The sequence below is a fragment of the Nycticebus coucang genome, chromosome 9 (genome assembly GCF_027406575.1).
Source record: "Nycticebus coucang isolate mNycCou1 chromosome 9, mNycCou1.pri, whole genome shotgun sequence".
NCBI lineage: Eukaryota > Metazoa > Chordata > Mammalia > Primates > Lorisidae > Nycticebus > Nycticebus coucang.
Genome location: NC_069788.1, coordinates 37505032 through 37615334, shown reverse-complemented (window position 1 = coordinate 37615334; position 110303 = coordinate 37505032). Strand labels below are relative to the sequence as shown.

The 110303-nt window shown below is 46.6% G+C and overlaps 1 protein-coding gene, 1 non-coding gene and 1 pseudogene across 5 annotated transcripts; all 3 read right to left on the bottom strand.

Moving 5' to 3' along the window:
• Window positions 1–207: 207 nt before the first annotated feature.
• On the bottom strand, window positions 208–110021 carry CCND3 (cyclin D3). 4 transcript variants are annotated; one of them, XM_053601993.1, is made up of 6 exons: window positions 109773–109928; window positions 58726–58818; window positions 6031–6246; window positions 2577–2736; window positions 1771–1907; window positions 208–1355 (listed from the first exon to the last, which is right to left on the bottom strand). In XM_053601993.1, the coding sequence occupies exons 3-6, from the start codon at window positions 6199–6201 to the stop codon at window positions 1188–1190; spliced, it is 636 nt and encodes a 211-aa protein (XP_053457968.1). In that variant the 5' UTR covers window positions 6202–6246; window positions 58726–58818; window positions 109773–109928; the 3' UTR covers window positions 208–1187. The 4 variants fall into 4 exon arrangements, with proteins under 4 accessions (XP_053457968.1, XP_053457966.1, XP_053457964.1 ...); XM_053601991.1 differs by lacking the exon at window positions 58726–58818 and having other exon boundaries at window positions 109773–110021; XM_053601989.1 differs by lacking the exons at window positions 58726–58818; window positions 109773–109928 and adding an exon at window positions 7082–7462.
• On the bottom strand, window positions 67710–67878 carry LOC128593709 (40S ribosomal protein S29-like; annotated as a pseudogene).
• On the bottom strand, window positions 77524–77708 carry LOC128595216 (small Cajal body-specific RNA 16). The gene has a single exon (XR_008382864.1). It is a non-coding gene; the product is annotated as a small Cajal body-specific RNA 16 (non-coding RNA).
• Window positions 110022–110303: the final 282 nt, after the last annotated feature.

Here is a 110303-nt window from a genome sequence, read left to right as displayed (position 1 = left end):
GTGATTTTTAGGAAAACATAGATCACCTTATAAAGCAGAACTATATATTTGGGGCAGAGACCGTATACCCCACAAAGCCTAAATATCTAGCCCTTAACAGAATAGACTTGGTGATCCCTGCTTTAGGCCCATTGACTTCCACACCTCATTACATCACAGTCTAGAAATAGGCTTCTACTACCACCCAAACCAAAAAGCCAAAGCCAGTTTTATTCCAGAATATTTATTAAGGTAGCCTGATGGTCCTGGGCCACCAGCCTAAATCTTATGGCCTTTAGGAAAGACCTGTGTCAACAGGACTTGCCTCCCTCTCCAGCTGGACCTGGCCAACTCTAGGGCATCCCTGCATCATCCTCCTGCCTAGAGGATGGAGCAGAGAGCCAAAGGGAGAGGAGGGCATGACCCTATTCCAGGCTGTAGCAGCTCCTTGGCCACAAAGATTTTTTAGCCAGTCACAGAGGGGAGGGAAACAGCAACCACCAGGGTTACCACCACTTGTGGGATAGACAGGCCCCACTACATCCTCTTACAGTTGTACTCATAGCAATTAATAAATTAAAATAACTCCTTCCTTCACCACCGAGCCCCTCAATCACCTGGGAGAAACTGAGTGGAAAGCAAAGCAAGGAGGAATACCATAGGTTTTTGTCCCTCTAGCCAAGACCTAGGCTCCTCCCTCTAGGAGCAGCCGTGAGCAAGGATTAAACGGGGCTTCCAAAGTGTGCTGAGAGGAGCCATCTAGACTGTTTCCCCCAACATGAAATTTCATCTTTGGAAGGACCCCAATCCAAATATAACCCTAGAAGGCACTGGGGCATTTTGGCAATTGAGAACCTGAGAGCCCTAGGGGAGGGAAGCCTCAAAAAGAATGCTGGTGCATGTATTTCACCTATTCCAATATCTGACCAGCCTAGCCCACTCCCAGCTAGAGTCAGGGAAGGAGCTGACCTGGACAGATGCAAGGAGGAAGAGGAGCTCAACTAGCCTCCCAAACACAATCATGGCTGGCCAGGCCCCTTAGTGCACACGCAGGGATAGGTAGGACCTGACCTCCTTGGGCCTTGTGGGGGGAGAAATAGGAACCCGCTCAAGCTTCAGATGTGGTATGGTTTGTTCCTAGAGGCAGACAGGTGGGTGGCAGTGGCCCCTTCTCTGCTTAGTGGCCACTGGAGGGGGCCTCTCCAGGGCTACAGGTGGATGGCTGTGACATCTGTGGGAGTGCTGGTCTGGGTGGGCCCCTGGCTGCTGGAGCCCCGGGGGGCTTTGGGCGCTGGGCTGGAGCTGGTCTGGGCAGCTTCCCTAAGGCTCTCCCTGAGCGCAGCTTCAATCTGCTCTTGACAGGCCCGCAGGCAGTCCTAGGAACACAGGGGAATAGTCAGGAGGGAATGCTCCCCCCAACATCTGGCAGCAGGGGTGGGGGAAGAACACCTTCCAGCATACAGGGAAGTCTGGGGAGGTTAGGCCACAGCCCAGCCCCAGGAATTGGTCTTCAATTCTCAGAAACTGGCAAGAGGATGTGGCAAGAGGGTGTGAGAGCAGCCCTGCATCTGACACCAAATGCCCCACCCCCTCTCCAGCACACCACTTGGCAAGAAAAGGGCACCCAGGGCCAGCACCCTTCACCCTACCCAAGATACTTGCTCTTCAGACCAAGGCAGGAGATAAAAAACCATAGAAGCCCCAGGGCTGTGAAACTAGGAGCTGGAACCAGATTGGTGTGGATGCCTCCCTCTACTGGAGACTTAGGGGACAACACTGCCCAGCACTCACCACTTCAGTGCCTGTGATCCCTGCCAGCAGCTCTGTGAGCTCGTCCCCAGAGGTGGAACAGGCACCCAGGCCTTGCACTGCAGCCCCGATGCTGCCCGTTGCGATCATGGATGGTGGGTACATGGCAAAGGTGTAATCTTGGAGAGGAGAGGAAACGATGAGACAAGGAAACCTCGAGGATAACAGCCAATGTGGAGTTCCTATTCCTCTGAAAGTGCTAGGCAGCATGAATAGAGCAGGGGGTGAGGAAAGATCTCAGGAAGGGAGAAAAGGAGAGTATCAGGACAAATAGCAAATTTCCATAGGTCCAGGGTGGAGCTGGCCAGGGATCAGGGGATAAGTGAAACCCTACCTAGTCTATGTAATGGCCTCCATTCATAAATGTGAGTTGAAATGCCTTTATGGAAACAAAAGTAGAGCCTTGAGACCTGGGTCCTGCTCCCCATTTTTTTTTTTTTTTTGTAGAGACAGAGTCTCACTTTATGGCCCTCAGTAGAGTGCCATGGCATCACACAGCTCACAGCAACCTCCAACTCCTGGGCTTAAGCGATTCTCTTGCCTCAGCCTCCCAAGTAGCTGGGACTACAGGCGCCCACCACAATGCCCGGCTATTTTTTTTTTTTTTGGTTTTCAGTTTGGCCGGGGCTGGGTTTGAACCCGCCACCCTCGGTATATGGGGCCGGCGCCCCACCAACTGGGCCACAGGCGCCACACACCTGCTCCTCATTTACTGTGAGACGTTACTCCTCACCCTTAAGAGTCTTCTGGATTTCCCAAATTGGCAAAAAGGTGCACAAGGCTCTTACCTGTAGCACAGAGGGCCAAGAAGGTCTGAGCGTGCTTTTTCACCAAGGCCTGTCGATCACTGGGCAGAGAGAGTCGGTGCAGAATCAGGGCTAGGAAATCATGAGCAATCACAGCAGCCAGGTCCCACTTGAGCTTCCCAAGGACCAGCACCTCCCAGTCCTGAGTGATGGAGAAAATGGTGAGATCATCCACTAGAGAATGTAGGGGAGGAGCAAAGAGCAGCTTACAGGGAAGGAAGCCCACCAAACGTTTGAAGCTCAAGATCCCAGTTTTACTTCTTACTTTTTTTCTTTTTTTGTTTTTGAGACAGACTCTCACTTTGTCACCCTCGATAGAGTGCTGTGGCGTCATAGCTCACAGCAATCTCAAACTCTTGGGCACAAATGATCCTCTTGCTCAGAGTGGTCTGGAACTCCTGAACTCAAGCAATCCACCCGCCTCAACCTCCCAGAGTGCTAGGATTATAGGCGTAAGCCACTATACCCGGCCCTTGCTTCTGGTTTTTTTCTTTTTTTTTTTTTTTTTTTTGGTTTTTGGCCGGGGCTGGGTTTGAACCCGCCACCTCTGGCATATGGGACTGGCGCCCTACTCCTTGAGCCACAGGCGCCACCCTTGCTTCTGGTTTTAATACCTGGCACCATGGAGTCCCAGGCAGAGAAGAGCTGCAGGGATTTGCTTTGAACATTTATTGATCAGTTAGTTGCCCAGGTGCCAGGGCAACATGCTTTATATGTATTATTCCTTCTAAGCCTGTCTGATTATCTTTAAGGGGCCAATGATCAGGCCTTCTGACTTCATTCAGGGCTCTGAGGATTTCTCCAGCCAAGGTTGTAAGACTGACAGATATCACCAACATCACCATGAACTTGAGGATCCTTTGGGATGAAGCAGAAAGAAAGTTCCAAACCCCAAAGATTATGAAAGGGAAGATCACCACTAAGCTTCCCCACCCCCAGCTCTGCATCTCAACCAAGTCCACACGTCTTGAATACAAAGGAGTAAGAATGAAGCCACTCCTCCTATGACACAGCCACTCAGTCTCTTTGGAGGTTCCTGAAATGGGAGGTTGCTTAACCCAACCCACATCCCCTTAGTGAGACATCAGGGGTGGGTCCTGAGGTAGAGCACCCCACCCTACTCCCTTCAGCTGGAACCCATGGTACCCAGTGCCACTTAACTCTCATGAGGATAAGTGGAGGCTAAGCCAGACAGGATGGATCCAAGTGATCTCTGAGGGACCAAACCCTATCCCCACCCCTACCCAAGCCTATATACCAATTCGAGGTCTTAGAGGAAGGCTGAGAGCTTCCCCCCAATCCATTCTTCTAGTGCTCTCAGACTTGGCCCCATTTCCAAGTTGCACACATGAGGATTTCTTCATTGTTTTATCTCAGGAAGGAACTTGTGGGTTTGACTCCTTATTGAGGCAGAAATGGCAACCCCACCCAACCTCTTCCAGGCCCACAGCCACAGCTATCTCTCTCCTGGCCCTGGCCTAGGTGTCAGCCTCTCAGATCAGCTCCAACCTCTCATAGGACCCAAAAGAAAATAGCTTGGCTTGGAGCCAAAAGAAATCAGGCAGAGAACCTAGGATTCTTTCAATACTTGTCGAAGTAGCCAAACTCTTTAACTTAGGAGTCAACATAAAGGATCCAGCCTCCAGGGAAGTACCTACAAAGCAACTGGGAATGGGTCTGTCCCTATGGGGAAGTATGGGGTCCTGTGTGAGGAAGGTGGCCATCCTCCCCCATATCTAGGCAACCTCTGAGAATCCCAGCCCCACTTGGCAGAGAACATACCCCTGGGAGTGAATAGCTTCAATGGCTAGCAGCATTCATCACATCCCTAAGTTTTAAGCCAACCTGGTCTAGCTAGAAGACTCAGATTCTATGCTGCTCAGTGCAATGCTGAGGAAGGAATCTTCCCTCCTTCCTTGGGTCTCAACCTTCCTCTGCTGCATAAGCACTTGGAGTTCTCAGAGGTTTCTTCTGACCTTCTAGAAGTCTTTTGGAGGCTCCACCCCCAGGCTCAGCTAGGAGTCAGAGATGAGTACTTTTTGTGTGTTCTGAAAAATTCCCCTCACACATAGGCATCTACACCCCAATCTTTTCAAAAAAAAAGAAGCCCCCGTCTACCTTCTAGGCCCAATCCCTCCAAAAACATCTTGTTCTCTGGCCCTAGAAACTAGTTCCACGCTCAGACTTGCCAAAACTACCAGATTCATCACAAAGCTGTGGAGCCTCCTGGATTCCCAACTCAGGCCTCATACTCCCATCTCTGAGCTACTTGGCAGGAAGAGGAATCCTGTTCCTACATTCACAGGGGCCCCAGTACCCTGGCTTCCCCACCAGCCAATCACAGCAGCCTGCTGCTGCCCTCCTCCCTGGGAGATGAACCCCACAGAGTCCTCTCAGGGTCAGGAGAAGACTTGGCTGGCCACAGAGCAAGGTGAAGGGAGGTGCCACTCTCTTCTCTCAGCCCCCTAGGAGATGGTCTGCAAGCCTCACATAACCTCTTCCAAATCCAAGCAGTTCCCCCACCTCCTTCCCAGGCTTCTTTTGAGGCAGGACAGAACTAGTGAGTGACTTTCCTACCCTGCCTCAAAGAAGCCTAGACCAAGTTCCCAGCAGGAGGCCCTGGGAGCCACTTCCCAAACCACAGGAGTGACAGCAGCTCTCCACAGGGTTATGAAAGACCTTGGTCAGAGTCAGCCGGGCCGGGGGAGGGGCACCATTATCACATCGGAAGCAGCTGCAGCTCAGCTCCCTGTCTGTCCCTCAGCTTGAACCTTTGGCTAAGGGGGAAAGGGAGAGATGTTTCCACCAGACCCAAAGCAGCTGCTCCAGTTCCTCAGAATGAGGACAGGGAAGGGAGGATTAGGAAGAAGCTATCTCTACTGGGATATAAGGGGAAGGAAAGAAGGTGGGATGAAACAAGTCAGCCCTTCCTTAAAGTAATCAGGGCCTGGCTTTAATCTACTCTGGGAGGCTTTTCTATCAAAGTCCACTTGGGGATAAAGGCTCAACCAAGGCAGCCCCCCTCCCCCACATGAAACACATTCCACTCTCCCACTCCAGTGGGGGTGTGCAGGCATGCCCTTCTGCTGCCAATAAATAACTCATGGTGTCTGTGTAAACCCAGAGGCAAAGTACTAGTAAGCGAGACATGCAGTTTGACTTGTTGCTATTTGGGGGAAAGACCAGGAAGGAGTGGCATCCTCTGGAGGTCAGGAGAGGGTTTAGTTCATGGCTGCAGCTCAAGCGCAGGTGAGCGCTACCTCAACCACACCACCAGACTATCCCCTCTTTTCTCCCACCCCAATTTCTTTCTAGAAAAGCCTCAGGGAGCTTGCCTTGCCACAGGGAGGCAGAAAGCCACTGAGGTCTTAGCTTTCCTTATCTTGGGAAGTGCGGAGACAGTATGCGTTAGGAGTGGGGGCAATTACATACGCACCCGCAACTGGCGGGGAGAGACAGCATGGTCGGTGTAGATGCAGAGTTTTTCGATGGTCAGGGGCGTGGTCTCGCGCAGCTTGGAGGCTAGCAGCATGCAGACCGCACCCAAGAGCTGCAACTGCGCCTTTCGGGTGGGGACGCAGGACAGGTAGCGATCCAAGTAGTTCATGGCCAGGGGGAAGACTTCCTCCTCACAGCGCTGCTCCTCACACACCTGGGGAAGGGCGCACAGTCACTGCTGGGGCAGGAACATAGGAAACGCAGCAGCATTAAGAGGGAGAGGAGTGCTAAAGGGAGGTGAAATGGGAAGCAAAAACCGGGAGGGTAAACCACTTACAGTGACAAGGACCGATAACAGAGGAGTATGCGCCCTCCCCAACGTGACGCCCCCCGCTTCCTCTGCGTAGCCGCCTTTCCTCTGTCCCCTTGGGAGTGCCTTTCAGAAGCTCCCCACCTTATGAAAGATTCCAGAGACTTCCTTCTCCCATAGCGAAGGGAAGTGGCACGAAGAGTCACCTGTGGTGGCCGGAGGGCTGGGACCTTACCCCCATTACCCTCGCCACTGCACACACCCGAAGGGAAGGGAGGAGACTCCTGCAGCTGCCTCCGTACTTTTCATTTCCCTGTCTGCCGGAACAGGGCGCGCGCCACCCCCCACCGCCTTCCCCGCCAGAACCCCGCGACAGACACAGGAACCGGCCCTGGGCGGGGGCGGCCGAGTCCAGGGTTTTCCAATCGCGCTCTCCTGAGAAGACTAGGCGGGGGAGGGAAGCAGGAGACACTGAGGGAAGCCAAGGAGAAGGTGTCCCTTGTCCCGCTTTCTCGGCCCGAAGAGATTTAAGAGTGCCAAATGACTGGCAGTCAGTCAGAAGGAGCTCATTAGGGCTGGGGAAGGGAGAAGGACACCACAGAGGCGGCGGACTAGGGTGACCTAGTGAAAGGCCAGAACCTGGGAGTCTGGGCCACAGGAGCATCCGGCAAATTGTTATTGGGACCAGGATGTCCAGAACCGGGGGCGGCGGAAGAAGGGGGACCGGTCTGGGCAATACCTCCAGCATCCAGTATGCCAGCATCTTCCGCATGTGCGGCTTGATCTCCCTCTGCACACACTGGAAGTAGGAGGCGCGGGGCACGTAGCGCTCCTCCAGGCGAAGCAAGCTCTGCAGGACACGCTGGTCCCCTAGCAGCCGCGGGTCAGGCCCGGCCCGAGGCGCGTGCCGGGTGCTCTCGCAACACAGCAACTCCATACTCGGGCAGCGCAAGGGCAGGACGGGAGCGCGGGCTGGCGAGTCAGAACGCTGACGGCGGGTCAGAGAGCGCGGGGCGCGGGTCTGGCGCTGGCACTGCGCGGCGGAGCCCCAGCCCGTCCGCGCCCGCGCGCGTTGCTTTGCTGACAGGCGCCCCGCCCCTCGCGACGATGTAGCAACAGAGGAATGCTAGGACGTCGCAACGTTCCAAGGGGCGGGGCTGCCGGCGCCCCAGACGGAAAGGGCCGGCGGGGCGCTCTCCCCTCCCTCCCGGCCGTCTTATTGGTCCGCCAGGCCCAAGCCGGCCGGCTTCCGGGCACTCCGCGCCCTCTTGACCATCGGGTAGAGAAACGTTCTGGGAGGTGGGTATCTTCCCCACCAAGGGGACCGCCCATTTTGCTTCTCTGTAGTCGCCCAGCAAATAACTTTTCTCCAAAGGTCATTCATTCATTTATTCATTCGTTAAGCTCTATTTCACCAGCTGCTTGCTGTAAGGAATGTGATAAATAATATAAGAGCTGATTCTTAGTGAATGTTTTTCCAAAGCACTTAATATGCAATAACATTAAATCTTGATGAAAACTCAAAAACTGAGGCACAGTAACTGTACCAATCATACAGTTAGTCCATTGAAGATCTAAGATTGGGAACCTGGCCATTTTGCTCCAGATTCTGCGCTCCACACCATTGCTACTTATGCTGTGATTCCCCAGACTTACTCCATGGCTGGTAAAAAATACAAACTCTCAGGCCCACCCCTGACCTGCTGAGTCAGAATCTGAATTTTAACTGGATTCCTGTGCACTTTAAAGTACGAAAAGCTTGCAGCATTCAGAGTATTGTGTGTGTGTGTGTATATGTAAAATGTATACATATTTTGTGCCCCCTCAGCAGCTAGGGCACCGGCCACATGCACAGGGCTGGCGGGTTCGAACCCACCCGGGGCCTGCCAAACAACAATGACAGCTACAACAACAACAACGAAAATGGCTGGGCGTTGTGGGGGGCACCTGTAGTCCCAGCTACTTGGGAGGCTGAGGCAAGAGAATCACTTAAGCCCAAGAGTTTGAGGTTGCTGTGAGCTGTGATCTCACTGGACACTCTACTGAGGGCGACATAGTGAAACTCTGTCTCAAAAAAAAAAAAAATTCTATTTTTAGTAAAGACTGGGTCTTACTTTTGCTCAGATTGGTCTCAACTTGTGAGCTGAAGCAATCCACCTGCCTCGGCCTCCCAGAGTGCTAGGATTACAGGCGTGAGCCACCACTCCCGGCCTACACACCCATTTTCAAATGAGATCATCGAAAACTGTTTTGTAACCCCTCTACACTAAAATAAAAAAAAAAAAGAAAGAAGTTAACATTTTTCCATATTATTATTCTACAACATCATTTGGTGAATATATTATAAATTCTTTTACCAAACCTGTATTGTTGAAAACTTAAATTGTTGCTAGTTCTATTAATAATAATACTGCAAAACTTTTTTGTAGTAATATCTTTGTGCACATTCATGATTGTTTCTAGAAGTGGAATTTCTCAACTTCGGGTTATGAAACATTCTAAGGCTTTTGATACAATTCTTGTTGCTAAATTTTCCTGCTGAAAGGCTGAACCAATCTATTCCACCATCTATTTTTTTATTTTTTTAAGAAACAGAGTCTCACTTTATCGCCCTGGGTAAAGTGATGTAGCATCACAGCTCACAGCAACCTCCAACTCCTGGGCTTAGGTGATTCTCTTGTCTCAGCCTACCAAGTAGCTGGGACTACAGGTGCCCACCAGAACGTGCAGAAATTTTTTGTTGCAGTTTGGCCAAGGCCGGGTTCAAACCCACCACCCTCGGTATATGGGGCCGGTGCCCTACCCACTGAATGGGTGCCGCCCATTCTTTTATAGAGACAGAGTCTCATTTTAAAGCCCTTGGTAGAGAGCTCACAGCTCACAGCAACCTCCAACTCCTGGGCTTAAGTGATTCTCTTGCCTCAGTCTCCTGAGTAGCTGGGACAATAGGCGCCTGCCACAACGCTCAGCTATTTTTTTGTTGCAGTCTGGCCAGGGCCGGCTTTGAACCTACCACCCTAGTTATATGGGGCCAGAGCCCTACCCACTGAGCCACAGGTACCACCTTTTCTTTTGAGATGGAATCTCACTCCGTCACCTGGGCTAAAGTGCTATGGCCTCAGCCTAACTCACAGCAGCCTCAAACACCTAGGCTCAAGTAATCCTGATGCCTCAGCCTCCCTAGTAGTTGGGACTCCAGATGTGTTTCAACATTCCTAGCTAATTTTTCTATTTTTAGTGAATAAAAGAAATTAATATTTTATTTGTGGGGTTGGGAGGGGGTCTCCACTTTGCTCAGGCTGGTCTCCAACTCCTGACCTCAAGCAATCTTCCAATCTTCTCCCAGAGTGTGAGTATTACAGGAATGAGCCATCACACTTGGCCTACTTTTCTTATTTAAATTACCTATTCCATCCTTTGTTCAGTCTTTTCTTGGGATGTTTGCTTTCCCTTATTGACTTTAAGTACTCATTACATTTCAAGGATATTAACCTTTTTAGTGTTGTTTTATTTTCTATCTATCTTTAGTGAAAACAAACTTTTAGTTCATTGTTTGACTTCAATTTTTGGTTCATGATGGATTTTTTCAACAAATAGGAGATGTTTTTAAAACAAATTTTTTTTTTGAGATAGAGACTCTGTCACCCTGGATTGAGTACTGTGACGTTATAGCTCACAGCAACCTAAAACTCTTGGGCTCAAGCGATCCTCTTGCCTCAGCCTCCCAAGTAGCTGGGGCTACAGGTGCCTGCCACAATGCCCAGCTATTTTTAGAGACGGGGTCTTGCTCTGGCCCTCTGCCACCACACCCAGCCTAAAACAATTCTTTTTTTTTACTAAGTCTCACTCTGTTGCCCAGGCTAGAGTGCCAGTGGCTTCAGTTTAGCTCTCAGCAACCTCAAACTCCTGGGTTTAAGCGATCCTCCCGCCTCAGTCTCCTAAGCAGCTGAGACTACAGGCACCCGCCACCACCTAGCTTATTTTTTCTATTTTTAGTAGAGATATGGTCTCACTCTTGCTCAGTCTGGTCTCAAATTCCCAAGCTCAGGCAATCCACCTGTCTAGGCCTTCCATAGTGCTAGGATTATAGGCATAAGCCACTGTGCCCAACCAAATAAATCTTTTTAAGTAAAAGGTTTATTTTTATATTTGTCAGTATTTTCTTTTAACAATTTGTACCTTTGAACCATGCCTTCCCCACCTTATAATTATATAAATACTAGAAGAAAATGTATGAAATCTTTATACAAGATTCTTTTCACCCCAGGAACTTGTTGCAAATGCAGATTCTTAGGCCCTACCTCAGACCTTCTCCTTCTTCAAGTGAGTGATGAAGCCCCAAAGTATGCACGCTCAAGGGTACCTACAATAAAGGCCTTTTTAAAAACGTGTATATCTTCACCTACATTTATTCATTGTATCATATTAAGGGGAGGCATGTCTAGCTTTATTTTTACGAAATTATAAGCCATGTGTCCCACAGCACCAATTTAACAATCTGTTCTTTATTTTACTCAATTTCCTGCTATAAGCATCCCTGGGCTTGGTTCTTCCTGTTTATTTATTATTTATTTATTCGTTTTAACATCACTTTACTATTTTGATGGTTCTTCCATTTCAGATGATGACTTGTTTCGTATTTTAGTATCAGCCAAATACTTTCACTGGAAACTCACCTTCAGAATTCCTGCCACTTTTGCCTAAGAAATCTCATCTGGTCTTCACCCAATTATCAGGAAGATGCCGAAGGAAGGCACCACAAGTTCACTCAGTTTGAAATAAGTACTGCCTTCCTCTCCTAGAGAGAACAGGCTTTCAACTATAGCAAGAGGGATGTAAATTAGATAGCAGGGAGAACTCCAAATAGAAGATGACATGGGCTCGGCGCCTGTAGCTCAGCAGCTAGGGCGCCAGCCACATGCACCAGAGCTGACGGGTTGAAATCCAGCCTGCGCCTGCCAAACAACAATAACAACTACAACCAAAAATAAAATAGCCAGGCGTTGTGGCGGGCTCCTGTAGTCCCACCTACTTGAGAGGCTGAGGCAAGAGAATCGCTTAAGCCCAAGAGTTTGAGGTTGCCGTGAGCTGTGACACCACAGCACTCTACCGAGGGTGAATTAGTGAGAGTCTGTCTCAAAAAAATAAATAAAAAGAAAAGAAAGAAAATGATATGGAGCCAGATGTGGTGCCTAACACCTATAATCCTAGCACTCTGGGAGGCTGAGGCGGGTGGATCACCTGAGCTCAGGAGTTTGAGACTAGCCTGAGCAAGAGTGATACCCTGTCTCTACTAAAAAATAGAAAAAAATAGTCTCGGTGCCCATAGCACAGTGGTTATGGTGCCAGCCACATACACCAAGGGTGGTGGGTTCTAACCCAGCCTGGGCCTGCTAAACAACTGCAACAAAAAAATAGCCGGGCTTTGGCTTAGTGCCTATAGCTCAGCAGCTAGGGCGTCAGCCACATACACAGGAGCTAGCAGCTTCGAATCCAGCCTGGGCCCACCAAACAACAATAACTGCAACCAAAAAATAGCCAGGCATTGTGGCGGGCACCTGTAGTCCCAGCTACTTGGGAGGCTGAGGCAAGAAAATCACTTAAGCCCAAGAGTTTGAGGTTGCTGTGAACTGTAACGCCACAGCACTCTACTGAGGGTGATATAGTGAGACTCTCTCTCAATACATAAATAAATAAATAATAGAAAAAATAGCCGGGCATCGTGGCAAGTGCCTATAGTCTCAGCCACTGGGGAGGCTCAGGCAAGAAGATTGCTTGAGCCCAGGAGACTGAGGTTCCTGTGAGCTTGGATAAGGCCGTGACTCTCTAGCTTGGGGGAACAGAATGAGACCCTCTCTCACAAAAAAGGGGTGGGGAGTGCTGGGTGCCGTGGCTCATACCTATAATCCTAGCACTCTGGGAGGCAGAGGCAGGTGGATTGCCTGAGCTCAGGAGTTTGAGACCAGTCTGAATAAGAGCAAGACCCTGTCTCTAACTAAAAATAGAAAGACTGAGGCAAGAGGATCGCTTGAGCCAAGAGTTGGAGGTTGCTGTGAGCTATGAAGCCACAGCCCTCTATTGAGGGTGACAAAGTGAGACTCCATCTCAAAAACAAAAAAAATAGCTGGGTGTTGTGATGGGCGTTATAGTCCCAGTTACTTGGGAGACTGAAGCAAAAAAATTGCTTGAGCCCAAGAGTTAGAGGTTGCTGTGAATATGACACAACAGCACTCTACGAAGGGTGACAAATGAGACTGTCTCAAAATAAAAGAAAACAAAAGAAAAAAATCTCCTGCATCCCTGGTCACCCCATCTCCTCTGCCTGAAGGGTCTTCACTCTGTTTATTCATCCTTGCAGGCCCAGCTCAGGTCTGTTCTCCTTCAGGAAGCTTTCCTGGAATAGTTGAGCTACGGGAACTAAACCTCTGACCCTCAAACTCCTGCACATCCCACTGCACATGGCCTAGATTTGGCTGCCTGTTTCTGGATCTTTCTCAACCCCCAGCCTAAGTATAAGCTACTGGACAGGGGGAAACTGCCAGGAACTGGGCAAGGTGTTTACAATCCACCAGCTTGCCTCCTTAAGAATTTTTTGGAGGGGCGGCACCTGTGGCTCAGTCCGTAAGGCGCCGGCCCCATATACTGAGGGTGGAGGGTTCAAACCCGGCCCTGGCTGAACTGCAATCAAAAAATAGCTGGGTATTGTGGCGGGCGCCTGTAGTCCAGCTGCTCAGGAGGCTGAGGCAAGAGAATCGCTTAAGCCCAGGAGTTGGAGGTTGCTGTGAGCTGTGCGAGACCACGGCACTCTACCGAGGGCCATAAAATGAGACTCTGTCTCTATAAAAAAAAAAAAAAGAATTTTTTGGAAATGGGAAACCTAAGGTACAATGGGATTAAGTAACACACTGAAGGGCTACTTAGGTCCTACAAACTGGACCCTTATTAATGCTATACTGCCTCTCCTTTTTTTTTTTGTAGAGACAGAGTCTCACTTTATGGCCCTCGGTAGAGCGCCGTGGCCTCACACAGCTCACAGCAACCTCCAACTCCTTGGGCTTAAGCGATTCTCTTGCCTCAGCCTCCCGAGTAGCTGGGACTACAGGCGCCCGCCACAACGCCCGGCTATTTTTTGGTTGCAGTTTTGGCCAGGGCCGGGCTTGAACCCGCCACCCTTGGTATATGGGGCCGGCGCCCCACCGACTGAGCCACAGGTGCCGCCCAATATACTGCCTCTCCTTAAGGACAGAGACCTATGTCCTATAAGCCTTCACCTCCTCTGCAGGACCTAGCACCTTGTGTGACCACTAGAGTAATAATATCCCTTTGTGTAGTGCTTACTATGTTCTACACACTGCCCACACTTGATATGTAGCAAATTATTTCATCTTCATGTCAACCTTATGGGAAGTATATTATTATTTTCCTTTGTTTTACAGAAAAAGGAACTTTTCTGTACTCAGAGTAGCTAAGTAACCAGCCCAAGGTCACACAGCCAGTAAGTGCTAGAGGCAAGATTCAACCCAGACAATTTCGCTCCAGAGTCCACGCTCTTTTTTTTTTTTGAAACAGAGTCTCACTTTCTCATCCTTGAGAGAGTGCTGTGGCATCACAGCTCACAGCAACCTCAAACTCTTGGGTCCAAGCGATTCTCTTACCTCAGCCTCCCAAGTAGCTGGGACTACAAGTCCCTGCCACAACACCCAGTTGTTTTTAGAGATGGGGTCTTGCTTTGGCTCAGGCTGGTTTCGTACCTGTAAGCTCAGGCAATCCACCAGCCTCGGCATCCCAAGTGCTAGGATTACAGGCATGAGCCACCATGTCTAGCCCAAAGTTCATGCTCTTAAGTACTTCATTCTGCTGTCTCTTGTGCTGTCCCATGAGTATGTATAGATTATTTAGTTGCTGATTGATTTTTATTTTATTATTATTATTTTTTTGCAGTTTTTTTAGCTGGGGCTGGGTTTGAACCCGCCACCTCCAGCATACGTAGTTGGCGCCCTACGCCTTTGAGCCACAGGCGCCACCCTCATTTGCTGATTTATTAATTGAGGTAGGGGCATGCAGAAACTGTCCAGTCCTAGAAGCCAAAGTCTGTCTCAAAAACAAAAACCCTCTGAAAAAAGTAAAAGTTTGTACAGCAAAAGCCTTACTCCTAGCAAACTTAGATTTGGCTCATGATGCTAAATGGAGCCATACCCTCTGCCACCAGAGGGTATGGCTGATTGTGTGACTTTGGGAAGAAGTTATACCACTTCTCTGTGCCTCAATTTCCTTTTCTGAAAACAGCAATAATAGTAGTACCTCCTGGCCAGGTGTTATGGCTCACATCTGTAATCCTAGCACTCTAGGGAGGCCAAGGTGGGTGGATAGCTTGAGCTCTCAGGTTCAAGACCAGCCTGAGCAAAAAGCAAGACCCCATCTCTATTAAAAATAGAAAAACTGAGGCAAGAGGATCACTTGAGCACAAGAGTTGGAAGATGCTGTGAGCTATGACTCCATGGCACTCTACCCAGGGCAACAGCTTTAGACTCTGTCTCAAAAATAACAATAATACGGGAGGCTGAGGCAAGAGAATCCCTTAAGCCCAGGAGTTGGAGGTTGCTGTGAGCTGTGTGAGGCCACGGCACTCTACCAAGGGCCATAAAGTGAGACTCTGTCTCTACAAAAAAAAAAAAAAAAAAAATTGCTCAATCTGTGTGAAATACAGAGAATGGTACCTGGCACATCATGAACACTTTAAAAAAAGTTAGTTGTGGGGTGGCACCTGTGGTTCAAAGGAGTAAGGTGCCAGCCCCATATGCCGGAGGTGGCAGGTTCAAAAACCCAGCCCCAGCCAAAACTACAAAAAAAAAAAAAGAAAGTTAGTTGTGATTGTGGGACTTAGAAGCACAAACGTCTTCATGTATATGACTATTAATGATAAAAAATATAATATAATAGGCTCAGCACACATAGCCCAGTGATTAGGGTGCTGGCCACATACACCGAGTCTGGTGGGTTCAAACCTGGCACAGGCCTGCTAAAACAATAATGACAACTGCAACAACAACAACGACAATAGCTGAGCCTTGTGGTGGGCACCTGTAGTCCCAGCTACTTGGGAGGCTGTGGCAAGAGAATTGCTTTAAGCCCAAGAGTTTGAGGTTGCTGTGAGCTATGATGCCACAGCACTCTACTGAGGGTGACATAAGGCGACTCTATCTCAAAAAAAACAAAACAAAAAAATATATAATAGATGTGAAGGCCCTTGGAATATAAAAATACCAGTGGGGGAGAATAGTTAGCACATTCTTCACTTCAGAAACAGTGGAGAAGACAGTGTCCCTGGTCAATGAAATTATCTAGTATGCTAAAAGTTGTCTGACATACCATTATTGGACTTACTAGTTTTCTGAGTATTGGAAAAACTTATATAACATTTTCCCCTAACATTTTATTTTGAAATATTTCAAACCTACAGGAAAGCTACAAGAATAGTAAACACCACCTTATCCCTTATTCATGTTTTGTTTTTTTTTTAAGAGACAGGGTCTCACTAATCTTGCCCAGGCTGGAGTGCAGCAGCTATTCACAGGCATGATCCCACGACTGATCAGCATGGGAGATTTGACCTGTTCTGTTTCTGACCTGGGCCAGTTCACCCCTCCTTAGGCAACCTGGAGGCCCCCCCACTCCCGGGAGGTCACCATATTGATGCCGAACTGAATGTGGACACCGGATCGGCATAGTGCACTACAGCCCAGAACTCCTGGATTCAAGCCACCCTCCGGAGTAGCTGGGACTACAGGCACACGCCACTGCTCCTGGCAATTCATGTGTTTTGTTGAAACATTCAGATATCATGACTCCTCATCCCTATTTCAGCCTATGTCGCCTAAAAATTGGACCATCTCCCACATAACTAAAAAATACCATCTCAATTAGAATATAACACTAATACAATGCCATAAGCAATCTAAATGCAAAGTTTCCCAATCGTTCCTATAATATTCTTTTATAACTTTTTTTCCTTCTCAACCCAAGACCCAATCAAGGATCATGCTTGTATTTACTTACACTAATTATTTAATTTCCTTTAACCAAAAACAGTTTCTGAGCCTTTAAGAAAGTCTCTGATAACATGGATACTTTTTGGTGTTTTTTTTGCAGTTTTGGCCGGGGCTGGGTTTGAACCCACCACCTCCAGCATATGGGGCCAGCGCCCTACTCTTGAGCCACAGGCACCGCCCTAACATGGATATTTTTAAAAGCCAGGTATCTTATACAATGTACCACAATTTAGATTTGTCTATTGTTTTCTCCTGATTAAATGCAGACTAGGGGTGGTGCCTGTGGCTCAATGGAGTAGGGCGCCGGCCCCATATGCAGGAGGTGGCAGGTTCATACCCAGCCCCAGCCAAAAACTGCAAAAAAATAAAAAAACATAAATGCAGACTAAACTTTTTTTTTTTTTAAGAGAAAGAGTCTCACTTTGTCGCCCTCGGTAGAGTGCTCTGGCATCACAGCTCACAGCAACTTCTAACTCCTGGGTTTAGGCGATTCTCTTGCCTCAGCCTCCCAAGTAGCTGGGACTACAGGTGCCCGCCACAATGCCTGGCTATTTTTTTGTTGCAGTTTGGCCAGGGGCTAGATTCAAACCCACCACCCTCAGCATATGGGGCTGGTGCCCCTAATTGAGCCCCAGGCACCGCCCTAAACTTTTTTTTTTTGAGACAGAATCTTGCTCTGTCACACCAGTTAGAGTGCACTGGCACCATCATAGCTCACTGCAACCTCAAATTCCTGAGTTCAAGCAATCCTCCTGCCTCAGCCTCCTACAATAAGCATGTGCCACCACACCCAGCTAATTTTTCTATTTTTTTCGTAGAGAAAGGGTCTTGCTTTTGCGTAGGGTAGTCTCAAAAATCCTGAGCCCAAGCAATCCTCCTGTTTACAGGCATGAGCTAATGAGCCTGACCAGATTAAACATTTCAGTAGAAGGGCTGGGCATGGTGGCTTACACCTGTAATCCCAGCACTTGGGAAGCTGAGGCGGATGGATTGCCTGAGCTCACAGATGGGAGACCAACCTGAGCCAGAGTGGTAGGCGTTGTGGTAGGCGCCTGTAGTCCCAGTTACTTGGGAGGCTGGGGCAAGAGAATTGCTTGAACCCAAGAGTTTGAGATTGCTGTGAGCTATAATGCCATGGTACTCTTCCCAGGGTGACAAAGTGAGACTCTGTCTCAAAAAAAAAAAAAAAAAAAAGACTACTTAAACATTTCAGTAGAGATACTGCATAGGTGACGTTCTGTCTCATTTAGACAGAACATATAATTTATAATGAAAAAAATCAGCCATTAAACCAAACTGAATTCTTTTTCTTTTTCTTTCTCTATTTCTTTTTCTTTTTTTTTTTTGCAGTTTTTGCCAGATCTGGGTTTGAATCCGCCACCTCTGGTATATGGGCCTGGCGCGTTACTCCTTTCAGCCACAGGTGCCACCCCATCATTTAGTTTTTCTTTGGGAATTCGGGAGATAATTGAGAGGTCATTCCAGGAAGCACCCTGGGAATAGGAGCCAGGAAGGGACAGAAGGTAGTAAAAAGTGCATTAATGAGTGAGTTACCATTGTGAACAAAAGGAATTCAATCCTTCCTGGAATGGCCATTAGGGGAAGGATGCTGACGACAGGTATGGGAAGGTGGAAATGACTCCCCAACACTTCCAGCTTCTGTGTAGGAGGTACAATGCACTCTGACAGTCAGAACAAGCCCTCAAGCAAACTGACAGTGCTGGCACTGGGAAATGAGGCTGGTGCACTCCGGAAGTGCCATGGACATTTGGGTGGAGATAACCATATATGCTGCACTTGCAGGGCTGGGCAGGCAGTCAGATACCAGAGCTTATGTTCTAAGCCTGAATAAATATTCTGTGCTTATTTTAAAGTAGTGTGTGTATCAGACATGAAACCTCTGACTTTATCAAGTTTCCTTTTAATTTAATGAAAAACTTTTTTTTTGAGAAAGAGTCTCACTACGCTGCCCTTGGTAGAGTGCCGTGGCGTCACAGCTCACACCGACCTCAAACTCTTGGGCTTAAGCGATTCTCTTGCCTCAGCCTCCCGAGTAGCTGGAACTACAGGTACCTGCCACAATGCCCAGCTATTTTTTTTTCTTTCTTTTTTTCTTTTTTTTTTAGAGACAGAGTCTCACTCTACCGCCCTCAGTAGAGTGCCGTGGCACCACATGGCTCACAGCAACCTCCAGCTCTTGGGCTTACATGATTCTCCTGCCTCAGCCTCCCAAGCAGCTGGGACTACAGGCGCCCGCCACAACGCCTGGCCATTTTTTTGTTGCAGTTTGGCCGGGGCTGGGTTTGAACCCACCACCCTCGGTACATGGGGCTGGCGCCCTACTCACTGAGCCACAGGCACTGTCCTTGCCCAGCTATTTTTTGTTGCAGCTGTCGTTGTTGTCTAGCTGGCTTGGGCTGCATTCGAACCCGCCACCCTCGGTGTATGTGGCTGGCGCTGTAACCACTGTGCTATGCGCGCCGCGCCTAATGAAAAACCATTATTTTTAAAATATTAAGTAGACATAGCAGAGGGGACACAAGGATATGGCAGTTGTGAAGGTGGCATACAAATAGTAGACAATTGGAAATTTATGGAAGAGAAATAAAAGGACAGAACTTTGAGTGTGAATACTTCAACTTCAGTCACAGGACCTGGCTCTGTCCCAATTATGTGTATGCGTCCACTCACACACACAAACACACATGCATAAGTACACACACAACTGAGTAAGGGCCTTGACTCTGGTAGCACCAGCTATAAAAGGGGATAACAAGACTACTTAAAGGGTGGCTCTAGGACCAAATGAGATAATGCATGATTAAAAAGTGCTAAGTAGGGCGGCGCCTGTGGCTCAGCGGGTAGGGCGCCGGTCCCATATGCCAGAGGTGGCAGGTTCAAAACCAGCCCCGGCCGAAAAAAAAAAAAGTGCTGGGCGGCGCCTGTGGCTCAGACGGTAAGGTGCCGGCCCCATATACCGAGGGTGGCGGGTTCAAACCCGGCCTCGGCCGAACTGCAACCAAAAAATAGCCGGGCGTTGTGGCGGGTGCCTGTAGTCCCAGCTACTCGGGAGGCTGAGGCAAGAGAATCGCTTAAGCCCAGGAGTTGGAGGTTGCTGTGAGCTGTGTGAGGCCACGGCACTCTACCGAGGGCCATAGAGTAAGACTCTGTCTCTACAAAAAAAAAAAGTGCTAAGTAAACTATGGTATGGTAGGAAAATGGCAGGTAAGGAGTAATTATCTGAGTGCCCAAGGAATCCCACAGAGCATCATTAGGAATGGGGACTCCCATTCTGCCCCTCCTGTGTGGCACCAGACCCCCACCATCAAAATCACTCCAGCTTCTTATGAACAGAACCCAGATTTTGTTGAGGTATCTGGTGGTCTTGTGTTTCAGAGGAGATCAGATCACCACCTGGTCTCAGAGGAGAATCCAAATTACTCCAAACCAAATCATGATGATTCCACAACTGATTGGGAATGGGCACTTGCCGTAATTCTAGAAAATAAGATATGAAGGTAAATTGGCTAAGGGACTTCTATTGAAGGGCCCAGGAAGAAAAGAGTTTCTTGACCTGTGTGAGAATAGAGTTAGATAAACTAATTTTTTTTTTTTCAAGATAGAATCTAACTTTGTTGCCCTTGGTAGAGTGCCATGTTGTAATAGCTCACAGCAACCTACAATTCCTGGACTCAAGTGATTCTCTTGTCTCAGCCTCCCAAGTAGCTAGGACTACAGGCACCCACCACAACGCCAGGTTATTTTTAGAGACAAGGCTCACTCTGTCTAAGGCTCGTCTCTAATTTGTGAGCTCAGGCAATCCACCCGCCTCAGCCTCCCGGAGTGCTAGGATTACAGGCACTGTAATTACACTGCGCCTAGCCAAAATCAACACTCTTAGCCACTAGGCAGTGAAAGCTAGAGCAGCTGTAAGCATGATAAAAGGAGCTCATACCTGAGAATGGCCAGAATGAATTTCCCTCCCTAATGAGCTGCTGATTAGCCATTCCTGAACTACCTACCTCTAAACTTTTTGTGATATGTGAAGTAATATATTTTCCTTGTTTAAGCTGTTTTCACTGTTCAAGTTTCTTTCTTTTCTTTTCTTTTTTTTTTTTTTTTTTAAGACAGAGCCTCATTCTGTTTCCCAGGCTAGAGTGCCCTGGCTCACAGTAACCTCAGACTCCTGGGATCAAGCAATTCTCCTGCCTCAGCCTCCCAAATAGCTTGGAGTATAGGAACCCACCACCACACCCAGGTAATTTTTCTATTTTTAGTAGAGACCTGGTCTCACTCTTGCTCATGCTGGTCTTGAACACCTGAGCTCAAGTGATGCTCCAGCCTTGGCCTCCCAGAGTGCTGGGATTATAGGTATGAGCCACTGTGCCCAGCCCAATTTTCAAGTTTCGTTCTCTGCTGTCACCAATATTATGGGACAACCTTCAATAGCAAACAAAGAGTTCTACCAAACATTCAAGAAAGCAGTAATTTCAATTTTACACTAACTCTTTCAGGGAATATTAAAAAAGGGTTACTTCCGGGTGGCGCCCGTGGCTCAGTGAGTAGGGTGCCGGCCCCATATACCGAGGGTGGCGGGTTCAAACTCAGCCCCAGCCAAACTGCAACAAAAAAATAGCCGGGCGTTGTGGCGGGCGCCTGTAGTCCCAGCTGCTCAGGAGACTGAGGCAAGAGAATCACGTAAGCCCAAGAGCTGGAGGTTGCTGTGAGCCGTGTGACGCCACGGAACTCTACCGAGGGCAGTAAAGTGAGACTGTGTCTCTACAAAAAAAAGGGTCACTTCAGCTTGGCTTGGCACCTGTGGCTCAAGGGGCTAAGGTGCCAGCCCCTTTTTGGCGGGTTCAAATCCAGCCCCCGTCTGCCAAACAACAATGACGGCTGCAACGGGGGGCAAGACATGATTGCAAGAGGGACTTTACCTAACAATTGCAATCAGTGTAACCTGGCTTATTGTACCCTGAATGAATCCCCAACAATAAAAAGAAAAAAAAAATGATGGCTGCAACCAAAAAATAGCTGGGTGTTGTGGCAGATGCCTGTAACCCAGCTACTTGGGAGGCAGAGGCAAGAGAATCACTTGAGCCCAGGAGTTGGAGGTTGCTATGAGCTGTAATGCCACCGCACTCTACCCAGGGTGACAGCTTGAGGCTCTGTCTCAAAAAAAAAAAAAAAGGGGTTGCTCAGGCTGGTCTCAAACTCCTGAACTCTAGCAATCCCACCTCAGCCTCCCAAGGAGCTAGAACTACAGGCTTATACCACTCACTGTACCTAGCATTTCAACTCATTTTTAGTGTAATGGTGATTCAAAAACCCAGTAAGAACAGTGTGTAGGGGGCGATGCCTGTGGCTCAAAGGAGTAGGGAGCCGGCCCCATATGCTGGACAGCCCTGGCCAAAAACTGCAAAAAAAAAAAAAAAAAAAAGAACAGTGTGTAGGGCTTGGCACACTGACTTACACCTGTAATTCTAGTACTCTAGGAGGCTGAGACAGGAGGATTTCTTGAGCTCAGGAGTTCAAGAATGGCCTGAGCAAGAGCAAGACCCTGTTTCTACCAAAAATAGAAAATTTTTTGGGGCGGCACCTGTGGCTCAGTGAGCAGGGCGCAGGCCCCATATGCCAAGGGTGGTGGGTTCAAACCCAGCCCCGGCCAAACTGCAACAAAAAAATAGCCGGGCGTTGTGGCGGGCGCCTGTAGTCCCAGCTACTCGGGAGGCTGAGGCAGGAGAATCGCCTAAGCCCAGGAGCTGGAGGTTGCTGTGAGCTGTGTGATGACACGACACTCTACCGAGGGCAATAAAATGAAACTCTGTCCTACAAAAAAAAAAAAAGAAAATTTTGGCTTGGCACTCGTAGGTCAGTGGTTAGGGCGCCAGCCATATATACGGGGCTGGCAGGTTCGAACCTGGCCTGGGCCTGCTATACAACAATAACAACTGCAACACAAAAAATATCTGTGCTTTGGGCGGCACCTGTGGCTCAGTGAGTAGGGCGCCGGCCCTATATACTGAGGGTGGTGGGTTCAAACCCAGCCCCAGCCAAACTGCAACAAAAAAATAGCCGGGCGTTGTGGCAGGCACCTGTAATCCCAGTTACTTGGGAGGCTGAGGCAAGAGAATCGCCTAAGCCCAAGAGCTGGAGGTTGCTGTGAGCTGTGACACCACGGCACTCTACCAAAGGTGACAAAGTGAGACTCTCTTAAAAAAAAAAGGGCGGCATCTGTGGCTCAAGGAGTAGGGTGCCGATCCCATATGCCGGAGGTGGCAGGTTCAAACCCAGCCCCGGCCAAAAACCACAAAAAAAAAAAAAAGGGTGGCGCCTGGCTCAGTCGGTAAGGTGCCAGCCCCATATACCAAGGGTGGCAGGTTCAAACCCGGCCCTGGCCAAACTGCAACCCAAAAAAAAAAGCCGGGCGTTGTGGCGGACGCCTGTAGTCCCAGCTACTCAGGAGGCTGAGGCAAGAGAATGGCTTAAGCCCAGGAGTTGGAGGTTGCTGTGAGCTGTGTGAGGCCACGGCACTCTACCGAGGGCCATAAAGTGAGACTCTGTCTCTACAAAAAAAAAAAAAAATCTGTGCATTGTGGCGGGCACCTGTAGCCCTAGCTACTATGGAGGCTAAGGCAAGAGAATCGCTTACGCCCAAGAGTTGGAGGTTGCTGTGAGCTGTGACACTACAGCACTCTACTAAGGGCAACATAGTGAGATTCAGTCTCAAAAAAAAAAAATAGAAAATTTAGCTGTGCATTGTGGTGGGTACCTACGGTCCCAGCTACTCAGGAAGTAGAGGTAGGAGTGTCCCTTGAACCCAGGAGTTTGAAATCACTGTAAGCTTGGCTGATGCCACAGTACTCTAGCCTGGGCAACAGAATGAGACTATCTCAGAAAAAGAAAAAAAAAAAGAACAGGATGTAGAAAAGAAATTACACTTTTGGGGCTGGGCATGGTGGCTCACGCCTATAACCCTAGCACTCTGGGAGGTCGAGGCAGGTGGATTGTCTGAGCTCACAGGTTCAAGACCAGCTTGAGCCAGAGCGAGACCTCGTCTCTAAAAATAGCCGGGCGTTGTGGTGGGACTACAGGTAATCCCAGCTACTTCTGAGGCTGAGGCAAGAGAATCACTTGAGTCCAAGAGTTGGAGGTTGCTGAAAATTGACTCTGGCAATATGTAAAAAGGATAATAGGTTTAATTAAGTTGACTTTATTGCAAAGTGCATAGTTTATTATTTTGAAAAAATCATATAGCAGCTGAGGTGTGGTGGCATATGTCTATAGTTTCAGCTTCTTGGAAAGCTGAAGCGGGGATCACTTGAGTTCAGAAATTTAGGGCTTTAGTGAACTATGATTGCACCACTCACTCCAGCCTGGGTGAGAGTAAGACCTCATTTTCAAAAGAATAAAAGATAAAAATTTCAAAATTAGAAAATATTGGTGGCCAGGCGTGGTGACTCACGCCTGTAGTCCCAGCGCTATGGGAGGTGGAGGCGGGTGGATTGCCTGAGCTCAGAGGTTCGAGACCTGTATGAACATCAGTGAGCCAGAATAAGACCCCGTCTCTACTAACATCAAAAATAGCCAGACGTTGTGGTGGGCGTCTGTAATCCCAGCTACTGGGGAGGCAAGGGGACAGAGCATCACCAGAGGAAGAACGTCTAAAAAAAAATAAGAAAGAAAATGAACGACAACAACAACAAAAAAAAAAAGTACTTCAAACGAAGAATGAACAAGCAAGCTGGAATTAAAAAAAAAAAAAAAGAAAATATTGGTGAAGTGCAATGGCTCACTCCTATAATCCCAGTACTCTGGAAAGCTGGGGCAGGAGGATTACTCAAGGTCAAGAGTTTGAGACCAGGCGTGGCACCTGTGGCTCAAGCAGCTAAGGCATCAGCCACATATACCTGAGCTGGCGGGTTCGAATCCAGCCCGGGCCCGCCAAACAACAATGACGGCTGCAACCAAAAAATAGCAGGGCGTTGTGGCGGGTACCTGTAGTCCCAGCTACTTGGGAGGCGGAGGCGGGAGAATTGCTTGAGCCCAGGAGTTGGAGGTTGCTGTGAGCTGTGATGCTACGGCACTCTACCCAGGGTGACAGCTTGAGGCTCTGTCTTAAAAAATAAAATAAAAAATAAAAAAAAGAGTTTGAGACCAGCGTGAGCATGAGTGAAACCCTGTCTCTTCCAAAACTAAATTAGCCAAGCATTGTGGTACGTGCCTGTAGTTCTAGCTAGGCAGGACATCTGAGGCAGGAGGATGGCATGAGCTGAAAAGTTTGAGGTTGCAGTGAGTTGTAATCATGCCACCGTATTCCAGCCAGGGAGACGGAGCACGAAAAAAGAAAAAGAAAAATATCAATAAAATTGATCACACTGACAGATTACAGAGAAAAGATCATATGACCATATCAATGGTGCCAAAAAAGCATTTGATAAAAGTCAATATTCATTCATAACAAGAAAAAACTCTTGGCAAAGAGTTTAGATGGGAACTTCCTTAGTCTTACATAGGGCATCTACTAACACCTCACAGCAAACATCTTAGTGGAGATACAAAAGTAAACCAGGCAAAGTGCCAAACCAGCAGGCAAAGTTCTAGGGCCTTTGCAAAAGCTGGGAAAGACCAAGCGGTACTGGTTAGTTCCTTCTCAATTACCAACCCAGCCAGTCTCGTCCTGGGACTAGCCAGGCCTGTTCTCAGTGTTCTAAAGGTAGGCAAGGCCATTATTTTTTTATCTCTTTCTCAACTTATATGTTTTTATAAACAGCACCATCTTTTTTCTAGTCCTCAGCTTTTAAACCCTGGTACCACCTTGGCTTTTTTCTTGTCTTTGATTTCCTAATCTGATCAGTTACCTGGCACAACAAAAGCATTCCCTGCAACTCTCTTAGATCCTACTCTTCTCTTTTTTCTTTCTTTCTTTTTTTTTTTTAGAGACAGAGTCTCACTTTATTGCCCTCGGTAGAGTGCTGTAGCATCACAGCTCACAGCAACCTTCAGTTCCTGGGCTTAGGCCATTCTCTTGCCTCAGCCTCCCAAGCAGCTGGGACTACAGGCACCCGCTACAACACCCAGTGATTTTTTTGTTTGCAGTTTGGCCGGGGCTGGGTTTGAACCCGCCACCCTCAGTATATGGGGCAGGCGCCCTACCCACTGAGCCACAGGCACCACCCAGATCCTACTCTTTTCTTAGGCCTCCAACAGGCTTTCATTAAATTTCTCAAAATTTGTCACGAAAGGCAGTGCCCATAGCTCAGTGGGTAGGGCGCCAGCAACAGGCACCAGGGCTGGTGGGTTCCAACCCAGCCCGGGCCTGCTAAAACAAAAAAATAGCCGGGCGCTGTGGCGGGCGTCTGTAGTCCCAGCTACTTGGGAGGCAGAGGCAGGAGACTTACTTGAGCCCAGGAGTTGGAGGTTGCTGTCAGCTGTGATGCCACCGCACTCCACCCAGGGCGACAGCTTGAGGCTCTGTCTAAAAAAAAAAAAATTGTCACCAAAGTAAACCCTTTATAGCACAGAAGAGAAAATGGATTTCTCTGAGGAATTTTATAGTATAATTTACAACTGTCTTTTGTAAAGCTGAAATTTATTTGAGGTTTAAATATTCTGCCTTAGAAATTTATATACATTTTGGATTCTGGCCCATATTATAATGCTAATTATTGTAATGTAGAAATAATAGTGAAAATCACATATGGTTTTTTTGGCTCAGTGCCTGTGGCTCAGTGGGTAGGGTGCTGGCCACATGCACTGGGGCTGGCGGGTTGGAACCAGGCCAGGGCCTTCTAAACAATGACAACTACAACAAAAATATAGCTGGGCGTTGTGGTGGGCAGCTATAGTCCCAGCTATTTGGGAGGATGAGGCAAGAGAATCACTTAAACCCAAGAGTTTGAGGTTGCCATGAGCTATGGCGTCACAGGACTCAACCAAGGCAATATAGTGAGACACTGTCTCAAAAAAAAAAAAAAGAAAAAGAAAAATCACATGTGGTTTTAAAAAGTGACCTTCAGGGAGACCATGTATATAATACAACTGGCAGAAACAGTTTTGCTAAGGGTTTTCAAACCCTCCTTTGAAAGGCTGGGCCTCATAATTGCAAAAGCCTATAAGAGAGCCTCCTCTTTGCGCTGCTTCCAGATAGATCCAGATCAATGGCCCAAGGCCATCAGATTAATCTCTCCCTGACACTCCTTTCATCTCCAGTCCAAGGACCTGCTTATCTGGGTAAATTTAAAAGTCAACCAGTCTGACTTTCAAAGTTCTCCCAGGAGGGGCCCCAGCCACCCTTTCCAATTTTATCTCAGCCCCAGCACTCCAGCCCACCAATCCACCTCAGGGCCTTATCACCCACCATTGGCATCCTGTTCCTTTCTCTAAATCTAGCCTCTTCCCTCAAGACCTAGTTCATGCCTCACCTCTTCCATGAAGCTCCCAGAGTTGTATGATTGAAAAGATCATGGAGGGTGGCGCCTGTGGCTCAGTCAGTAAAGCACCGGCCCCATATACCAAGGGTGGCGGGTTCAAACCCGGCCCCGGCTGAATTGCAACCAAAAAAAAATAGCCGGGCGTTGTGGCGGGCACCTGTAGTCCCAGCTACTTGGGAGGCTGAGGCAAGAGAATCACTTAAGCCCAGGAGTTGGAAGTTGCTGTGAGCTGTGATGCCACAGCACTCTACCCAGGGCCATAAAGTGAGACTCTGTCTCTACAAAAAAGAAAAGATCATGGAAATTAAGAGCCATAAGAATCAATGATACTGGGTACACGTCCAGTTAAGGGTTATTGTAAATTATTTTCATTGTTTTCTATGAATAAATCCTGTTTTCTCCCAAAGATAGGGAACTCCTGAGGTTAGGCAAGTATCTTTTTAGTTCCAAATTTATTTAACTTGCTGGAAGAAGCACTCTGTATAAAGATGTATACTTTGAGGGCGGTGCCTGTGGCTCAAAGGAGTAGGGCACCGGCCCCATATACCAGAGGTGGTGGGTTCAAACATGACCCTGGCCAAAAACTGAAAAAAAAAAAAAAAGATGTGTACTTTGGTTCCTGCTGCCCTGCCTGGGCAAGTTCCCTTTGGATAATATTTTTTCCACCTGTTGTAAGTCATTCACATTCGCAAATCTAGTTTAAGATTCTTCTAATTATAGGTTATTTACCTTTTCATTTTTATTTTTATTTTTAATTGAGATAGAGTCTTACTTTGTCACCCTCAGTAGAGTGCTGTGGCATCACAGCTCACAGCAACCTCAGACTCTTGGGCTCAAGCGATTCTCTTGCCTCAGCCTCCCTAGTAGCTGGGACTACAGGCGCCCGCCACAACACCTAGCTATTTTTTGTTGTTGTTGTTTAGCAGGCCCACGCTGGGTTCAAACCCACCAGCCCTGGAGCATGTGCCGGCACCTTAACCACTGAGTTACGGGCACCCAGCCACCTTTTTGGTTTTAGATTGCCATTAATATTACAACAGAAAGAAAAAAAAACATGTATCTACATTTTTAGAAAAGATCCATACTTCTTCCAAACTCACAAACCTGTGCCTGGTTAACTCGTTCTATTTTTTTTTACATTCTGTCTAGGAGAATTTGTATGATGCATTCTCCATTCATTCACTTATTCCACAGATCTTACTGAGACCCTAGCAAACCCAAGATACTCCTGGGGCCAGGAACAATACAAAGACAAAAAAACAGTTCTTTTCTCTAAAGAGAATACAATCTCCTGGGGGAATTAAGATGTGCTTTGCTTTGCTTCTTAATAATTTACCTTCACTTGATTCTTCAATTGACTCAAGTATGTGGGTTTTTGTGCTTTGACTCATCAGATGGCCAGAAAGTTTCCTGGAAGCAGGAATAGAATCTTCTAATTTTTAGGTATCGAAGTAGACAAAGAATCTGTTCCAGTCAGTCCTGGTTGTAAGGGCATAATTATTAATGGTGTACCCTTTCACTCTCAAAAGTGTCCCAATTTGAAAATAAGTGGAAAAATTGAAACTCTCATACACTGCTGGTGAGAATGTAAAATGATATAGCCATTTCAGGAAACAGTCTGGCAACGCCTCAAAAAGTTAAACATGGAGAGAGTTACCATCTAGCAATCCTACTTCTAGGTATGAACCAAGAAAAATTAAAACTTACATCCACACAAAAACCTTTCTACAAATGTCAGACAGCATTATTCATAATAGCCAAAAATGGAAACAACCAAACATTTACCAACATATGAACAAATGAATATAATATGACATATGCGTACAATGGCATATCTCTCGGCCATAAAAAGAAATGCAGTCCTGATACATGCTGCAACGTGCATGAACACAGAGAACATTATGGTCAATGAAAGGCGCCAGACACAAAAGTCCACCTATCAGTTTGATTCCATTGATATGAGACGTGCAGAACGGGCAAATGTTTTGTTTTGTTTTTCTTTTTGTTTGTTTTTTTGTTTTTGGCCAGGGCTGGGTTTGAACTCGCCACCTCCGGCATATGGGACCAGCGCCCTACTCCTTGAGCCACAGGCGCCGCCCGTTTTGTTTTTCTTTTGAGACAGAGTCTCACTATGTCACCCTGGGTAGAGTGCTGTGGCATCACAGCTCTCAGCAACCTCCAACTCTTGGGCTTAAGCGATTCTCTTGCCTCAGCCTCCCAAAGCTATTTTTTGTTGTTGCAGTTGCCTTTGTTGTTTTTAGCTGGCCTGGGCTGGGTTTGAACCTGCCACCCTGAGTGTATGTGGCCGGTGCCCTACACACTGAGCTATGGGTACAGCCAGAACAGGCAAATCTACAGAGACAGAAAGTAAATTAGTGGTCCCCTAGGGCTGGGTTCGTCGTAGTAACAGGGAATGACTGCTAACGGGTGCTGAGTTTCTTTTTAGGGGGATAACAGGATTCACAAATTAGATTATGATGATAATTGGGTAACTCTGTAAATGTACTAAAAACTCTATTCCTTCACCCTCAGTTTTCACATTTCTCCAGCTCTAACCTCTATCCAAACTCCCACCCCACATCCCCAAATGGACGTCACACTGATTCTTTGAACTCAAGATGCTTCAAGCCTGTCCCTCGTCTTTTGTATTGTGGGTTAACAGTGACCCAAGCTGAAAATGCTGACATTCTTTCTCAGCTTCTCCTACTTCAACAGTTTCCTCATCAATCTGTAAACAGGTCCTGTCACCAATACTTCTTCTTTATTTATTTATTTATTTTTTTGGTAGAGACAGAGTCTCATTTTATCACCCTTGGTGTCACAGCTCACATCAACCTGCAACTCCTGGGCTTAGGTGATTCTCTTGCCTCAGCCTCCTGAGTAGCTGGGACTACAGGCGCCCGCCACATGCCCAGCTATTTTTTTGTTGCAATTTGGCCAGGGCCGTGTTTGAACCCGCCACCCTTGGTATATGAGACTAGCGCCCTACCCACTGAGCCACAGGCGCCGCCCACCAATACTTCTAAAATGTCTCTCGAACCCGGTCCTTCCCCTGAGTGCTCGGGGGCTCACATCTAACACTTGGCCATTGTAGTAGTCTTGTATATGTGTGCACTTTGCTGCTGTTGCTGCTGCTTTTTGTTTTGGGACAGGGTCTTGCTCAGCTGGAGTGCAGTGTTATGATCATCGTTAACTATAACCTTGAACTCCTGACCTCAAGTAATCATCCCATCTTAGCCTCCCCAAGCACCAGGTGCTAGGCAAGAGCCAGCACACCTGGCCTTCATTGCTTCTTAAAACCCTCACATCTATAGGACAAAATCCAGACTATTTACCTGAAATGAACATGCAAAGTTGGCCATTAAACAATTTTCAAAAAGGCTGCCGTGATCTGTTTTTGCAAGACCCTGTCTCAAATTTTCTCTCCAGCCTTCTCCTTGTTAACCTAACACCCAGGCACCTACCCTCCAGGTCTACTGAATGATCCAGGTTTGACGCTTTTGCTCAGCTCACACACTTATTTGTGCCTAAAACCCTTCCCCCATCTTTACCTCTTATAGGTAAAGATGCTCCATATCCTTCAAGGACAATTCCAATACCACCTCCGTAATAGCCTCAGTTCCTCCTGTTGAAGTTTGAGGGAAGGTGTGAGGTGAGATACAGCGGTTGCCCACAGAGGCTGCGCTGATTACTGACTAGCGAGGAGGAAGTTGCCTTCTTGGCCAAGTCACCATATTTCAGGGTCTAGTTCTTAGCCTCACAGAAGGAAAAGCTCTGTTGAGGCTGCCTGGAGAGGAGACACTATCTAATTGTCTTTAATAAAAGCCAGAGAAACAACTACAGGAAAACAGAGCCACTAAGTGAACCTGAATACCAAGCCAGGCGATTAGCCCATGTGCTCCTTGACACAAAAAGCCCAAAAAACTCCAATATGAGGGTGGGGTGGTAGATATGGAACCAGCCTGTCCCTCAGCTAAAGTGACTGCTCTATCCCACAAAACACGGTAAAGACTGTGAGTCAAGAGTTACAGAACCTGGACTTACCTAGACTCTTGGTTTCCTCACCCATCAAATGGGGCTAATGATCCCCTCTGAACTGGCTCTCCCCTCTGCCTGGACCACTCTTCTCCTGGATATCCACATGGCTCCCTTTCCCACTTTCCTTAGGTCTCCGCTCAATTTTCACCTTTCAGAGCTGTTTTTCCTGACCTTCGGAGATAAAATAGGAACTCTTCCCCCTTACCTCCAGCACTCCCGGCATCGTCCTTACCCTGCCATAACCCTAGTGCCTGGACCAGCACCTGGCCAGAGGGAAGTGTTCAAGAAATATTAGTAGAATGGATGAATTAAGCCTGCCTACCCCATAGAGTTGTGAGGCTGTTTAGAACTGTGTTTGGCCCAAGTAAAGCTCCATAAATGTTGAGACCCTCCTACTAAGGGTAGACCACATACCAGGCACCCAGAGATACCCAAGAGGTAGGAGCTGGGGACTGAGGGGCTCACAGTATTGTTAAAAAGCCAGAAGCCTGGGCAGCACCTGTGTCTCAGTGAGTAGGGCGCTGGCCCCATATACTGAGGCTGGCGGGTTCGATCATGGCCCAGGCCAGCTAAACAACAATGACAACTGCAACAAAAAGTAGCTAGGCATTGTGGTGGGTGCCTATAGTCCCAGCTACTTGGGAGGCTGAGGCAAGAGAATCGCTGAAGTCCAAGGGTTGGAGGTTGCTGTGAGGTGTGATGCCACAGCACTCTACCAAGGGCAACATAGTGAGACTTCGCCTCAAAATAAATAAACAAAATGAAATCTATTGTCTATTTTCATTCCCACAACAATCATTTAAGGTACATATTACTATTCCAATTCACAGGAAAAGAAACTGAGACTCAAAAATAATGACAAGTAACTTCTAAGGTCCACGGCCAGCAAGGGCCCAGCTGGGATGTGAACTGCAGTCCTGTCTGCTAACACTGCCCTCTCCACCTTTAGCCTTGATCATCTTCAGTTAGAACCTCAGGAGCCACACCTCCAGAAGTCACTGGCACAGTAGAATGCAGAAAACTTTCTCATTTAAGGGGTAAGTGGAGAAAAAGGGGCCACGGAAGGTAACAGAACAGCCAGAGAGGTCAGGAGAGACCAGAAGCCAAGGGAAAGAAATAATGCCAGATCACAACGCTGCCAGGTCACAACGCTGCCAGGGGTCTGCGGGCCAGGTCCCCTCCCTCTGCTTGCAAAGTACCAGACTAACTGGCCCAAGCACCTTCCCACACGCAAGGACACATTCTTTCTTTAGATATGTTAATAGGGGGCATAAGGTTAAGGTTGAACCTTTCGCTGACTTAGAGCCTTTGTGTCTCCTTAAATCAGTTTGCATAGCTTTGCTCTGACCCATTGTGTAACTGATTTTAGAGTTTGAGCTATCTTAATTTGAATTTCTGGTAAGATTCCTTCAGGCTGACCTCCTATGGTATGGGATGTGGCAAAAATAAATTAGGCCTTTAACTCAGAGCTAGATTCAAATGTGGGTTCTACTGTGTTGAACATATATTTTAAACCTCAGTGTTCTTAAGTGTAAAATGGGGATAATATAAGTTGCCTTTAGGGATGGTTATGAGGGTGGAAGAAAATATACCTACGATGTCCGATTTATATTATTTGCTATTATTATGATTACATTTAATGCTAGACTTCAAGTAGCTCAGCGGCTAGGGCACCAGCCACATATGCGGAGGCTGGTGGGTTCAAACAACAATGACAACTACAACAAAAAAATAGCCGGGCGTTGTGGTGGGTATCTGTAGTCCCAGCTACTTGGGAGGCAAGAGAATTGCTTAAGCCTAAGAGTTGCTGTGATGCCACAGCACTCTACCAACCTTGACACAGTGAGACTCTGTCTCAAAAGAAAAAAAAAAAAAAGGCGGCGCCTGTGGCTCAACGTAGTAAGGCGCCAGCCCCATATGCCGGAGGTGGTGGGTTCAAACCCAGTCCCAGCCAAAACTGCAAAAAAAAAAAAAAAAAAAGAATTCTGAGGGCCTTGTTCCACTTTCAGAACTGGAAATCTGAATCTCCACGCAAGGCGCCTAGGTTCTGATGTTTGTCCCCAGGTGACTCTGAAACACATCCAAGGCTGAGAATCACAACCCTGTCCCATTCCCCATTCCACTTCCACCCCATCTGTATTATCTTTATATAGAACTTATCACAGTCTATCTATCCCACAACTGGAAATTTTTAGAGGGCTACCTCCCTCCTAGACTGAATGTGGTTATTCCCAAACCAACAATCTATTGAGTCATATCTCTTCATCCATAACAATAATCTCATTTTCAGAGAGCAACACAAGCTTTCTAATTTATTAATGAATTCACTCATTTGCAATTGCACCCATAAGCCCACTACAGCATGAATAATTGAGAATGCGCACAAATTCTGGGGTTACTAGAACAAATGGAAAGAGAAGTTTAGCATAAGTTCACCCGAAGTCTCCTTCAAGTATTAACTGTTTTATAACTAACAAGAATAACAGTTATATAGCATTACTTTGTGTCAGACATTGTTTTAAATGCTTTACATAGATTATTTTAATTCTCAAATTTATTGTCACCCCATTTTACAGGTGAGGAAACTGAGGCACAGACAGGTGATGTGACTTGCCAAGATCACACAGCTGTTAAGACGTATAGGCAGAACTCGAAGCTAGACAGTCTGGACCAAGATCAGGATTTAATAACTAAACTAAGTAGAATAGGGCTGGGCAGGCCCCCAGAGGCCTGGAATCTGAAACTAAGGAGGAGGAAAGCATGCTGTCTGCAGGCCTAGTGAGGAGTCAGGAAGGGGTGGGGGATGGGGGGCAAGTCCCAGAGAACCCAGACCAGGGGTCATAGCTGACCACAGGTCAAAGCCTTCCTGGATTCCCCAGAAGAGGAATGAGAGACATGAAAAGGAAATTCCTCCAGGAAAAGAAAACATTTTTGAGGGTTTTTTTGTTTTGTTTTTTGGTTTTGGATTTTTTGTTTTTTCTTTTGCCTCATCTCTGATTTCAGACACATGCATGATTTCTTTGCTGAGTCATGGAGAAGGACATTTTGAAAGGGTGGGGAGCTGGAGGAATGAGTGTCACCTCCCCACTCCCAAGGCTGAAGAGTCACCAAGACCATAAGGGTCGTGTTCTTCACCTAACCCTGAGTCTCTTCAATGAATAAATAATAACATTAATGAACACTTGATTGAAAAATTAAGTAAATAGGGCGGCGCCTGTGGCTCAGTGAGTAGGGCGCCGGCCCCATATGCCGAGGGTGGCGGGTTCAAACCCAGCCCCGGCCAAACTGCAACAAAAAAATAGCCGGGCGTTGTGGCGGGCGCCTGTAGTCCCAGCTACTCGGGAGGCTGAGGCAAGAGAATCATGTAAGCCCAAGAGTTAGAGGTTGCTGTGAGCCGTGTGACGCCACGGCACTCTACTGAGGGCGGTACAGTGAGACCCTGTCTCTACAAAAAAAAAAAAGAAAAGAAAAATTAAGTAAATAATTGGCACAGTGCCCATAGCACAGTGGTTACAGCACCAGCCACATATACCAAGGATGGTGGGTTCAAACCGGCCTGGGCTAGCTAAACAACAATGACAACTGCAACAAGAACAAAAAAATAGCCAGGTATTGTGGCGGGCACCAGTAGTCCTAGCTACTTGGGAGGCTGAGGCAAGAGAATTGCTTGAGCCCAAGAGTTTGAGGTTGCTGTGAGCCATGATGACACAGCATTCTACCAACCATGACATAGTGAGATTCTGTCTCAACAACAACAAAAAGAAAGAAAGAAAGATTAAGTAGATAAGTAATTCAACAAACATGTATTGATCTGCTACTGAAGTCTTCGGAATCAAACACTCGTGGATTTGCCACTTACAACTCTGGGCAAGTGACTGAACCTCAGTTTCCTTTTTTTTTTTTTTGAGACAGAGCCTCAAGCTGTCGTCCTGGGTGGAGTGCTATGGCATCACAGCTCACAGCAACCTCCAACTCCTGGGCTCAGGCGATTCTCCTGCCTCCGCCTCCCAAGTAGCTGGGACTACAGGCGCCCACCACAAAGCCCAGCTATTTTTTGGTTGCAGCCGTCATTGCTGTTTGGCAGGCCCGGGCTGGATTCGAACCCGCCAGCTCAGGTGTATGTGGCTGGCGCCTTAGCCGCTTGAGCCACAGGCACCGAGCCTGAACCTCAGTTTCTTTATCTACAAAATGGGGATAATGTTTGTTTCAGTCTACAGGCTTGAGGTAAGGGACAGTGAGCTAAGAACAGCAAGGATCTTGGCATACAATGGGCATTCCATAGATGTTAACTCCTGTGTGCCAGGCACTATGAGGAGCTGGAAAGCAAAGAATACCTCCAGGCCCTCCAGGAGTTCACAGTCCAGTGGGAGGAGAAATAGAGATGTAATGAATCAACACAATGGGATAACTGCTAGAAGAGAGGCCAGTTCCCAAGGTTAAGAACACAGAGGAAAAGAGACCAAGAGCCAAGTTGGGGCAGGTCACATCAGGAAGTTCCTGCTGAATTCTCTAGTCCAGGCTTCTCAGACAATAATCCGCAAACAGATCACTGGGGTCTTTGCTAATATGCAGATTCCAATTGGATACTTCTGAGCAGGGCCTGAGAGTCTGCATTTCTACTCAGCTCCCCCATGTATCACACAATGAGTAGTGAAGATCACACTTTGGTCCACAGTAAGGCGATTTTTAGCTATTCTCACTCACAGATTTCTCTATCATCCCTGTGTCCATTTTAGGGCAACGTGCATCAAAGTGACTTGCAGGACCTATTAACTTCAGCTACCTGAGCCCTTCCCCAGACCCCAGAACCAAAGTCTCAGAGATGCCTTGGTGGTTCTCATTCCCTCAACTAATGTCCACATTCTTGAAGGTGGAATTTTTTTTTTTTTTTTTTGTAGAGACAGAGTCTCACTTTATGGCCCTTGGTAGAGTGCCGTGGCATCACACAGCTCACAGCAACCTCCAACTCCTGGGCTTAAGCGATTCTCTTGCCTCAGCCTCCCGATTGAAGGTGGAATTTTTTTTTTTTGTTTTTTTGCTTTCTTCAGCTTTCCTTTGTCTAGGCCAAATTATTCCAAATGCCTCAAGTATTTTCACATCTGGGATTTTGTGATGAATTCCCTTTAAAATTTCAGAGATTTAGCCGGGCGTTGTGGCGGGCGCCTGTAGTCCCAGCTACTCGGGAGGCTGAGGCAAGAGAATCGCTTAAACCCAGGAGTTGGAGGTTGCTGTGAGCTGTGTGAGGCCACGGCACTCTACCGAGGGCCATAAAGTGAGACTCTGTCTCTACAAAAAAAAAAAAATAAATAAAAAAAATAAAATTTCAGAGATTTATGAGAAAGGAGTTTAATTATGAGTCTTTTATTAATTGAAACCATCTCCATTCCATCTAAAGTGGTAGAAGCCTAGACAAGGTGGCCCTGTAATCCTAGCACTCTGGGAGGCTGAAGGCAGTGTATCGCTTGAACTCAGGAGTTCGAGACCAGCCTGCACAATAGAGAGACCTTATCTCTACCAAAAATAGAAAAAATTAGCCAGGCATTGTGGCGGGTGCCTGAGACTCTGTCTCAAGAATAAATAAGTAAATAAATATTAAAAAAAAATAAAGTATATAAGAAAAGGACAAAATAAATAAATAAATAAAGTGGTAAGAGAGAAGAAGCTGTCCCGGAAAAGATTAGAATTTCTTGCTGATATGACACAAAATGCTGTTATCAGTGAAGATTACATTTATCTGATAACAAAGGGGGTACGAAGTGCTGCTAGCTCAAAGATTATTTTAGATGAATCACTGTAAACCAAAATGCAAAATGTTGGCGGTGCCCGTAGCTCAGTGGGTAGGGCGCAAGCCATGTACACTGAGGCTGGAGGGTTCGAATTCTGCCCAGGCCAGCTAAACAACAATGACAACTGCAACAACAGCAAATAAAAAAAACCGCCAGGTGTTGCAGCAGGTGCCTGTATCCCCAGTTTCTTGGGAAGCTGAGACAAGAGAATCAGTTAAGTCCAAGAATTTGAGGTTGATGTGAGCTATGACACCATGGCACTCTACCCAGGGTGACAGCTTGAGGCTCTGTCTCAAAAAAAAAAATCCAAAATGACTCTAAATCTTATGGCTCATATATGGAAGAAACTTTGATGGAGGCTTCCCAAATTTGACACCAAACCTACTATTTTTATGGCATTGCCAATAACTGACTTGAGAAGTGGTCATAAAATTTTCTTTTTTTTTTTTTTCTTGTAGAGACAGAGTCTCACTGTACCGCCCTTGGTAGAGTGCCGTGGCGTCACTCGGCTCACAGCAACCTCTAACTCTTGGGCTTACGCGATTCTCCTGCCTCAGCCTCCCAAGTAGCTGGGACTACAGGCGCCCGCCACAACGCCCGGCTATTTTTTTTTGTTGCAGTTTGGCCGGGGCTGGGTTTGAACCCGCCACCCTCAGCATATGGGGCCGGCACCCTACTCACTGAGCCACAGGCGCGGCCCGATCTTTTTTATTCTCACTATGGAAAATATTACAAAATTATTGTCATATGAAGATGCAAACCAAGAGGATGTAGCCAAAAGACATAGGAGAAGGGTACTGTAGAGGAGTTCGAGCAGTTAACACAAATATGTTATTTTTCTGGATTGTGTGATGCTTGTGATATTTCAGCTTTAAAATGTTTTCTAGGCCAGGCCTGGGGGCTCACACCTGTACTCCTAGCTCTGGGAGGCCAAGGTGGGAGGATTGCTTGAGCTCAGGAGTTTGAGACCAGCCTGAGCAAGTGCGAGACCCCATCTCTAAAAATAGCCAGGCGTTGTGGCAGGTGCCTATAGACCCAGCTACTCGGGAGGCTGAGACAAGAGAATTGCTTGAGCCCAAGCATTTGAGATTACTGTGAGCTATGACGCCATAGCACTCTACCAAGAGTGACAAAGTGAGACTCTGTCTCAAAAAAAAAGAAAAAAAAAAAGAACAAAATCTAAATAAATATTCACTTCCGTATCTTTTTATCTGTGATTTGTAATGTTTAAAAAAGGCTCCCCAAATTGCTTAAGATTTAGAGTTGGTAAAACCTGAGTCTGAGTCAGATGCAGTAGCTCATGGCTACAATCCCAGCACTTAGGGAGACTGAGGCAGGAGGATCATTTGAGTCTAGGAGTTCAAGATCACCCTAGGCAACAAAGTGAGACCCCGTCTCTACAAAAAGTGAGAAAAATTGGCTGTATCCCAGCAACTAGGGAGACTGAGGTGGAAGGATCACTTAAGTCTAGGAGTTCAAAGGTGCAGTGAGCTGTAAGAGTGCCATTGTACTCAAATGTGGGCAACAGAGCAAGACAAAAAAACCATAAGTCTGTTCTGGGTATACCTGGAAACACCTGGATTTCTGGTGTCAGATCTGGGCTTAAATCACAGATCTACTACTCTCTGGCTACGGGCTGTGTGGCCTGAGACAACTTACTTTCCCTCTCTGAACTTCAGGTTTTGCTTAACCCAGCAGTTCGAGGTCAGCCTGGGCAGTACAATGAGACCCTGTCTCTAAAAACAAAATAAAATATGAAAACATAAAATGGGTTAGTCATATCCTTCATTCAGGCTGGTCTTGAGAACTCAATAAAATACTGCATATAAAGTATCTATTATGTGGCAATTTCAATAAGCTTGTGGTAAAGAGACAACTGAGACAGTGGGAGGTTCATTTGAGGTCACACGGCCCAGGGGATGTCCTTTAGAAAGAATTTGGATTTCAAGTTTATGTTAACAATCTTACTTCCTTTCACTCTTCCATCCCTTTTAAGCCAGGAAGTAAAAAGCCACCCTGTATTATCCCTGACCTAAAGTAAATCTAAGCCTTCCCTCATTCTTCACCAAAGACAGGGCATAGAGATATTCTCCCACACCACCTCTGCACTTCCACGTGGCGAAAATGAAATGAATGTCCCTCTGACAATGTCTATGAGAAACAATGAATCAGATGAAATTGAGAAATACTTGGCCTTTTGTTGAAATCATATATTTGGTTACCAGTTTTGTGTTCTTTTTTTTCCACCAACTCAAACAACCCCAAGATTTTTCTCTTTTTTCCACAAACTTGTGCCAGTTTCTTTAGAAGCATTATCTCATTTTATTCTCACAGTGGCTCTAAATGATAAATATTTAGTTTTTTTTTTTTTTTCTTTTTTTTTTTTTTTTTAGAGGTGAGGTCTCCCTAGGGTTCCCACACTAGCCTCAAACTCCTGGGCTCAAGCAATCCTCCAGCGTCTGCTTCCCAAATAGCTGGGACAACAGGCAGGTACCACCAACCCAGTTCCAAATGATATATTCATAATCCCAATTTGGGGGATGAAGAAATGGAGGCTCAGAGGGATGAACTATGTACCTAACCTGTGTACAAATCCAGGTCAGTCTAAAGTCAGAGCACAGACTCTTAATCACTAGACCATGTTACCTTCCAGACTGCTATATGGTGGAATCAGGACCCTTTCCTCCAGCCAGCTATATAGTGGAATCAGGACTCAGGTATGTGCTGGAATAGAAAATAGAAAATCAAATTTTTCCACCTCTCCCATTAACCCTTGCATTGCCAAACTGCTCCTGTGTCCCCTGAACCTGCCCTACTGATTCACCCCTTTGCTCTCTACAAAACAGATCCAAGAGCTATTTGCCTATTATGGAATCAGAGGGTAGGTGTCAAGACTCTGGTTCTAATTTAGTTGGGCCACCATCCTACCCTTAAGCAAGTTAGTTGATCTCTCTGGACCTCATTTGTCACAATTCTTTTTTTTTTTTTTTTTTTTTTGAGATAGAATCTCATTTTGTTGCCCTTGGTAAAGTTGCCAGGGCATCAAAGCTCACAGTAACCTCAAACTCTTGGGCTCAAGTGATTTTCTTGCCACCGAGTAGCTGAGACTACAGGTGCAGGCCACAACGCCTGGCTATTTTTTTTTTTTTTTTTTTTAAAGACAGAGTCTCACTTTGTCACCCTTGGTAGAGTCCTGTGGCATCATAGCTCACAGCAACCTCCAGCTCTTGGGCTTAGGCAATTCTCTTACCTCAGCCTCCTGAGTAGCTGGGACTACAGGCAAACCCGCCACAACACCCAGCTATTTTTTTTTTTTTTTTTTTGTAGAGACGGAGTCTCACTGTACCAGCCTCGGGTAGAGTGCCGTGGCGCACACAGCTCACAGCAACCTCTAACTCTTGGGCTTACGCGATTCTCTTGCCTCAGCCTCCCGAGGAGCTGGGACTACAGGCGCGCGCCACAACGCCCGGCTATTTTTCTGTTGCAGTTTGGCTGGGGCTGGGGCTGGGTCCGAATCCGTCGCCCTCGGCATATGGGGCCAGCGCCCTACTCACTGAGCCACAGGCGCCGCCCCCAGCTATTTTTTTGTTGCAATTTGGCCAGGGCTGGGTTTGATCCTGCCACCCTTGGTATATGGGGCCGGCGCTCTACCCACTGAGCCACAGGTACCACCCACACCTGCCTATTTTTAGAGACATGGTCTCACTCTTGCTCAGGCTGGTCTTGAAATGCTGAGCTCAGCAATCCACCCACCTTGGCCTCCCAAAGTGCTAGGATTACAGGTATGAGCCACCATGCCTGGCCTCTTTTGTCACAGTTCTAAAATAAGTTAGAAAAGAGATACTTCCAGGATGCTTTGCAGCTCCAACACTCTGGAAGTGAGCCCATCTTGTGTATAAATAACTGAGGTAACTGAATGTGTTCTTGCTGAGTTTTCTGAAGATCTCCACCCCCCACCCCACCCCCCACCATGAACTACAATGTGCTCTGTACATCAATCAGGAAGACTGCAAAGGATATATGGTGGTTAACATGATGTGGCCAGGCAGCCTAGATAGCCCCAGCTCTGAATCCCAGCTCCACTGGGCCCTTGTACGTGGCCTTAGACAAGACTTTAACCTCATAAGGCTTCTATTCCTCCTTCATAAAATAGTGGTTGCATAAGGATCCCTCCCCATCACATAAAGTTGCTGAGAGGATAACACAGATGGGGTCTAGAAAGTGCACAGTCCCTTACTAGAGATACACCATTACTATGTATGATATCCTCAGGCCTCAGTGTCTGTTTTGGACCTAGGAATAGAATGGGAAGAAGACGCTTCAAAGGGAGACTAGTTGGAGAATGGCAGAAAAGGTGAGGGACATGGATAGACAGGTAGTATGACTCCAGATGGCTACACATAGCTAAGCTAGGGAAGAGAATGACGTCCCTTCTCTCCTCAGCCCCACTCACGTGTGTCTGGACAATGTCAAGAAGATGTTGGGCTGGTAAATGTTAGAGAATACTAAAATATCCACAATGGGAATTACAGATAGTTTTGAACTGCATCCCCAAATTTTCTATCTCTGTAGGCAATGCCAAATCCCTGGGTTAAAGTATAGAGTCTATTCTTTCCTTCTTTCCACACTGGCACCATTCCTTTTTTTATGTTAATTTTTTATTATAGATTAATATGAGGGTACAAACAATTAGGTTACATTATTTGCATTTGTTAGGTAGAGACCAAGTTGTAGTTGAGCCCTTCACCCAGGAGGTATGCCCTTTACATTGTGCCTGTTAGGTAAGAGCTTACCAATTAGGTAAGCTTACCAACCTCCCTCCCTCTTCCTCCCTCTCCCCCACTTGAATTTAATTGTATTTTTCTCTCATGTGGGAATGTAGTTGTTCATCAGCTGGTTTCACATTAGCATTGAGAACATTGGATACTTGCTTTTCTACTCTTGCGATACTTTACTAAGGAGAATGTTCTTCAACTCCATCCAGATGAATACAAAAGATGTAAAGTCTCCATCTTTTTTGTAGCTGAATAGTATTCCATGGTATACATATATTATTTATTTTATTTTATTTTATTTTTATTTATTTATTTATTTATTTATTTTGTAGAGACAGGGTCTCACTTTATGGCCCTCGGTAGAGTGTCATGGCCTCACACAGCTCACAGCAACCTCCAACTCCTGGGTTTAAGCGATTCTCTTGCCTCAGCCTCCCGAGTAGCTGGGACTACAGGCGCCCACCACAACGCCCAGCTATTTTTTGGTTACAGTTTGGCCGGGGCTGGGTTTGAACCCGTCACCCTCGGTATATGGGGCCGGCGCCTTACTGACTAGGCCACAGGTGCCACCCTTTATTTAGTTTATTAATCCATTCATGGGCTGATGGGCACTTGGGTTGATAATGTTAATTCTTAAAGCTATGATAATTGTATTGTGGTTATTTTTTTTAAGTTCTTATTTCTTCAAACATACCATTTACTGAAATAGAAGTTCCTGGGGTCACTTAGTAGATTTAGTGAACATTGTGTTGTGGTGGCCTCCCTAACACATTCTCCCCTCTCCTTGTATCTACCCAGATTTTTATTTGAGTGTTTATATCCCTCAACCCTGCATAGCCCTAATTGTGGGTTATGTAATGTGGACTTAATTTAGCTCAATCCCAAGCCCTACCTACAACTTCTAGTTTGAAAATGGGCCAATTAGGAAGGAAGAAAGTTTTTTGGAGACTTCCGGGAAATAAATTTCTTAGCTTTTCTGAGAAAACTCCAGGAAGCAACTCAAACTTGCTTTTCTAGGACACAGATGTGGCAGCCAGTTCCTAAGATAGTGTCTTGGTTTCCATGACCTTGTGTAGTCTCCTAACATTGAATCAGGGCTGACTGTGTGTACAATAGAACACTGTGGGGGTGATGGAATTAATTTTTGCAGCTAAAAGGCATTATAGGTTTGTTTGTGCTTTCCTGGGTTTCTGCTCTGGGGAAAGCCAGCCACGGTCATGACGATCCTTGAAGGCTGGTGGAGAAACCCACATGGACAGGAACAAACTTGCCAGCATCAGTCTGTCAGCTATGTGAGTAAACCACCTACAAAGGTCTTCAGTGTGTGCAACTTCAACATCTGATTGCAACCTCATGAGAGAGGCACATAACTGGAATCCAACAGCCAAACCAGTCCAGAATTCCACACCCACATTAACTCCCTCCTTACTTCTGTGGCTACCCCAGTCCTTGGGGCTCCTTTACATATAGGTGCATCACTCCAGTCTCCTTCTCTGTCATTCACGTGGCCTTTTTCCCTGGCACCGTTACTAATCAGAATTTTGCTTTCCACTCAAGCAGTCAATTTGAAGCTTCCGATTCTTCTAGCCTCTGAAAGCACAGCTCATCTACCCTAAATCCTCTAAAACAAACAAACTGATAAACTAAGCCACATTCCTATCATTTCTCTTTCTAAAAATCTTGGCACTTCTAATGGTTAAGAAATGGACAACCCAAAATGTTCAACCATAGAGGATCCATTAAATAAATTATAACCTTATAATAGAATATTTTACTAAAATAGAATTTGTTTTTTGATGAGATAGACTCTTTTTTTTTTTTTATTTATTTGGCCAGGGCTGGGTTTGAACCCGCCACCTCCGGCATATGGGACCGGCGCCCTACTCCTTGAGCCACAGGCGCCACCCAATGAGATAGGCTCTTGCTCTGCTGCCTGAGCTAGAGTGCAATCTATGTCAGCATAGCTCATTGCAGCCTCAACTCCTGAGCTCAAGTGATCCTTCTGTCTCAGCCTCCCAAGTAGCTCTGACCACAGGTACGTGCTCCATCCTGGCTAATTTTTCTGTTTTGTAGAGATGAGGTCTCACTATGTTGCTCAGGTTGGTCTCAAACTCCTGGCCTCAAGGGATCCTCCCACCTCAGCCTCCCAAAGTGCTAGGATTTACAGGCATGAGCCCTTACACCCAGTCCTAAAATAGAATATAATACTATAATAGACTATTGTACTATCTCATAAGGACTACTGTACTATAATATTATGGCTTGGCACCTGTAGCTCAGTGGCTAGGGCGCCAGACATATACACCAGAGAAGGCAGGTTCAAACCCAGCCTGGGCCCGCTAAACAACAATGACAACTACAACCAAAAAATAGCCGGGCATTGTGGTGGGCACGTGTAGTCCCAGGTACTTGGAAGGCTGAGGCAAGAGAATCTCTTAAGCCCAAGAGTTGGAGGCTGCTGTGAGCTGTGGCGCCACGGCACTCTACTGAGAGTGACATAGTGAGACTCTGTCTCAAAAAAAAATAAAAAGGACTACTGTACTATAACATTATATATTATGATTGAATATTAATAGCAACCATGAATGTAGACTAGAGTAGTGACTGGTACTGTGAGTCCTGGATCACAGTGACTGACACATTTGAGTTTGATTCCCAGATCCACCATATACCAGCTATGTGACTTTGAAAAGTCTTTCTCTGACTTAGTTTTGCATTGGAAAAATGACAATACTAATTTTTAAAAAGCTCTGATTAGGCTGGGTGCAGTGGCTTATGCTTGTAATCATAGCACTGGGAGGCCAAGGTGGGTGGATTGTTTGAGCACAGGATTTCAAGACCAGTTTGAGCAAGAGCAAGACCCTGTCACCACTAAAAATTGAAAAATTAGGGGGGCGCCCGTAGCTCAGTGGGTAAGGGTGCCGGCCACATACACTGAGGCTGGCGGGTTCGAACCCAGCACAGGCCAGCTAAAATAACAACAACTGCAACATCAACAACAAAATAACCAGGCATTGTGGCGGGCGCCTGTAGTCCCAGCTATGAGGGAGTCTGAGCCAAGAGAATCGCTTATGCCCAAGAATTTGAGGTTGCTGTGAGCTGTGACGCCACAGCATTCTACCCAGGGTGACACCTTGAGACTCTGTCTCAAAATAAATAAAAAAAATACTTAAAAATTTTTTTAAAAATTAGCTGGACATGGTGGTGGACACCAATAGTCCCAGCTACTTGGAAGGCTGAGGTAGGAAGATGGGGTAAACATAGCAGTTTGAGGTTGCTGTGAGATAGACTGATGCCATGGCACTAGCCTGGGCAACAGAGTGAGAATTTGTCTCTAAAAGAAAAAAAGAGCTCTGATTTCACAGTCAGACTTACTGCCAGATTTAAATCCTGGTTCTGTCTCTCAGTTAAGCTTTCTATTCCTCAGTCTTTTCATCTATAAACACAACATACCCACAGGGATTTTTCTGGATGAGAATAAAATAACACACATAAAACTCTTAAAACAGTACCCAGCACAGGACAGGTGACATTATCATACCTCTTCCCACAGCCCACTTCTAACCCCGCAAATGATTCCTAAATATATCTTTTGTTGTTGTTGCAGTCTGGCCGGGGCGGGTTTGAACCCACCAGCCTCAGTATATGTGGCTGGTGCTGTACTCACTGAGCCACAGGTGCTGCCTGTGATTCCTAAATATAAAAGCACATCCTTAGGGCGGCGCCTGTGACTCATTATGGGTAGGGCGCCCCCAATATACCGATGGTGGCGGGTTCAAACCCGGCCCTGGACAAACTGCAACAAAAAAATAGCCGGGTGTGTGGCAGGCGCCTGTAGTCCCAGCTACTCGGGAGGCTGAGGCAAGAGACTTGCTTAAGCCCAGGAGTTGGAGGTTGCTGTGAGCTGTGTGATGCCATAGCACTCTACCGAGGGCCATAAAGTAAGACTGTCTCTACAAAAAAAAAAAAAAAAAAAGCACATCCAAGTCATTTGGAGCATGCCACCTTGAAAAGGAACACCTGCTGCTCCACTCTGGGCAACACCAACCTGCACCAGCTCAGGTGGGCTTCCTGGCAGGGGGTGTTGTCCTCGGTAAGAACTGGTTAACCTAGACCAATATCATTAATGAATGCAAAAATTCAATGCAAAAATATTCAATAAGATCTTAGCAAACAGAATTCAACAACGCATCAAAAAAAATTATACACCATGATCACGATGGTTTTTTTTTTGTGTGTGTGTGTGTGTAGAGACAGGGTCTCACTATACCACCCTCGGTAGAGTGCCATGACGTCACACAGCTCACAGCAACCTCCAGCTCTTGGGCTTACACGATTCTCTTGCCTCAGCCTCTCGAGCAGCTGAGACTACAGACGCCCGCCACAACGCCCGGCTATTTTTTTGTTGCAGTTTGGCCGGGGCTGGGCTTGAACCCACCACCCTGGGCATATGGGGCCGGCGCCCTACTCACTGAGCCATGGGCGCCGCCGATTACGATGTTTTTATTCCAGGGTTACAAGGTCGGTTCAACATACGCAAATCTATAAACGTAATACATCACATTAATAAAATAAAAAACAAAGACCATATGATTCTCTCAATTGATGCAGAAAAAGATTTTGATAATATCCAGCATCCTTTCATGATCAGAACACTTCAGAAAACAGGCATAGAAGAGACATTTCTTAAACTGATAGAGGCCATCTACAGCAAACCCACAGCCAATGTCATATTGAATGGTGTAAAATTGAAAACATTTCCACTCAGATCAGGAACGAGGCAAGGATGCCCACTGTCTCCACTGTTATTCAACATAGTAATGGAAGTCTTAGCCATCGTAATCAGGCAAAAGAAGGCGATCAAGGGTATCCAAATAGGGTCAGAGGATATCAAACCCTCACTCTTCGCTGATGATATGATCCTATACCTGGAAAATCCCAGGGACTCAACTTTAAAACTCTTAGAAGTGATCAAGGAATACCACAGTTCTCAGGATACAAAATCAATACTTACAAGTCAGTAGCTTTTATATATGCCAACAATAGTCATGCTGAAAAAACAATCAAGGACTATATTCCTTTTACAATAGTACCAAAGAAGATGAAGTATCTGGGAATTTACCTAACAAAGGATGTGAAAGATCTCTATGAAATTCTAAGAAAAGAAATAGCTGAAGATGTTAACAAATGGAAAAACATACCATGCTCATGGCTGGGAAGAATCAACATTGTTTTTTTTTTTTTTTTTTTTTGTAGAGACAGAGTCTCACTTTATGGCCCTCGGTAGAGTGCCGTGGCATCACACAGCTCACAGCAACCTCCAACTCCTGGGCTTAAGCGATTCTCTTGCCTCAGCCTCCCTGGGCTTAAGCGATTCTCTTGCCTCAGCCTCCCGAGTAGCTGGGACTACAGGCACCCGCCACAACGCCCAGCTATTTTTTGGTTGCAGTTCAGCTGGGGCCGGGTTTGAACCCACCACCCTCGGTATATGGGGCTGGCGCCTTACTGACTGAGCCACAGGTGCCGCCCAGAATCAACATCGTTAAAATGTACATACTACACAAAGCAATCTATAGATTTAATGCAATCCCTATTAAAACACCATTGTCATACTCTAAGGAACTTGAAAAAATAGTACTTCGTTTTATATGGAATCAGAAAAAAACGTGAATAGCAAATACATTACTCAGAAATAAGAACAAATCAGGAGGTATCATGTTATCAGGCTTCAGGCTATATTATAAATCTATAGTGATCAAAACAGCATGGTACTGGCACAAAAACAGAGTGGTAGATTTATGGAACAGAATAGAGAACCAAAAGATGAACCCAGATACTTATCGCCATTTGATCTTCAACAAACCTATCAAAAATATTCAGTGGGGGAAAGACTCCCTATTTAATAAATGGTGCTGGGTGAACTGGCTGGCGACCTGTAGAAGACTGAAACTGGACCCCCACTTTTCACCATTAACAAAAATTGATTCTCATTGGATAAAAGATTTAAACTTAAGACATGAAACTATAAAAATACTAGAAGAGGGCGGCGCCTGTGGCTCAGTGAGTAGGGCGCCAGCCCCATATGCCGAGGGTGGCGGGTTCAAACCCAGCCCCGGCCAAACTGCAACCAAAAAATAGCCGGGCGTTGTGGCGGGCGCCTGTAGTCCCAGCTGCTCGGGAGGCTGAGGCAAGAGAATCGCGTAAGCCCAAGAGTTAAGAGGTTGCTGTGAGCCGTGTGACGCCACGGCACTCTACCGAGGGCGGTACAGTGAGACTCTGTCTCTACAAAAAAAAAAAAAATAAAAAATACCAGAAGAGAGTGCAGGGAAAACACTTGAAGAAAGTGGCCTGGGAGAATATTTTATGAGGAGGAACACACACACACACACCCCCCGAGCAATTGAAGCAACACCAAAAATACCTTACTGGGATCTGATCAAACTAAAAAGCTTTTGCACAGCCAGGAGCACAGTAAGTAAAGCAAACAGACAACCTTCAGGATGGGAGAAGATTTTTGCAGGTTATGCTTCCAACAAAGGTCTGATTAACTAGAATCTACAGAGAACTCAAACTAATCAATGAGAAAAGAACAAATAACCCCATTTCTATGTGGGCAAGAGACTTGAACAGACCACTTAGAGATATCATCTAACTCCAGTAAGATTAGCACACATTACAAAATCCCAAAACTACAGATGTTGGTGTGGATGTGGAGAGAAGGGAACACAAGCTAATACAACCTTTTTGGAAAGAAGTTTGGAGAACACTCAAGGAACTAAAAGTAGACTTACTGGGTGGCACCTGTAGCTCCGGCCCCATATACTGGAGGGTGGTGGGTTCAAACCCGGCCCTGGCAAAACTGCCACAAAAAATAGCTGGGCGTTGTGGCAACTGCCTGTAGTCCCAGCTACTTGGGAGGCTGAGGCAAGAGAATCACCTAAACCCAAGAGCTGGAGGTTGCTGTGAGCAGTGATGCCACAGCACTCTACTAAGGGTGACAAAGTAAGTCTCTGTCTCTAAAATAAATAAATAAATAAAAGTAGACCTACTAATCCTGCAATTCCTCTACTAGGTATATACCCAGATGATCAAAAATTATTTTACAACAAAGACATTTGCACCAGAATGTTTATTGCAGCCCAATTCATAATAGCCAAGACATGGAAACAGCTCAAGTGCCCACTGACCCATGAATGGATTAACAAATTGTGGTATATGTATACCAGGGAATACTATGCAGCCATAAAAAGATGGAGACTTCACATCTTTTATGTTTCCCTGGATGGAGCTGGAACATATTCTTCTTAGTAAAGTATCTCAAGAATGGGGAAAAAAGTACCCAATGTACTCACTACTACTATGCAATCAATATATAATCACCTACACACTCATATGAATGGCAAAACATAACTATAGTCCAGAAAGTAGAAGGGAGAGGAGGGGGGATATAGAAGTTGGGAGGGTATTTTGGGGAGGACCTCACCTAATGTGCATGATGCAATGGTACATTTCAAAACTATTAAGAAATGAGTATAATTGTGATGGATGTGTTACTTAGTTCAATGTAAGCATTTCATATTATATATCGAAGCAGTACACTGAACTCCATAGATGCATCAATGTAAAAAGTTATGATTTAATAAAAAATAAAAGAACTGGTTAACCACGTGGCAACCCTCTCCCCTCTAACAAGAATAGCTGCAGGTGACTAGGGCACACTTTAGCCTGGTGGAAAGCAGCAGCCGAAGCTCAGGGCACAGTGAGCCACATGACAGTGTCTGCTGCCTGTGAGCTTGACTGGAAACTCACCGGCTGTCTGCAGAGGGCTCCTGACAGAGGGTCTCCAGTGCCCACATTAGTGCTCAACAACAGCCCAACTTAGCCAGGGTCACAGAGAGGCAGCCACCTGTTGAACCACAGCATGGTTCAGTTCCCATCTTAGTTCTTCCTCTGGGTAAACTCTGGCTTTATTATGAATTTAACCCTGAAAGAGGTATGGGGGGGGGGGAGTGGCCAATCTGGTATTCCTCTTAAGCCTGTCAATTCTGTCACAGCTCTTGGTCTCCAGTGGAATGAGGAGCTCCATCATCATGCCAGCGCATTATACTTTTTAAAGAGTTGATACACACATGTTCTTCATAATTTACACATGTATACTGTTTAGCCCTTTTAGAAAGCACTTTTCCTCCACTAACTGGTTATCTTCACAAGAACACTGAGAACTTAAAGGTGAAGAGCTACTCAAGCAAGGGAAAGGTGAGTCAGTGGAGATGTGGGCACTGATCGTGCATAAGGGCTCCAAGGCCAGGCGGGGGGTGTGGTGGTGGTGACCCTAGAGAGGCACCTCATTCCCAGGCTCCCCTCCTCAGCCTCAGGAACATCCAGAGGGGCCTGCATTCCCAGGGTGGACTTAAGGTAACCAGTACCCTAAGACAGTGGCACAGCCCATGCGGGCAAGTATAAACGGACCATGGGAAACAGCAGTGCTGAGTTCGTAGACAAAGGTGCTGAGGCCTCTGGCTGGCACATTCTCTCCTGCAGGCCCTTCCCCAGGGGCAGCCAATGGGGAGTCTCAAAGGGATTGGTAGGTAAGGGCATAGAACTAGAGGTGAGTCAAAGGGTTACAAGGCAGGGGCCCTAGGCTGGGCATGGTGACCCCACTACTAGGAAGATCACCAAGCCACCTCTTCACTCAGTGAACTCTTTTTTTATTTTATCTTATTTTATTTGCAGTTTTTGTCTAGGGCCAGGTTTGAACTCGCCACCTCTGGTATATGGGACCAGCGCCCTACTCCTTGAGCCACAGGTGCTGCCCTCAGTGAACTCTTGATTACTTTTTTTTTTAAGTATGGGGTTAATGGACCTTTCTTTATAGATATGTTAATCTTCTAGCCCACTAACAATTAGGTCTGTTTGTCTAGAAGCCATTCTGTCTCTCTCTCTTTTTTTTTTTTTTTTGTAGAGAGATAGTCTCACTTTATGGTAGAGTGCTGTGGCATCACACAGCTCACAGCAACCTCCAACTCCTGGGCTTAAGTGATTCTCTTGCCTCAGCCTTCCAAGTAGCTGGAACTACAGGCACCCGCCACAACCCCCGGCCATTTTTTGGTTGCAGTTCAGCCGGGGCTGGGTTTGAACCTGCCACCCTCAGTATATGGGGCCGGGGCACTACTGACTGAGCCACAGGCGCTGCCCGCCATTCTGTCTCTTTAAGGTAACTTTGCACACCTCTGCTTCATCCATTCCTTTTTTTTTGAGACAGAGTCTTACTCTGTGGCCCTGGATAAAGTGCTGTGGCATCACAGCTCACAGAAACTTCAATCCTCTTGCCTCAGCCTCCCAAGTAGCTGGGACTACAGGTGCCTGCCACAACACCTGGCTATTTTTAGTAGAGTCAGAGTCACTCTCTTGTTAAAGCTGGTCTCCAACTCCTGAGCCCAAGCAATCTGCCTGCCTCAGCTTCCCAGAGTGCCAGGATTACCAGCATGAGCTACCATGCCCAGCCCCATCCTTTCTGTTTTTTAATTAAAAAAAATTTTTTTAGACATGAGGTTTCATTAAGTTTGCCTGGGTTGGGCTCCTCCTGCCTCAACCTTCCAAGTAGCTTGGGACTTCAGGAGCAAACCACTATGCTGGCTCATCTATTCTGTTTTGATCCTATCCTCTCACGGTCTGTTTCTTCTTTGCAGCTGAGGATAGAGGTGAGGGCAGTAAGGAGAAATGCATCTCTGTGGCTTTTAGATCCTCTTATTATTATTCCCATTTTATATATGAAGAAATTGAGGCTCCGAGAAGTTGTGATAACAAAACTATCTTTTGTATGTATATGAAGGATATCAGACTATGAGCTCCTTGCAGGTAGATACCCTGCCAGACTCACCTCAATAACACCTCCTGGCCCACAGCACAGGGCACAGAGCACAGAGCTTCCCTATCAGCACGGGCTTGCTAATTTCTTTTTCTTCCCCCCCCCTTTTTTTTTTTTTTTAGACAGAGTCTCACTTGATCACCCTTGGTAGAGTGCTGTGGCATCTTAGCTCACAGCAACCTCAAACTCTTGGGTTCAAGTGATCTTCTTGCCTCGGCCTCCCAAGTAGCTGGGACTACAGGCGTCCCTCACAATGCCCGGCTATTTTTAGAGGCAGAGTCTCACTCTGGCTCAGGCTGGTCTGGAACCCATGAGCTCAGGCAATCTACCCGCCCCAGCCTCCCAAGTGCTGGGATTATAGGTGTGAGCCACCTCACCTGGCAGGTTTGCTAATTTCAATGCCAGGATGCTTGAGGTTGCTGTTTGCTCACGGAACTGTTTGGGCACCAGTTCCTAAAATAGACTGACTCGCTGCCAGGAACGTATGTGCAAATAACTGTACAACAGTTGTTGTAGCAGAGCTGCTCTGACCTGTCCACATCTTTTACCCTTACCCATCCCCATCCAAAAGCTCATGTTTGCAAAATGACTCACTAGGATGAGGGGTCCAGTCTGTGGCTCTGAAATGAGAGAATCTCAGGGTCAGAAGGGGACTCAGATGCACCTAATTCTGCCTAACCAAATCATTCACTTTCCCCACAACCCAAGTTCCCAGAAATTTACATTTCAAAGACTAATAAAATTTCCCCCAAAATTTTGGAGACCAAAAAGTAAGGTTATTGCCAAATAAGGTTATCAGAGAAAAAAAAAAACCTACAGTCTCTATATCTATATACCGTATTTTATTAAAAAAAGAATACCTGGACACCAAACCTTAGGGAAGGCTCAAAACAAAGGACTGTACTTTATTTTATTATTTTATTTTTTTTGTAGAGACAGAGTCTCACTTTATGGCCCTCGGTAGAGTGCCATGGCATCACACAGCTCACAGCAACCTCCAACTCCTGGGCTTAAGGGATTCTCTTGCCTCAGCCTCCCGAGTAGCTGGGACTACAGGCGCCCGCCACAACAAAGGACTGTACTTTAAATGGAATGACTTTTTTTTTTTTTTTTTTTGTAGAGACAGAGTCTCACTTTATGGCCCTTGATAGAGTGCCGTGGCCTCACACAGCTCACAGCAACCTCCAACTCCTGGGCTTCAGGGATTCTCTTGCCTCAGCCTCCCGAGTAGCTGGGATTACAGGTGCCCGCCACAACGCCCGGCTATTTTCTGGTTGCAGTTTAGCCAGGGCCGGGTTTGAACCCACCACCCTCGGTATATGGGGCCGGCGCCCTACCGACTGAGCCACAGGCGCCGCCCTGGAATGACTTTTTTATATGAAAATGAACACTAATTTGGAATCATAGTCCTGGACCAGCCCCTCAAATGGCCCATGCAGCTCTTGTGTGAACTGCTTCAGTGATGAAGAACTCACAGTTTTTGGGACAGCCCAAATTATTTTCAAGAAACTCTGCTTTTTTGTGTGTGTGTGATTTTTTTGGCCGGGGCTGGGTTTGAACCCACCACCTCTAGCATATGGGACCAGCGCCCTACTCCTTGAGCCACAGGCGCCGCCCAAGAAACTCTGCTAAGATTTTTAAAATATGTATCTTCTTACAAAAAACCACAGTGTTAGGGATAAGGCTTCATCAGCCTTTTTCTATCCACTCCATTACAGATCCTTCATCTTGCTTTCCACCTTTTTCCTCCCAGTAATATCTTACTGATAGAGACGGAGTTGATTCATATGCTGTGCAGCATCTTGCTTACACCTCAGTTTTTAATCTTTCGAAAGCTGAATGGACGTTTGGGTTGCCTCCCCCCGCCTTCTCCCACTGTAAGCAATACTCCAAGAAATACACATGTGCCTAACTGCTTTGGGCATATGTTGCAAGTAGTGTTTCTTCAGGAGAGATATTGAATACCAGAAAATGACTGGATCATAGGGTGTGGGTATTTTTCTTTTCTTTTCTTTTTTTTTTTTTTTATTTGTTTTTAGAGACAGGGTCTCACTCTATTGCCCAGACTGCAGTGCAGTGGTGCAATCATAGCTCTCTGAAACCTTGACTGCCTGGGCTCAAGTGATCCACTTGCCTCAGCCTCCCAAGTAGCTAGGACTACAAGTGTGTGCCACCATACCCACCCAGCTAATTTTTAATTTTTTTTTGTAGAGATGGGGTTTCTCTATGTTGCCAAGGCTTGTCTTGAACTCCTAGGCTCAAGAAGTCCTCCTTCCTAGCCGGGCGTTGTGGTGGGCGCCTGTAGTCCCAGCTGCTCGGGAGGCTGAGGCAGGAGAATCGCAAAAGCCCAAGAGCTGGAGGTTGCTGTGAGACCTGTGACATCATGGCACTCCACTGAGGGTGGTAAAGTAAGACTCTGACTCTACAAAAACAAAAAGAAGTCCTCCTTCCTTGGCTTCCCAAGTGCTGGGATTACAGGCATGAGTCATCATGCCTGGCCCATTTGTACTTGTAAAGAAAATGTCTTGGTAGGTGACGCCTGTGGCTCAGTGGGTAGGGCGCCGACACCATTTACTGAGGGTGGCAGGTTCAAACCCAGTCCTGGCCAAACTGCAACAACAACAACAAAAAATACCAAGGGCAATAAAGTGAGACTCTGTCTCTACAAAAAAAGAAAAGAGGGCGGCGCCTATGGCTCAGTGACTAGGGCGCCGGCCCCATATGCCGAGGGTGGTGGGTTCAAACCCAGCCCCGGCCAAACTGCAACAACAAAAAAATAGCCGGGCGTTGTGGCAGGTGCCTGTAGTCCCAGCTGCTCAGGAGGCTGAGGCAAGAGAATCACATAAGCCCAAGAGCTGGAGGTTGCTGTAAGCCGTGTGACGCCACGGCACTCTACCGAGGGCAGTAAAGTGAGACTCTGATTCTACAAAAAAAAGAAAAGAAAGAAAATATTTTGGGGGCCAAGCATAGCCTCACACCTATGATCCTAGCATTCTGGTAGTCTGAGGCAGGAGGATCACTTGAGGTCAGGAGTCTGAGACTAGCCATCTCTACTAAAATGGAAAAATGAGCCAGGTGTGGTGGCACATGCCTGTAGTTCTAGCTACTTAGGAGGCTAAGGCAGGAATATTGCTTGAGCCTAAGAGTTGAAGGTTGCTGTAAGCCATGACACCACAGCACTCTACCCAGGATGACAGAGTGAGACTCTGTCTCAAAAAAAAAAAAAAAAAAAGGCCAGGCACAGTGGCTTATGCCTATAATCCCAGCACTTGGGAGGCCAAGGCAAGTGGATTGCCTGAGCTCACAGGTTCGAGACCAGCCTGAGCCATAGCAAGAACCCATCTCCAAAACACAGCCAGGCGCCTGTAGTCTCAACTCTTTGGGAGGCGGAGGCAAGAAGATCATTTGAACCAAAGAGTTTGGGGTTGCTGTGAGCTATGGCACTCTACCAAGGGTGACCAAATGAGACTGTCTAAAAAAAAAGATAGTTCTACATTGCCTTTTAATGTGCTCGAACTATCAGAAGTTGCTATTTTAGATGATGAGTCCAACTTTCTCTTCTTCTTATTCCCACTCAGGAAAGCAAGGCCAGTCTTAGGAGGCGCCACTCCTTGCCTAAAGTGGGAAAAAGTGAGAGGAAGCACTCACCAAACCAAATGGCCTGTCAGTAAATTGCCCTAGGTCTCTCACTTTTCAGTTTCTCTCCCCCATCGTACCAGAAACCACCTTAGTAACCACCAGTGTGGTGACAAGTGTGTTGTGGCAAGCTTGGCACAGAAGATACCCACTATCATTCCTGGATGCCCTTAAAAAAGAGGCACAGATCCCATGAGAACCCTCATCTAACTCATTTCAGCTGGGGTGATCCACTTTCAGTACTAATTCCACTGAGGCCAGGTCCCTAGAAGTAACAAGAAGAGCAGTTAATATATCGGGTGCCTGCTATGAGCCAAGCACTGTTCTACTCTTTACAACAATCTTTTGGGGAAGGTACAATTATTATTCATGTTTACAGATTGTTAAAAAGCACAGTCATTTCCTCAAATAAGTGGCTAAATTTGGACTCGATCTCCAGCAGCCCAGCCGCAGGGCCCATCCGCTTAACCACTGCACTGATTTGTCGTAAGCTTTCCTTACATATCCAATTTGAAGGTAAGAAATACACTTTCTAGCCAGCCTTGGCGGCTCACACCTATAATACAAACACTTTAGGAGACTCAGTGAGGATTGTTGGAGGCCAGGATTTCAGGACTGAACAGCCTAGGCAACACAGCAAGACTCTGTCCTTACAAAAAATTTTGTTCATTTGTGGTGTGTGCTGGTAATCCCAGGTACCGAAAGGTAGTGGGATTGCTTGAGCCAGGGAATTCAAGGATGCAGTCAGCTGTGATCATGCTGCTGTACTCCAGCCAGTGCAGTGAGCTATGATGGCTCATGCCTATAATCCCAGCACTTAGGCACTTAGAAGAACAAGAGAGCAAGACACTGTCTCTAAAAACAAATAAAAAAAAAAAAAGACAGAAAAAAAGAAATACAGGCTCGGCGCCTGTACTCAGTGGCTAGGGCACCAGCCACATACACCAGAGCTGGTGGGTTCGAATCCAGCCTGGGCTTGCCAAACAACAATGACAACTACAACCAAAAAATTAAAACAGCTGGGCATTGTGGCAGGTGCCTATAGTCCCAGTTACTTGGGAGGCTGAGGCAAGAGAATCACTTAAGTCCAAGAGTTTGAGGTTGCCATGAGCTATGATGCGACAGCACTCTATCTCAAAAAAAAAAAAAGAAAGAAAGAAAAGAAAAAAATACATTTTTCATTTCTCTTCCCATGGCTCCTACCTCATTCATCCTTTGGTTTCTTCCCTTTCTACTGGGCTACTGTAATGGACCTCGCCCATTTCTTTATTTCCACTGTCCCCATCTAATCTACCCCCTCCTTTAACCCTACAGACATTTACATTGTTAGTTTAAAGTTATTCTCAAAATAAAAGTAGTTATATTCAATTAAAGAAAATTTGGAAAATATAGAGAAGCAAAAAAGTCCAACTTACCCATAGTCTTACCAACCAACTAAAACATGTTTATTATTAACTTTTTTTTTTTTAGACAGAATCTTACTTTATCGCCCTCGGTAGAGTGCCATGGCGTCACAGCTCACAGCAACCTCCAGCTCTTGAGCTTAGGCGATTCTCTTGCCTCAGCCTTCTGAGTAGCTGGGACTACAGGCACCCTCCACAACGCCCAGCTATTTTTTGTTGCAGTTTGGCGAGGGCCAGATTCCAACCCGCCACCCTTGGTATATGGGGCTGGCGCCCTACCCACTGAGCCACAGGCACTGCCCTATTATTAACATTTTAATATTGGTATTTTCAGTCTCTTTCTTTAAAAGTACATAAGCTTTTAAAAAACACACTGTGATTTATTTTTTCCTTTCATAAATAAGATTTTTTAAAAATTGGCTCTAATACTGTATGTAAAATCTTAGTGAAATTTATCTCATGGGCATTTTTCATAGTATTAAACAGAGCTGTCAGTGTAACATTAAGCTCTGATCATGTTAAGTTACTACTTAAAATTTCCACTAACTTCTCCAATGCCTGTCTAATAAATTTTAAATTTCCGAGTTTGGCATCAAAAGCCCCTTCACAATCAACACAGTGTATGTGTGTGTGTGTGTTTTTGAGAAAGAGTCTCACTATGTCACCCTCGGTACAGTGCCATGGCGTCACAGCTCACAGCAACCTCAAGCAGCTAAGGTGCCAGCCACATACACCTGAGCTGGCAGGTTCGAATGCAGCCTGGGCCTGCCAAACAACAATGATGGCTGCAACAAAAAATAGCTGGGTGTTGTGGCAGGCGCCTGTAGTCCCAGCTACTTGGGAGGTGGAGGCAGGATAATCGCTTGAGCCCAGGAGTTGGAGGTTGCTGTGAGTTGTGATGCCACAGTACTCTACCCAGGGCGACAGCTTGAGGTTCTGTCTCAAAAAAAGAGAGATTCTCTTGCCTCAGCCTCCCAAGTAGCTTGGGACTACAGACGCCCGCCACAATGCCCAGCTACTTTTGTTGCTGTTAATTGTTGCAGCTGTCATTGTTTTTCAGCAGGCCTGGGCTGGGTTTGAACCCGCAAGCCTTGGTGTATGTGGCTGGAGCCATAACCACTGTGCTACGGTGCCAAGCTACCACAACAGTGTGTTTTATCTCCCATTTTCCTATACCTTGGCTCCTGCCTAACCCACATTCTTACCTTATGGGATTCTCCATTCCCTGAACACTTCCTTTACTCTTTCCATACCTGCTGGGGCCTTTGCTGACATACATGTTCTAGATTTTAGAGAACACATCCAATTTTGAGTGGTCAATCCTTAAACTGAACTCCTTATTTGCCCCCTGAAACTATTTTCACCCTCTACTGCAAGCCCAAGCTCCACCATCATTTGTACAGGGCAAAAATCTTACAGCCATCTTTCACGCTTCTGTTTTTCACACATCCCACATCCCAGCAACTCCCATGGGGTTTACCCTGGAATATCCATCATGAACCCACTTTTCTTTTTTTTTTTTTTTTTTGTAGAGACAGAGTCTCACTTGATTGCCCTCGGTAGAGTGCCGTGGCGTCACACAGCTCACAGCAACCTCCAACTCCTGGGCTTAGGTGATTCTCTTGCCTCAGCCTCCTGACTAGCTGGGACTACAGGCGCCCGCCACAACACCCGCCTATTTTTTTGTTGCAGTTTGGCCGGGGCCGGGTTTGAACCCACCACCCTCGGCATGTGGGGCCGGTGCCCTACCCGCTGAGCCACAGGCGCCGCCCATGAACCCACTTTTCAGCATCTGCTGAAATGACCAATCTGTATTTCTCACCCATGCTAATGTAATAGTTTATATTTGGACCTGCCCGCTTCCCTTTGGCCTCCACTCAGACTGTTTTCAGTACAGCAAAGGGGCCTTATAAAAGGTAGATTTTGGCACTGAAAGTATCCAATGGCTTTGTTTCACATTTAGAATTAAATCTAAAATGCCAAGCCCTGGTTATCTGTTTTACCTCATTTTTTACTACCCCCACCTTTCTTCATTCCCCTCTAGCCACACTTGTCTCTTAGTCCTGTGTCAACTCAAGAATCTGCTCGTTTTAACGCCTCTGTATCAGCAGTTTCCTTTGCCTGGAAAGCTCTTTCTAGAGGACTATGCCATGACTGTCCTGAACTAAGTATGTTTGGTCTGAACTGAGATGTGCTTATGAATATAAAATATGCACCAGAAGTCAAAGAATTGTACCAAAGATGTAAACTATCAAATATGTTATTGTTACATGGGTTACATGGTGAAATGATAATATTTTAGGTGTCTTAGGAAAAATAAAATATAATACATTATTGAAATTCATGCCTTTCGAGTCATAGCACCAACAAATTTAAAAAAACAGGTCTCTCTTACCTTTTCTCCTTCATGAGAGGGACCTACTTCCAACTCTCTTTGGAAATGCTCTACATTTTCTCTTTGTTCCAAGTAAAATCTCTTTTTGTCACCCTGAAAAAAATAAAATTAAATTAATGTCCCCGTGTCCTTTCATTTTTTACAACGTAGCTACTAGAATATTTAAAATTACATATGTGGCTTGCATTATTTTTCTGTTGGATACAGCTGCCTTAAACCACTGGTTCTCTAGCTACACACTGTAATCACCCAAGGAACTAAAAAAATACCCATGTCTGGGTGCTACTTCCAGAGATTCTGATTTAATTAGCCTGGAATATGTCCTGGGCACTGATATTTCTATTTTTTTTGAGACAGAGCCTCACTATGTCACCCTCAGTAGAGTACCGTGGCGTCACAGCTCACAGCAACCTCCACCTCCAACTCTTGGGCTAAACAATTCTCTTGCCTCAGCCGTCCAAGTAGCTGGGACTACAGGTGCCCCCCACAATGCCTGGCTATTTTTTTTGTTGTTGTTGCAGTTGTCATTGTTGTTTATCTGGCCCAGGCCAGGTTTGAACCCACCTGCCTCGGTGTATATGACCAGCTATAGGCACTGCCCTGCCTATAATCTCAGCTACTCTCAGCTGGGCACCTATAGCTCAGAGGCTGTCTGTTCAAACCAGCCTGGGCCTGCCAAATAACAATGACAACCACAACAAAAACATAGCTGGGCGTTGTGGCGGGCACCTATTGCCCCAGCTAGCTGGGAGGCTGAGGCAAGAGAATCGCTTAAGTCCAACAGTTTGAGGTTCCTGGGAGCTGTGACACCATAGCACTCTACCAAGGGTGATATAGTGAGACAATGTCTCAAAAAACAAAAAACAAACAAACAGGGGGGCGGCACCCGTGGCTCAAGGAGTAGGGCGCCGGTCCCATATGCCGGAGGTGGCGGGTTCAAACCCAGCCCCGGCCAAAAAAACAAACAAACGGAAAAAACTCAGCTACTCTGAAATTCTTTTTTTTTTTTTTTTTTTGGTTTTAGGCTGGGGCTGGGTCCGAACCTGCCGCCTCTGGCATATGGGGCCAGTGCCCTACGCCTTGAGCCACAGGCACCACCCAACTCAGCTACTCTAGAGAGTAAGGAAGGGAGGATTCCCTGAGGCCAGCCACACAACAAGAGCTCCTGTCTATCTAATAAAAAAAAAAAAAAAGAAAGAAAAGAAAACATAAGTAGACCAGAGGGCTCCAAGTAACTCACTAGGTACTAGGTAGCTGGAACTGTCCTGTATTTTGATTTGGATGATGGCAACCTAGGTGCTTGCAAGTGTCAAAACTCATAAGCAGTCTTTTAAAAATGTCCATTTAATATGTATTCTTCAATAAAGAAAAAAACATATAGGATGAAGCTAAAATAACATTTACAGAGAAATACATATCCTTAAATGCATATATTAGAAAAGAGAGAGGGCTGGGTGCAGTGGCTCATCCCTGTAAGCCTAGCACTCTGGGAGGTGGCATGTGCCTGCAATATCAACTACTTGGGGAATCTGAGGCAAGGAGGATTATTTGGGCTCAGGAATTTGAGGTTGCTGTGAGCCCACTCTAGCCTGGGCAACAGAGCGAGACTCTATCTCAAAAAAAAAGATTCAAAATTGATAAATGAAACACAAAATTTGGGAAGTTACAAAAAGAATAACAGAGTAAATCTTTTTTTTTTTTTTTTTTTGAGACAGTCTCACTTTGCTGCCCTCAGTAGAGTGCCATGGCGTCATAGCTCATAGCAACTTCAAACTCTTGGGTTTAAGTGATTCTCTTGCCTCAGCCTTCCAGGTAGCTGGGTCTACAGGTTCCTGCCACAACACCTGGCTATTTTTGTTGTGGTGGTGGTAGTTGTCGTTGTTGTTTGGCAGGCCTGGGCCAGGTTCAAACTCACCAGCCCCAGAGTATGTGGCTGGCACCCTTGCTGCCGAGCTACAGGTGCTGAGCCTACAGAGTAAATCATAAGTAGACAATCCTGGCACTCAAGGAGACCGAGACGGGTGGATTGCCTAAATTCAGGAGTTTGACACCAGCCTGAGCAAAAGTGACATCCTATTTTTCTACTAAAAAAGAAAATCTAGCCAGGCATTTGGTAGGCACCTTGTAGACCCAGGCTACTCAGGAGGCTGAGACCAGAGGATCTCTTGAGTACAAGAATTTGAGGTTGCTGTGAGCCATGATGCCCTACACTCAACCCCAAGGTCACTGAGTGAGACTCTGTCTCAAATAGACAAAAAAAAAAAAAATGTTAAGTAAAAAGAAGAAAACAGTAAGAGTAAAAATGAAATAGAAAACGAGCAGTTGGGGTAGCACCTGTGGCTCAGTGAGTAGGGCACTGATCCCATATACCGAGGATGGTGAGTTCAAACTCAGCCCCAGCCAAACTGTAACAAAAAATAATAGCCGGGCATTGTGGCAGGCGCCTGTAGTCCCAGCTACTTGGGAGGTTGAGGCAAGAGAATTGCCTAAACCCAGGAGGTAGAGGTTGCTATGAGCTGTGATGCCATAGCACTCTACCAAGGGTGATAAAGTGAGACTCTGTCTCTAAAAAAGAAAAGAAAACAAGCAGTGGAGAAAATCACTAAAGTCAAAAGAAGGATGTTGATAAGACTGACAGGCCAGGCAAGGTGGCTCATGCCTGTAATCCCAGCACTCTGGGACGCCGAGGCAGGTGGATCATCTGAGTTCACGAGTTGGAAACCAGACTAAGCTAGAGTGAGACACACCTCTAAAAATAGCTGGGCATTGCGGCAGGCACCTATAACCCCAGCTACTTGGGAGGCTGAGGCAAGAGAATCACTTGAGTCCAGGAGTCTGAGGTTGCTGTGAGCTATAACACCACAATACTCTGCTGGGGGCTACAAAGTGAAACTCTGCCTCAAAAAAAAAAAAAAAGAAAGAAAAGAAAACACTGACAAAATGAACAAAACTTAGGTAATATCGATTGAGAAAGAGAAAGAAGATACAAATAAATATTAGAGATTTTAAGTGATATATTTAAATCTACAGCAGAGATTTAAAAGAGAATTACGAACAACTTTATGCCAATAATTTGAAGCAAACTGGATATTACCAAAAAATATAATTTATCAAAACTTAAAGAGAAAAACCTATATAGTCCTACATATAGAATAACTATATATTTTATTTTTTATTTATTTTATTTTTTATTTTTATTTTTTTTTAGAGACAGAGTCTCACTTTATCGCCCTCAGTAGAGTGCTATGGCGTCACACAGCTCACAGCAACCTCCAGCTTCTGGGCTTAGGCGATTCTCTTGCCTCAGCCTCCCAAGTAGCTGGGACTACAGGCACCCGCCACAACACCCAGCTATTTTATGTTGCAGTTTGGCCAGGGCTGGGTTTGAACCCGCCACCCTTGGTATATGGGGCCAGGGCCCTACTCACTGAGCCACAGGCGCCGCCCCAGAATAACCATATATTTTATTTTCCAAACCAGGACATCTTTGAAAGTGAAATGGGAAGCTACTAATAAATATACTGGGACAACAGGCAGAACCTGGTACTAGCTCTGGGGAACCAGGAAGTATAGTAAGTTTACTTATAGCCATAAATAAACATTTATTTTTTCTTTTTTTTTTAGAGACAGAGTCTCATTTTATTGCCCTCGGTAGAGTGCATGGCATCACAGCTCACAGCAACCTCCAACTCCTGGGCTTAGGGGATTCTCTTGCCTCAGCCTCCCAAGTAGCTGGGACTACAGGTGCCCGCCACAACACCTGGCTATTTTTTGTTGCAGTTTGGCTGGGGCTGGGTTTGAACATCCCACCCTCAGTATATGGGGCCAGCTCCCTACCTACTGACCCACAGGCGCCACCTGCCATAAATATAAATTAAATCAATAACTTAAAATCTTTCTGTTAAGGCGGGCACGGTGGCTCATGCCTGTAATCCTAGCACTCTGCGAGGCAGAGGCGGGTGGAGTTCAGGAGTTCGAGACCAGCCTGAGCAAAAGCAAGAAACCAGCTCTACTAAAAATAGAAAAACTGAGGCAAGAGGATCACTTGAGCCCAAGTTTGAGGTTGCTGTGATCCAGGACTCCACAGCACTCTACCTAGGGCGACAGCTTGAGACTCTGTCTCAAAAAACAAACAAACAAAAAACTTCCTATTAAAAATGATCCCAGGCTCAGAAAAGTTTATAGTAATGTTCTACCAAACATCCAAGAAAACATCAATTCGGCTTGGTGCCTGTGGCTCAAGCGGCTAAGGCGCCAAGCTACATACACCAGAGGGGGCAGGTTCGAATCCAGCCCAGGCCTGCCAAACAATGACGGCTGCAACCAAAAAATAGCTGGGCGTTGTGGCAGGCACCTATAGTCCCAGCTACTTGGGAGGCTGAGGCAGGAGAATCACTTGAGCCCAGGAGTTGGAGATTGCTGTGAGCTTTGATGCCATAGCACTCTACCCAGGGCAATAGCTTGAGGCTCTGTCTCAAAAAAAAAGAAAGAAAGAAAGAAAACATCAATTCCAATTTTATGCCATTTTTGTTGAAGAATAAAAAAGAAAGAAATACTCTCAACTCATTTAATAAGATTAGTTAAATCTTAACTCCAAAGGAGCCAAATATAGTATAAGAAAAAAAAATTATGGGTTTTTAGACAAAGTATAGTAAAGAAGAAAAGAGAAAAATTATAGGTTAATATAATACCATTTGTAAGCATAGATGCTAATACCTTGTCAAAATACATGCAAACTAAACCCAGCAGTATAAAAAAGATAATCTATCATGTCCTAGTTGGATTTATCCCAGGAATGCAAAGAAAATTTAACATAAAAAGTTAATGCAGGGCGGCGCCTGTGGCTCAGTGAGCAGGGCGCCGGCCCCATATACCGAGTGTGGCGGGTTCAAACCCAGTCCCGGCCAAACTGCAACAACAACAAAAAAATAGCCGGGCGTTGTGGCAGGCGCCTTTAGTCCCAGCTACTCGGGAGGCTGAGGCAGGAGAATCGCCTAAGCCCAGGAGTTGGAGGTTGCTGTGAGCTGTGTGATGCCACGGCACTCTACCGAGGGCAATAAAGTGAAACTCTGTCTCTACAAAAAAAAAAAAAAGTTAATGTAAAAAAAAGAGGTAATCTAATGTATTGGCTTCATAGATGAAAAAAGAAACTCATAACATCATCTCAATAGATGTACAAAAAGCAATTGATAAGATTTAACAATAAACTATAAAAGAAATAAAAACAAACTACCTTAACCTGTTAAACAGCATCTGCCCTCAACCTATAGCAATCATTATTATTAGTGGGAATAGTAGGAAACCAGTTAAAAGCATTTCCTGGGGGGTTTTTTTGTGTGTGTGGTTTTTTTTTTGAGACAAAGTCATACTTTATCGCCCTCAGTACAGTGGCATGGTGTCACAGCTCACAGCAACCTCCAACTTTTGGGCTCAAGAGATTCTCTTGCCTCAGCCTCCCGAGTAGCAGGGATTACAGGCGCCTGTCACAACACCTGGCTATTTTTTTGTTGCAGTTGTCATTGTTGTTTAGCAGGCCCAGGCTGGATTGCAACCCGCCAATCTCAGTGTATGTGGCCAGCACCCTAACCACTGTGCTATGGGCACTGAGCCACACTTCTTGCTATTTCTTTTTTTCTTTTTCTTTCTTTCTTTTTTTTTTTTTTGAGACAGAGTCTCACTATGTCACCCTTGGTATAGTGCCATGGCATCACAGCTCACAGCAATCTCCAACTCTTGGGCTTAAGCTATTCTCTTGCCTCAGCCTCTTGCCTCAGACTACAGGTGACCGCCACAACGCCCAGCCACTTTTTGATTGCAGTTCTCATTGTTATTCAGCAGGCCCAGCTGTGTTTGAACTTGCAAGCTCTCGTGTATGTGGCTGGCACCCTAGTCGCTGAGGTACAGGCACTGAGCCAATTCCTGGCTATTTCTTAGAAATGAGGTCTCACTCTGGCTCAGGCTGGTCTCGAACCTGTGAGCTCAGACAATCCCCCTGCCTTGGCCTCCCAAGTGCTAGGATTATAGGGTGAGCCAAGGCACCTGGCTTAGAAGCATTTTCTTTTTCTTTTCTTTTTCTGTAGAGACAGAGTGTCACCTTATCGCCCTCGGTAGAGTGCCGTGGCCTCACACAGCTCACACTAACCTCCAACTCCTGGGCTTAGGCGATTCTCTTGCCTCAGCCTCCTGAGTGGCTGGGACTACAGGCACCCGCCACAATGCCTGGCTATTTTTTGTTGCAGTTTGGCTAGGGCCGGGTTTGAACCCGCCACCCTCAGTATATGGGGCCGGCAACCTACGCACTGAGCCACAGGCACCACCCAGAAGCATTTTCTTTAAATTCAGAAACAAGTCAAGGATGCCTGCTGTTCCTGCTCCTAGCAGACATCAATATAATGTCCAATTTAGAGGTCCTAGCAAAGGACCACAGAAAGCAAAGAAAAATGGAGGTAGAGAATTGGAAAGAAATGTCATCATTAATAGATGATGTAATTGCCTGAATAGAACCACTTCAAATACACAAATTGTTAAAATTAATTAGGAAAATGAACAAAATCCATATGTTCATCAGTAAAGGTTAGAGAGAATAGACCAGGAAAGGGAACAAGAAAGCTTTCATGGAACTGTTGACATTATTTCTTAAGTTTATACAACCTTAGTTTTCTCATACTGCTTCATAATATATATACACGCATATACACGTGTACTCACATGTATTCACTTACATCCTTTTGCATGTATCATATTCTCATAATTAAATTAAAATTTTAAAACAAAATATATTTTTATATTCTATATTGCACAGTTAATGGTTGTTTTATTCTTTTATAATGAAAACATAAAAAGGTCTGTATTTGGGGCAAAAGAGATTAAAGCAGCCAAGAAAAGGAGGCTGGAATTTCACCAAGAGTTTGACAGATGGGCTGGTGGATAGCTGTGAGGGTGGCTCATAAGGCCAAGTCCAATTAAAGTCAGGACAAGGGTTTAGTCAAGGACTGAGCAGAAGCTGGTAGGATGGGAGGGAAGACCAACAGCACTGACCTTTAAGAAGGCAGTTTTTAGAGTTTGGAAGGAGGTGAAGTCCAAAGACAGGGGGTTAAAATGGTGAATGAATAAATAGCAAAAAACTGGAAACCACCCAAAGGCCTAACAATCAGGCCCTGGCTGAACAACCATGGAACCATTCAGAGAAGAAATGATGCTGTGTCCATACATAGATGGGCTTACAAAATTAGGTGACGTAAAAAATTTCAGGACACAAAATAGCATTTGTGCAGATTACAATTATGAAAGGACATGCGTGTGCTTCGAAAGGCAGCAAAGGGTGGACAAGATCGAGTCATGCTCATGGATGCTGTTTTAAAGTCTATGTAATTTTCTTTCTTTTCTAGAATGCCAGCGATCAACAAACAAAAACACATAACGTGGGGCTTTAAAGTAAAAAGAGTGGCTGTTGAAGAAAGGAAGAAAGCAGTGAAGGCCACCAATGGTGAGACCTGACGGTGACAGGAAGAAAGGAGATGGCAGAGCCGCTGGTGGCGTGTGCAGGCTGAGGCAGCAGCTGGCAGGGCCAGTCAGGGGCTGTTGGGAGAGCCAGGAAGAGGGAAAAGGGAGGCTGTTTCTAACCCTTTACTGCCTATATCTCAGTCGTCTTCTTTTTTTTTTTTTTGAGACAGAGTCTCATTTTGTTGCCCTCAGTAGAGTGCTGTGAAATCACAGCTCACAGCAACCTCCAACTCTTGGGCTTAAGCGATTTTCATGCCTCAGCCTCCCAAGTAGCTGGGACTACAGGTGCCCACCACAACACCCAGCTATTTTTTTTTTTTTTTGTAGTTTTTGGCTGGGGCTGGGTTTGAACCCGCCACCTCCAGCATATGGGGCCAGTGCCCCACCCCTTTGAGCCACAGGCACTGCCCCGACCCGACCACAGGCGCTGCTATTTTTTAGAGATGAGGGCCTCGCTCTTGCTCAGGCTGTTCTCGAACTCATGACCTTATTAGGCAATCCACCTGCCTTGGCCTCCCAAGTGCTGAGATTACAGGCATGAGCCACCGAGCCCAGCCTTAGTCCTATTTTTTTAATTAAAAAACTAACAGTAGGGGCGGCACCTGTGGCTCAGTCGGTAAGGCGCTGGCCCCATATACCAAGGGTGGCGGGTTCAAACCCGGCCCCGGCCAAATTGCAACCAAAAAATAGCCAGGCGTTGTGGCGGGCGCCTGTAGTCCCAGCTACTCGGGAGGCTGAGGCAAGAGAATCGCTTAAGCCCAGGAGTTGGAGGTTGCTGTGAGCTGTGTGAGGCCACGGCACTCTACTGAGGCCATAAAGTGAGACTCTGTCTCTACAAAAAAAAAAACTAACAGTAGGCTCGGCGCCTATAGCTCAAGTGGCTAAGACGCCAGGCTGGCGGGTTAGAATCCAGCCTGGCCTGCCAAACAACAATGACAACTACAATCAAAAAATAGCTGCACTTGGGCGGAGCCTGTGGCTCAGTGAGTAGGGCGCCGGTCCCATATGCCGGAGGTGGCGGGTTCAAACCCAGCCCCGGCCAAAAACCACACCAAAAAAAAAAAAAAAAAATAGCTGCACATTGTGGTGGGCACCTGTAATCCCAGCTACTTGGGAAGCCGAAGCAAGAGAATTGCTTAAGCCCAAGAATTTGAGGTTGCTGTGAGCTGTGATGCCACAGCACTCTACCCAGGGCAACAGCTTGAGACTGTCTCAACAACAAACAAACAACAAAAAAAACTAACAGTACTTCTTGAGACAAATTCAAACAGTGCAGAAGTATGTCTATGTGTAAAGTGACAGAACCCTCAGCCTCACCTCCCACTCCCTACTGCTAACAGCTCAATATGTAGCTTTACAGAGCTCTACCATTTTTCTTTTTCTTTTTTTAAATTTTATTTTATGTACATGTATCGGCCATATGTGTTTAGCATGGTTTCTTTCACTGAGCCTCCCTGGATAATCCATTCAAGGAAGATTACTTAGTCCAACTTAATGCACCCGATGTCCTTCCCGTACTGACGGAAGCACTGGACGCACATTGAGGCCATACTTCGGCATCAGACCGCGCCGGTTTGAGCAGACGCGGCGAGAGCAAGAACCCTGGCTGAATTTTCGCGGGTGGCTCCAGTAGAGCTGCTGGTGTCCCATCTTGCTTTCAGGAGTGCAACGAGGCCAGAGCTATACCATTTTTCTTTATTTGCTTCCACCGGTTTTTTCGTTATAAAGACAAGATTTTTAAAATGTGGGATTAGGTAAAAGAAATGGTGAAATCGCCTATCCTGATAGATTTAGTCCAACAGAGCTAACTGCTGCTGGGTAGTCTGGGAACATGTGTGCATGTAAATACTTACGTATATGTTCATTTATAGCTTTACAGTTGTTTTTACATAGAGACATCTTCCGTCTCTAATTAAGTAGTTTCGCTCTATGATAAATCACAGTGGATCTCTGCTACCTCGCCACAAAAAGATTCACCTCATGCTTTTGAATGATGGCCTAATATTCCATAGAATATGGCTGAAAGGTAAACTTCAGAGAACATAGGAGCATCTCTTTCCCTGCAGTTGACAGGAAAGGAGATGTAGAAACAAAAGATTCAAGATGGCAGGAGGTATTCCTGGAGGGGGCTGCCCTTGGGGTTGGGGAACATGCAGAGAGGTGCTTTGTTCTCTTAAGCCAAAGCCCCATCCAAATGTAGCTAACTGCAAGGGAGAAGGGTTGTCACTGGAGCCCACCACTGGGGGCTCACCTTCCTTGAGTGACGTGCTCTTCTCTCATTTGGACCTAGGCAGGCCCACATATTAGAAACTTAAGAGGATCTCTAGAATAGTAATTTGCCAAGTATGGCCCCTATGCCTACAGGAGCAGCATCCAAAAATTGGAAATGCAAATGACTGGACTGTACCTTAGTCCTACTGAATCAGAATCTCAGGGTGGAACTCAGCCATCTGGCTTTACCAGGGATGCAGATACAGGCTGGACTTTGAGAACCTTTGTTCCAGAATGTGGATCTGAGTTGGATTTCCTTATTCACCGCCCCCCTCCCCCATGCCCATTCTCCCAGGGGACAAGGAGGAGTCAACCCTGAAGGGGATGAGTTTACCAACTTAAATAACTGGTCTTCTTTTGAGAGCTTAGAAGCCATAGGCGAAGTCAGTGGCCTAGATAGTCCCTGGAGCAGCCCTCTCCTCCCTTCCACCTCACCACCACGCCCTCTGAATAAAACAGAAAGGGAGATGGCAGTGGAAACCTGCTGCTTTCTACTTTCCCTGAACTGTTGTCCCCACCCATGGGGCACAGCACTTTGCAGGATGGATGGAGTGAAACTTTAGAATGAGGAGGAACCGGGGTGTGGCAGGGTTGGGGGAGGGAGTTAGAGGGAGGGAGAGGAAGAATGTCCTCATTTCACCCAGCTGCACCCGCCTGCACCTGTTCAGCTGAGGCCCAAGGAGAGGCAGCAAGCCTGACAGTAAATGAAACGCAGCCCCACCCCAGCTAGGGGGGCCCTTCCCACCCTGCAGTGGCAGGGCTAACTGACAGGAAAACTGTGAATGATTTCAGGTGGCTGAATGAGAGGCTGGGGGAAACAGCTGGGCTCCTCTGGGCAGGGAGGAGCAACTGTCTTTTATCACCTCCAGGCTCTCAGGGCTTGGGGCAAAGTCAGCCAGCACTGGGTGGGTTGGGACCTGCTCAGGGACCTGTGGGTTTCCTTCTCTTACTGAATAGGACAACGCCACCAACAACAGGGAGGAGGCTCTCAGTTCTGCTGCTGAGCCTTTATATTCCACAATATTCTTTAGTTCCTTTGAAGGCAATAACCTTCTCTCTCTTTTTTTTGTAAACAGTCTTCATTTTTTAAGAGCAGTTTTAGATACACAGCAACATTGAGCTGTGCAAATTGAGAGGAAATGTTAAGTTTCCTCTTGGTCTGCCCTCCACAGAAGCACTGCAGCAGTTTATCCCAAGCAGTCAACTGGTCCATCATTTTGCAAGCACTGAGGGCTTTCACAGTGATTCTTGAACTTTTAAGGATCACCGGAGGAGGCCAGGCACAGTGGCTCATGCCTGCAATCCTAGCACTCTGGGAGGCCGAGGCAGGTGGATCGCCTGAGCTCATGAGTTCCGGATCAGCCTGAGCAAGAGCAGGACCCTGACTCTAAAAATAGCCAGGTGTTGTGGTGGGTACCTGTAGTCGCAGCTACTTGGGAGGCTTAAGCCTAGGAGTTTGAGATTGCTGTGAGCTATGACACCACAGCACTCTATCAAGGGTGATAAAGTGAGATTCTGTCTCAAAAAAAAAAAAAAGAATCATTGATGGCTAGGGATGGAGGTTCACGACTGTAATTCTAGCATTCTGAGAGGCTGAAGTAGATGGATGGTTTAGGGCTCAGAAGTTTTAAGATTAGCCTGCGCAAGAGCAAGACCCGTCTCTACTAAAAAATAAAAAAACTAGCCAGACATCATGGCAGGCGCCTGTGATCCCCAGTTCCTTGGGAGGCTGAGGCAAGAAGACCTCTTGAGCCCAAGAGTCTGAGGTTGCTGTGAGCTATGATGATGCCATGGCTCTCTACTCAGGGCAACAGAGTGAGACTCAGCTTCAAAAAAAAGAATCACTGGGAATTTATTAAAGAGGCAGGCTCTGTTTTCCACCAGCAGACAATTTGATTCAGGAGGTCTAGGGTGGGGCCCAGGATTGTGTATTCTTGACACCCTCCCCAGGAGATGTTGATACATTTGATACTCTGAGCCCTACTCTGAGAAACTCAGGCTTGGTGTGAGGTACAAGGTGTTAGCTGCTCTCGTGGGAAGGAAGGAAGCAGTGAACATAAAGGATACGAATCCTCCCACCACCATCACCACAGAGTACCAACACCGCTGGACCAACACCGCTAAGCCCTCCACCTGCAAATGCAGACAGCAGAGGATGGATCAGTGCAAACTGAGGTACTGGGGGGAGGGATGCTCACCAGCCCCCCAAATGTCAGAGGGGCTGGCCACTGATTAGAAATCAGCCAAGAAACTGTCACAGGGCTTGGCGCCTGTAACTCAACAGGTAGGGCACCAGCCACATACACCAGAGCCAGCAGGTTCGAACCCAGCCCAGGCCTGCCAAACAACAATGACAACTACAACCAAAAATAAAATAACCGGGCGTTGTCGTGGGTGCCTTTAGTCCCAGCTGCTTGGGAGGCTGAGGCATGAGAATCGCTTGAGCCCAAGAGTTGGAGGTTGCTGTGAGCTGTGACACCACAGCACTCTACCCAGGGCGATAGCTTGAGACTCTGTCTCAAAAAAAAAAAAAGAAAGAAAGAAAGAAACTGTCATAGGATCATTTCATGGTAAGGCACCTTGATCAAGGCAACCTTTCCATTCCTCTGTTTTCTCATCTGTCAAATGGGGACATGATGGTCCCTACCAATTAAGTTACAGAGTGCTACATGTAAGAGTTTAAAATGGTGCCCAACATTGAATAAGCACCAGATATGTGAAAATTAGCACTATGATCATTGTTGGGAAGGGAGTGGAGAAGACTATAAGAAAGCATGTGAGTCAGGGAGAAAGTGAGTGTCCCCTTCAGGATGATTAGTGCAGTTAGAGGAGAGGGACCACAAAGGAGGAGGAAATTCAGGGTCACACTGGAGAGACAGGTGGGAAGCATTATGGGTTGAACACCCAGTATTGCAGAACATGGCCTTATTTGGAAATAGTGTCACAGCAGACATAAGATATAATTAGTTGAGGTCATACTAGAGTAGGGTGGGCCCTTAATCCCATATGATTGCTGTCCTTATAAGAAAAGAACAGAAAATAGCTGGGCATTGTGGCGGGCGCCTGTAGTCCCAGCTACTCAGGAGGCTGAGGCAAGAGAATCGCTTAAGCCCAGGAGTTGGAGGTTGCTGTGAGCTGTGTGAGGCCACGGCACTCTACCAAGGGCCATAAAGTGAGACTCTGTCTCTACAAAAAAAAAAAAAGAAAAGAACAGAGAAATAGCTGGCGTTGTGGTAGGCACCTGCAGTCCCAGCTACTTGGGAGGCTGAGGCAAGAGAATCGCTTAAGCCCAAGAGTTTGAGGTTGCTGTGAGCTGTGACGCCACAGCACTCTACCGAGGGTGACAGCTTGAAACTCTGTCTCAAATAAAGACAGAGGCAGATATTGGAGTGATTCAGCTACAAGCTAGGGAACACCTGGGGCTACAGAAGCTGGAAGAGAATACGAAGGTTTCCCCCCCAAGAGGTTTCTGAGGGAGCCTGGCCCAGCTGACACTTTGACTTTAGACTTCTGACCTCCAGAACTGTGACAGAATAGTTTCTGTTTTTTTGAGGCAACCCAGTTTGTGGTCCTTTGTGAGAGCTGCCCTAAGACATTTGGAGTCTATGTAATGAGCAACATGGGCCACTGGGGTAACTTGAACAGGGAAATCATTCTTTCATTCTTTTTTTTTTTTTTTTGGCTAGGGCCGGGTTTGAACCCACCACCTCCTGTATATGGGGCTGGCGCCCTACTCCTTTGAGCCACAGGTGCCGCCCAGGGAAATCATTCTTGATCAATAAGCCCAAGAAACTTGAAGACTCCTATCAAAACCTTTCCCAGTCTGGCTCAGTGCCCATAGCTCAGTAATTAGGGAGCCGCCACATACACCAGAGCTGGCAGATTGGAACCTGGCCTGGGCCTGCTAAACAGCAACGACAACTACAACCAAAAATAGCTGGGTGTTGTGGCAGGTGCCTATAGTCCCAGCTACTTGGGAGGCTAAGGGAAGAGCCCAAGATTTTGAGGTTGCTGTGAGCTGTGATGCCCCACTCGACATAGTGAGATTCTATCTCAAAAAAAAAAAAAAAAGGCAGCGCCTGTGGCTCAAAGGAGTAGGGCACTGGCCCCATATGCCGGAGGTGACGGGTTCAAACCCAGCCCTGGCCAAAAACTGCAAAAACAAAGAAAAAAAAAAAAAAGTCCTTTGCCCACTCTTGGAAAATGTCAACGTCATAAAAGACAAAGAAGAACTAAGGAACCATTTCAGGTTAAAGAAGACTTAAAGAGACCTAACAACTGAACGCAGCCCATGATCTGACTTGTTTTCTTTGCTCTAGAGCAGCAGACCCAACCTTTTTGGCACCAGAGGGGACAGGTTTCATGGAAGGCAATTTTTCCATGGATGGGGCTGAAGGGGTTGATATGAGCCTGAAATCAATTGATTTATTTTGGTCTCTGTGCTGTCAAATCTCTATGTTTTCTTTTTTTTGACACAGAGTCTCCCTATGTTAGCTTTGTTAGAGTGCTGTGGTGTTACAGTTCACGGCAACCTCAGACTCTTGGGCTTAAGTGATTCTCTTGCCTCAGCCTCCCGAGTAGCTGGGACTACAGGTGCCCTCCACGACGCCCGGCTCTTTTTGTTGTAGTTGTCATTATTATTTGGCAAGCCCAGTTAGATTCAAACCTACTAGCTCTGGTGTATATGGCTGGCGCCCTAGCCACTAAGCTACAAGCACCGAGCCATCAAATCTCTATGCTAATGATCACATCTATTTGCAGCTACTCCCCAATGCTAGCATCACTGACTCAGCTCCACCTCAGACCATCAGGCAAGAGATTCTCATAAGGAGCACCCAGCCTAGATCCCTCTCATGCATGGTTTACAGTAGGGTTTGGGCTCCTATGAGAATCTAATGCTGCTGCTGATCTGACAGGAGGTGGAGCTCAGGTGGACAAAGGAGTGTAAATACAGATGAAGCTTTGCTCCTCACATCCTGCTGTGCGACCAGGTTTCTAACAGGCCACTGACCAGTATTACTCTGCAGCCTGGGTTTTGGAGACTGCAATTCTAAAATACATCATTGAGATGGCTGTGACATATCAATAAGGTCTATAGGTTAGACACTAGCATTGTATCAATATTAATTTTTGTGATTTCTTTTTTTTTTTTGAGACAGAGCCTCAAGCTGTCACCCTGGGTAGAGTGCTGTAGCATCACAGCTCACAGCAACCTTCAACTCCTGGGCTCAAGTGATTCGCCTGCCTCCGCCTCCCAAGCAGCCGGGACTACAGGCACCAGCCACAATGCCCAGCTATTTTTTATTTTTTTTGGTTGCAGCCTTGTGGTTTGGCGGGCTGAGCTGGATTCGAACCCGCCAGCTCAGGTGTACGTGGCTGGTGCCTTAGCTGCTTGAGCCACAGGCACTGAGCCAAATTTTTGTGATTTCTTTCTTCTTTTTTGAGACAAAGTCTCACTATGTTGCCCTCGGTAGAGTGCTGTGGAGTCACAGCTCACAGCAACCTCAAACTCTTGGGCTTAAGAGATTCTCTGTCTCAGCCTCCCAAGTAGCTGGGACTACAGATGCCCACCACAATACCTGTCTATTTTTTTGTTGCAGTTGTCATTGTTGTTTAGCTGGCCTAGGCTGAGTTTGAACCCGCCAGCCTTGTTGTATGTGGCTAATGTTATAACCACTGTGCTACGGGCACTGAGCCTATTGTGTTTTGTTTTTTTTTTTAATTAATTTTTTTGAGGCAGGGTCTTAGTCAGGCTAGAGTGCAAAGGCATCATCATAACTCATTGTAACCTCAAACTCCTGGGCTCAAGTGATTCTCCTGCCTCAGCTCCCTGAGTAGTGGGGACTACAGGCTTCTGCTACAATGCTAAGCTAACTTTTCTATTTTTAGTAGAGATGGGGTCTCACTCTTGCTCACACTGGTCTTGAACTTTTAGCCTCAAGTAATTCTCCTAGCTCTACTCTACCTCCCAAAGTACTAGGACTACAGGCATGCACCACCATGCCTGGCTAAGTTTCTCTTTTTTTTTTTTTAATTTCCCAGTTGCAGCCTGGGAAATTATAATTATAATTCTTTTGGGGTTATCTAAGAGAAGACCTTGTTCTAAGAATACACTTTAAAGTGTCTGTGGGTAAGGGACATTATCATTGCAATTTACACTCAAAGAATGTACTTTATCTATATAAGAGAGACACACACAGAATGATACAGCAAATGAAATAGGATGTTAATATTTGCAGAACTGGAGTGAAGACTACACAAGAAGTTTTTGTACAATTCTTACAACTTTTCATTAAGTCAAAATAAAAAGTGGAGGGGAGTTCTTTGTCCCCTTATGCTGAACTATGTGTAACCCTCTGAGGTTCTTGGAGCCTAGATCCTAGATCTGAACACCAAACTAAAGTGACGAATGAAGATATTCTGAGAACTTTTTTTTTTTCAAGACAGAGTGACAGAGTCTCTCACTCTGTCCCACTGGGTAGCATGCTGCGGCATCATAGCTCACAGCAACCTCACACTCTAGGACTCAAGCAATTCTCCTGCCTCAGCTTCTCAAGTAGCTGGGACTATAGGCACCCACTGCAATGCCCAGGAGTTTAAGGTTGCTGTGAGTTGTGAAGCCCCGGCACTCTACCCAGGGTAACAGCTTGAGACTCTTGTCTCAAAAAAAAGGAAGAAACCCTCCTGCCTCAGCCTCCCAGAGTGCTAGGATTATAGGTGTGAGCCACCAGGCCTACCCAAAACTTTTGATAGCTATGTGCTGAGAGTCTACTTATGCCACTGTGAGGTATTAGCTATTAAAATGTGGTTATCAGGCACAGTGGCTCATGCCTGTAATTCTAGCACTCTGGGAGGTCAAAGTAGGAGGATGGTTTAAGCTCAGGAATATGGTACAAGCCTGAGCAAGAACGAGACCACATCTCTAAAAAATAGAAAAATTAGCTGGGCAGCACCTGTGGCTCAAAGGAGTAGGGCACCGGCTACTCGGGAGGCTAAGGCAAGAGAATCGCCTAAGCCCAGGAGTTAGAGGTTGATGTGAGCTGTGACGCCACAGCACTCTACCGAGGGCAACAAAGTGAGATTCTGTCTCAAAAAAATAATAATAAAATAAAATAAAGTTATTGCTTAGTTATTAATTGACAAAAATAAAAAGTACTTGTTTTAAAATATGTATATATTGTGTCACACTAATTAACATATGCCTTGCATCACTTTTTTTGGTGGTGGGAACACTTAAATACTATTCTCTTGGCAATTTTCAAGAAGTATACAATACATTATTATTAAGATCATTAACTGTAAGGCCATGCGCAGGTGGCTCACACCTATATTAGCACTCTGGGAGGCCATGGCAGGTGGACTGCTTGAGCTCAGGAATTCAAGACCAGCCCAAGCAAGAGCAAGACCAAGACCTCAGTCTCCAAAAATAGCCCAGTGTTGTGGCATGTAATCCCAGCTACTTGGGCTGAAGAGATCCTCTTGCCTCAGTCTCCCAAGAGTTTGAAGTTTCTGTGAGCTGTGACGCTACAGCACTCTACCAAGGGCAACAAAGTGAGACTCTGTTTCAAAAAAATAAATAAATAAAATAAATGAATAAATACACAAATAAAAGAAGCACAGAGGGGCAAGGTCTGTTTCATTCCCTTGCCCTGGCTCTCCCCTGTATGGGACTTTGTTCCTATCCTGCAGCTCTCTACTTCTGTCCTGACTGTGGCCTGCTGGTTCTCCCTCTCCCCCCCACTGCCCAGGTCCCCTACCTCAGCTGTCTCCCTAATCAGGGCCCCACAGCCTCTCCAGCAGGGAGTAGGAGCCCCTGGCACTCAGGGGCCTGGGAGGGCCCCTGATAAACAGCTGGAGTCCTTGTTTGCAGAATCTGTCATCTCCAAAGGAAAAGCAGAAACAAACCACCAGAGCCAGGGGGCTGGCTGATAATGAGTCACATTGCTGCTGGCAGCCCTCCACTCTGTGCTGCATCTGGGACCTCCTGCTTGTCTTTCAAGATCCACTGCAAAAATATCTCATCTCCACAAAGTCGTCCTTGACTACACCCCAATCACCCCACCTCTGCAAGCATACCCTGCACCCAGCACAACATCCCTTACTACCATGTATTACATAAGTGGGAACTGCTCAGGTGTTAGGGGTCCAACCAGCCTGTGAACGCCAGCACTTAGACTGCTCTCATTTCACTAGAGAGATCTAAGAATAACATCTTTTTCCTTTAGTTTTACACACTAAGCACAAAATAAAGATTACTACCCACTGCTTTCAAATACTATAATGAGATGTTAAATGTTAGGTATCCAAATCATTTTGATTAATCAATGGAAGGTTTCGTTCATGTTTGAAAAATGTGCAAATTAGATACTGTTTTGTTTTCAGGCAAACTACTCTGTATTTTTAAACAGTTGTTACAGTCTTACATGTGTAGAAGTATATCATCAATAGTATGTATATAAATTCATTTTGTATAATGTCATATACTTAATAAATTTACATAGCATAAAAAGTTCTACAGAAAGAAAAAGGAAATACAACATTGGGCATGCAAAATTATCCTAACTTGGCTAGGTGTGGTGGCTCAGCAGCAGCACTCTGGGAGGATGAGCAGGGTGGATTGCCTGAGCTCAGGAGTTCAAGACCAGCCTGAACAAAGTGAGACTCCATCTTTAGTAAAATAGAAAAACTAGCCAGGCATTGTGGTGGGCGCCTTGTAGTCCCAGCTACTTAGAGGCTGAGGATCACTTGAACCTAGGAGTTTAAGATTGTTATGAGCGGGGTGGCGCCTGTGGCTCAACGGGTAGGGCGCTGGTCCCATATGCCGGAGGTGGTGGGTTCAAGCCCAGCCCCGGCCAAAAAAAAAAAAATGAGCCAAAAGATTGTTATGAGCTATGACACCACACACTCTACCCATGGCGATTGAGTGAGACTCTGTCTCAACAACAACAACAAAAAAAAAAAACCCTAAGTTTGTAAAAAGAAAAACGATTACATATGAACAGTATTCTATGATCCTATTTTTTTTCCTATTTGCATTATCATACACGATCATCAGGCTGCTACTAGAATTCTCACACCTGTTACTGCAAATTCAAAACCCAGGAGACTTCTGCAAATTTACATTAGGCCAGGCTTGGGCTGCCCGCATATGCAAGGCTGCACTCACTACTGGGCAGGGTCAACAGCACAGGAGCCTTTCCCCAGACAGAAGGTGGCAAATACCATAGTCTCCCCCTTTCTGTGGGTGATACATTCTAAGCTTCTCGGCAGATAGTACTGAACCTTACATATACTATATTGTTTTCTTTCTTTCTTTTTTTCTTTTTTGTTTAAGAGACAGAGTCTCACTTTATCACACTTGGTAGAGTGTCGTGGCATCACAGTTCACAGCAACCTCCAACTCCTGGGCTTAGGTGATTCTCTTGCCTCAGCCTCCCGAGCAGCTGGGACCACAGGCGCCCACCACAATGCCTGGCCTATCTTATTTTCTTATACATACATACCTATGATACAGTTAATTTTTTTTTTTAAGACAGAGTCTTACTTTGTCACCCTTGGTAGAGTTCCCTAGTGTCATAGCTCACAGCAACCTCAGACTCTTGGGCTCAAATGATTCTCTTGACTTAGCCTCCCAAGTCGCTAGGACCACAGGCACCTGCCACAATGCCCAGCTATATTTAGAGATGGGGTCACACTCTTATAAAAAAATAGTAAAAAATTATAATTTTTTACTATTCAATTTAATTAAACATAAAAGTTAAATCTCAAAATTAATAACTTTTTTTTTTCCTTTTGCAGTTTTTGGCTGGGGCTGGGTTTGAACCCGCCACCTCCGGCATATGGGGCCAGCGCCCTACTCCTTTGAGCCACAGGTACTGCCCTAATAACCTTTTCTTTTTGAGACAGAGTCTCATTTTTGTCATTCTTGGTAGAGTGCCCTGGTGTCACAGCTCACAGCAAACTCAAACTCTTGGATCCAAGCAATTCAGCCTCCTGAGTAGTTGGGACTATAAGCACCTGCCACAATACCCAGCTGTTTTAGAGATAGGGTCTTGCTCTTGCTCAGGCTGGTCTCGAACCTGTGAACTTAGGCAATCCACCTGCCTCGGCCTCCCAGAGTGCTAGGATTACAGGTGTGAGCCACCACGCTCGATACCTAATAACTTTTTTAAAAATTAATTATTTATTTTTATGGTTGAGGATTCATTGAGGGTACAGAGAACCAGGTTACACTGATTACATTTGTTAGGTAAAGTCCCTCTTATAATTGTGTCCCACCTCCAAGAGGTGTGTAACACACCGTGAGCCCCCATCTCCTCCCTCCTTCCCAAAATTAATAACTTTTTTTTTTGAGGCAGAGTCTCACTTTGTCACCCTGGGTACAGTGCCATGCCACCCTAGTTCACAGCAACCTCAAACTCTTGGGCTTAAGTGATTCTCTTGCCTCAGCCTCCCAAGTAGCTGAGACTATAGGCGTCCGCCACAATGCCCAGCCATTTTTGTTGTTGTTGCAGTAGTCATTGTTGTCATAGCTGGCCTGGGCCAGGTTCAAATCCACCAGCCTAGGTGTATGTGGCCGGTGCCCTACCCACTGAGTTACGGGTGCTGCCCTTTTTTTTTTTTTGAGACACAGACTCTATTGCGTCAGCCTTCCAAGTAGCTGGGACTACATATGCTTGCCAAGACACCAGTTAATTTTTTCTATTTTAGCAGAGATGGGGTCTCTCTTTTGGTCAGGTTGCTCTCAGACTCCTGAACTCAAGCAATCTACTGGCCTTGGCCTCCCAGAGTGCTAGGATTATAGGTGTGAGCCACTATACCCAGCCCACAAGAGGATGTCTTGAGCACAAGAGTTTGAGGTTGCTGTGAGCTATGACTCCATGGCACTCCACCCAGGGTGACTGAGACTCTGTCTCACAAAAAGAAAATAGATGTAAGACAAGAAGGAAATCACGAGAGGAGGGGCGGGGGGAGGATGGGCAGAGGGAGGGTGATTGGTAGGATCACACCTACAGTGCATCTTACAAGGGTACATGTGAAACTTACTGGATGTAGAGTATAAATGTCTCAACACAATAACTAAGAAAATGCCAGGAAGGCTATGTTTTGTTTTTTTTTTAATTTTTAAAAATGGTTTATTTTTTTAATCCATTAAGGCAAAACTGTACCCTGAAATTAATTCTTTACATTCATCAGTCTTACAGTAGGACATTCCAAACATGTAAGTTCCCATAAATTCAGGATATAAATCAATGCATATGGTCAGTTCAACAGGAAGGCTATGTTAACCAGTGTGATGAAAATATGTCAAATGGTATATAAAACCAGTGTATGGTGCCCCATGATTGCATTAATGTACACAGCTATGATTTAATAATAAATAAATAAATAAAAGAAGGAAATCACACAAAATATAAACTAGGTCTATCTTCGAGTGATAAGAACTATGGGTGATTTTTCTAATTTTTTCCTATTTTTCTATATTCTCCAAATTTCTTTTTTCTTTTTTTTTTTTTTTGTTGCAGTTTGGCCGGGGCTGGGTTTGAACCCGCCACCCTCAGCATATGGGGCCGGCGCCCTACTCACTGAGCCACAGGCACCGCCCAATATATTCTCCAAATTTCTATAATGAGCAAATATTTATGATTTTTTTAAACCTTAAAAACAAAGGCTTAACAATGGAATGCACACAGTTCCCCGCCCATCTCTGTGCCTGCATCTGACCCAACCTGCAGGAGTTTCGTGGCTCTCTGTCCTCCCTTGTCCCATTGTATTCATCGGGTCCCTGGAAGGACTTGGTCTAAGGGTGTGCATGGTCCAGGCCTCCATCCACAGTGCCCTCCCCAGACCTAGACACCTGCACAGCGATGCGGGGCTGCAGAAAGAGTCCCTGTCTCTGATGGGACAGCCACAGCTCCTGCCCTACCCTGGCCTCCACCTCCCAACCCTTCAACCTGTTCACTTCCAAAGACAACTCAACTCTCTGGGAAGCCCCTAGCCCACAGCCTTCCCTATCGTCCTTGCCTCAAAATGCCCACAGCACAGACAGGCTGCATCCCAGGGCCTCACACAGTAGTCCTCTTTACGTGAGGCTTCAGTTAGCCACAGAACAGACAAAAGATACTCTGAGAGACCACATTCACATAACTTTTTTTTTTTTTTTTTTGGCCAGGGCTGGGTTTGAACCCGCCACCTCCGGCATATGGGACCGGCGCCCTACCCGCTGAGCCACAGGCGCCGCCCACACATAACTTTTATTACAGTATATTGTTAAATGTGTGTAATTGTTCTATTTTTTTATTTTATTTATTTATTTATTTATTTATTTATTTATTTATTTTTGAGACAAAGCCTCAAGCTGTCACCCTGGGTAGAGTGCCATGGCCTCACAGCTCACAGCAACCTCCAACTCTCAGGCTTAAGCGATTCTCTTGCCTCAGCCTCCCATGTAGCTGGGACTACAGGCACCCACCACAATGCCAGGCTATTTTTTGGTTGTAGTTGTCATTGTTGTTTGGCAGGCCTGGGCTGGATTCGAAGCCGCCAGCTCTGGTGTATGTGACTGGTGCCTTAGCTGCTTAAGCTACAGGTGCCGAACTATAATTGTTCTATTTTATTAGTAGTTATTGTGGTTAATCCCTTTGTGTGCTTCATTTATAAATTAAACTGTATCATAAGTATGCACAAAAAGAATGGTATTTACAGGGTTCGGTACTATCTGTTTCAGCGTAGAATATATCCCATGCAGGTAAGGGGACACTACTATATTTGCCACCTTCTGTTTCCCCTCACTCTCACAATAAATGGACCGATATTTATTGAGAGAAAATCATATGCAGTGATGGGCACTGCTGGAGAAACAAGGACTGAAGCCCAAAGGCATCGGGGACAGGGCAGTCATCCTCCACATGGGCTGAATGAGTGACAGAAGGCAGGAAGCCTTGAAAGAGGCAGAGCCTGTCCTCAAGGAGCTCATAGTCTCTTGAGAACAATAAGCAGTATGCACAGAAATATACTCGGAAATGCTCCCGGCTTGGTGCCTGTGGCTCAAGTGGCTAGGGCGCCAGCCACATACATCTGAGCTGGCAGGTTCGAATCCAGCCCGGGCCCACCAAACAACGACAGCTGCAACCAAAAAATAGCCAGACGTTGTGGTGGGCGCTTGTAGTCCCAGCTACTTGGGAGGCGGAGGCAGGAGAATCACTTGAGCCCAGGAGTTGGAGGTTGCTATAAGCTGTGATGCCACGACACTCTACCTAGGGCGATAGCTTGAGGCTCTGTTTCAAAAAAAAAAAAGAAAGAAAGAAAGAAATGCTCCCCCTGGCTCGGTGCCTGTGGCTCAAGCAGCTAAGGCACCAGTCACATACACCGGAGCTGGCAGGTTCGAATCCAGCCTGGGCCCGCCAAACAACAATGACGGCTGCAACCAAAAAAAAAAAAAAATAGTTGGGCGTTGAAAGAGGCAGAGTCCTGTAGTCCCAGCTACTTGGGAGGTAGAGGCAGGAGAATTTCTTGAGCCCAGGAGTTGGAGGTTGCTGTGAGCTGTGATGCCACAGCACTCTACCCAGGGTGACAGCTTGAGGTTCTGTCTCAAAAAAAAAAAGAAATGCTCCCCAGGATGTAGGATATGCTCGGCCCTTTGGAAGCCTCTGTCTCTCAGCTACAAAATGCACTCCCAAAAGGCTGAGCAGGGAAGAGGGGGCATAGGGGAAATTGCAACCTCATTCCCATGTTACTTTTTCTTTTTCTTCTTTTTTTTTTTTTGAGACAGAGTCTCAAGCTGTCATTCTGGGTAGAGAGCTACGGCGTCTTAGTTCACAGCAACCTCCAACTCTTGGGCTCAAGTGATCCTCTTGCTTCAGTTTTTCTATTTTTAGTAGAGATGAGGTCTCGTTCTTGCTCAAGCTGATCTTGAACTCCTGAGCTCAAGCAATCCACCTGCCTCAGCCTCCCACATACTGAGTGCTGACCATGAGCAAATCACAATTCCACTGTCTTTAATCCTGAAACAACCCTGTGAGAGAAGATAGTGTGATCCCAATTTGCAGATGAGACTCACAAGTGCCTCCAGGCTGAAGAATCTTGTGTGTGGTCATCTTGCTAGTAAACAGTCTCAAGAATTCAAACTTTGGCAGGAATCCAAAGGCCAAGGCACGCTTTCCCTACCTCTTTCTTCTATAGTATCTCTTACATTCACCAGCATCTAGCATTATGACGGTTCAGTACACATTAGAATGAGTGAAGAAATGAATGAACAAGTGATCAGCTCCTAGGCTGGCAAAGAAAACCTCCCAGCACACATAAAAAGGGTGGAGGTGGGGAGGAGACCTACGAGTAAATGGAAAATAAAACAAACAATCGTTTAGTTACCACTTCCTCTGGGGATGGGTCACGGTTTTTAACGGTGTGCAAAGCACCCATACAGCCTGCTAAACGCACATCCACAAAGACGCACAAAAAGCTATTTATTTACTTCCTTTGTGAGGGGTAAATAAAGATCTGGGTAAAACAGGCTCCCCCCAAACCACCAGGGGGTCTTCCCCAGGTGTTGAGGCAGCACGTGGCCTAGAGAAGTCACAGGTGGCTGCCTGCTTGAGTCACTGCCTCTGCAGGCTTTATGCATGTGTGGGTCTGGCTCACCAGAGAGGCCCATGTGCAGTGGGGAAGAAGAGGAAGGACAAAGGGGGAAGGGAAAAGGGTGGCACACAGGTTTCCTCACCCCTCCACCAGTGTGGGCTGGGGCAACAGCATTCACCCACTCCCCACCCCAGGAGCTGGCTTGGGGTGCTGCAGGCCCCCTGCTGGGCCAGGCAGTCAATCCTGAGATGCCTGAATCTTGGCAGGGTAGGACTAGGCCAGAAGGGGACCATGTGGAGGCTGGTTACTCACGGATTCTGTGTTAGCAAATTCACCTACTTGCTAACATTTATTTATAACCTCAACAGCAGTATGTCAGACGCTTTGCAGTTAGTCACTGGGGAACATACACAGTGCTGCACAAAATTTGAGACTCCCAACACACTTTCCAAATGAGGTTGAATAAGACAGTGCTCTGCCTGTTTCAGCTCTCCTAATGTAAATAAGGAGTGTTCCATGCCACTTTTCTGCATTTTGGGGTCGTTCTATTGATTTGCCTGTTTAAAATGTCCCCTATGCACAGGGCTGATGTGCTATCTAATGTTTCTATGTGTAAGATGATGGTGTCTTACAGAGAAAATACATTAGATCACCTTGTTTGGGCATGAATTATAGTGCTGTTGGCTATAAGCTCAACAGTAACGTGTCAATAATATATATTATTCTGTTTAAAGATAGGTAAAGTGGCCGGGTGTGTTGGCTCACGCCTATAATCCCAGCACTTAGGAGGCCAAGACAGGTGGACTGTTTGAGCTCACAGGTTTGAGAGCAGCCTGACCCAGAGCAAGATCCCTGTCTCTAAAAACTAGCCAGGTGTCGGTGGCACCACAGCTCAGTGGGTAGGTCGCCAGCCACATACACCCAAGCTAGTGGGTTCAAACCCGGCCTTGGCCAGCTCAACAACAACGACAACTGCAACAAAAAAATAGCCAGGCACTGTGGCAGGCTTCTGTAGTCCCAGCTACTTAAGAGGCTGAGGCAAGAGAATTGCTTAAGCCCCAAAAAGTATGAGGTTGCTGTGAGCTGTGACGCCACAGCACTCTACCAAGGGCGATATAGTAAGACTCTGTCTAAAAAATAAATAAATAATGGCACCTATAGTCCCAGCCATTTGGGAGGCTGAGGCAAGAGGATCACTTGAACCTAAGAGTTTGAGGTTGTAGGGCGGCACCTGTGGCTCAAAGGGGTAGGGCGCCGGCCCCATATGCTGGAGGTGGCGGGTTCAAACCCAGCCCCGGCCAAAAACTGCAAAAAAAAAAAAAAAAAAGAGTTTGAGGTTGTTGTGAGCTAAGACGCCACAGCACTCTACCAAGGGTGACCAAGTGAGACTCTGTCTCAAAAAAAAAAAAAAAAGACAGATAAGGTGTCTTTACAGGCTTGTAGTCCCAGCTACTTAAACAAAAGTTGAAACAAAAATACACAATAAGTTTCTGTATCGATCAGTTGGTGAAAATGTAGCAACCAGGCTGGGCACAGCAGATCACCCCTGTAATCCTAGCATACTGTGAGGCCAAGGCAAGTGGATTGCTTGAGCTTGGGAATTCAAGACCAGTCTCAGCAAGAGTGGGACCCTATCTCTACTAAAAATAGAAAAATTAGCCAGACATGGTGGTACATGGCTATAGTCCCAGCTACTTGGGAGGCTAAGACAAGAGGATCACTTGAGCCCAAGTCTGTGAGTTTGAGGTGGCTTGAGCTAGGATGACACCACAGCACTCTACCCAGGGTGACAAAATGGGACTCAAAAAACAAAAGGTCAGGAGTGGTGGCTCACACCTGTAATCCCAGCACTTTGGGAGGCTGAGGCAAATGGATCGCTTGAGTTCAGGAGTTCAAGACTAACCCGACAACCTGAACAAGAGTGAGACCATGTCTCTACTTAAAATAGAAAAACTAGCCGGGCATTGTGGCGGGTGCCTGTAGTCCCAGCTACTTGGGAGGCTGAGGAAAGAGGATCACTTGAGCCTAAGAGTTTGACGTTGCGGTGAGCTATGATGACACCACAGCACTCTACCCAAGGAGACAGAGTGAGACTCTATCTCAAAAAAAAAAAAAAAAAAAAAAAGTTATAACCAGAGACTTGGAGGAACCTAACCCTATACTGCCCCTAAGACAAATGGGTCGGTACTCACTGACAGTGTCCACAGTGACTGTATAGATTAGAACAGAACTATTGAAAATAATGAGTATTGGCTGCATTTAAATATTATAATAACAAGGGCAGCTTTATCTCTGGGTACCTATGGATGTCAGTCTTCATCTCCTCATGTGCTATCTATTGATTATCTCCTAAGTACAAAATCCAACACTAAAAGCCCCAAATACAAGATGCAGGCAGGTTCCTGGCTGTCTCTTACCATCTTAACTACAGAGGTAGGGGCATGTGATTCTGAAGATTTTGCTTATTTATTTGGCCTAGATCTTTGAGTTTATATACCAGCATTGGGGTCTAAAATATTTGCCAATGTTTTCATCATAATGGCAAACTCTAGTATCATAAAAACAGCCTGATGCTGTTAGCAGGCACAAACCCTTCTAACAATTTATATAATCCTCCTGTAAGGTAGAAACTACTGTTATCCCCATTTTACAGATAAAGGCACTGAAGCCCAGAGAGGCAGAGTGGTAAAGGACTCACCCAGCTCACAGGGCTGGTGCGTGGCAGAGACAGAGGGGTTTATGCCATCAACTGTGACATGAAAGGAGACTGCATCTTGTAAGGATCTCAGTCCTCCCTCAGCAATGAGGAGGGTCAGGTCTCTGCTTAGCTGTGCCTCTGGCATCATTCAGTACCAACAGACCATGAAGTGATACTGGGAGGCTGGGGCCACTCTAAAGTGTAGACAGGGCTCAGAGCCTGTAGCTCATGCAGCTAAGGCGTCAGCCACATACATCGGAGCTGGCGGGTTCGAATACAGCCTGGGCCCACCAAACAACAATGACAACTAAAACCAAAAAATAGCTGGGCGTTGTGGTGGGTACCTGTAGTCCCAGCTACTTGGGAGGCTGAGGCAAGAGGATCGCTTAAGCCCAAGAGTTTGAGGTTGCTGTGAGCAGTGATGTCACGGCACTCTACCCAAGGCAACAGCTTGAGACTGTGTAAAAAAAAAAAATAATTAATTAATTAATTAATCCAATAAAGTATAGACAGGAGGCGAGCAGGGCCTGAAGGAGTCCTTGCCTCGGGGAGTAAAGCAAGGGTCCTGCGAGAGAGGCCAATGCACACAGGCAGACAGACGGTCTGGGATGTGCTGAGAGAAGACAGACAGAGCCTGGGCAGCTCTCCAAGGAGGCGAGTCCAGAGAAAAGCCTCGGAGACCAAATGTCTCACAGAGAAGTGTCCCCACACTCTTCCCTTTCCTGTGTCTCCCTCTCTGGAGCAAAGCAGTACAGTCAGTGAATAGGGGCCGTGGATAATGAGGAAGGTGGTCCCATCTAAAGTGGAACACCGGAGGGACACCGGGGTTGAAAGGGGGAGAGAGGACACTTCCCCTCAGCTCCCATGAGAGGTCTCAAACCTCACTAACTGAGAAAGAGCAGAGTCCACGACTGTTGTGAGCAAGAAGTGAAAGTGTAACTCCAATGGCTGCTCCGCCACCCTCCCCACCGTCCTCCCCAGCAGGGCAGACATCCGGCTCTGAGGCAGGTGCCCATCACACGTGCTCCTGGGCTCCTTTTGGGCTTCTCGAGTTTTGAGTCATGGGTGGCTCTGTGAGAGCAGTGATGTCCTGGTCTCTCCAGGGAGTCAGGGAGGGAAGGGCCTGTGGCTGTGTTTTGAGACAGCGTCTCACTCTGTCACCCTGGGCAGGCTACTGGGGGGGTCATAGCTCACAGCAACCTCAAACTCTCGGGCTCAGGCATTTCCTCTTCCACCATACTGAGAGCAGCACCAGCCTGTCCAGGACAGGGACCTCACAACACCGAGTGGGTGAGTGAACTAATGAATCGGTGCTGGACGCAGCGGACAGCCTGACAGCGCTGAGCCTCATGGAGATCCCATTTCCAGAGAAAAAGAACTTCTCCCTTAAGTTTAACAAATCCTGACTTCCCTGCCTCAACCCTGCTCACATTACATTTGACCTTCTCAACAAGCTCTCTGAGGTGTGGGGACATGACCCTCCTCTACCCCATCAGAGGATAGCAGAGCCTCCTAAAAGGGGTACGTGTGGGGCTCCTGGGTGAACCTCACCCTGATCCTATAGTGTTCCTGGGACCAGGGCTCCATACAACCCCCAAGGGGCCTCTGACCAGGCAGAGCAAGGGAGAATCAAATCTTCTGCCTTTGACCAGGGAAGAGGGAGTCCAGGTTGAAGGCATTAGCTAAGAGGGTTCTGTCTCCTCTGCTCTAGGTATCCCCCAAAGAGCAGTGCATCTACACACATTCTCCTCCTAGTTTCCCCACAGGAAAGCCATCCTCACCCACAAACATGGGCTCCCCAGTCCATCTAGATCCCCTGGCAAAGACTGTTAACTAACCCCCCCCCCAACCACCACATACATTTCCCTTTCTTGCATCTTTTTTCCCCCCCTTTTTTGAGACAGAGTCTCACTCTGTTGCTCAGGCTACAGTGCGGTGGAATCATAGCTCACAGCCACCTCAAACTCTTGGACTCAAGTGACCCTCTTGCCTCAGCCTCCCAAGTAGCTGGGACTACAGGTACCTGCCACCATGCCTTGCTAATTTTCTACTGTTAGTAAAAGCAGGGTTTTTGTTGTTGTGGGGGGGGTTTTGAGACAGAGTCCCACTTTGTTACCTTCAGTAAAGTTCTGGGGCATCACAGCTCTTGCCTTAGTCTCTAAAGTAGCTGGGACTACAGACACTTGCCACATCACCTGGCTATTTTTAGAAACTATTTTTGCTCAGGTTGGTCTTGAACTCCTGAGGTCAGGTGATTCACCTGGCTTGGTCTCCCAGAGTGCTAGGATTACAGATGTGAGCCACTGCACCCAGCCTGTTGTTGTTTTGAGATAGTATCTCACTCTGTTGCCCTGGGTAGACTGCTGGGGGGTCATAGTTCACAGCAACCTCAAACTCTTGGGCTCAAGCAATCCTTTTGCTTCAGTCTCCTGAGTAGCTAGCACTGCAGATGGTTGCCACAACACCTGGCTAGTTTTTCTATCTTTTTTTTTTTTTTTTAGTAGAGATGAGGTCTTGCTCTTACTCAGGTTGGCCTCAAACTCCTGAGCTCAAGCAATCCATCCATCTCAGCCTCCCACAGTGTTAGGTCTACAGGTGTGAGCCACCATCCCGTCCTTTCTTGTACTTTTTGTACTGGAAGCCCCAGTATGTAAGTTTCCCAATTCCCTGGCAGCTAAGTGTAGCAGGTGTCCAACTGCTGACTAAAGGTACAAATGATCTGGCAATTTTTAGTCATGTCCTGAAAAGGCAGGGCAATGCTTCCTTTCTCTCCCCACTGGCTGGATGACGGACCAAGTAGATATGGTTATGTGCCATCTTCCACACCCGAAGGTGGTGGAGCAGCATTCTTGGGGGTGGGGTGGGTGGTCTTGGGTTCTTAACACTGTCAAGGCATCAGATTACTCATGAAAATTTCTTTTTCTTTTTTTTTTCCAAGAGTCTCACTTTGTTGCCCTGGGTGAGTGCTGTAGCATTATCATAGCTCACAGCCACCTCAAACTCTTGGGCTCAAGTGATCCTCGTGCCTCAATCTCTTGAATAGCTAGCTAGTTTTTCTATTTTTAGTATTTGAGACAGTGTCTCACTCTGTTGTCCTGGGTAGGCTGCTGAGGGGCTCATAGCTCACAGCAACTTCAAACTTTTGGGCTCAAGCAATCCTTTTGCCTCAGTCCCCTGAGTAGCTGGAACTACAGATGGCTGCCACAACACCCGGCCACCCATTAGTAGACATGCGGTCTCACTCATGGTAAAGCTGGTTTCAAACGTCTAAGTTCAGGCAATCCACCTGCCTTGGCCTCCCAGAGTGCTAGGATTACAGGCATGATTCATTTCTATTTTGTTAAGCCACTCATTTTAGGGTCTCTGTTATAGCAGCCTAATCTCCCCTAATACCTATCCTAGTCCATTTGTGGGTGCCAAGGTGTTGATGGGTAAAAGTGTGTGTGAGGGGCCTTCCTCCTTATCCCTGTCCTCAGCCCTTCTCGTCTCTCCCCTCCACCTCCAGCAGGCCTGCCTCCCAAGTATCCAAGAATGCTTTCCAGGTGGATAAAATGCTCCCATCCCTTACCCCAGTTAATGCCAAATTGAGGCTGGAAGAGGATATCCCCTTTACTGTACACAATTGATTCTTTCCTGAAATCGACCATTTCTCAAATCGTTTATCTCCTTTTTGAGAAAAGACTCTTTTTTTTTTTTTGGCCGGGGCTGGGTTTGAACCCACCACCTCTGGCATATGGGACCGGCGTCCTACTCCTTGAGCCACAGGCGCCGCCCGAGAAAAGACTCTTCTATGCTCAGGGGACTGCTGCATTTTGTCAGGCCAGTCCTGTCCTGTGTGGAAAGTGGTGAGGAGGGGCAGAAAATGGGTGGGCTTCTCATCTTAGCCCAAATCTCCTCTCCACTGCTCACCAGCTATGTAACCCTAGACAAATCTCTTTGCCTCTCTAAGCCTCCATTTCTTTCTTTACAAAATGGGGGTAACTGTTTACATTCAGTGGGGGTGTCAAGAATCATGTTTCCATAAGCACACAGAAAATCAGTCTTATTACTTTCATAGCAACTCATCAGAAACAGTAGGTATCAAGTGCAAGGTTGGCAGTGGGGAACATAGTGTGAGGCCCAGAGGAGATCCCTGGGCAGTCACAGCTGCCTCTGCCCTAAGTTCCCAGCTAAGCCTACAGTGTCTGTAGGCTTTATTTCTCTTCCACAAATTAGAAGAGCAAGAGTTGCCTTGCACCACAAAGTAAATACACAAACTCCAAAGATAGCTGATGAGCAAAATAAAAGGTCTGTGCCTACTTTTCATGATTATCTAATGCCACAGATAAGCAAAACTGGTCTTCAAGTTGGACACCCCAGACAGGTTTCCAGAGAAAATTCAGGACGTAATCACCATATGTGTAACAAAATTCCTAGCAGGCCTAGAACACAGTAGGTACTCCTTAAATTATGGCTATTACTACTACGAAGATAAGCAAGGGAGCACGAAGGACACAGCTGGACAAGAGACCCGATGACTTCCCGGTGAAGTATGACCAGCAAGGGAGAAAGAGTTGGGGAGAGGAAACTGTGGCCATAAAGAGGAAGAGAGAGGCAGAGCTGGAGGTGACATCAGAGGAGAGGGAGAAGAGGGTTCAGTAAAGCCCACGCTGGGCAAGAGGGTGGAGGCACAGCTGTGCCTCCCAGCTGCTTCCAGGTCCACAATTCTTGTGCCCATCTGATTTGTCTCTGTCCCATTGCTTCCAGAGGCTCGGCCATCCTCACCAGCACGGTCACTGTTGCTACCCTGTCAGCTGCTGTTGCTTGCCCCATCTTCCTTCCTGCCCAGGGTATGGCAGAAGGCAGCATGGGAAAGCAGCTGCCCTCCCTAGCAACCTCTCTGCCCCTGGAGGTTGGAGCTGCAGGGAAAGCTGGGTAAGAGCTCAGGCTCTGGAGACAGGCTGGGTTCTGTTCCCAGCTCCAGCACTATGAGCCGAGTGGCCTCAGCAAGTTAGGCGGTTCGTCCAGAGCTTCAATTTCTTGTCTGCACAACAGGAATAACAGTGCTGTTGGGAAGGAAGAGCATTTATGCCAGTGGTTCTCAACCTGTGGGTCACGACCCCTTTGTAACAATGAAAATACATTGGGCATTAGGAAGGTTGAGACCCAATGATGTATGCGAAGCATCTAGCACGGTATCTGGCATACAGCAAGCATTCAACACGCTGTTATAAGGCTGGCTTCATGGGCCTGTGACTTGTGTAGTCACACAGGGTCCCCTACTCGGAAGGGCCCTACTGTTGGTTTAATGTTCTGTCATTACCATCATTAAACAAATGAAATTCTCAGTAATTTTTGAACACGGAGCCCTGCAAGTGATGTAGCTGGTCCTGGCTATTATTAGCAAACATTTACTGAGTCTGCTGGGTGGGTGTCAGGGGATACCTGTACAAGGAAAGACATGGCCAGCATTTGTTGGAGATATGGGACATTAGAATCCCTTGGGGGCCTCGAGGGAGTGATTTAAGCACAGCAATGTGGTATCAGGCCAGGCTGGCTAAGAGGGTAGTGAGACTGCCATACACGCTCTCTCTCACTGAGCTCTGGGGATGGGTGGGGCACCCTCCCTCAGACAGTGAGGACAGTGGGCAGCCTCCCTATTTCAACCATCGTCCCACCAAGTGCAAAGGTGCCCAACAGAGCAAACACCCAGCCATCTGCCCCTGGATTTGATCCTCTGTGCACCTAGGACATAGGCCATGTATAAGTTCATGAATATACATATTTTAAGAAAGGAAAAAAACTGTATTAAAATTATAATACTCAAGACTCAGCACCCATAGCACAGTTGGTTATGGTGCCGGCCACATGCACTGAGGTTGCCAGGTTTGAACAGGGCCCAGGCCAGCTAAACAATGAAAACTGCAACAAAAAAATAGCCGGGTGTCGTGGCAGGCACCTATAGTCCCAGCTACTTGGGAGGCTGAGGCAAGAGACTCCCTTAAGCCCAAGAGTTTGAGGTTGCTGTGAGCTGTGATGCCATAGCACTCTACTGAGGGCAACATGGTGAGACTGTGTCTCAAAAAAAAAAAATTATAATACTCAACATATACTGTTAATGTTTGTTATCTTGTATATTGTATCTTGGATCTCTTATGATTGCATAATTCAAACATGACTTGAGGATTATAGTTTTAATACAGTTTTTTCCCTTTCTTAAAATGTGCATACCTTTCTTTTACATCCTCTGTATATACAAATTTGCTGTATTAGAAAACAAAACAAAATTTTTAAAATATAAGAATGTATAAGCTCAGGGCCTGTAGCTCAGCGGCTAGGGTGCCAACCACATACGCCGAAGGTGGCGAGTTCAAGCCCAAGGTGGGCCTGCCAAACAGCAATGACAACTACAACCAAAAAAAAAAGCCAGGCATTGTGGCAGGCGCCTGTAGTCCCAGCTACTTGGGAGGCTGAGGCGAGAGAATCGCTTAAGCCCAAGAGTTGGAGGTTGCTGTGAGCTGTGACGCCATAGCACTCTACCAAGGGCAACATAGTGAGACTCTGTCTCAAAAAAAAAAAAAAACAAAAGAATGTATAATAATACACTTTATTATTCATCAGAGCCATGATGTCACCAAAAGTCATGTATCCTCTAGAAAACTATTCAAGGGAATGAGTGAAAAAGTCAAATAATGACTTTATTGTTTTTGAGACAGAGTCTTACTTTGTCACCCTTGGTAGAGTGCTCTGGTGTCACAGGTCACAGCAACCTCAAACTCTTGGACTCAAGCGATTCTCTTACCTTAGCCTCCTGATTAGCTGGGACTACATGTGCCCACCACAACGCCTGGCTATTTTTTAAGACGGGGTCTTGATCTTGCTCAAGTTGGTCTTGAACCCATGAACTCAAGCAATCAACTTGCCTCAGCCTCCCAGAATGCTAGAATTACAGGCATGAGCCACGGCCCCTGTCCAAGATATAGGGGTTCCCTGAAGCTGGGGGTACCTAAGACACTGTGATGAGGCACGACCTGGCAGAGCTGCCCATAAACCACCTCAGGAGGTACACCTTGTACCTACAATCTTTCTCCTGGGGGTCTTCTAGACAGCAGGGCTCACTCAGAGTGAAGGCTAATGTTTGCAGACCCAGTTTCCAGGATCACGGCACACCCTTCTCCCCATGCCCTAGGCTTCTCCACACTTGCTACCAAGGCCTGGCCTTCTTCATATCCAGGCTTTCCTGGAGTGGCCCAGGGGAGAGTGTGAGGGTGGCCCAGTCTAGCAGGTGAAGCCTGGCCCTGGAAGAGGCTCCTCTCCATCGCCTCCGGCCACCTGTCCTGAATATTCACTCCTTGCAAACAGCTGGAGAGCAGCCGCAGAGCCTCTGGTTAAGAGGGGAGGGTGTGGGAAGGCCAGTCTAAGGGAGCTAAGCCCCGGCCAGAGGGAGGGGAGGCCCTTGAAGCTGACGGGGATGCTGAGTGTGCAAAAATGGGTGGGACACAGGAAGGCACTTGGGAGAAGTGGGAATTGGGGGTGGGATCAGAGGATGGAATGTGAGCTCATTCTCCTGGGGGCACAGCTGTTTATTTAGATCTCCCTTGTCAGCTGTTGCATATTCCTTATCTCAGGGCTCAATCCAGACTCCACCTCCTTCTCTGTTGCTGGGCTGGGGAGGCAGACACCCTGGACAGTCCTGCTTCCTGCTCTGCCACCTCAGTTCCCTGTGCTCCAAGCTGCTAAAAAGGACAAAAGGAAAGCAGTCCCCCAGAAGAAATGCTTGCTCTACTGCAGACCTACTCAGTGCCCATCCACTGGTAACTGGGGCTTGAAAATGAGTCATCTACCCCCTCACCTGTCTTCACCCACCCCCAACTGCCATGCTAACCTGAGCTGGTCAGCCCAGGGTTGCCTGGATATTCTACAGTGTTATTGGTGGTACAGGACCTGCAGGGCTGGCAAACATTGCGGGCTTAGTCGGGAACTTAGGGCAGAGGTGGCTGTAACTGCCCAGGGGTCTCCTCGGGGCCCCACACTGTGCTCCCCACTGCCAACTTTGTACTTGGCACCTACTGTCACTGATGAGATGCTGTGAAAATAATAAGAGAGATTTTCTATATGCTTCTGGAAACATGACTCATGACAGGTTCTGTTTTACATGTTATTTCAGAACTGGAACATTTCAAAAAAGGGGAAAAAGTACTAGAAAAAAAAATCTCCCTTAGTTCTACTACCTCAAAAAACAACTGTTAACATTCTCTGCACGTATGTGCATGTACAATGTATAGTTGCAAATATAGCTACAATTTTGCAACCTGACTTTTTTCTCTTAACACCACCATTATAAGTAATTTTCACATTACCACCTATTTTTGCAACTGACATTTTCAATGGCATCTAATATTCCATTCAATAGATGTACTAACATTTACTTAACCATGCCATATTGTGAGCCATTTCAGTTGTTCCAAATTTTTGTCATTGTACCTAATGCTTAAGTGAAAATCATTTTTTCTACATTTTGAATTTTTAATTAGGATGGGACCTAGAAAGTAGCAGTACCAAGGCAGGAGGCTGGGATGTTTTGGAGGCATTTGATATCAATACTTATGGCCAGGCCCAGCACCTGTGGCTCAGGTGGCTGAGGTGCCAGCCACATACACCTAAGCTGGCGGGTTCGAATCCAGCCCGGGCCCAGCAAACAACAATGACGGCTGCAACCAAAAAATAGCCAGGCATTGTGGCAGGCGCCTGTAGTCCAGCTACTTGGGAGGTGGAGGCAGGAGACTCGCTTGAGCCCAGGAGTTGGAGGTTGCTGTGAGCTGTGATGCTATGGCACTCTACCCAGGGTGGCCACTTGAGGCTCTGTCTCAAAAAAAAAAAAAAAAAAAAAACTTATGGCCAACTGCTTTCTGAACGTAGAATCTAGCGCAGGAGCAGGCCAGGAGCAGGGGATGTGCGTGTCCCATGCCATGCGGGATCCCACTCACTGTTAGAGATCTTTTTATGTGCCAGTGTCATGTTATGTTCTGTAAATTTATTCTTGTTTTTTTTTTTTTTTTTTTGGCTACTCAATGTCCAGTCCCTTCTCCAACACTTCCTTTTTGGGCAATTTCCTCTCCCCTACTGCAAATCCAGGAGCGAGGCTGCCTGACCTGCACCTCAGAGTTGATCCATTTCCACCACGCTCAGCCAGGCAGAGAGGACTGTCAGCTGCTCTCATCTTCCTGTAGGTCCCTCTTTCCAGCCCTCAAGCCCTTTTCCCATTTTTCCCCATTCCAAGACTATTTTCTAGCCTTCCCAATGAGCCGATGAGTTCCCAACCTTCTTCCACTACATTCCCTTTGCCTTCTACTGGCTAGTCCATTTCTGCTGCTAACAGAACCTTGAGAATACTGATCTCTCCCCAATTTACTGCTTTTCAAATTGCCAAGTCAGTATGCTTTAATGGCCCATGAAGTCATGAAGCTAATCATGACCTAGTCACAAATGTGGTTCCCAGAATATAATGAAAGCTCAGTCCCTGGAGTATGCCTCTGAACGTGATTCCTAATAGTGAATGGAATCATCTCACAATGGGCTATGTTGAACAGCAAATAACTTGCCTTGTTAGAACACATATTTCTCTCCCTGAACGTGGCTCCAAGTTTTGAAAACAAGACAACACAGTAGAATAAAAAAAGAAAGCATTAAAAATACATCATCTGTAGCCAGGGTAAATATTGATTAGTGAGGCTTGGTGTGTATTAATATATACAGATACATGTGTTCATATATAGGTGAGTAAAATGGGTTAAAATAAAAAACATTTCTAGTCTTGAAAAATATTACCCTAGGGCAGCGTCTGTGGCTCAAAGGGGTGGGGCACTGGTCCCATAAGTCAGAGGTGGCGGGTTCAAACCCAGCCCTGGCCAAAAAAAAAAAAAAAAAAAAAGAAAGAAAAATATTACCCTAATTGGACTTCAGTTACTTCAGAATAAATGACAGAGCAATGTCTTAGAGATGTTTTTATTATTTCTCCCTAAATCTTTAGTACCTAGGAAAATATACTTCCCTGCCAAGAGAATGGTATATTTTAAGGTTCACCCACTATTTCCACTTACTCGTAGCCTGACACCTTCCTCTATCCTTTAATGATGCTTAGTGATAATAGACATCTTTTCCTCCTAGTTTTAGAATCTCTGTTAATGGAACCAACCTTCTGCCAGTCACCCAGGCTGAACAATTCAGGGGCTGTCCTTGAGTCCTCTCATTTGTGTGCTTCCTGAGCACACAGCCTGCCAGGAGAGAAGGAATGCAAGCGGCAAACTACAACATGGGGTGACATACCTCACTGGGGAAGTACGCACAGTGCCTCACGGGGGAAGGGCAGAGGAGTCTCTTTCCTACCAAATCATTATTGCTAAGTTCTGCTGATACGACCTTTAAAATATTTTGCCAAACCACCCCCTTGTTTCCATTTCCACTGGCGTCGCCCTAGTTTCAATCCTTACGTTTTGTATAGACTCTCTTTTGCCAATCGATATTCTACTACTGCCCTAGAAATCATCTTAAACACAGATGATGTCACCTCCTTGCTGAAAAGCCTTCAATGGTCCCCCACTACCTACTAAAGTCCAAGCTCACCAACCTGTGACTAAGACCTGATTTCAGCTTCTTCATCACTCCAAATGTCCTTCCCAGCTGTCTGTCCTGCTAGACCAGCTGTCCTCTAGATCACTTCACAAGGTCTTCTCTTTTCCAATGACATATCTGTCTGAGGCCAGATTTTTCTTCATATACATCAACCAAAACAAGGTAGTGTAACAGATTGAAGGAGAAGCAGATGTGATAATCTAGCTGTCTTCTAATAAGTCGGGCATTAAAGAAATTTACAAAAATGAGGCCATACTTCTCATTAATTGTTTTTGTTTTGGAAAATACCATTACCATTTTACTTTTAAAAATATGATACTTACTTGCGCAGTGCCCGTAGCTTAGTGGCTAGGGCGCCGGCCACATACACCGGGGATGGCAGGTTTGAACCCAGCCAGGGCCTGCTAAACAACAACTACAACAAAAAAATAGCTGGGCTTTGTGGCAGGTGCCTGCAGTCCCAGCTACTTGGGAGGCTGAGGCAAGAGAATCACTTGAGCCCAAGAGCTTGAGGTTGCTGTGAGCTATGATGCCACGGCATACTACAGAGGGGGGACAAAGCGAGACTCTGTCTCAATAGTAAGAAAAAAAGGTGTAAAATGTTCCTGAGACTAGAAACTACCTAACATGTCAGTTGAAACAAACCCTGGGCCTCTAAAATCCCCAATCCCCACCATTCTTTGTCTGAGCTCATGTTTTACCTTCCTGTCCCAGTGTTTCTGGATTTTTTTTTTAACTATTAGAAAAGCAAGAAGTGGTCATATAAGAATAATTATTGGGGCCGGGTGTGGTGGCTCAGGCCTGTAATCCTAGCACTCTGGGAGGCTGAGGGGGGTGGATAGCTTGAGCTCACAGGTTTAAGACCAGCCTGAGCAAAAAGCGAGACCCCCATTTCTACTAAAAATAGAAAAACAGAGGCAAGAGGATCGCTTGAGCCCAAGAGTTGGAGGTTGCTGTGAACTATGACGCCATGGCACTCTACCCAGGGTGACAGCTTGAGACTCTGTCTCAAAAAAAAAGAATAATTATTGGCTGGGCACGGTGGCTCACACCTGTAATCCTAGCACTCTGGGAGGCTAAGGTGGGTGGATTGCTTGAGCTCAGGAGTTCAAGACAAGCCTGAGCAAAAGCAAGACCCCATCTCTAATAAAAACAGAAAAACTGAGGCAAGAGGATCACTTGAGCCCAAAGGGTGCTGTGAGCTATGATGCCATGGCACTCTACCCAGGGGGTCAGCTTGAGACTCTATCTCTCTCTCTCTTTTTTTTTTTTAAAAACAAAGTCTCACTCTGTTGCCCTCAGTAGAGTGATGTGGCATCACAGCTCACGGCAACCTCAAACTCTTGGGCTTAAGTGATTCTCCTGTCTCAGCCTCCTAAGTAGCTGGGACTACAGGCGCCTGCCACAATGCCCGGCTATTTTTTTGTTGCAGTTGTCATTGTTGTTTAGCTGGCCTGAGCTGGGTTTGAACCCGCAAGCCTTGGTGTATGTACTGAGCTACGGGTGCTACCCTTGAGACTCTATCTTAAAAAAAAAATTACTGGGCAGCGCCTGTGGCTCAAGGAGTAGGGCACCGGTCCCATATGCCAGAGGTGGCAGGTTCAAACCTAGCCCCGGCCAAAAACCACAAAAAAAAAAAAAAAAAAAAAAAATTACTGTTCTAGAAATAGTGATTATAGAAATAGCCACTAGTTATTCTAGAAATAATCAGTAATACTATAGACAAAGAATAAAAAGCCTGATACTTGCTATAGAAATAATAGAAAAAATGATTATTTCTATAATATGGCTTTTGGCAAAAAACTCAGAACATTCAGAATAGTAAAAAGATACAAAATTAATCACCATTTAAAGTTGTTCCTGAATACTTTCTCTTCAAATCCCCTCCTCTTTTGTCTCCTCAAATATGATACTTACATTAACATGCAATCATTTCCTACTATGAAAAGAATAAATACATATCTTAGTCGGCAGAAAAAATTCCTGGTTAACACAACCAAGAGTAACTGCTCCTTCATTCAGATTCCCACAGCACTGTCATTCAGCTCTTTCCTGAGGCCCAGCTAGCCCATAAAGGCATGCATACTGGCCAGGCACGGAGGCTCATGCCTATAATCCTAGTACTCTGGGAGGCTGAGTCAGGTGGAACTCCTTTGCTCAGGAGTTCGAGACCAGGCTGAGCACAGCAAGACCCTGTCTCTATTAAAAATAGAAAAACTAGTCAGACATTGTAGTGGGTGCCTGTAGTTCCAGCTACTTGGGAGGCTGAGGCAAGAGGATCTTTTGAGCCCCAGAGTTTGAGGTTGCTGTGAGCTATGATACCAGAGCACTCTACTGGGGCAAGAAAGTTAAGACTATCCAAAAAAAAAAGCATTGGCTGGTCGCCTGTAGCGGCACCAGCCACATGGACTGAGGCTGGCGGGTTTGAGCCTGGCCCAAGCCACCTAACCAATAATGACAACAGCAACAAAAAAAAATAGGTGGGCATTGTGGCGGGTGCCTGTAGTCCCAACTACTTGGGAAGATGAGGCAAGAGAATCTCTTACGCCCAAGTTTGAGGTTGCTGTGAGTTGTGACACCACGGTACTCTATGGAGGGGCAACATGGTATGACTCTGTCTTAAAAAAAAAAAAAACAGGTGGCGCCTGTGGCTCAGTGAGTAGGGCACCGACCCCATATACCGAGGGTGGCGGGTTCAAACCCAGCCCCGGCCAAACTGCAACAAAAAAATAGCCGGGTGTTGTGGCGGGCGCCTGTAGTCCCAGCTGCTGGGGAGGCTGAGGCAGGAGAATCGCTGAAGCCCAAGAGCTAGAGGTTGCTGTGAGTCCTGTGACATCATGGCACTCTACTGAAGGCGGTAAAGTGAGACTCTGTCTCTACAAAAAAATAAAAATAAAAAAAACAGCATGCATACTGAATTACTAAATGTGCACATTTAACTGTCACTAATTAAGTTCTATCTACTAGAAGAGACACCACCGAAGAACAGAAATCTATATACTGTTTATACAATGTGATCCCTTAACCTTAGCTCAACATAATGTTTAATCAAAGACCAGCTATCCGTTCCAGTGAAAACTGGCCATGCTGGAGATTCTTAGCGATAAGACAAAATGCTCAAACCATGTATCCTCTGTTTTATGAGTTTAAAGAGAGTTTTGGGTTTTTTTTTTTTTATTGTTAAATCATAGCTGTGTACATTGGTTTTTTTTTTTTAAGAGACAGTCTCACTTTGTTGCCCTAGGGTAAAGTGCTACAGCATCCCAGCTCACAGCAATCTCCAGTTCTTGGGCTTAGGTGATTCTCTTGCCTCAGTCTCCTGAGTAGCTGGGACTCCAGGTGCCTGCCACAACTCCTTGCTATTTTTTTTGTTGCAGTTTGGCCGGGGCCAGGTTTGAACCCACCACCCTCTATATATGGCACTGCCCAAGACTTTTTTTTTTTAAACAGAGTCTCACTTTGTTGCCCTCTGTAGAGTAAAGTGGCATCATAGCTCACAGCAATCTCAAATTTTTTTTTTCTTGCAGTTTTTGGCCACGGCCAGGTTAGAACCTGCCACCTCTGGTATATGGGGCCAGCACCACCCTACCCCTTGAGCCACAGGCACTGCCCAGCAATCTCAAACTCTTAGGCTCAAGTGATTCTCTTGCCTCAGCCTCCACAGTAGCTGAGACTACAGGCTCCCGCCACAACACCTGGCTATTTTTAGAGATGGGTCTTGCTCTTGCTCAGTCTGGTCTTGAACTTGTGAGCTCAGGCAGACCACCTGCCTCGGCCTCCCAGAGTGCTAGTATTACAGGAGTGAGCCACTGTGCCCGGCTGACCTATGCAGTCTTGTCCTCTAGGCAGAGTATGTGGCACCTACTCTGGGCAGGGCTACTGCCCGCTTCTGGGTGGAAGCCTCAGGCCTTACCTGAAGGCTAAGATCACAGATCCAGCACTAGAACCCAGCTTAATCACCAGTCCCACAGTTGTGCCCTTAACCACTGCCCTGATGCCATACCCCTCCCAAAGCCTGACTCTTAGGGGAGAATAAGGAAAGGAAAACCAGCATTGGAGGGGAAGCTGGAGGCAAAGCCTGTTCGCACCATTACCACAGCTGGGGTGGCTGTGGTCTGGATGATTCACCTAGGGCTCCCTAGATAGGTCAGGGCCCAGCCTCACCTAACAGAGCTCATATTTACCACCACCCACTCTGCTTCCTGGGTTGTGTGTGACATCTGATCTGCCTGATGCTGCCGAGTTGGGCTGTCTTTGCTCCTTCCATTCTATCTTCCTTGACTTAGTGGAAAATCCTGAAGCTTGGCCTGAGGAATCCAGGATGCTCTGGGCTCACCTGGGGGTGCTCACACCAACACCATCACACCTCCCAAATACAAGCATGCCACACAGAGGCAGTCCGAGACTGTGTACAAGAAAGTGTCTCAACAGGAAGCCTGGTGTCATCTCACACTATCCCTGGTTATGTGTGTGAAAAGTCTGATTCGGGTCAGAGTTCTTTCACCCACCAGGCTCTTGGTCTGTATGACCTTGGGCAAGTAACTTAACCTCTGTGCCTGTTTCTTCATCTGTAAAGTTAAGTACACCTCATAAGATTCTTGTGAGGAACAAATAAGAAATGAGTTAATAAATACCTACACTTACTATAAATTGACTGACTTACAAATAGTATTTACTATATGGAGGCACTCAGAACAGTCCTTGGCACATGGAAGTATTGTGCGAAAGATAGGCTGTCGTTAGCCCAACTTTTTCAGTGCCATGTGTGTCTGGGAACAAATGAGGGTTCAGAGAAAATCCACGAAATAGATTCCCACAAGAAACACCACAAACAACTCCAAGAACCTGTGTCGGAGGAAAGGCAGGGAAGAAGCATAGGGGAAGTAAGATTTTCTGAGAGGCCAAGCACACAGCCCGCGGTAATCCTAGCACTCTGGGAGGCGGAAGTGGGACGATTACTTGAGGCCAGGAGTTTGAGACCAAGCTGAGCAAGAGTAAGACCCCCATCTCTACAAAAAATGGAAAAGTTTGCTGAGTGCAGTGGCACACCCCTGTAGTCACAGCTACTTGGGAGGCTGAGGCATGAGGATCGTTTGAGCCAGGAGTTTAAGGTTGCAGGCTGTTACGATGATGCCACTGTACTCTAGCCAGTGGGAAAGAACAAGGCTCTGTATTTTTTTTTATTGTTATCGTTGTTTTTTTGAGACAGAGTCTCACTCCCAAAGTGCTAGGATTTATAGGTGTGAAAGACTGAAGACTCTTTTTTTTGGGGTGGGGTGGGGACAGAGTCTCACTATGTCACCCTTGGTAGAATGCTGTGGCATCACAGCTCACAGCAACCTCCAACTCTTGGGCATAAGCAATTCTCTTGCCTCAGCCTCCCAAGTAGCTGGGACTACAGGTGCCCTCCACACTACAGGTGCCCGTCACAATGCCTGGCTATTGTTGGTTGCAGTTGTCATTGTTGTTTAGCAGGTCCAGGCTGGGCTTGAACCCGCCAGCCCTGGTATATGTGTATTTTACTGAGCTACAGGCACCAAGCCCAAAGACATATCTATCTTAAAAAAAAAGAAAGAAAGAAAAAAGACTTTCTGAGAACCACCTAGGAGACACCAAGTTCAAGCCCAGTGTTTATAGAGAGTTTTGAGTTAGAACTCAAGAAATTGGTCACAAGCAGAAAAAGACTGTTTTCTTGGAGATGAAAAGATATGAGAGAGAAACTCAGTGGGTCCTAGAGGTAGAAGTCAAATTAACTCAAATGCAGGACAGGTACCAGCTGACTGGGAAGGGGAGAAGAAGCCTAGATAAACTAGAATGTTCTACACTGTGACCTACATTGAGCCACCCAGCGCATCTGAGAGTTTGTAACCCCAAAATCCTTTTTCACTGTGATGAAAATAGATTCCATATTTGAAGAGTCTCCAAGTTTGTGGTTATGTAGGAGATACTGCTTAGGGAAAAGGGGATGGTTCCAGGAGGAAAGAGAAAAGCAGCCTTGAACGACAGGGGCCTGCTGCCAGGAGGAAACATCTCCTCCCCCATACCCAAGACAGCTTTGCCACATCCATCCAGAGAGAATAAACTCTCCTCTGGGCCTTGTTCATAGCTGATTCCACAGCACACCACATAGTGAGCTTACCAAAGATTCTTTGAATAACAGATGCCTTCCTGTGGACAGGGAGAGGGGCCCTCTGTGCCCCATTCCCCATCCCTCTGGCCAGTCCCTCCTCCAGCTGGAGCCCAAGTTAGAGTTTAAGGTCTACATCTGTCTGAGGCCCCTGTTCCAGCTTCCTTTCCCAGAACTCAGGGAACCCAGGGGAGGGAGCAGGGAGGAGCAGCAGAAAGAGAAGAGAGCTAGAGTCGAAAAAGCTGGGGCCAGAACTGGGAGTTTCTGGGACAGTCCCAACTTCAAGTATTCTGTCCAACTATCTAATCACAGGCCAGAACTTGTAGGCTGACTTTTGTTTTAGAAAACATGGGGAAAGACACCAGGGCTGCCTCTCAGGATTTGGTGACCCCATGCCCACCCCAAGAAACGCAGTCTAGGAGATGATTATGCCAGTGGCGGTGGCAGCTATCACTCATAAGGACTTACGGCCTGCCCATCACTCAGCAGGGCTTTGTATGCATTATATCCTGAGACTAGTAAAGTATGGGCTCTGAAGCCTTGATCCATAGGGTTGCTATGAGGGTGTAAAAAGATGATGTTTGTCATACAGCAGGCATTCAACTAATATTGGTTATTGTTTTTGTTTTAGAGACAAGATGGAGTGCAGTGGCACAATCATAGCTCAATGCAACCTTAAACTCCTGGGCTCAAGCAATCCTGCTTTAGCCTCCTGAGTAGCTGGGACAATAGGTCTGCACTATCACACTCAGCTAATTTTTTAATTTTTATTTTTATTGCAGAGATGGAGTCTAACTATTTTGTCCAGGCTGTTCTATGTGTATGTGTGTGTCTGTGTGTGTGTCAAAGTCTTACTATGTTGCCCTCAGTAGAGTGCTGTAATGTCACAGCTCATAGCAACTTCCAACTCCTGGGCTTAAGCGATTCTCTTGCCTCAGCCTCCCAAGTAGCTGGGACTACATGTGCCGATCACAATGTCCGGCTACTTTTTTTTGGTGTAGTCGTCATTGTTGTTCAGCAGGCCTGGGCCAGGTTGAACCCACCTGCCTCAGTGTAGGTGGCTGGTGCCCTAACCACTGAACTACAGGTGCCGAGCCTGCCCAGGCTGTTCTTGAACTCTTGGCCTCAAACAGCCCTCCCACCTGAACCTACCAAAGTGCTGGGATTACGGATGTGAGCCATCACATCTGGCCTAATATTATCTACTATTAGTCTTCACAAGGCCCTGGCAAGGTAGGCCCTATAGTTATGCCACTTCACAGATGTAGAAACTATTTCACACAACCAGAAAGGAGCTGAGCTAGAATGCAAAGCAGGGTGGTCTGCCTACAGAGCACAGGCTCTCTTGGTCACTCCATGAGAGACAGCACAGATTAGAGGTTACGTGCACAAACTTTATAGCCAAATGGCCCAATCAGACTGCCAGCTCAGCCACAGAGTATTCACAGGTATGTGAATGAAAGTAAGCTGCTTAATCTGCCTTGGTTTGATCACCTGTAAAATGGGTGCCCTGCCTCATAAAGTTGTTGGGGAGATATATGCATTACTAGGGGCTTGGAAATACCTACTGGGCCTACTCTCCACGTTGCCCTCTGGCTACATGGTTTGTAACTGAATTCTCTGTCTTTGCTAGTCTGGGTCCTGCCTCTGTACTCCTAGACCCCCAGCAGCTCTGTGCCTTTCTAAGGATCCAGGACAGCAGCAATCAGATCTTGACCAACAAATGAGGTACAAGCAACCCTCTCCTCCCCCTTCTTTCAACCCTCTCCTCCCCCATCTTCTCAGATGTTTCTGAGACAACATCTCAGCCTCTGCTCCTTCACCTTAGGAGTGGCTATCCTGGGGGAATTTCACCCAGAGTAGGAAATCTAGTCAGACCACTGAGGGCAAATGGTTTCAGAGAGGTGGGGCTTTCAAGGCCCCTTCCAGGTGATGGCATGGGTGTCAAGCCTTTTGAAGGGTACAAAAGTCCATGCTACATTAGGTACCCTGTTGTGCTCACAGGGCCACTGGCCTTGGGTCCTTCTGTCTCAAGGGCAAAAAAATGGTCAGGAAGGGGAAAGAGAAGTGGGAGGGATCCCTGAGCTGGAAAGGAAGCCTGCGCAGTGGTGGAGGCCTGCACATTCTGTCCTGAGCCTGAAGGAGGCCAAAGAGCACATTTTATGGGGACTCTGCTGGGTCAAAAGCAGCTCTCTGGGCCCCAATGTGTAAACAGCTGGGATGGGGTTGGGCCAGAGGCCCCAGGAAACCAGTTGGTGCCTGAAGGACCAAATGGCACTTTTTACCAATTCAGCCAACACTAGAGTGACATCCTGGGCAACAGCCCCACCTGGTGGACACATAGGACTACCACGGACCAGGGAGGGGGGGGAGCCAAGGCAAGCCAGTGAATAATCACAATAGGGCTTTAGAGGCAGAGGGGCTTTGAGGTCTTCTTGCTGGTAAAAGCCCCCGTTGCAGCATATGCTGTAGGATCCCATAGAGGGAACTCGTTTCACCATTCAGGGACTAGGCAGTTATGTGTTAGAAAGTTCTTATGCTTTTTAGAAATCTACCTCCACCAGCACCCCCACCCCTTAACCCACGGCTTCTCAGGCAACCTTTCGAATATCTGCATACAGCTATAAATCCCTCCTCAACCTTCTTCTCATTTGCTTCAAGCTTCCAGAGTCTGACCTCAACCTTTCACCCAGAGCATCTTTTTTTCATTTGGCTACCTTTTTTAAAATAGGTTAACTTCGAAGGAATTCCTTCCAATTCTATCTCCTCCCCCACACTAGAAAGGCATTTAAAAGATACCTGTAGATCTCAACCTCCCTACCATTCTGGGTTTGATTTTTTTTTTTAATTTTAGAGACAGAATCTCACTTTATCGCCCTCAGTAGAGTGCTGTGACATCACAGCTCACAGCAACCTCCACCTCCTGGGCTTAAGCCATTCTCTTGCCTCAGCCTCCCGAGTAGCTGGGAGTACAGGCGCCCACCACAACACCTGGCTATTTATTGTTGCAGCTTGGCTGGGGCCAGGTACAAACACACCACCCTCGGTATATGGGGCCGGTGTCCTACCCACTGAGCCACAGGTGCCGCTCCCATTCTGGGTTTGACATGTTGGGAAAATCAATGCTCAGGTGACAAGTGAGTTAATGAAGAAGTAAAAAGCACAGACTTTGAAATCACATAGAGCCTTGTTCAAATCTGGGCTGTGCCACTTACTAGCCTGGGTCGCCTTGGACAACCTTCTTAGCCTTTCTGGGACTCAGTTTCCTCATCTGTAAATTGGAGATAAAGATATTTACAGCTTGATGGCTTGGCGCCTGTAGCTCAGCGGCTAGGGCAACAGCCACACACACCTGGTGAGTTCGAACCCAGCCCAGGCCTGTTAAACAACAGTGACAATTGTAACAGAAAAAATAGCCTGGCATTGTGGTGGGCGCCTGTGGTCCCAGCTACTTGGGAGGCTAAGGCAAGAGAATCACTTAAGCCCAAGAGTTTGAGGTTGCTGTGAGCTGTGATGATGCCACTGCCATCTAGCCTGGACTACAGAGTGAGACCCTGTCTAAAAAAAAAGATATTTACAGCTTGGAGTTGTGGTGAATAAATATATATATAGAGAGAGAGACAAGGTCTCAAGCTGTCACCCTCAGTAGAACATTGTGGCATCCAGCTCACAGCAACCTCAGACTCTTGGGCTTAAGTGATTCTCTTGCCTCAGCCTCCCAAGTACGGGCATCTGCCATAGCACCCGTTATTTTTTTGTTGTTGTTGCAGTTGTCATTGTTGTTTAGCCGACCTGGGCCGGGCTCGAACCCGCCACCCTCAATATATGTGGCTCGAACCCGCTACCCTCAATATATGTGGCCAGTGCCCTACATGGTGAATAAATATTAATTGTAACAGTGTAAGTGAAACATTTAAGGGCTCCTGGCAACATCCTTCATCTCCTAAGTGGCCATTAAAGCCACATTCCTCTGCGTTTAAAGGTCGAGTGCTTTGGGGAAGAGAAAGGTGAGGGGGCAGAAAGAAAGAGAAAAGCAGACTTTCTGTAATTAGCCTTTTTCAACCTGCACAAATCCCAGGTGAAAGTCAACAAATAGGTAGCCAGTCCCAATCCCACACCGAGGTGGCCACCGGCAGTAACCAGGCAGGCCTTGACAGCTCTTTGAAATGGAGAGGATTTAAAATTTAAATGTCTTTGTGGGCAAGATAAACACACCTACTGCTCAGCAGGGAAAGGGAAACTTGGCAGCAGCCCCAGAACTTCCCCCACCCCAACCCCTCCTTAAACTTCCTCTTGTGGTTTCTCTAGAGAACAACCTGTTCTCCACAGCCCAGCAAGGCCTGGGGCAGGGGGCCCAGGCGGGGGGTGCCCAGTGCTCCACTGCACCCACCCTATAAACCAGCTAGTGAAGAGGTTATGCACTTGGCAGAGGAGCGGCTGGTGGTTTATGTAGTCTTGAACTTCACATCCTGCTTACCTGTTACCTGGTTGCCTTTCCCCTAACACATACCGCTCTCAAAGACAGTGCACAAGTGGTTTGACTGTAGGCAGAGAGAGACACCTGTGGAGGGCCCTTGTGAGAAACTTAAAGAGTTTCAGAAAGGTACAGAAAAATGGAGTCCGCAGAAACTGCCCTGTAGCCTGGCCTGCCTTATGGCCATCGTCCCAGCCCGCCTGGAGGGATTCGGTCAGATACACAGATGCAGCTTTGGAAGTAGTAGCGGTGGGAGTGAGAGGTGATAAGTAAACATTTCAAGATCTCACCCACTCCTTGAACATCCTTACTCAGCTACCAAGCTGGGATATTCCTCTTGGAATCTAGAGTATGAGAGTCTCTGCTATTAGATTTCCAATAAAAGAGATATCTTGATTTTCCATATCCCTAGATTCCAGCATAGCTCATCCATGTTGAGAAATTCTTATCTCTAACCTTGGTTCATTCCTCTTTGGTTATTTACGTTCCTCCTTCCTCTTGTGAGTATTATACAGGGGAACACACACACACACACAGCCATCAGGAAAGGATACCAACTCTGTGCAGTACCTACAAAACGGTCGCTGGCACGTAGAGGCTCACTGTGAATAGTACCAGACTGCAGCTCACATTCCTCTGTATCACCCAAGATGCAGGACCATGGACTACCTTAAGAAAACTCCGAAGTCCCAGGTACACATTCTATGTGGCTGGTCAAGGAGGCAGGTGGTTAAGAACAGGGCCTCCCTGGCTCGGTGACCATAGCGCAGTGGTTATGGCACCAGAAACATACACCAAGGGTGGTGAGTTCCAATCTGGCCCAGGCCAGCTAAACAACAATGACATCTGCAACAAAAAATAGTGTTGTGGCGGGCGCCTGTAGTCCCAGCTACTTGGGAGACTGAGGCAAGAGAATTGCTTAAACCCAAGAGTTGGAGGTTGCTATAAACTGTGACACCATGGCACTCTACCAAAGGCAACATAATGAGACTCTGTCTCAAAAAGAAAAAGAACAGGGCCTCCCAAATCAAATGACCTGGGTTTAAATTCCAGCTCTCATCATTTCTTGTGTCCTCTTTAGAAAGATGACTTACCTGCTACGCATTTCCTCTTCTATAAAATGGACTATTAGGAGGATTAAATTTATCTCCAAACCACTTAGAAGAGTACCTGGCAGTACTAGATAATTGTTAGCTAGTATTCTGAGCCTTTGCAGGAAGGGAAACAGGAAGGAGAAGGTGCTTTGGGACCATGGAGATGGTGATCTCAATGATAGACATAGACTAGGACCCTGCTGAAATTATCAGAGGGGGTGGAAGCTCTAATTTGATACCCCCAACATATAGCCTGTGCAGACAGAATGCAGGCACAACAAATAGTGAATGTATCCATAAGTTGTTGGGCCAGTCATTTCCCAAAGAAACCCAGAAATTAAAAGAGCAGAAGAATTTGCAGGGAAGCAATGAGAGATCTGCTTCTCTACCCATGTCTGCTCCCAGAGAGACTGAAGTGGTGGTGGCAGAAGGCAAGGACTTATCAGAAGAAACAGCCTGAGTCTAGGGATGGTAGTGGGTGCCCAGGATTCTGTGGACTGCTGCCTCACCCCCAGGTGGACCCTCCCAGGTGCACCCAGCTGAGAATTTCTGGGTTCTTGGGAACCAGACCAGAAAATTGCCTTCCCTGGCCAGGCGCAGTGGCTCACACCTGTAATCCCAGCACTTGGGAGGCCGAGGTGGGTGGACTGCCTGAGCTCACAGGTTTGAAACCGGCCTGAGCAAAAGTGAGACCCCCCCAATCTCTAAAAAATAGCCAGGTGTTGTGGTAGGCGCCTGTAGTCCCAGCTACTTGGGAGGCTAAGGCAAGAGGATCACTTGAACCCAAGAGTTTGAGGTTGCTGTGAGCTAAGATGCCACATCACTCTACCAAGGGTGACCAAGTGAGATTCTGTCTTGAAAAAAAGAAAAGAAAATCGCCTTCCCTGAATTCATATTGTTCATTCCCATCTCTAATTGTTTCTGGGTCTCCACTATATCCCAATGCCCAGCACCATAGTCAGAGTTCAGTGGAATAAGTACCTCCAAAGACTCCCCACCAACTTCTCTGCGTGGTTATTCATCCTTTAGCATCCAACCCAAATATTTTCTCTCTGAAGCCTTTCCAGGCACTACAACCCCAGCACTTGGCACCTTATCTGTTGTTTTGCCACCCACATTAGCTATGGATGTATAATTTCATCACACCCTCAGCATCCCATACAATGCCGGGCATAAAGTAGGTGCAAATGATGTAATCAATGCAAATGAATGAATGAATACTCCCTTGGTAACAGCAACCAAATCATTCAGTTATTCCTCTTGTTTACACTTGAAGAGATACAGATGAGGCTAAGACCATCATCTGTGTACCTATCAGACACCACTGAGGAACACCGAGGGGTCCCTCCATTTAGCCCTTTCCCGTCCTAGGGCACTAGTCAGAGCATCCACAGGCTCCTTACGCACACTAGTCTGCCCTCCTACTCGCTTCCCACCCTATCTCGAAGGTATGAAGAACAGGAACAGCCTAGTAAAGCCTCTGGGCTTCCAGATCAGCTTGGGGTCTGGAATGTGAGGAGGTGTGCACAAATAAAGGGCTCAGTGCCTTTGGGGATTTCTGTGCCCTTCACTCAGAGGGAGCCAACAGGGAAGTGATGAGGGCGCGGCGACCCCCTCAAGTTACCCATCTCCGATCTCCCACCCAGGTTCTCCAGCCTGACCTCCCACCTATCCTGGCTTCTTTGAGCCTACCTCCTCGGTAGGTGAGCCCCCGGAGCACCAACTGTGGCTGCAGACGCTCTCTCCCGCCGCCTCTGGCTTCTGACTTTGCGGAATAGGGGTGGTCGCAATCCCCACCCCCGCAGAGGGGAGTGCATCCCTCCCTCTAGGGTTCAAACATAACCGGTTTCCGCCCCCGTGGGCTCGGCTTGTTTACAAAGTCGCGCGGCGCCGCGCCTCCGATCCAGAGTTTAAAGCGAGCAGGAAGTGGGGAAGAGGGGGCGGGGGAGACAAAAGGGCTGGGTGCCGGGCTCAGCCCCAGCACCCTCCGGCTGCAGACTGCGCCCCGCGTGCCCTAAGTGAGGCGGTCCAGGTGCCTCCGTGGGCGGCCGGGCAGGCTCCGGGCGGGGTTCCAGACTGCCGCCTCTGGACTTTCGGGACACTTTCACACACTACCCAGGAAATAAACAACACCAGGCGCGATTTCTCGAACTCTTACTACACGCCGTGCCAGACCTTTTCAGTGTATTCTCTCTTCTACTCCTGCTATGGAACACTCCAGCT

Excerpts from the sequence above, each read along its gene's own strand:
- CCND3 (XM_053601989.1), bottom strand. The coding sequence starts at position 7,279 with ATGGAGTTGCTGTGTTGCGAGAGCACCCGGCACGCGCCTCGGGCCGGG. Across the intron at positions 2,737-6,030 it reads TCTCTCCCCGCCAGTTGCGG|GACTGGGAGGTGCTGGTCCT; the intron begins GTGCGTATGTAA and ends TCCATCACTCAG. Across the intron at positions 1,908-2,576 it reads CTTGGCCCTCTGTGCTACAG|ATTACACCTTTGCCATGTAC; the intron begins GTAAGAGCCTTG and ends CTCCTCTCCAAG.